Genomic DNA, 144,179 nt, shown 5'->3' with positions numbered 1-144,179 from the left:
ATCATCGGGACTCCATGTCTCTCTATCTCTTGACTCTGCTTTCCTGCTTTCTCATTTTTTGCATTAGTTTCAGGCTTTCTATGGTAGCAAGATAGCTATTTTAACCACCTTCTCTAGGTTTAAACCCTTCTAGGTCCAATCTAGCCTAAAAAAGGCACTCTTTTACCAATAGTGCTTGCACGAATCCCAAGAGTCACTTTGAGTGGAACAACTTGGGTGAATATTCCTGAAACAACCCCTATGAAGTCAGGAGGACAGAATTATTGGGATAACTTACCTCTAAATCAATCACTGTGGCTTGGGGAATTCTGTGCTCTGACTGGCTGGGTTTGGGTCACATGCCCTCCCTCTACCTCTAAGAGTTGTAGAGAGGTGGTTCTCCTAAAGAAATCTGAGCTACTACTGCCGGGAGAAAGGGGATGTCTGTCGGGAGGGAAATCAGCAAGTGAGCATTATACGCACTATGTCATCTGTACGACAGTTAAAAAAAAAATTACCCCCCCCACCCCCTATAATTTTCAGGACCAAATCCCAACTCTTTGATCTGGTCCTCATTCACTTTGCTGACCTCATCTTCCTCCCCATCTTCAGTAAGTCCTTCCCTCTTGGCCAGGTTCACTTCCTCAGAAGTCGAGAGAGGTGACTTGAAGCCAAATGAAGACATGTCAAAGTAAGGTTAGGAATACTGGTTTTTTTTTTTAAAATAAAAACGTTTTGGGGCTTCCCTGGTGGCCCAGTGGTTGAGAGTCTGCCTGCCGATGCGGGGGACACGGGTTCGAGCCCTGGTCTGGGAGGATCCCACATGCCATGGAGCAACTAGGCCCGTGAGCCACAGCTACTGAGCCTGCGCGTCTGGAGCCTGTGTTCTGCAACAAGAGAGGCTGCGACAGTGAGAGGCCTGCACAGTGCGATGAAGAGTGGCCCTGCTTGCCACAACTAGAGAAAGCCCTCGCACAGAAACGAAGCCCCAACACAGCAAAAATAAATATAAAATAAATAAATTTATTTTAAAAAAAACAAAAAACGTTTTGGTTAACACTTTCAACACATGCGTGAGAAGTTCAATGGGGATATACTCTCATTAGAAGATTTAGGATCAGAGGCCTGAAGCTGGGGCCCTCTGTGATGGTGACGCCAAGGTGAATAGGCTTCCAACTACACTCTCAGCCTCTGAATTGCCTTCCTCAGCTCTCCACAGCTTAAGAGGTCCTCAGCAGCCTCACCAAACAGCTATTGTACCTGAAAAGCATGTGATTTTCCAAATGCTGTTTCCTAGGCTGAAATGCCTTTCCCCTGCCCCTTTCTTTTGTCTGTTAATTCATGCCCTTTAAATTTCAGCAACTGATCCTTTAAAAGACCACACCTGCATCCCATAGTCCAAGGGCCCTTAATCTTTTAATGCCTTGGACCCCACTGAAAAAAAAGAGTTAGTGATCTAGTGATCTATATGCTTCTTATTAATGTATTAGATGACAAGATCCAGCAGCGAGTCTAATAACTACCATTGTTTTGATGTCGTGATGCAAATAAGTGTTATTTCAAAGTTTCTGCCACAAATGAAATATGATATGAGAATATTTGGGATTATAATTCATTGTAAAGTCACAGGTACCACTCATGCCACTGTGTTGCCTACACTCCTAATAGAAGGGCCTTCTTCATTTCAGTTAGAGGTTGGTGAAAATTAAGATAAAAATTTTTTCTTGTCCAAGTTCAGGGAGCCCCTAAGTTCAGTCTACAGACTGCAAGTTAATAACTCTGCCCTAGTCTGATTTAGATGGCCCTGACCTAAGATCTGGAAGCATTTTGTCTATGTCTCTGTATCATGTATCTTGTCTCTATATCTTCTGCTCTCAAAGCTGGACCGAGACATACAGGCATCCTCAAGCAGCCCATAACCTGCCCTCCCAACATCTACTTATAGAAGGGGTGGGGGTGATGGGGGAAGATGGAAAGGAGGTTGGACCTCTGCTGGCAGCCCTCAGCCTCATCTCCTGGTGCCAGCCCAAACTGGCATACTTCACCCAATAAAATCCATGCCCTTCTTAGAGAGCAAATCTAGTGCTTCTAAATTGCTGTTTGCTGAGCTTGACCCTTGGTGGTCTAGTACTGGAAGAAGCGCCAGAAGCCTCTTTCTAAAGAGACAGTTTCTACACTTTCCTGGTATATTCATAAAATCTTCCCTAAGGAGCCCAATGCCCACCTTTCCTCCCTGATTAGGGGTGTGGATGGGGAAGGGCGGCGGTTAATAAGATGCTCAAGCCAGTCAGATTTTTCTTTATTTTCTTTGTTACAAATGTTTTACCACCTAGAGCAAGTGTTTAGCTGGGTCTCTCTCTTAATGTGGAGGAATGGTAATCACCGACTAGTTGACTGTAAGTTACCTGAGGACGGGACCCAGGGCTCTGTGTCCCAGTTTCTAGTATACATTAGACATTCAATATTTTGGGAAGAAAAACTTCTATAAAAAAAAGCAATGGTTAATAAAGTTTAAGATGTCAAGAATGGGAACCTAAAATACCTGATCCCTGCTCAGTCCTCAGGCTTTCCTTCAAACATTTTTATTCATGAAACCAGTCTTTCTCCTTTATTGGACTTCCTTGCTCTCCCACCCTATATCATGTCCTAATTAAGCGGTTTTGCTTTATAACCTGGCACCAGGAAATGACATGAACCACAGACCTCCCAAATGAACCCCTGCTCGCTATACTTTTTGGGTGAAAGGACAACAGACTCTACGGAGAGGCAGAGAATACATTCATTTAACAATTGAAGAGAGAAGAGAATACAGGTTTTCATATATTTTCTTTCTTACCACCAAAAGGTTAAAAAATAAAAATAAAAGGGCTGTGAAGCTTGTGCACGTTCTTGTCACTGGGCCCTTTTGCTCAGGCTCTGAGGGCCTCCAGCCCAGTTCTATAACCATTTGGATCAGATTTAATTTGGTGACTCTTTTGATGTGCCACTTGTGTTCTAGGCAATCTATTGGTTTCTTCCTGGAGCCACCTGGCTCACCAGGTGACGTAGCTTTAGTTATAGACTTTGGTTTATGGAGGTTTTGGGAGTCACAGATAGACCAGACTAGCAGGTAGACCAGAAGTCCTAGCAGGTGGTTGGTTTGTTCCTCAAGATATTAAAAAATTTGGGAATAAGAGGCCTATTTTTAAAAGACAGGATATTTTACATTAAAACGTCTGAATTTCCTGCTTCTTCTGGAAAATTGGAAGGTCTGGCAATGCTGGGTTCACTGTCTCACATTCCAATACCTGGCTGGTGTTGAGTAGTAGCTGCTGCCACCGCTGCCCACGGTAACCCTCTGCCTTCTATGTTTAAAACCCTTCAGGCTTCCCAGTGCTTTCAGGTTCCAGACCAACAGTCTTTCCAGGGCCCACAAGGCCTGAATAGCCTGATTCTTGTCTACCTGCCTGTCCTCATCTTGTGCCAGGAATAATAACAGGACACATACATATAGGGCTAAACGTATGCCAGGCTCTGACTATCCTCAAGACAGCCCCGGGAGGGAGGTACTTTTACTGTCCTCACGTTACAGGTGAGGAAAGTGAGGCACAGAGAAGTCAAGTAACTTGTCAATAACACACAGCTAAGACGAATCAGAGCTGGGATTCAAGCCAGCCAGCCAGCCCCTTGGAGTCTCCACTCCTAAGCACTCCAGCCCCTCTCTCTGCATTCCAGTCACATAGCTCCCTCCTATCACAGGCTTGTCCCATGGGTGTTGTTACCCTGCCTACCATGCTTTCCTGCCCTTCCCCAGCTCTCTGGAGTTTTCCTCATCCTTCAGTCTCAACTCAAACGCCACTTCCTGAGGGAAGCCTCTAGGTGTCTGAACCCCCAGAACTCATAGTTTTGGTTCCTTTCCTCTTGAGAAGTGCTCTCCGATAGAAGCTTCTATCATGATGGAAATGCTCTCGATCTGTGATGAGCCGTAAGGTAGCCACTGGCCCCATGGGCTGGTGTGACTGAAGAACCGAATTATTCATGTTGCTTACTTTTAATTAATTCGAAGTTGAATCAAAATAGTCACTGGTGGCAAGTGGCTACCGTCTTGGATGGCACAGCTCTGGATTGTTCACCTCATGCAGGAATTACACTCTCTCACCCCTGCTGGTTTGATCTGCGTGTCTCGATCCCAGACCATAAGCTCCATGAGGGTAGACATGACTTCCTTTGCTTCCCACTGTATCCCTGACCCTATAGTCAGTGCCTGGCCCATCCCAGATAATGCCTGAATGGACAAACTTTACAGTTCTCTTCTTTCCACCAGAGAAGAATGTGCTAAAGAAGGGCAGTCTGAAACCCCCAGGCAGAGGGTGACTTTGCAACAGTGTGGACGCTGGGGGCAAAGCTGCATTTGAACCCAGCCTCCAAATATAAGCTCTGTGAAAACGGGAATTTTCCATTAGGAAAATGGAGATGGTAATAATTGCTATCTCCGAGGACTGTGAGGCATGCTTGAATAGCTGCTGATGATAATAGGTAAGATTTCTTGGGAGTTTATTGCCATGCCTTCTAAGAGTTTTCTACGTATCATTTTACTTGGTCCTTTCAGTGAGCTGAGGCACGGAGGGGCCAGGTGACATGGGGATGGGGGCGGGGGGGATGGCACGGTGGTGCAGCCTTGTTTGAGCTCACCTGTTCCCCTCCCCAGCACGCCCTCTTAATCATCAGGTAAAAAGCCCCAGCTCTTGGTGAAAATCCTAGTGTTTACCCGTTGTCCACCTCCCCACCCCCATCCTCGTGCCCTCCTCCCCTCCCCCACCCCCCACCAGCTTCTCCCTGGTCCAGCTGCAGCAGTGCAGCCCCCCTGGTGGTGTGAACCCCTTCTGGGGGCAGCTCTGGGGTCCAGGTGGCTGAGCCCAGCAGAGCAGGAGGGCTCCTCCCTCACAATGGCCCCAGAGGCCCTGGGGCTGGGGACAGGCAGGGTGCCAGCTGTTAGTGAATGGACTGGCGCCCCGGCCAATCTCTCTGCTGCCCCTGCTGCTGCCCCCGACCTTGAGTGGCTCTACTGGCCGCTGTGAGCCTTGTCCAGCTGTGAGAGGTCAGCCCCTCTATCCTCGAGCAGGGTGGTTTCCATTTAGGCTTGTTGGAGACTCCTTTCTGAGGGATTCAGACTGGGAGGCTGAGAAGGGGGTGGGAGATGGAGTTGGAGGGAGTGGGGAAGAGGCAGGAGAGAAGGGGAGGAGGGAATGAGCTTTGTGGGTGAGAGGTCAGCTCTGTCCAGAAACCAGGGCATTTTGGGATTTGTAACCTCTTGGGCAGCACTTTGCAACAAGGCTAGTGGTGATAATAATGACACTAACACTTATCAAGCACTTGAAACCCTTCACAACAGTTGTTCTCTGATTTAATCTCATTTGACAGATGAGAGAACTGAGGAACAGAGAGGTTAAGTAACTTGCTCAAGGTCACACAGTAGGTGATAGACCCAGGATTCCAACCCAAGTAATTGGACTTCAGAACCTAAGTCTTTATGAAATAATAAACCCAGATTACCTCACGTGCATGTTGGGAGACCCAAAGATTAGCTATCACGTATACCCTGTTCATTGTATAGCTGGAACCTCAGAAATCTAGAGAGGTGGAATCTTGAGGATTGCCTCAAGGTCATACATGTGACTGGAGATGGAGCTGTGTAGGAAGTAGTCCTTAACTTCTACTTCAGTCACATGTTAAAAAAAGATCAGGACTCGGGGGCTTCCCTGGTGGCGCAGTGGTTGGGAGCCCGCCTGCCGATGCAGGGGACATGGGTTCGTGCCCCGGTCCGGGAAGGTCCCACATGCCACGGAGCGGCTGGGCCCGTGAGCCATGGCCGCTGAACCTGCTTGTCCGGAGCCTGTGCTCCGCAACAGGAGAGGCCACAACAGTGAGAGGCCCGCGTACTGCAAAAAAAAAAAAAAAAGAAATATTACCTGACAAAAGTTTCTGTGGCCAAATAAGTTAGAAAATTCAAGGGATGCCGATTTCTTTCTACAGAACTTCTCAATGCCTTTAGTTGAGTTCTTCTTCAACTCCATCTCTAGGCCTATTTCTTAGGATTCCCAATTCTGATTTTTTAAAAAGGAACATGACTTTCCTATTTATTTTTTGATAACTGCTTACCCTTTGGGTCCTCTAAGTCTTAGAGTGCCTGGAATCTCTTGTGGTACTCTGAACGTTAACGAGTAAGGTATCCTGAGCTAAAGGGATGATTATATGTGTGTCACGCCAGGTGTCATGGGGGACAAAACCAGCATTTACGGAGTGAGGGCTTACTATGTGCTGGTTAATTTACACACATAATCTTACTTATTTCTCACAAAAGTCATGTGCCATTTTAGTAACCCCATTTTATAGACTGGGAAACTGAGACTCAGAAGGCTCAAATATTCAAGGCAACCTGTATAGTTTATGGCTCTGCTGGGCTTAAAATCTAACTTCAGGCTGACTCCAGAGTCCGCATGCTTGGAGGGGTGGTATGAGCGCGGACTTTAGGGACGTCAGAAAATGAAAAGTAATGAAATAGAGAAATGAGAAGCTTCTTGGGCAATGAAGTGTAAATAGAGGAGCCCTAGGGGGAAAAGTGAGTTAGCTGGGCCACATGCTTTTCTCTGGCTAAGTGCTGGGGCTGGGGAGATAATTGAATAAATAAAGAGCTGGGTCAAGTTTCCTAAAGGTTGACAAGCCAATAAAATGACAGTCTTCATCCAGTTTAAGGGATGGAAAATGGGGCATAATTGAAAGAAATTGGCTATTTCTGCCTCCTTTGGCTAAGTGCTGGGCCTTACATGTGTTCAGTTTGGATCGACTGTGATTTTCCTGCCCTGTTCTAGTCTTTTTTTCTTTTTTCTCTTTAATTTCTGAAAAATGATCTTGCAGCCAGTTTCTGAGAGATGATGTTTTCATTTTACATGGGGTTGCTTTAATAACTTAATATTACTTATTGTCATTTGCAATAATCCCTTGAATATTGGAAATAAAATCTTTAGGGGACAAACTTGCCTCCTTTCTCTTTTGGGACTAATAATTGTTCTTAGAAGAATGAAATGGAGCTCGGGAGAATGAAGCCTAGAGAGGAAAAATGGAAAGTGAGCTAGAAGCCAAAGAATTTGGGGTCCAGTTCTAGCAGAGATAAGTCAGAGTTAGGACTAGAGGCACCACTTAGATGTGTGCCCCTAAGAAAGTCCTTTCACTTCTCTGGGTGTCCATTTCCTCATTTGTCAAAGAGAGGGTTGAGGGGGGCTTCCCTGGTGGCGCAGTGGTTGAGAGTCCGCCTGCCGAGGCAGGGGACACGGGTTCGTGCCCCGGTCTGGGAAGATCCCACATGCCACGGAGCGGCTGGACCTGTGAGCCATGGCTGCTGAGCCTGTGCGTCCGGAGCCTGTGCTCTGCAACGGGAGAGGCCACAACAGTGAGAGGCCCGTGCACCACCACAGAAAAAAAAAAAAAAAAAAAAAAAATGGAGAGGGTTGAACCAGGTCATTTCTTGGATGCCTTCCAACTCTAATATTCCATAACTACGAACTTATTGTATATGCATGGGATAAATAAATACATGGTACAAACTCAGGACTGCTGGTGAGATCAGTCTTGGGGTGCTGGGTCTGGGGGGCGTATTGGGAGTGGCGGTCTGTGGGAAGACAAGGTCTCCTTCATGATAACAACCTCAGAGCATTAGAGGTGCTCCCCCAACTCTGGATGCTATGCCATATCTTGCAAAGACCAGGTGGCATAGTGGTTACAAGGTGTGAATCTCAGCCTGGCCATTTTGCTAGCTGGGTGACTTGGCCCAATGACGTCACCATACTTTGAAAGAGTATCCCAGCGTTTGTGATATACAGATCAGCCTGGAAATCACTGGTGCCACTCAACTCTTTAGTGTTTTTCACCTCTAAAATGGTTTCCAGTCAGTTATTTTCTAAACCTGTGAAACTGAAATAATAAAACTTATAGACCATAGACTCATAGTGAGGGTTAAGTGAGATCATGTGACTAGTGTCCTGCACACAGTAAATGCTTAATAAGATAGCAATAGCTCAAGGTAGGTGCCCAATTAATGCCTGTCTACTTACTGTGTGTGTATTAGTGCAGCTGCCTGCTCCAGTTTAACCCCAGGCCCTTTCTCTACCACGCCCTCCCCCCCAAATACCCTTGTCCCTCGATGCTGTCCCTGTTGTCCACTCTGCTTTCTCCTTTGAGCCTTTATTCCAGAGCAGCTGCCTCTTCCTGGGCACCTGCCTGTTGGCCTGGCCGTTTGGCAGGGCCAGTTTTCCCCACATGCTCTGGTTCTAGGTCCTCATTGTCTGAGACTAGAATTCTGAAAGTCAGGTTTTCTTTTAAATAAAACAAAGTGTTTCCTCTTTATTATGAGAGCAATTAAGCTTTTAACTGATCATCTGGAAAATGGGAGAAGAAGAAAAACTTAAATCTTCATCAGTCTAAAACTGACAGCCAAATGTAGTGACTGTAATATCATATTTTCTCACATTCTTTTTGTCTACATGAAATGTGTTTGAACATATTTGGGACATAACATAATTGAACATAATATAGTATATATAATTGTGTGCCCTTATTTTTCCTATAACATTATAATAAGCATTTAAGCTATTATCACAAACTCTTCTTAAGTGCACTTAGTAAAGGGCATCTAATACTCCATCAAGAGTGGTGGCCCATCGTTTCTTTAACTATTTTCTTTTTGTTCATTTAGGAGATGTTTGTTGAGGGCTTACTCTGGGTCAGGCACTTTGTGAACAATTAGACATTTAGGTTGTGTTCATTTTTCTAGTAGTGTACATAGTCCTGGCATGAACAATGTTCTACATAATAAATTCTTTTTCAAGTTTGAGATGATCTTCTTAGGCTAGGTTTCTAGAAGTTGGGGGCAGTTGGCTGTAGTTAGTGGAAAAAATCATAGGTCTCTGAGTCAGACAACTGGAGCAGTATCCCAGCTCCATCTTTCATTAGCTGGATGACTCTGGACAAGTACATTCCCGCTCAGAGCTTTGGCTTCTCGTCTCTACAATACGGGTTAGAACGCATAACCTATCCTTATTGTAACGATTCAGAGGTAAGTGCTGAAATAACGCCTGGTATGTAGGTAGTATTGAATGACAGTCACCACGACAAAATATATCGTGTTATTGAGTTTGAGGGTACGAACATTTGGGACATTCTATAGGCTTTATAGGTCAAGGCATCTCTTATTTACTCTTCCCAGTTGTCATCTCATTTCAGCTAACTCTGGGCCTGGGAAGATCTTACCTAGGCCCCTCTCTCTCTTCGTGTACCTAGGAACACCTCTCTGTGAGCCCATAGGGAAGGAAGTGGGCTTTGAGATCTAACCTACACAGAACCAAATTCTCTGCCCCCCAACCTGTCTCCCCAGCTGGCCTCCCTTGGTGCCAATATCTTCACCATGACAGGGACTTCTCTGGCCCAGAGGCAAGAGCTCTGGCCTTACCACAAGAGGGTGCAGTCTGCAATCTGTCTCTGCCCTGGAAGGTCCCAGGAAGGAGCCTCTCTGAATCCAGCCTCCTCTAGCCTGCAGGAGCCAATGCTCCCTTCCTTCCCTCCAAAGTTGAGAGAAACCAAAGGGGTGTGCGTAGCCCCCACTGGCCTGTATCCTGTCAGTTGAGTCTGACGAGGTTTGGCTGCAGAATCCCTTCACCTGCTCAGGCACCCAGCCTTCCACTCAGGTCCAGCTGACTTTCACTCTGTAGAACTCTTCCCCAGTATTGCCACATCTTCTGATTTTTAAAATATAAGCTCAAACATCTGGATTTAAAAACACAAAATAATCTTCCAAGTTCGAAATGTTAGCAAACCCTTATTTTTCCTTCAAGACCCTTTCCAGCTCTCATCTCTTCTGGGAGTCGCCCCTTGTCCTCCAGTCTCCTCTGTGCCACCCACGCCCTCTGCTTCTCTCCACTATCCTCATATCTCATCACCTTGTGTAACCTCTCGTGGGATGCTTCCCCGTCCATCTCTCACATTTGACCCTGAGTTATTGAGGGTGACCACCTGGTCTGACTCATTCACTTTCCCTGGGCCCAGCACAGGGCCACGTACAGAGTGATACTAAATAGACTTCTAGAATGAATCGATGAGTCGGCGACTCATGAAGAGCTGAAGCAAGCAGGTGTTATCTTATGATGCAGAACTTGCAAACCCAAGGACCAGAAACAGCAACAAAAATCCTTGAAGCTGGCTGCACTTAAGACAACAGGCACCTGGCTGTTTGTAGCGCGAACCATTTGCCTTCTGCCCTGTTACGTGGGTTAAGCACACTGCCCCACGAAACACACCAGGGGCCGCTATTCTGCTATCCTGGCACATCCCTATGTGGCGATGGATTATACATTATGGTCTGTAAACCAGGTGCAAAGCTGAGAAAAAGAAACAGGATACAAACGACATAAGTTACTAGAGTAGCCAGGATACTGGTGAAGTTCTTGCCGTTAAAAATGTATTGTGGGGACTTCCCTCGTGGTGCAGTGGTTAAGAATCCACCTGCCAATGCAGGGGACATGGGGGGTCGATCCCTGGTCCGGGAGGATCCCACATGCCGTGGAGCAACTAAGCCCGTGCACCACAACTACTGAGCCTGCGCTCTAGAACCCGTGAGCCACAACTACTGAGCCCACGCACTACAACTACTGAAGCCCGCATGCCTAGAGCCCATGCTCTGCAACAAGAGAAGCCACTGCAATGAGAAGCCTGCGCACCGCAACAGAGAGTAGACCCTGCTCGCTGCAACTAGAGGAAGCCCGTGCACAGCAACGAAGACACAACACAGCCAAAAATAAATAAATAAATAAATTTAAAAAATCAATTATGGTTATAATGAAAAATTTGTTTAGTTGGAAAGAATTTTGGTAGTGAAACATGCAGAAAGGTACAAAGAATATTACAACAAACATTCATGTAGCTGCTACTTTGAACTGCTGTTGACATTTTATCTTTTTTCCCTCAAATCTTTTTATATGAATGAAATTTTAAAATTACAGATACAGTGAAAATTCTCTTCTGCCTTCTTTCTCGGTCTACCTCCTCTACCTCTTTCTTCTCCCCTCCTTACCCTCCTCACACACCACAGGCACCGATATCCCTCGTTTGGTGGGTCTCCTTTCCACCTTTGTTACATTTGGCAATGTAGTTTAGAATAATAAATAAAAATGAGAGAACAAAATTTTTTTTTTTTTTTTTTTGCGGTACGCGGGCCTCTGACGCGCAGGCTCAGCGGCCATGGCTCACGGGCCCAGCCGCCCCGCGGCATGTGGGATCTTTCCGGACCGGGGCACGAACCTGTATTCCCTGCATCGGCAGGCGGACTCTCAACCACTGCGCCACCAGGGAAGCCTGAGAACAAAATCCTTTTGCCTTTCTCTATCCAATCCCTATTCTTTTAGATACCAGGATGAGAGGCTTAAAACTCTCAGTTTTGGGGACTAGAATATTCTAGTAGACATCACTAGGAAGAGCGTGGTTCTTAGACCTAGGAGATGCTGTATAGGCAGTGTGGTATGTTCAATGGGATTAAATGTGTCCAGTGCAACTAGAGAAATGACGGATATTCAAAGTTTACAACATGGTGGGTACTTTATTATTATTATTATTTTTTGTCTGCACCATGCAGCATGCAGGATCTTAGTTCCCCGACCAGGGATCGAACCCGTGCCCCTGCAGTGGAAGTGCGGAGTCCTAACCACAAAACCCCAGGTAAGTCCCTGGTGGGTACTTTAAATATGTAATCTTATTCGATCTTTCCAGAAACCTGTGAGGAAAGTATTTCATCCTCATTTTACAGAGGAAGCCGAGGCTCAAGGATGTGACGAGATAGCCCAGGCAACTCCACTAACAGTCATAGCTGGATTTGAACCCAGGTCTGTCTGACTTTAATGCTCCTGTAGATGACAGCTGAGTGACACAGGCTGCGAAAGGATTCAGGCCTACAGGCCAAGGTTTTTGTTCTTGTTAAATAGAACTTCCACTTGGTTCTCTGTTTTCTTTCACTCACTCAGAATTTTTCTGAAAATTTCTCTCCTTAGGGCAACATTTTCCATCACAGAAGGTGATTTGTTTTGGAAATATTTGAGTAAAAACAGCTCTGTATTTCTTGCTTTCCAGAGAATGGAAAAACACATGCTATTCAGTTGTGTTTTTAATAGCTACTTTGAGAAACAACACGCAGACATTCACATAAATTACTTCTTCTTTGTTAATCACCCCAAATGCCATCCACAATGTTTCCAATGAACAGCTGGGAATGTGAGTTAAGAAATTGAGTGATTTCTTAACATATTTACTTTCCTTATGAAATCTGTATCCTTTGCCTTAGAAAGATAAATGTGTTTGAGATTTCTCAACTTGGAGTTATTTAACATTTTCCAAGGACCAGCAGACTTCCAGGTGATTTTGAGGGGCATTCAAGTAGACATGGGATCTTCAACTTACAAATCTCATAAGACAGGCAGAGATATAGAAAAATATATGAACGAATGAATGGCTAGTATTTTGCAGTTAAAAAAGCGTTCGCATACAGTATTTCATCCATAATCCTGGAGGGTAGGGGAGCAGACTGTTATTCCCATTTTACAGAAGAGGCAGGTGGGATGCTCAGAGGTTGAGTAGCTGGATTAGGTAACGTGACTGGGGAGGGGCAGAGTTACCCCTTCACCCAAGGTCTCCTGAGTCCTGGAGCCATGCTCATTCCCCAGGGAGACAGAGTGATGCGGTTGGAGTCTTGACTCTATGCTTACCAGACAATGTGCTCCAAACTTCACGTCTTCAACTGTAGAAGGAAGAACTAGGATGCCTATAACCAGAGGGATGGGAGAAGAGTCAGTGAGCTAAGGAGAGACTTGAAAGAAGATGTCTTAGATCAGGCTCACCAAGTAGTCTAAGCAAAAGGGGGGTCAGTAGGAGCATCCTGGGGTGTCTCATGAAAACCAAGTATGAGCTCTCTTTCTTTTTCTCTCCTCCTTTGTTGCTTTTCTTCAATCCCCAACCCCTCCCACTCCAATGGCTTCTCATCTCTGCTTTTCACTCTGCCAGTCTCTTTTCTTCTTCCTTTCCTCCCTTAGGCTTTCTTGGTTTCTCTGGACACGGGACATGCAGTAGCTACCTCAGCTCTTACCTGTCCTCTCTGTTCAAACACCAACAGAGAAGAACCAGAATTTCTGAGTGTCACAAATTTTAAACAGACAAAATCTAATTGGCTTAGCTGAGGTCAGGGTTCCTGGAGAGGAGCCATGGGGCCATGGGGCCATGGGTCAAGTGGTCAACAAGCATTTAATAATCCCTTAAGTACAGGCAGTGTGCTTACTGCCATGACCCGATCAGATTTTTAAAACCATTGTTAATCGAGTGTTTCTGGAAGTCAGGGATTGTGCCTCGCACCAATTTCATTTCATTGTCACAGCAGCCCTTTGAGGGAGACATTATTACCCCCATTTTTTTTAACATATGAGGAAATTGAGGCTCAGAGAGATGGAACCATTTTCCTAAGACACATAGGTAATAAGAGCCAGAGGTGAGATTTGAACTCAGGTCTATCTGACTCCAGAGTAGGCAAGTGTAACCACCAGGAAGTATTGCATGTAAGATATTTATTGCTTCTCTGAATGTAAGGAACGACTGAAGGAATGAGTGACTCAATCACCATTCTTTGAAAGATGTACTGGAACAGGGGAAGGTCATGTGTGCTTCCCAAGCTTTTGTGGAGGCTCGTATGCTCTGATTCACACAGGGTCATTCTTAGGTCCCAGTTTAAAGTATTTTTTGAGCCTGTCATGGTACTTCATCTGCTGGCTCTCCAACCTTCTCCTCCTTCAATCCCATCCCCAACTCATGTAACAACCAGACCCCCGAAGGCACCCTGCCCTCCATCCTGCACTAAAGTTCCAACTTGCATCTTTTGCTCCTCAATACAAAATAATTGACAATATAGGACTTACTAAACAGAACTAAGCCTTTCTCAGACACTTGTATGATGGGAAGTCTTGGAGGTTTATGTGAGACATCTGTTTCATGACCACAGGGCAATCTAAATAGGCCTGGATGTTCATGGTTTCAGCCGCTGAACCATCCCCAGACCCCTTTATGGAACTTTGCTTGGGGCAGTAGAGGCAACCTGGTTTAAGCGGTAATAAAACCCTGGAGAAAACTCTTGTCTTAGTAGCTGATCAGAGAAGAATTCCTTTTGGGGAAAGGACCTATATATTTGTGAAAACTGATGAAACTACTTGGTGGGAGACCCCTTGAAGTTCATACCAAGAGTATTAGGAACTCACCAAATTCAAGGGTGGCTCTCTTTTCCAGGCTGTGCCCAACATTTTGATCTTTTAAAATAAGTAACAAAGAAGAAGCTTCTGGACACTGGAAGATGTGACAACCACTCAAAGACTGTTCTCCTGCCCGTCAGTATCAACTTGACCAACATTTGGCTATTACCATGCCACTTCAGTCTTCACCTTGGGACGCGTGTTCCTTTGTGACCTGTCTGAAGAGATGTCCCAGTCTGGGTAGCGGCATATCCAGAGTTTTTTCCACAGTGGATAGATATCTGCTTCAAAGGGGGAGATGATATTTTTATAAAGTCTCCTGGGGAAAATACTATTGGAGGGATGATATCAGATAATAACTCCCAAACCTCAATTGAGGTAGCATTAATGGTTCCCTCTTAGCTTTTTTTTTTTTTTTTTTTTTGCGGTACGCGGGCTTCTCACTGCTGTGGCCTCTCCCGTTGCGGAGCACAGGCTCCAGACGTGCAGGTCCAGCAGCCATGGCTCACAGGCCCAGCCGCTCCACGGCATGTGGGATCTTCCTGGACCGGGGCACGAACCCGTGTCCCCTGCATCAGCAGGCGGCCTCTCAACCACTGTGCCCCCAGGGAAGCCCCCTCTTAGCTTTTTAAATTGAACATTAAACAAAAAGAATGGCCCAATGATTGAATGACTATTACTTGTAGGTGTGTTCCAAGTACTATATTTGGAAATATAGTAAATATATATATTTACTATATATATTTTTCTGAGAAACATGCACACAGATCTTAGTGTGACTCACTGGAAGCAAAGGGAACTAGTTAAATAAATTTTCATTCCCCCCACCCAAAAAAAATAGAAGGGAAAAAAATCTTAAAATGTATGTTGAGTTTGAAGAGGTTCGGTCAGGAAATTAAAAAAACATGCTGGGTATTTCTAATACAGGGAATTTAATACAGGGTATTGTTATAAAGATCTTGAAAGGGCTAGAAAAACAGAAATAAGAAGGAGATGGGAGGGAGAACAAAACGGAAGACACCTGGGCACCCAGAGTTGCTGGTGTCTTTGGCAGGAAGCACTGCCTCCCTGGGGAGCTTGTTGCAGTGAGATCTAAGTCAGTTAAAGTGGTATCTCCTTGGGGGCTGGGACTGCTGAAAAAGAGCTGCTTCTGCCAGAGTGGTTGGAGTCCAGACTTACCTAACTGCTGCAGCAGTTCTACCTGTCAGGGTGCCAGAGCAGGAAGCTTCTCACCAGTGCAATACCTGTCTCTTGGCAAGGTGCTCTAAGTGAAGTGTTGGTTTTTATGTCTGGCTCCCCTAAGCTCACTTGAGCTCCTTGAAGGGATTGACTTCACTTTATTTGTGGTCTCATTCTTTTTAGTAATTGAGTTTTTACCTGGGCACACGGCTGCCCAGAGTAAAGACTTCACTTCCCAGCATTCCTTGCAGCAAATATGGCCATGTGATCAAGTTATGACCAATGGGCTATGACTGGAAGTGAGGGAGGAGGTCTGCCTGCCTTCCCCTCCCTCTTTCTCCTTTCCACTGGCCAGAATGCAGACACGGTGGTAAACCATTTTGGACCATGTAGATGAAGGCAACATCTCTGTATTAGTTTTCTGGAGCTGCTGTAACAAAGTACCCCAAACTTAGTGGCTTAAGAAACAGAAATGTATTGTCTTGCCTTTCTGGAGGCTAGAAGTCCAAAATCAAGGTGTCAGCAGAGTTAGTTTCTCCTGAGTGGTGTGAGAGAGGCTCTATTTCATGTCTCTAGACTGGCTTCTGATGGTTTGCTGGCAATCTTTGGCATTCCTTGTCTTGGAGAAGCGTCACCCCAATCTTTGCCTTTGTGGCTATCTCCCTGTGTGCATTTCTCTGTCCAAATTTCCCCTTTTTATAAGGACACCAGTCGTATTGGATTAGGGGCCCACCCTACTCTGGGATAAGCTCATCTAAACTTAACAAATTACATCTGCGATGACCCTATTTTTCCAAATAAAGTCACATTCTGAGGTGACTGGGGGTGAGGACTTCCATGTATAAATTTTGGAGGGGACGCAATTCAGCCCATAACCACCTCACAGTGGATGCTGTGCTGTGATTACCTTTTTGGACCGAAGGATTTATACCCACAGCTGCCAGCCCCCACCCACCGACGCCGCTTTCAGCCCTTGCTGAGACATGCCCTCAGCTGAAGAGAGTCTTCTGCTCCAAGGTCACATACCTTCCCTGGGGGAAGACAGTAACCAATGACCAGTCTCTGTGTGTATGTATAAAGGCCCAGCCCCATTACCTCAACTTGGACAACCCTGAAAAGCCATTGCAGCTACAGGGCACCCCAAAGGGGTGGCTGAGGCCTTGGTCGTGACTGTTTCACAGCCCCACTCCTCCCTCTGCTCAATCCAGCCTGTAGCCTTTTCCACAGGTGTTCATCCTGCAGGTTAACTTCCATTTCTGAGTCTGTTTCCTGAGGAGTTCAAAGGGCAACACACCCTAAAGAACCCAAAGCAGAGAAGAATCCTGTGTCCCTGGCCCCCGGGGGCAGCCCTATCGACCTCTACTGTTTACTGTGATATGAGAAAGAAAGACACTCTGCTCCTCCATTTAATCCTGAGCTATCTGCAGCCTCTCTCACTGCGACAGAACCTGTGTCCCAAGAACTTGTTGAGGTGCAGGGGGTGGTACGCACTGAGCAGGTGATTGTGCTTAGTGAGCTCTGATGATCTCTCCAGCCTGGAATTTCCAGGATCCCCAGATTCTGTGAACACTGCAGAGCGGGCAGTGGTCCACGAATCTGTGCATCGCACGGGAAATTAAAAAATGCTTGTTTTGGAGGTTGCATCCAAGACCTCTAGCGTCTTTGCGGTGGGGCTCAGATGGTTGTGATGTTGCCAGCTGGGCAGCCATCAGAAGATGACATTTGGGGTGCACTGGTGTGGGGAAACTCATTGAGTTTTGCTTAGGGGACTTCTTCCAGCTCTGAGTGTCTCTCTTCCCAGCTCTGTTATTTTGTCGGGCTTCAATTTCTCCGTCTCTAGCACAGGACTGAGTTATTTGCAAGTCTCTTGCTCTGCCTGCTTCAGAAAGTTGCATGAGGCCAAATTGAGCCCAGATGAAGGGCTTTGAAAGGTCAGTAGTGCTGTCCAAATACACAAGGTGAGATGATCATGATTGGTATTGACATTAAAAGGCTGTTTTTGGTCACAGGTTGTGCAAACCAATGCTTGACAGATGGTGTTCCGCTAATGCTCCCAGGAGCCTTGTTACTGGGGGATTTTCCACTGAATGCAGTTTTCTTTCAAAAGTTTTGTTTTGAAACCAGAGAGCCAGTGAGGAGCGTTGGTTAATCCTGGATGTGGGCTGAGCAACTCAAGCTGAGCATGGGGCAGGCCCTTTAGCTAGGCCTGGACCTTTGCGTGACCTGGGAAGAGAAGCTCTTTCAGTCCCTAGGACAGCTGGCTGCAGTTGACCCAATGTGAGCTGCAGGCTTATTGCAGTTTCCAGAAGTCTCTGGGCTGAGGTGAGCCAAACTCTCTGCCTTTGTCTTTTTTTTTTTTTTTAATTGAGGTCTAGTTGATTTACAATATCGTGTTAGTTTCAGGTGTACAGTGCAGTGATCCAGTTATATATATATTCTTTTTTTCAGATTCTTTTCCCTTATAGATTATTACAAAATATTGAGTATAGTTCCCTGTGCTATACAGTAGGTCCTTGTTGGTTATCTATTTTATATATAGTAGTGTGTATATGTTAATCCCAATCTCCTGTTTTATCCCTCCCCCCAACCCCCTCTCTGCCTTCGTCTTTTTTTTTTTAAATTATTTTTATTTATTTGTTTTTGGCTGCATTGGGAAGCTGTGTGGGGGCTTTCTCTAGTTGCGGCGAGTGGGGGCTACTCTTCATTGTGGTGCGCGGGCTTCTCACTGCGGTGGCTTCTCTTGTTGTGGAGCATGGGCTCTAGGTGCACAGGCTTCAGTAGCTGCAGCCCGTGGGCTCAGTAGTTGCGGCTTGTGGGCCCTAGAGTGCAGGGTCAGTAGTTGTGGTGCATGTGGGATCTTCCCGGACCAAGGCTTGAACCCATGTCCCCTGCATTGGCAGGCAGATTCTTAACCACTGCGCCACCAGGGAAGTCCCTCTGCTTTCATTTTGATATGCATTCTTTTGGGCAGGGGTATGTGAGGGACAGGGGGACTGGGAGGGGGAGGGAGGGAAAGGAGAGGGAGATCATAGCACACTGGAGCTGGAGGAGACCTTAGAGCCATCTAATCCACTCTCTTCCTATTGCCCGTCATGACACAAGGCTCAGAGAGGTTTATCTTGCCTAATAACATCACACAGCAAATTAGGAGACAGCTGGGTGCAGAACACAGGATTTTAAACTTCTAGGCCTGGGGCTGTTCGCCACCCACAGAAACTGTTGACTGCAGCTTCCTGGAAGGTTCTGCAGAGCTGGGGAGTTGGGTGGAGTGCAGACTCATTTGCTTGGACGCAATTTCCCATCTCAATAGCTGGTTCCTACCTCTGGTGTTGCTAGATCCTTGTTAGATTAGCTTCTCAGAAGCAGCCATGGGCAGTGACCTGGCCGGCCCTGGTTGACCCTGCTTTGAAATGCAGTAGAAAGTTGATTATGGTCTGGTGCAAGGGCACTGTGACACCTTCTGCTTCTCAACAGACTGCCCCAACCACTGCCTGGAAGTGCTCCATTGAAAGGCCCTCTTTGGAGCTGCCTTTCTAAGATTCCTCTATTTAAAATGTAAATACCCCGGGAGGCAACACTTTTCCATCTGACCTGCTATTGTTGTCAGGGAGTGTCTCTGATCTCAGAGCTGGTCCCAAGAGAGAATTGAACTGGGTGCAGTGAGGGGGATGGTAGGGTGACAGGGAGAATATGGAAGTGAGGACTGAGGCGTGGGAAACTCCTTTTTCTCGCTGCACAACTCTGGTGAGGGCTGGTGGGCTTTTGGGCCCAGTCCCTGCCTGGGTGAGGGCCATTTGCCCTTCTTGCCCAGTGACCTTGACCTGACTCCCCAGTTCTGAGGACTGCCTGGGAAGCCCGGGCTATCCTCAGAATTGGGCCCACCTTTGACTCCTCTCACAGGTGGGGAGCAGGGGATTTCAGGGTGGGCTCCACAGCTGAGCACAGGGGCTACAGGGGTACAAGGGCCCAGGAAGAGGGCTAGCAGACACTTCTGGCCACTTTGGGGGGCAAGGAAGGGCTCATAATGGCCTTTCCTCTGCTCAAGGCCTCAAGGTACCCTTGGTGGGGAAGCAGGGGTGGGCTTAGATCTCCATCATGGCCATGGGAAGTCTTGAAGAGGGGTCTTTGCAAAGGCAGGGAAGGTCCCTCTCTTCCTAGTGTTATTTCAGGGGAAACCAGAAGAAGCCCTGACCCCTAAATATATCCACACCCTGCCCCCCACACCATTGGCTCTGCCTTCTCACCAATGGATCAGCATTTCTTTGAAAAAAGAAAGAACATTAAAAAAAAATTTGTCATGAATATCGTAGAAAATCTAGAAATGCATAAAGGAAAAACAAAAACAATCATCTATAGTCCTATTGCCCATAGACAAGCACCGTGGACATTTTGGCTTGTGTCCTCCCAGTATTTGGGCTGTGAGTGTGTGTGTGTGTGTGTGTGTGTGTTTGTGTGTGTGCATCTGTAAATATATGTGTATGCATGGGTGTATATGTATACATGCGTGTGCGTGTATTCAAACGTGTGTGTACATATGTATCTATGTGTGTATGCATATACATGTGGTTGTGTGCATGTGTATATATGTGTATGTGTGCGCGTGTGTGTAGGGTCCACCAAAAATAGCCCTCTTCCCCATCTGATGTCTGAACTCCTTGGGAGAGTCTGAAGAGCTGGGACGGAAAGTCTATGAAGAGAAGAGAAGGGAGAATTACAGAGGTGTGGGCAGAGTTAAGGAACAGATACTCAGTGGTGTGGCGCTCTAAGGCTAGCAATAGCTGGAAGGACTTACCTCCCCTACGGATGCCAGGAAGGCAGAGGGATTCCATTTAGAGGAGCTGTAGCCATGAAGGGGGTTATAGGGCAGGATCCCTGACCACAGAAGGATGCAGAAGTTGCTAGCAGTAGGGCACTTGTCATCCTCCGACCCTTGCTGGTGCCTCCAATGGCTTCACCCAACTGAAAGCCAGAACTCAAGGGGAGTCAGCCTCCCTGGGTCAGAGAAAGAACAGAATGGATAGGGGTTGAGTGGGCGGTGCAAACAACAGGCAAAAGAAACTTCCTCCCCCGTGGGGGAGTGAATGAGGAGCTGGCGAGGGGCTGACTTTGATGGTGGATCTACTTCACAGCTAAGTAAAAGTCAGGAATGGGGGGAAAAGTCCTTCTTCCTCCCCTTCCCCTCCCCCACCTGTCTGTCTGTCTATCTCTCTCTCTCTGTTTACCTATCTAACTATTGTGTCTATCTGTCTCTAAATTCTTCTAGGAGAAAGTTGTAGGTGGTATGACGTAGCAGCTAAGTTCAGGCTCTGAAACCAGACCACTTGGGTTGGAGTGCTGGCTGGACCACTTGAGAGCAGTGGGGGAAAAGAAAGCAGTGGGAGTTTGAGCTGCTTATCTCACTGCTCTGAGGCTCACTTTCTGCATCTCTCAATGGGACCAGTGGGAGGATGAGATGCGTGAATACATGTAAAATGTTTAGAACAGTGCCTGGAATATAGTAGGTGTCAGTTAGTTTGTAGCTATGCCAACAGCCCATTGTATTAAGTTGTATTAAGACCTGGTGAATAGTTGGGTAAGCTTCCTCATGCAAAGAAAGAAAAGAGCCAGTCACCAGGTCATGGGAATGGGGGCGGGGCTGGGGTTGGCTTGCCCTGTCTCCAGTGTCTCACCCCACGTTAGATTCAGATTTCCCAGTCAGGGCCTCTAGAGGGTCTTTCTGGGCACTTCTATTCTAGTTCAAGCCTTTGAAAATGAAAATCCTCTGGGGGTAGGAGCTATTCTCACCGAGGTGCTAAGAGTTTCTCTGCAAAAGGCAGGAAGGAGCACGTGAGACGCCAAGACCAGCTCTTCTGGACCAGGGTGCACTGAGTCCCTGTCCCCTGACCCCACCTGGCTGCCTTTCCACGGGGCTCCCCTGCCTGACATGAATTGAGGCTCAGTGGTCTCAGCCAGGCCCCCCTCAAGGCCCTCTCTGCCCTTCTTAGGTAGCATGTCATGAAAGGAGCCTCAGTTTCCTCACCTGTAAAATGGGAACAATAACCCATTTGCTTGTAGTGAGGTTAAATGCAATACAGTAATGCATCTGTGGAGCTTGTTGAGTGCCTGGCACAAAACACAAAGGCAGCATATGGTCATGTAAAAGAAAACCAAAGGACCTGAATAGACATCTCTCCAAAGAAGACATACGGATGAGCAATCAGCACACGAGAAGATGCTCAGCATCATTATCATTAGGAGAATGCAAATTAAAACCACAATGAGAAATCACCTCGCACCCATTAGGGTGGCTATTATTATTATCATCACTATATTTTTTGTGTGTGGCCGCACCGCGTTTCTTGCGGGATCCTAGTTCCCCGACCAGGGATGGAACCCGTGCCCCCTGGAGTGGAAGCGTAGTGTCCTCACCACTGGACTGCCAGGGAATTCCCTAGGATGACTATTATTTTAAAAAATGATAACTGTTGATAAAGATGTGGGGAAAATAGAGACTTGTGCCCTGAGAGTAGGAATGTGAAATGGTGCAGCCACTGTGGAAAACAACATGGTGGTCCCTCAAAAAATTAAATGTAGAATTACCGTTTGATCCAGAAATTCCATTTCTTTTTTTTTTTTTTTAATTTATTTTTGGCTGCATTGGGTCTTCGTTGCTGTGCACGGGCTTTCTCTAGTTGCGGTGAGTGGGGGCTAGAGCGGAGGCTACTCTTCGTTGCGCTGCGCGGGCTTCTCATTGCGGTGCCTTCTCTTGTTGTGGAGCATGGGCTTTAGGGGCACAGGCTTCAGTCGTTGTGGCTCGCGGGCTCAGTACTTGTGGCACGTGGGCTCAGTAGTTGTGGCTCGTGGGCTCTAGAGCGCAGGCTCAGTAATTGTGGCACACAGGCTTAGTTGCTCTGCAGCATGTGGGATCTTCCCGGACCAGGGCTCAAACTCGTGTCCCCTGCATTGGCAAGTGGATTCTTAACCACTGCACCACCAGGGAAGCCCAGCAATTCCATTTCTGGGTACACATCCAAAAGAAATGAAAGCAGGATCACGAAGAAGTATTTGTACACTCATGCTCATAGTAACATTATTCAAAGTAGCCAAAATGTGGAAGCAACAAAGTGTCCATTGATGAATGAAGGGATAAACAAAATGTGGTATAGACATAAGATGGAACATTGTTCAGCCTCAAAAAGAGAATGAAATTCTGACAAAAGCTATAATACAGGTGAACCTTGAAGACATTATGCTAAGTGAAATGAGCCAGTCACAAAAGGACAAATATTGTTTGATTCCACTTTTACCAGAAGCCTAGAGTAGTCAAAATCACAAACAAAATGTCGAATGGTGGTGGCTGGGGGGAGGGTGGAAGGGGAGTTAGTGTTTCATGGGTACAGAGTTTCAGTTTGGGAAGATGAAAAAATTCTGGAGATGGATGGCTGAATGATGGTTGCACAACAGTGTGAATGTACTTAATGCCGCTGAACTGTGCACTTAGAAATGATTAAAATGGTAAATGTCATGCTACGCATATTTTGCCACAAAAAAGTAAGCAAACCAAACCAAACCAAGGAAGTTACAATAACAACCTTATTGTTAACAACAATTACTGTTATCTTTCTGAAAGTGGATCTTGTTTCTTAACACTCTTGTCTTTCCCAGCCCAGGGCAGTTCCAGGCTCTAATGAAAAAAACCATTGGTAGTTGTAAGATCATCTCCTCCTCTTGGTCTTCCTTCTCCATTTCCTTCTTCTTCTGGAGGACAGGTCCTGGGTCTTTTCCCCATTTATTTCCAGAGCCTAGCACATTGCCTGCTTACTAGAATTTTTTTTTCAATGAAAAAATGACAAAGCCTATTCCTAGGAAAAGATTTGTCTCTGTTCTCTCACTTATACTCCTAGAAATGCATCTTGAGGCTACTGATGTGGGTTATACAAAGGCAGCAGAGCAATGAAGAAGCTGATAAAAAAGACAGCTCCTCTCTTTCAGAGGGATCAGAGCTATCTCAGTTTATTGAGATAGAACCTGATAGGTGAAAATCGAAAGCTTTGAGGCAGAAGAGCCAAGACTTGGTGAGAGAACAGCAAGGTTTCATCCCTTTACAGAAATGCTGAGTCCTTAATCACTAACCAGAAAAACAGGGAAGTGTCCTCTCCAAGATTCGAGTCACTTCCAAAGAGACCGGCTTCATTCCCTCAGGAATAAGAGGCTTTCCTGGCACTTTGTTTTATTCGTTGAACATTCCTTTGAAATGTTCTAATTTTGGGGTACACAATAGTCATTTCTTGGTAGAGCAAGATTTATCTCAGGGTTTGAGAGCTAGTAGGTTAAAACCCTTGGAGACTGGAATGAAAGTCCTGTTTGCCTGTCTGGCTTATTTTCACAGAGCCTTTGGAACCATTGTGGTCCTTTCTCATCTTGTAGACCATGTGACTCATCTTTGGAGTGAGAGGAAAAAAGGAAGAGGCAGAACTGGGGGTCTTTGACCTAACTGACAAGGGCAGCAGATGGGCTGTTTATTGCCTCACTTTGTCCTTAAGAGGGTCTGTGTGTGGTTACTGCAAATTTCACTACTCTTCTGTGCACACCACGGTTGCCAATTGTATTAGTTAGCTTTTGCTGTGTGACAAATGACTCTAAAACTTAGTGGTTTAAAACAATAGCCATTTATTCAGCTCATGAGACTGGGTGTGACTGGCTGTTTCTCTTATCTGGGCCAGGGATGACTTACAGCTGTTGGGTTCATGCATCTGTGGTCAGCTGTGAGATGACTTGGGGGCTGGCTGGCCTAGGGTGGCCACAGCTGGGCTGGCTCATCTCTGCTCCATGTGGCCTCCCATCCTCCAACAGGCTTGCTCCTGTGGCAATTGTCCAAGGCCGAGAGAGAGAGATAATAGAAATGGACAGGGTCCCTTGAGGTCCAGGCTTGGAATTGGCTGGACGTCACTTCCACTGCATTTTATTGGTCAGAGTGAATAACAAAGCCAGCCCAGATCTGAGGAGTGGGGAAATTGATTCAAGGAGGGGAATGATAGCAGGCCGTTTTTTGTAAACAATCTATCATTCTAACTTTACAAGTCTGCTATCATCTGGGACATCAGGTGAATGGGAGAAATAATGAAATAGCACAGTGCTTGCCATTTGTCATGCTCAGGAAATACTGAATAAATAAATAAAAACATTTTGGGCTTCCCTGGTAGTACAGTGGTTGAGAGTCCACCTGCCGATGCAGGGGACACAGGTTCGTGCCCCGGTCTGGGAAGATCCCACATGCCGCGGAGTGGCTGGGCCCGTGGGCCATGGCCGCTGAGCCTGCGCATCTGGAGCCTGTGCTCTGCAATGGGAGAGGCCACAACAGTGAGAGGCCCATGTACCGCAAAAAAAAAAAAAAAAAAAAAAAAAAATCTTATTAGGCAGAGAAGATGAAAGTAAGAATAAGATGCAGTCCTTGCCCTCAAGCATCTCAGAGCCAAGAGGGAAGACAGATGCATAAACAGATGACTCTGATACAGCGTGGTCAATGTGGCCTTAGCAGTTTGGATGGAGTATTGCAGACACCGATAAGACACAGGTCCCCCTCACCCAGCCTGGGAGCGGGGTGTGGGGAAGCCAGAGGCAGTGACGTAGAGTGGTTAAGAGTATAGTTTCCAGCCATCTTGCCCAAGTTGAAATCCAGTTCTGATGCTGGATGTGACCTTGGGCAAGTCCCTTGACCTCTCTATACCTCAGTTTCCTCATCTTTAACATGCAGATGTTAAAAGCAGTGCTTACTTCATGGTGTTTGCATGAGTTTTAAATGAACGAATATTTGAAAAGCACTTATAACAGTGACTAGCCTATAATAAGCATTGTGTGTTAGCTATTATTATTATCAATTATTTTTAATAATTAGTAGGTGTTAGCCAGATGGGGGCTTGCGAGAGGTCAGAGCATTCTAGATGTTGGGGGTTTGGTGAGACCCTACTGCATTCTCCTCCCTTTTAGTTGTGAACCGACTGAGAAATGAACACAGGAATCAGGTGGAGGTGAGAGGATCAGTGTTGTAACTGCTAAAGGTGGACTAGAGATCTCAGCTTGGCTTTGAGGATGACGTGGTTTTCCTGCTCCTTCCTATAAAGCTGGCATATATTTAGGGTTCAACAGGTTATTATTTATGATTCCACCTTGATGTTAACTACTGGATTTCTTGGGCTATAACTGAATTTTGAATCTACTGGAAATAAAAATTCTGAGAACCTTTCTTGCTTGCCCCCCTACCCCCCTTTTGTCTTTCCCTGCCTCCCTCCACGGAACCTGAATATGCCTGGCATTTTCTTTCCCAGCCTGCTTTGCAGCTAAATGTAACTATATGACAAAGTTCTGGTCGAGGGGGTGGGCTGGGAAGTATTTGCATCTCTCACAAAAGGAGAGACAGACATATGAAGGGGCTCACACCACCCCAACGCTTCTTACTTTGAAAGCCATAGTATGAGAATGTGATGTCTGGAACTATGGCAGCCATCTGTGACCATGAGGTAATAACCCAAGGAAATTTAAAAAAAAAAAAACAACCAATAAACTAAGAATGGAAGAGAAGAAGAATTGAAAGAGCCTGTGTCCTTGATGTCTTTGTTGAACTGCTGAGCCAGCTCTGGAACAATGTACCTCCAGTCTTCTTGTCATGCAAGATAATAACATGTCTTCATTGTTTGTCACTTTTACTTCATTGTTTTGTTCCTTGTTGTTAAAAGCATTCTTATATAAATCCTCTCATTACAGGAGGACGGTGCATTTTCACTAAGGCTGTTCAAAACAATGTGCCACATACTAAAAGGTTCTTCCCAAAAAAGGTCCAGCAAGTGTACTCCGCCTTTATGGTGACTGCTCTGAAATGGACACCATTCATTTCGGATTTATGTGTTTTAATGAATTAAAAAAAAATCAGTCTCATTTCTTTATAGTTACACACTTGGGCTTTAGCTCAGCTTATTTCAATATTTACTTAGCACCAATTGTTTCAAACATAGTAATAGCACTAGTGACACACAGTGAAAAAGAGACCCAGACCCTGCCCAGTCCAGGGGGGGAGGATAAACAGATAAACAGATAGTTTCCAAAAATGGACATTTCAATGATGATATGGAAGTACAAAGGAGGGGAAACAGCCACATGGTTGGGGGAGATGATGGGGATAGCAAATCAAACCAGGAAAGAGAATATTTATTGAACACCTACTATGGGGTGTACAGAGTGTATGAATGTGTGGCTTTTATCTTGAAGTCCTGGTTCTGGAATCCAGATCATCTCATGAGAACTGCCTTTCTGCCTCATCTTTTCAACATCAGCAGATTAAGGTAGATTAATTTATACCTCCATAAATGACAGAGAGATGGGTGGGGGAAGCACCGCCAGCATGGACACTAATCAACATACCTAGGATCAACATATGAGGGTTTGCTTATTTGCATAGAGCCAATCAGAGCAAAAGTGTGAGCAGCAGCACTCCAGTGAAACCAATCACAGAAAAGGAGCCCGGGAACCATGAGCTTTCAAAGCTGGACGGCATTTGTTGACACGATGGGGGCTGTGTGGTGCCCCTCTGCATGCCCCTTCCCCACTGCCCTAAGGAACCCTTGGGAGACTTTCGTCAGAGCCTCTGAATCATGCTCTCATGAGAACTCTTGTACTGGATCCAACCCACACTGATGGCTGAGACAATTGCTGAGGTGAGAGGGAGAACGTCCATTCTTACAGGTGACTGATTCCTACAGGTACCTTACTGGACATTAAGGCACCGATAAGGCCTTTTATCCCAAAGGAATATATGTGTTTGCATTAAGGTGAAGGTTTAGTCCAGACAGTTTAGATAATTTTATATTGCAAGATCTTTCAATGTTAAGTAATCTTGTGTGTGTGTGTGGGTGTAATCTGAAAGGCGTCCTCTGATGGGTTTCTACTTACAGAGCCAGTGCAATGAACAAAGCCCAGCTCACTGTAGCCTTAAACCCCTGTAGCTCTGACCAGGTGCTTGTAAACAGGGACTATGCCAGATACTTCTAAAGTAATGAGGATGGAGCTTGTGGGGTCCACTGTCCCTGCAACTCGGTTGTTTATAGGTTTCACTCAAGAGGCCAGAGCCATAATCAAGGTTGGACTTTACAAATCCAGGAAAACATCCTTAGAGGACAAGATCACCCCTGGCCAACATTGCCATATGGGACTTATTTGCAAAAGGGAAGTTCTCCTTCACCTGCACTGACACTTCTTGAGCTCATCTGGCTATGCTTGAAATTCTGTAATTAGAGTTTCATCCCTTTGGCTGAAGTCAACCAGGCAATCTGTGCCTTGTTAAGTACATTGCCTGGAGAGTGAACCATTACATTTACTAGTCACAAAAGTGATGTTCTCATATTCCTTCCTCTCACTGGATGCCCTGAGCAGCCCAGTAAGATAAGTTTGATGATTATACCTGTTTAATTGATGAGGAAACAGAAGCCAAAATCTAAACCCTTGGCTTGAATTCCACATTTCTATGGATGACGTGGGCTCTCGGGTCTCACATTGCTCCCGTAAAACTTGGACACAATAATGCAATAACACAACTCTCCTGGACGTCATCAGGAGGACCAAATGAAGCGTGCTGCTCTTTCGTTTGTTAGTTCCTTCATTCACATTTAGCAGGTGGGTCCTCATAGTTCTGATCTGAGGGGCAGAGGGCTACCAAGATGCATGAGGAGAAATTGCTGTCCCAACAGTAAAAAGTAACAATATCTCCCTTTAATTGAGCCCTTATTATGTGCCAGATGCAAGGCACACTTCAATATAATCCTCCCCAAATTATTTGTTAGGTATTGTTCCCATTTTGTAGATGCAGAAACTGAGGCCCAGAGAAATTAAGCAATTTGCCCAAGGACACACAGCTAGCAATGGAGGGAGCTGGGTTTTGACTCAGATCCAGAACTTTCATTCTCCATGTACGTGGCCTCTCCTACGTTGGACTTCCCCTGCTCTCTATTCCCTTCGACATTGGCTGCGCTTGTTTTAGGTAGATGCAGCTGGCTGCTGTGGCGCCACACAGTCAAATGGAGCTCTGACCAGCAGGTAGACCCAGGACCCAAGCAATTTGGTGAGAGCTGCTGGGACATTTTAGGTACTGGGGGCCGAGACTCTCTGGATAATCACTGCATCTTTCTGTGGGTGGGTGTGATGAAGCCGGCTGCTCCCCAGCTCCTGCTTCACAGGATACCCTTTCCTCTCTTCATGAACTTCCTGGGGGGCTACCCATGGTCCACTCTTTGTCAGTGTGGGGATCCAGTCCCTCCAGCCAGAGGCCACTCATCACCCGCCACGTCTGATAGGAGTGGCTGGCCCTGCCGCTGAAGAGAAAGCCCGCTGGTAACGGGAGAAGGCCAGGGGTGAGAAGCAGAGTGAGGGTCTGGAAGGGGACTGACTGCTGGGTGAAAATACTCCAAGGATGCATTAACTTCCCTAAATGCCCTTCCAGCATAACGAAGGTGTGGAGAAGCCAGTCAGCTGCTCTTTTCAGAGAACGTCAAGGGGGCTGTTCTTTTTTTTAAAAAATAAATTTATTTATTTTATTTATTTATTTTTGGCTGTGTCGGGTCTTCGTTGCCGCACGCGGGCTTTCTCTAGTTGCGGCGAGCGGGGGCTACTCTTCGTTGTGGTGCGCGGGCTTCTCATTGCGGTGGCTTCTCTTGTTGCGGAGCATGGGCTCTAGGCGCGCGGGCTTCAGTAGTTGTGGCAGGCAGGCTCAATAGTTGTGGCGCACGGGCTTAGTTGCTCCGTGGTGTGTGGGATCTTCCCGGACCAGAGATCAAACCTCTGTCCCCTGTATCGGCAGGGGGATTCTTAACCACTGAGCTACCAGGGAAGTTCGGAGGTGGCTGTTCTTTTTGAAAGAGCGGGAAGCCAAGCTGAAGCCAGGGAGGGGTTCTTTGTCCTGCCCTTTTTTTCTGGCTCACTGTATTCTAATCTGGAGGCTGAAAGCTCCGTGCATTCCATTTCCTTATAAAAAGGACATCGAGACCCTGCAACGAACTATGTAGAAAGTATTTCACAAGTGACTTTCACAAACATGCCCCCCACGTTTGTTTTTCATTTTGACAATGTCCCTACGATGGAGTATTGTTGCCTCCCATTTTACAGGTCACACAGTTAGTGGCAGACCTGGTCCTTTGACTCCATCTTCTATTCTCTTTCCATCACATCACTTCTCCCTGAGTTCTTCAAGTTCTTTGAGTCTGTCCTAGGAGCTGGTCAATTTTTCTGCCTGGTAGTATATATTTTAGGCTTTGATGATCATATGGCCTCTGTTGAAACTACTCAATTCCACTCTTATAGCTCAAAAGCAGCCATAGACATACATAAATAAATGGGCATGGCTGTGTTCCAAGAAATCTTTATTTATGGCATTGAAATCTGAATTTCATATAATTTGCAGATATCATAAAGCACTGTTCTTATTTTATTTTTCCAACCACTTAATAATGTGAAAATCAGCCTTAGGTTGTATAAGACAAAAAAGGTGGTGCAGGTCCCTGCTCTATCTTTATTCATAAAACTGGGGAGCACACATGCCTCTCTCTTAGGCTTGTATGGATTAAATGAGATCATACAGGGGGTGCGCTTTGCACAGGGGACATCATCGCTCTTATAACCCACCTGTAAGAGTGGGCTTCCACTCTTCCAGGGCTTCCCTGGGCTTCCACTCTTCCAGGGCTTCCCTGGGCTTCCATTTCCCCATCTATAAAGAGGGAAGTGTTGGCCACTTGCAGCCCTAGTAGTCTGTGAATTTCTGCCAAATTGCTTCTTAATTTTTAAAAAATTTTTGGCCGCACTGCACAGCATACGGGATCTTAGTTCCCCCACCAGGGATCGAACCTGCATCCTCTGCAGTGGAAGCGCTGAGTCCTAACCATTGAACCACAAGGGAAGTCCCTCAAATTGCTTCTTGATAAAGAGCTTTGACTGCCTGCCTTCTCCTGTTCCTGAGGACATCCATGCCTCCTGGATCGCCCCTGAATTTCTCCACTCCACTTCCATTTTTGCCAAGGTTTTTTTTTTTTTTTCCCTCTGTCCTGGTCATTAGGTATTTTGTATCTTGGCTTGCCCTGAAGTGAACTAGAGTTCTTCTGCCTGTTTCATAGAGATTTTCGTGGGCAGAGGCTCAGCCACTTGGTGGTGCTGTGGGAAAATGTTTCTTCTCATAAAGCCACCTGGAATTTCTCCCAGAGAACTTCAGGTTTCAAGGGAGGAACACAAGAAATGGTACTTCTGGGGAAAAAAGAGTGTGGTTCACACCTGGGCATGAGTTTTCTGCCTTGGTCCACATCCTGTTAATTTGGGCAGTCAGGGCTCTGAGTTCTGAGGTTTCAGGAATCCCTAGTGGGGTGCTTGCATTGGAGGGGCTATGGGAAGACAGATCTGGGGAGACTCCCAATTCATCCGAATTCCTGGCTGTTTCCCAGATGTCCCCTCTTCTGTCTTGTTGGGGGAGGGAGTCAGTCTCTCTCCTCTCCAAACAAAACACGCAGTTCTCTTTGGAGCCACTCAAATGGCCTTTATCTTTCAGTGAGCTGACTTTTTGTGGTTTTTATAGAACTGCTGTTTGCGAGATGTGATGTTGCTTGGATACTAGCTGTGGTGGAGCCAAAATACCTGAGTTTGAGTCCTGGCTCCCCATTTGTGAGCTGCGAGAACTTAGATAGGTACTCAATCTCTCAGCACATCAAGTGTATGTGGGGAAAGTAAAAATCTCTAATCCCAAGTAAAATATCATTATGAGAATGAAAAGAAGCCAGTTGTGTGAAGGCATTTTGTAAACTGTCAAGCAAGATACTGATGGGAGGTCTTAGAAACTTCCCGAGAGCAGAGGACTCCATTGATTACTCTTGATCCCCAGTCCTGGCACAAGGAGTGCATCTTACAGATGCTCAAGGAACATTTGCTGCATGAATAAATGAAACCGGTGGATGCAGAGAGCATGAAGGGAAGGGGAGACTGGAAATGTGCCTGTTACATTAAGGGTTTCAAAGGATGAGGCTGCAGAAGGAGCTGGAACAGCAGACCCTTGAGAGGAATTTGGGGCACCTGCCTCATCTGCTGGGAAGGCAGCTAACGCATCCCTCACCAGCTGGCTGCCTGGGCAGCCTGGCTCCGGTTGGACCCAGTTGTCAGGCCCCGGGCTGTCTAAGGCCTGGGGAACTGCTCTAGAGCAGGTGGACCAAAGAACTTCTGCCATCACAGGCAGGCCGGTGACATGCCTGGAATGCCCTCCCTATCGAGCCTGCTTTTAGAGCTTAAGTCCCTGGTGACAGTAAACATAATGGACGTAGGGCCTGACACTGAGCTGCCCTGGGTCTTGGCAGGGCAGAGCTGAAGGACCCATATCCCAGGCTAGAAATACAAACAAAAACAGGACAGGTAAATATAGGCAATTATGTAGGGTATCTAGAGCCCAGGACTATTTTTCCCTGACCTAACTTTTTTTGTTGGTTTGTTTGGGACAGAATTACTTGGGAAACTGTAATTGCTTTACATGGTTGTTATAGCTGCTAGAATAAATTTAATAATATTATTAATTAAACCATAAGATAGCAGCTCCCAGTTTGTCAGTGCTTACCACATGCCTATGTAGGTATTATACTTGAACACTTCATAGGCAGCATCTTATTTAGTCATATAAGGTAAGCATGAACCCCGCAGGATCACATCGCACAACTCTAAAAGGTAAGTATTACTATAATACCCATTTTACAGACGAGGGAACTGAGGTTTAATCTTTAATTACTTACCGGGGTCATGGAGCTAGCAGATGAAAGAGCTGGAACTCAAATTATTCATCCATCCATTCATTCATTCCACAAATAATTATTGAGCACCTATTATATACTAGGTACTGGGGATTCATGAGCAAGTAATATAGATAAAAATCTCTGCTTTGTCCAGACAGACACAACAAATAAGTAGATTGTATAATGTTATACACTGGTCAATGCAATGGCGAAGAATAAAGGGGGTAAGGAGCACCAGTGGTGGGGTGAGGGAGAAGAGGGTGGGCTGCGATTTTAAACAGGATGATCAGGAAAGACCCCCCTGGCAAGGTTACATCTGAGCAACAGTAGAAGGTGCTGCTGGGTTGCTGAGTTGTGTGGAAGTGAGTCAGAGAGTATAACTTTAATGCCTTTGAACTTTGCCCCATGGGGCAAATTGAAAAATTGGAGTCCAAGGAAGACTTCTACGGATTTACCTTTCTCTTAAGTTCATTCTTTCTTTCTGGGGGTATGCCTTTCCAGAGTAAGAAATAAGGTAAACTAGGGAGGAAGTAAAGGTAGTCAAATTCATCCATCCATCCATCCATCCGATGTTTATATGGTACACATTATCAGGCAGATCTATACTTCTATTAGAACGAAGAATAAGATCGAGCTCTGTACCGCTGGATACAATGGCTATTAGCCACATGTCGCTATTGAGTGCTTGAAATACGGCTGTGTGACTGGGGAACTAAAATTTTAATTTCATGCAATTAACTAAAATTCAAATTATAAAACCTTGGAGTAGTGGAAAATATTTTTCTGTTAAATACAACTTTATTTTTTTGCTAGGGTTACATTTCAGTTTAACCATTGCAAACTTAGCTCTGAATTAATATTTACTGTAGGTGTAAATTATGCAAAAGAAGAATGTAAAATATCTCATCAATAAGTTTTTATATTGAATACATGTTGACTGCATATTGAAATAATATTTTGAACGTACTAGGTTAAATAAAATATATGATTAAAATTAATTTCTCTTGTTTTTCTTTTTAACTCATTTTTAATGTGGCTGCTAGAAAAGTTTAAATGCTATACATGGCTCACATTATATTTCTGTTGGACGGTGCTGTTCTAGACCTGACTACCCTGGAGCTCTCAGGCGACTGGGCAGAGCTGGGCCCATCATCGAATAACTGTACTACCATGAGGCAAGCGCTGTAAGAGACTCAGGAACTGAGTGTTCTGGAGCGAGAGCCTTCAGTTCTGATTAGCACAGGATCGGAGGCAGAGTGATATCTTAAGCTAGGTGTCCGAGGTGAGTAGGAGTTTGTCATCTGGAGGACAGGAAGGGGGGTGTCCCAGGCATCGGGTGCAGCAGGTATAAAGGTGGAGAGAAGTACCCCAGAGACAATGCGCGCTTGGTGGAAGGAGGTGGTGTGGATCTGAATCAGGAGAGGGTCGTTACGGTCAGACCTTGCAGGGAAAGAGAAGCCGGCATTGCTGAGGCAGAGAAAGACACATGGCTGGTCCCCCGCGTGCCAGCCACTATGCCAGATGCTATCTCCTGTATTAGCCTATATTAGCTCATTCGTTGACTCCACACAAACTTGTTGAGTACCTACTATGTGCTAGTCATTGTTCTAGATGCTGAATATACAGAGGGAACAAGACAAAGTCTCTGCTTTCAGAGACATGAAGGTCATAATATACAGGACAAGGAGGAAGGAGAAGAAACCAAGGTCAGAGAGGTCGAGTGCCTTGGGCAAAGTCACACAGCTGGTGATAGGTAGGACCAGGGTTCTGATCTGGGTCTTTCTGATGCTAATGCTGACGCTCTCATTACCCTGTCAAGCTGGCCTGTATGTTAGGCCAAGGAATTTGGACTTTGCCCTGAAGGCCACAGGAGATCAGTAGAAGAGGTAGATACAGGGTCAGATTGACGTTTGTTTTAGGAACGTCATATGGTGACCAGGTGGGGGAAGGATGGCAGAAAGGAGACTGCCTAAAGAGCTATAGTCCTTGCTTTGTAGTTCTCGTGGGTGCCTCTCCTTAGCCCCTGTCAGAGTCACCTCCCCTGTGCCTCTCCAAATCACTTCCCTCCCTCCTCAAGCCTATTTTCAGTACAGTGGTTGCAGGGAGACTTTTCAAACCCAAATCTGATTATGTCACTGCTCTCATCAGATTGGTCAATGGCTTCCTGCCTGAATAAAATAAAAGAATAAAAGCCAAAGTCCTCCCACTACTCCACAAAGCCCTAGAGGATTGGGTCCTCTGTTAACTCTCGGGACTCCTATTCCACTCTACTCGCAGTGACCCGCCGCACTGTCCCATCAACAGGCCAAGGATATTCCTGCCTCAAGGCACTTACTAGACCCTATAGCTGGGAGGGTCTTCCCCCTGATATGCATATCGTTCCCCAGAGACCTAGATGGTATATTCTCACTCTTCCTTGGAGCCTCTGCTCAAATGTCCCCTTATCAGAAAGCCTTTTCCTTACTGCCCTCATCATTCTCTACCTCCTTACCTTGCTTTATTCTTCTTGCTAGCCCTTACCGTCACCGGACTCGTGATACATTTATTCGTCTATCTATAAAGCAAACGAAGGCAGGGGCTTCGTTTTTGTTCACTTCTGTATCCCGAGTACCTAGAATCACGGTGAGCCCATGGTAAGCACTTAGCTCACGTGACTGAGTGCACTGGCCCATGCAGGGAGCGAAACGTAGAGAATTCTTTGTATCTCCCCAACCTGCCCCGAACGCCCCATGTAACCTCAAGGAAACCCAAAGGCTCTTCCACTGCAGCCAGTTAGAGTTCTTCCCACATGACCCCAGTGCATCCCTGCATGTGACACGTGTACTCTCTTGACTTTCTGGCAGCCACTGTTTCCAGGGTGGTACGGTATTGTTTGCTCCTGCTGGAGTCCTGCCAGCGTTTTCCCTGTTGATGGGGAATTTATCACATTTCAGTTTCTTTTCTCGATAACAGAACCTTCCAACGAATCCCCGCTGTTGTATTCCCACAGGAAGCCGGTATCTTATTTTTCAGTATAAAGTTTAGGACAGAGAAAACAAAGCAAATGGAGCTGCTGCCAATCGTCCACTTGCCCCATTCTCTTCACACGTGCATGAAGAAGGGAGGAAAAGAAGGAATGTGCCGGGAATGTAAAACTGAAATCTCCAAAAGGGATCGCAAATTGTCAGCCCCAAGGGGCATCTCGCCTGATGACAGGATTCCACAGAGAGGCGAAGGTACCTGCCCAAAGTACCACCTCTGGGTACAGTAGGGGCCAGGAGCGCTGTCACTTGTCCCGTTGGTTGTCCCCACACTCCGGTGGATACCCAAAGTGATGCTTTTCCCAACAGGACCCTTTTGTCCCCTCAGTCACCAAAGAGATGAGGAGAATGGAAAGTAGGATCTCAGTCTGGGTTATTTCAGTTGAATCCTTGTAATATCAATGGATTTTATTGAAAATTCTGTTTCCTGGTGTCATCTGTCAGCCCCCCTGAAAAGGTCTTCCCTTGTATCCTTTTATACACATAATGTAATACCAGTGGGAAAATGGCAAAAAATAATAACAGTCAACATTTATTGGACGCTATCTCGTGTCATCTTGTGTTGTTCTTAGTGCCTTTTTTTTTTTGCATTAACTCAATCAATCCTCAACAGAAACCCTTTGGGCTAGGTATTATTAGTGTCCCATTTTAAAGATGGGGAAACTGAGAAACAAAGAAGTTGCCCAAGATCACACAGTTTGAAAGTGGTAGAGCCAGGATTTGAACTCAGCTGGTTCTGATTCTGGAGCCTACGCTCTTAACCACCGTTTTTACTGTTTCTCTAGCCACTTAGCTTAGAGAGAAACACAGCTTCTGTTTCGATTTTTGAGGAAATTTTAGTTTTTATTTTAAGTATATATTCCACATTCAAATAGCCTGGGCTCTCCCAAGAAGTTTGGTGGCTGGAGGTCAGTTGAATGTTGTAAATTGTGTTTATTACCCACAGACTAGAAACTTCAGGAAGATGAGACTAGGCCTGTCTCGTTACAGTGCATTCTCAGCCCCAGATGCCTGGTATGTAGTGAGAAAAAAAGAAATATTGTTGAATGACTAAATTTGTTTCTTACTGGTTTTATGACTATTGAATACTACTCTTGTTTGATCACAGATACTTGTAACCTGGGAAAAATTAAAGGAAAAACTCCTGCTCCAAATAATAAGCTTTCTCCTTAAATAAGCAAGTGGACAGAGAACATAAAAGTGGCATTTTGGGTTCCAGCTATTCAGAGGTTGTTACAATCTCCCATTTTGCTTTTTATATGTAAATACAGACAGTATAAGCTCTATGTATTAGTTAGGGTAGTACTAGCTGCTGTAACAAAGAAACCCTTTAATTTCAGGGGCTTAACACAATAGAAGTTTACTTCTCACTCATGCACCAGTCTAATATCCTGGTCAGAGGGTGACTTTATTTTTCAAGGTGATGCAGGGACACAGGCTTCTTTTATTTGCTGACTCCATCATCTTCTGGGGCCTTGGAGTCCTCTGCTTCCAGCTAGGCAAAGTGGGGAAGGTATACCCATTTTTCAACACCCTGGTCTAGAAGTAATGCATATCACTTTTGCTTACATCTCACTAGAGATAACCAGTCATATGGCCACAGTGGGATGCAAAGGAGGCTGGGAAATATACCCCCAGTGGAGCAGCTGTGGAGGAAGCATGAATATTTGGCGGGCATCTAGAAATCCGCCACTGTGAAGAATAAGCGTCTGCCTGGGTTGCTTTTTATTGTAGGTTGTCTACGAGACAACATAAGTTAGAAATGTCACAACCTTAGGTAACGTTCCAAAGCCTCATCTAGAAAAATGGAAGACTCGTGTCAACCAAAGCATCTGCATTCATTGACATGAGCTGGGATGTCAGGCAGCTTGGAACGGGGGTCAGAGCAAAGCCTGATCACAGGTAACTTAACCTCTTTGAGACTCAGTGTTAACAGCCAAGTGGGGGATCATAACAGCCAAGTGGGGATCATAACACCCATCTTGCGGTTTTATGATGATTAGAGGTAATACATATAAAGGTCGTGGCAGACAGTAGATAAACCGTAACTGGTATTACTATGTTTTCTGAACAAAGATTTCTCAAGAGAGCAAACACTCTTTCTTTTAAATTGCTTTGAAAATAGAAAGTGTAGTAAAGAACAAGTAGGGAGCCTTATGTAAATATAAGTTGTAGGACAGTGTGGATGTCATGCTTCCAACTGCTGATGTAACAACATTTGTCCCATATCCAGAATGAAGCCAGAAATCAGAGTCTAATCAGGCAGTATGATCAACCTGCTTGTAACTGCATGAATTCTAGTAGGAGCCCTAAGAAGACGAAAAATAAGTATAATATTAATAGCCATGACTTATTGAGTGTATACATTATGTCTCTTAATCCTCACACCAACCCCCTGGGACATACTGTTACCCCTGCCAATACCTCCTATGTTACTACCATTGACATTTTGCAGATGAGAGAACCGAGGGGCAGAGGAGGAAAAGAATTGTCCAAGATGCTCAGTTATGCGTGGTGGAACAGGGATTTGAACCCAGGCAGTCTGACTCCAGAACTCAAGTTCTTAACCAAGGAGCCTGGGATCTTGTTGGAGGAAATGCTTTATCTATGTGAAAACACTTGAGCACAATGCATGAGAACATTGTGCTGAAGTGTGGTTCAAATTATAAATGCTATAGGAATTCAGTCTGGAGAGGAACTCTCTGTGCTTGGGCATGACTGTGTGCCAGGCATTGTACTGTTTCCATCCTTCCCATTTAAGGAGAGGTAGCACAGCATATGTGGAAGAACAACATACACTTCGGAACTGGACAGGTAGTGTTTAAATCCCGGCACTGCTATTTACAGCCTGTGTAATCCCAGGCAAATTACTTAACCTTTCTGATATGGTTTCCTCAACCAAAAACAGGGTTTCCTGTCATAAAACAGGTTCCGTACATGGTAGGTGTTATTCATGCAACAAATACTGATTAAGTCCCAGGCACTTGGGAGCATCTCTATCAGCCAGAATAAGCAACGTTACGCTGCTATAATAAATAACCCCTATATCTCCCTGGTTTAACATGTGTTTAATATTTGCTCACACTACTTTTCCAATGCAGGTTAACTGGGACAGCTCTGCCATCTCTACAGAGGCCCAGGCTGGATGACGGAGGCTCTATCTCTGTACTTCATGGTTGTCACGATAAGATTGCCAAGACTGAACTTGCAGGATTGTCCAGACATGGGCATTTGCCCATTGATCCTTAAAAGCTTCGCACATCACTGCTCTCATTCCATTGGCCCATGCAAGTCATACGGCCAAATCTAATTTCAAGAGGATGGGGTAGTAGATTCTTACCATGTCCCTGGGAAGGGAAAGACCCAGAAAATATTTGGTTAACCGTTTTAATTACCGCTACAGACAAGATCTGTTTATCTGTAAAACAGACCCACTAATCTATACTTTAAGAAGAAGAAACTGAAGCTCTGAGAGGTTGAGTCATTTGACCAAGGTCACACAGCCTATCCACTGGGAAGCCAGGCTCAATCTGCATGTTACTCACTCTGACTTTTTAATCTACATACACAACATCTACAGACTTTGTATAAAAGCAGAATAGTTGCAGGATGGGGGCAGAGAGGCCCTGCAAGCGTGGAGGACAGAATAGGAATTGAATAAACATGGCCTTTGTGTTTGTATTAAGCGATAACCAGTGTGCTCCTGGGGAAGGCAAGAAGGGACAGCGGGGTTTATGTCAAGCATCAGTAGAAGAGAAGTTTGGACAGAGAAGAATACCAAGCACAGGAGTGTGGCACAGAGAGGATATGATGACTGCAGTGTTATAGGCCATGACTCTGGCAGCAGGGAGGGGGTTTGCGGGGAAGACATGCTGTTGCTGGAGTCCTCGGTAAGGTGATAAGGGACAGACAGGAGTGAAGACAGCAGGAATGCAGAAGGGATGAACCTGAGAGCTGCAGAGAAAGGGCGAGCCCAGCTCACTGGTGAAAAAGTAAGAACCACCAAGCCATCTGCAGAACGCACCAGACATCCTTCATACCTCACTCTTCCCATCCTAGTCTGGTATACTGAACCATTTATAAAAAAAATTCCTAAGGCTTCTTTTCCCTTTGCCTTCTTTATTTTTCATTGCTCCTTCTTAGAAGAACGGGGCAGCCTGGCTGCAGACGTAGGCCCTTCCTGCCTGACCCTCGCTTGGGGGGGCGGGGGTAGAGTGCCTGGTACCATGTCCAGGATCTGGCCATTTCAGTTAAAGGAAAACTCTAACGGCCCAAGGGGCCGAGAGGCCTGCAAGTCACCTCTGGCTTCAGCAGGCCCCAACCCTGCTCCATTCGAGGCCCCTGGTTTGCCCACCTCCAAAGGCAGCCTTGGCGGGCAGGGTGGGCACCCAGCTCTCCTCCTCTGTCAGCCGTCGCCCTGCTCTCTCTAGATGGTGTCGGAGGTCGGCAGTGCGGCGGCGGGCCCCAGATTCAGCCTCCTAGCCTCCCTCCCTCCCCGACTCCGCCTTTCTTCGGGGAGGGCGCGGCGCCGGGCTCAGCGCGCCCCTCTTGGGGTTTTCGGGGGCGCGCAGCTGCCCGGGGCGAGCAGCCCTTCCGCTGCCGCGGCGGGGGTCTGCGAGGCGGGGGTGCCAGCCCCGGTGGGGCGGAGGGGGTGCGCACCGCGGCTGGGCCGGGGTGGCCGTGACTCACCGCCTGTAACCCAACACCCGCGCTGCTCCCCTCCCCCAGCCTCTCCCCAGTCTCCGGCCTGGCGGCCGCGGCGACACCCAAAAGAAAATGAAGGGGCGCCCGAGCCCGCGGCGCCCCCGGCCGGATCGCGAGAGGGTCCCGGCGGCCCTCGGCTCCGAGCGCTCTCGCCTGCCCGGCCCCGGGGCTCGGCGAGCCGCCGCCGCCGCCGCCGCCAGGGCGCGAGCAGGAAGGGAGGCCGAGCGGCCGGAGCAGGAGTCGGAGGAGGCTGTGGCGGTGGCGGCGGCGGCGGCGGAGGGCCCGCGGTAGTTGCGGCGGGCGAGCCCGGGGAGGGGTCGCCCGGGCTGGGAATCCCCTGTCTCCGTCCCGGCCGAGCGAGGACAAAGCACGCCGGCCGCCGCCGCCGCCGCGGCCTAGGCGGCGCGGCACAAAGGGCGAGTCGCGACACGCACCCGTCCCCCTCCCAGCTCGGGGTGGCCCCGGGTCCCGGGAGGTGGGGGAAGCCCCGGCCGCCCCTCCCCTCGCCCCTCGCCCCCTCCCCCGGGGCCGGCCCGCGCTCGCCGCCTCCGCCCCCGCCCCGTCTGCGCGTCCTCCCGGGGAGGGGTCCGGGGGCGCGGCGCCCCACATAACACTCCCCCTCCTGCGCTCGGAGCCACCCCTCTCCCCTCCCTCCTGCGAACACCACCGCCTCCCCCGCCACCGCCGCCACCTCGCCCGACGCGCCGCAGCTCGCCGCGGCTGGTGGGCGGTGCGCGGATCGTGCGCGCCGGGGGCGCCAGATGTGCGGTCCCCGCCGCCGCCAGTGACCCAGCCGCAGCCCGGGCGGGAGCCGGCCGCCTACCCAATGCTGCGGGGGCAACCTTGAGCGCGCCCAGGTTTCCCTCGGCGGGGACCCAGACACCGCGAGCGCCGTGCCCTGTCCTGCCCTCTCCGGCCCGGCTCGCCCCGCGTTCGGACATGGAGGGGGCCGCTGCGCCCGCGGCCGGAGACTGCCCGGACTTGGGGCCGGGGGCTCCGGGCTCTCCCCCGGAGGCGGGGGCGGGGGCGACAGTAGCCCCCGCGGCGGCGGCCCCGGAGCCCAGGAAGCCGCACGGGGTGAAGCGGCATCACCACAAGCACAACTTGAAACACCGCTACGAGCTGCAGGAGACTCTGGGCAAAGGCACCTACGGCAAAGTCAAGAGGGCCACCGAGAGGTTTTCGGGCCGAGTGGTGAGTTGGGGGGAAACCCGGGGGGCTCAGGCTAGACGCGGCTGGGGACCCAGCGCGCGCGCGGCGGGGTCTGGGGCGCAGAGGAGGGTCTCTTGTCCGAGAGGGGGCTTCCCGGGAACCCCCAGACAGATTCCTCACTCTCCCCCCAGCTCCCCGTGGCTCAGGCGTGTCTTTCTCCCGAAACACTTGTTACATCCTGTCTGCGCATATTTTGGGGGTTTTGATCCCATCAGCAAAGTAGTGTTTATGATTTGCAAACACTTTGCAACGTCGGGACCGTTGGGGTCTCCCTCGCGGGCACGCATTCATTCCCTGGAATGCCTTATTGCTTTAACTCCAGACAGAACCACAAACTCAGCTCGGAGCTGGTCCCCCAAGCCCCATGTCCTGTAGATGAATGAGACCCCCCTCCCCTGCATCCTCCCACTCCCCGTTACCGCGATGCTGCTGTCATTGCAAGGGAGGACACACTCCTGCCTGTTTTTAAGAGAGAAGGTTAGGGGACAAAAGTAAAGGCTGCTGCATGCCTGAGGGTTGTGACAGTTTGTTGCTGGCTTCTGGGAGGACTGAAATGCCTAGGGCATGGACAGCCACACGGACGTTGAGTTGCAGACTCAATGGCATTTCAGGCCCTGGCTGCAGGGCTACTACATTGCTTAAGGGGTCTGCCCCAGCCACCCCCACTCTTTGTGACAGCTGAAACCCTGCCAGGGTCCCAAGACCATTTACACAGCCCCAAGTAGCGCCTCGAGTGCCTTGGGGTCTCTGCATTGTCCCAACCTCGGTGTGTTGTCATTTTCCTTTCTGCAGAACGGGCCCTTGAAATCCACACTGCTTGTGGCTGGAGGTTTGGGTTCAAAGTGACTGACTGTTGCAGAAAGATTTTGTGTGGTGTGTGGCAGGAAATTAACATGGTTCTTTGATTTGCAGCATATCAGATGGATTTTAATCGATTTGGGGCCAAAGTCAGGAACTAATTATGGCACTCCTTGTGTACACTTTTGGGGGCTGTTTCAGGTCCCAGGTTGATTATAAACTTAACAAATGACCATAGGGAAAAAGCAAAATGGACTGTTGGATGAAGTGGTAGGTTCATGTCAGTATTTTTCTTTTGCATCTTTGCAGGGACAGTTCTGTGGACAAAATGGGGCATCAGTCAGAAAGTTCAGCCCCCCAATTCTCAAATATTTGGTTACCTGGGTAACTCCCTCATTCTAGGCTTCACTCTTTGGGTTGATACGGCTTTATCCTATAGCCTAAAAAAAGTCTATTATAGGTTAATTGGAAATTTGAGAGATTGTACCTTGTATTTTTAAGCTGTCGCCTATCAACAAATTCCATAGCAAGCAAGTCATTGAGAGGGCAGGTGCCATTTTTGTAGGTTGGAAAATTTCCAGAGGAGATGGTTGTAAAGATGACCTTTGAGGAGCACACTTGCAGGTCCGTGGAAGAGGAGGCTGAGAAACGTGCACTTCATTCATGCTTTTCGTCTGAGGTGATATTCCCCAGGCTGGATGTTGAATAAGCAAAAACTAAGCCTAGCTCCTTGCTCATGTTGTCTTAATAGCTGTTGAAGAATCGCGCTGGGAAGTTGGAAAGCGGAGTAATGAAAACCAGACGCAGTTGGAGCTGCAGGTTGAGGATGTGAGCTTGTGAGGGGTTGAGTGGTAAGGGTGTGTCTGGGATTTGTGAGGGGACACAGATACCAGAAGCCTGGGGAGCTGCCACTAACTGCAAGAGTGAAAGCTTGTCTTATGGCAGACATCTTTCCGAGCTTCACTGGGGCCTCAGGTATTTGTCTTGCTGTCTGATCCACGGACTAGGGTAGAGTGAAAGGGATTGCATCAGTAGACGGGAGCCTGCCTTTCTCTTTTGGTGGGTGTCTTTCCCTTTATTTGCAGAAACTCTGAGCATTCCGTCGGGATTTAGCCGAGTTGCCACTAGGGGGCGCCCTGAGAACGGAAGAGGCTCATTTCACAGCCGCAAGATTTGAGTCCTGCTCTGGTATTGTCCAGTCCTAGTTCAGTTTCCCATTGTGCTATTCATTTCAGCTCCACCTCATGTTTTACTCAAAAATTATGCAAAGATTTTGACTCTGGTAGCATATCCACATCCAGAAACTGGCAATCCCCAGACTGCTTTCTACTTGATAGATAAACTTAGGATGTTAGCAAAATCATCTGGTGAAAACCCTGCATTAAGCAGATGGGAAAACCGAGGTTGGGTGAAGGGAAGCCTTCCTTGGCCTCAAGTCCTTCCCCTGCTGAGCACGCTGCTCACAGATGGTGTCAGAACTTAAGTGAGAAACAAGAATTGTCAGGTGGAAAATTCCCTGTGCCTGACTGGACAGAAAATAAAACAAACATCAAAAAAATTGGTCAGCAAGTTGTTCTTGCCTGTACAGTGCTTGGTGACTCAGAAGCTGTCAAGAGCAGCAAGGAATTTTCATCTGAAGTGTGAACTTGGAGTTTTCTTCTGGTTCTGAGGATGCACTAAACATCCGCAATTCGCTTTTGGGGTGCAGTTTAGGAGAATTCAGAGCACGCTGTCTCAATTCTACCTTTTAGGTCTTTGGGTAGAATTGTGAAGTGATGTTTTATTTTCGTTTGTCCCCACGCCCTTCAGAGCACTTTCCGAGAGGAGCTGTGACTTTCAGCTCCTTTGCCAATGCGAGTGGCGGAAATCGGGTGCTGGGTGTCAGGCTCCATGAGATGCTGTGAAATCAGCCCCCCTGAGACAGAGAAGTGTTTAAGAATGTTGTGGCTTTTCATTGCACGTCTGCAAGGGCCTTCTGAATCAAGCAAAATACCACGCAGCATCAGCGCTCCGTGAAAGGCAGTTCCGTAGAGAGTTGCAGAGTCTGGAACTTGGAGTTGTCTAGTCCAGCCCTCTGCGTGGTCCAGGCATCTTCCCCTCTTCATCCCAAATGTAGTCTTGCTGCTGCTTCCTGAGCATGTCCACGAGAAAGGACTCAAAGTGGCTTCTTCCAGAGATTAACAAGCCCCACAAAGGAGGCACTCCTGCAGAAGGGCTAAGGGTCTTGGCTTACGTTCAAGTCCTGACTGATCCCTGACTAGCCTTGTGACTTTGGGCAAGCTATGTAACTTTCAGAAACCTCCACTTCCTCATCTGTGAAATGGGCTAATATAGTACCAACTTCATGGACTAGTTGTGAGAATTGAATAAAATAACCTATAGAAAACCTCAAAAAGGGAAATTAGCAAATTTACTTTCCTCTTTTGAAAGATGTTTTTTCTCATATCGCTTGGACTTTCATTTAGATTTTAAGACCATCAGAGAGGCATGATGCATTGGACAGTTAACTCACTCAGAGAGAAGAAGGAGAAATCATCAACTTTTCAGGTTAATTAGGGAAGTGCACCCATAGGAAGCCACGACAGTCAGCCAGATTCTGATAGGATCTGAACACATTTCTAAGGCCTTGAATTTGGGCTTTGTTTATTGCACAACTTTTGTTTTGATACAGTTTCAGGCAGGGCTGTGTAGTGAGCCCCAATGTTATAACATGGCATTTTCTTTGAGCCAAACTCCCTGGACCCTCAGGCTGCACAGAGCATTGCCAAAAAATTCAAGGGCAAAAACAAACAACGTTTTGGGGAGAGGTGTTATGCGATCACCTCACCGTCAAGGGCTAAGTTCAACTGTCCCTCTGCACCAGGTTAGCTCCTGTGAGCAGTACGTGACGTGGTGTGAGCAGGAAGCAGGTCTCCGGGAGGGGTCTGGCATGGGAGTAGCAGGGCTGGCGGGCAAATCGTGCCCCCAGTTTGCCATGGTGCGTGGGTGATGGGGCATCCTTGCCCAGCAAAGGGACTGATTTGACTAAAAACGGGTGTTTTAAGCACTGGCCCAAAGTTATTGATAGCCTGGTGCTGGAAAATTGCAGATCGGGGTTGCAAATTAGTAAGCTGGCCTGCGCATGGCTGTCATACGCATGGTGGCTGAGGTGCCCTGTCGCAGCTAAGGCCCAAACCCAGTTTCAGGGGGGAAGGGACTTCGGCAGACACGTGGTCCAAACTTCTCATCCTTGAGGCGGGAAAAATAAGGTACAGAATTGTTAAGTGACTTTTCGGAGGTTGCACAGCTGGTGAGTGACTGGGCTGGGTCTAAGAAACCTGATTCTTAGTTTGGTATTTTTCCATCACTCATTTAATAAATCTTTACTGGAGCAAGACACGAGCCTCACTCTTAAAGAGCTTATAATCTAGTAGCAAAGATGAAATGTACTTACAACTATTGAACTAATTCTGCTCAGTTCAACAAAGATTTATTACCATCTGCCATATGCTTCTCACCATGTTAAATTCTGGGACATACACATGGATAAGACCCGAGGAACTTACAGTCTGGTGGAAGAGACAGAGTGAGCAGTTGCTAGGCCATGGGTACCTCTTCTATACAGGAATTGATTACTTCTGAAGATTTTCAAGTGGGAATGTAGCTCATCGAAGATCAGTTCATCAAACTGAGTTCCGTGCTAGACAGGAACACCCCCTCCTGTATTGCTGCTGCTGCCGCTGTTATTACTACCAGCGGATACTTTTGAGAGTTTGTGGTGTGTCACGCTGTGCTAAGTGCTTTACGGACATTTTCTGATCGTCACCACGATCCTAAGAGGTGCGCACTCTTGTTAGACCCATTTAACCAGTGGGGAAAACAGTGCTTGGGGAGGTTAAGTAACTTGCCCAGGATCAAATAGCTAGGCAGTGTCAGACAGGTTTATCTATGTTGAGACCCATTGCTGCTGGTGAAATGGAAAACCTTCTTTTTGCTGCACAGCAGGTGACCTCTGGATTTGGGTGCGGTGTTTCACTCATGTGCCGGAAGATTAGCCGTGGGGAGGTTCTTCTCCTGGGGGCGTTTCTTGTTATTCAGGAAGGGTATAGAGAGAGGGCGTACTGTAGGGTTAAGGAGGGCAGGGGCTGTTGAAGATGACCCTTGATTTGGGTTTCCGAAGACTGAAATATGGAAGCTTTCGGGCAGAGGGCAGATTCCAGGGTGAGCAGGCCAGATCTCTTGGAATGCAGGGTATATGCTGGGACATAGTGGGAGGCAAGGTTGGTGATATGGGATGGGGGGAATAATAATACCATTTAATAATAATAATGATAATAATAGCGGCTAATTCTTCTTGAGTGCTTCTAATGTGCCAGGTCCATTTAACTAATTTAATTCTCGTGATAATCCTGCAATCGTTTCATTTCCCAGATGAAGAGACGGAGGGGTTTGCTAGTTGCCAGGGTCACACGCAGCAGCAGAGCCAGGGTCTGGACCCAGGCAGCGTGAATGCAGAGACCTTGGCCAGCTCCCTTCCTCTAGGTGGGCTGAGCTGGGCGCTGATCGCAGCGGGGGCTCCGAGCCCGTGGGTCTGGTGTGCCGGCTTGGAGCAGGGAGCCAGCCTGGAGGTTTTCGCAGGAGTTGAGCTGTGAGAAGATAAGGCTCAGCACGGTGCTGGGGGAGAGAGACCTCTGCTTGTTGGGCCACGGGTCTGTTTTAATGAAGCAGGTCAGAGAGCTCTCCTCCTGGGCACACACTTTGTTCTCTGCGCCTTCAGCAGCCTCAGGTTCTGGAATCCCTAGGGGGCCTCTGGCGGTCAGCTGGTTCACTTCCCGGCCTGCAGACAGAAATGCACCCACCCCACTCCAGGACGTCTGATCTCACTTCCTCCTGGGAAGCCGCAGGAGATAAGGATTGAGTTGAGGTGTCTTGGCTGCTGGGAAGCCCCTTCTAACCGTCTTGGACCTACTGTCTGTGCCTAGCAGTGTGCCAGGCACATAGTAGGTCCCGCGCAAAGGCTTGTAGGATGGCACAGAAGGGAATACAGTGAGTACAGTGAGCGAGGGACTGTTATAGGAGGTGTGGAGGCTGGAGGTCACCACCCCTGACCTCAAAGAGCTTTCCGATTTGTGGGCAAGGAAAGACAATGGCTGGAAATGAATGGCGGGTTACGTAGCATAGTCTGCAAAGCCAGGCAGACCCTTCCCTGCACGAATTCTCTTTCTGTTACATTTGCTCATGAGCTTGTTAGGGGGGAGAGAGCCTTCCTGGCTGTGGCTTCCTGTCCTCAGTGGCTCTGGAGTCAGACAGCCTAAGTCTCATTTGTCTTTCCCACATGAAAGTCCTGGAGCATCTGTAAGTTATGATTTGTGAAGTATCTGCTTTAAAGCAGAATGCATTTATCATTCCGCTGGCCCAGACGCCACTGTACAGCGCAGGAATGAGAAGATCCCAGGCCCCGGCACAGGAGGGGCTGGGCCAGATGACCCACCGTGAGTGGAGTCTGGCTGTATTGATAAAATTCTCTGGAAATGGTCCAGAAGCAGCCAGATGTTGACTTCACAGCGAGGCTCTCTGGTAAGCTGTTAACTGCATGTTAAACCGGGACTGGGCTGAAGATTCCCCATGATGAACACACATCCTCCGCTGGGGGTGGTACCCCTCTTCCTTTCAATCTGGCAGTAAACGGGGTGTATTTCACGAGGGCTTCCTAAAGTGCCCAGGACAGTGGGAAGTTTCAGAGCAGAACATGACCTGCCATCGAGGTCCCGAGAACTTAGTTGGGGCGTGTCATGAGCGCATCTGGAAGAGTCTGAGAATGAGGCAAGGGAGTATATAAATGAGGAGAAAGAAATCACGGCTGCACAATCAGGCAGACTTGGGTTCCTTTGCCTCCCTGCGGCTCGGCGGCTGGAGGATCCTGGGCAAGCCGCACGTTTCCTCGGAGCTTTTGTTTTCTCATCTTGAAAATGCGGCGACCAATATCCGACCAAGTGCGATCGCCACGAGAAGTAGGATTTGGAAGCTTGCAACGCAGATCCTGTTCATAGTATCTTGAAAACCAGAGCTGGTATTACTACTGTGTTGAGAAGTACTAGCATCGAGCACCTGGTGGCCTTCTTATACCAGGTCGTGGCTGTCCCTGCTTTAAACCCTCCCATGGGTTGCTGAGGACTTAAACTCTGAATCTGCCACACCCTTCAGGTCCTGACCGGCTGTCCAAACTCTCACTCCCTTGTCCTCCTGTCTCGGCCCTGTGTCGGTTTCCTTCAGAGCTTGTGGGTTTGATGCTTTGTCTGTATACAGCTTCCCCTTCCTCCCCCATTAGAAGGGAAGCAGGGTCACTGTCTGACCACGGCATCCTGGCCTGTAGCCGGGTGCCAGGCATACAGTAGGTGTTCAGTAAGAATGAATGAATGGATGAATGAATGCACGAATGAATAGCTGCATCGAGAGTGCACCAGCAGTCCTGAGAAGGTGGGGAAGGGCCCTTGGGTGACCCTGCTCTGGGTCACCCCTCTCCTTACCACCAGGTGGACCGCGGTGGAGGGCCCACGCGGCCAGGTGTGTCTCCATTGCGGCTCTGAACGGCTGGAGGGAGAAGGAGGGAAGCCGGTTCCCACCCTCGGCGGCGGCTCCCCGTGGTTCTTCGGAGCTCTGTGGCCTCCTTGGGTCACTCCCACACTTCCGGGAGTCGCCCGCCCCCCATCTGAGAATCCCCGGTGATCAGCTCTGCAGAGCAGGCAAGCTGGAGACACGAAATGCATTTGCAAGATTTTCAAAACATTTTCTCCCTGGGCTGTAAATCAAGTACTTAAGGAATTGTAAACCGGCTGGAGTGCGGAGTTTAATGTATGTCTGGAAAAAACACCATCGTGATTTGCCTTTTAAACTCGAGAAAAGAATGCCACTTCGCTTACTTTCATTAGAGGTATTGAGAGGCAGCTGGATATTTCCAGTGGGAGGGTGCTAAGAGGCTGCTGTGGTAGGTTCCCTCCTTCCCTGGAAGGGGAGGGGAAGGGCGGTGTCCAGATGGCTCAGGGCGCAACTTGCAACTCTGTGGCCAAAGGGAGTTTAAAAAAAGGGAGCTGCTGTGTTGTCAGTGTTTCCTTAAGTCCCCAATTCCCTCTCGCTGGTGTCATGCTCCTTGTAGCTCACGTGGCTCGAAAGCCACACAAGCAGCTGATGGGTGCAGGTTGGAAGGAATCCTTGCTGGCTGTTGTCATTTCATTGTGAGTTGGGCTCAGCTCATGTATGATTCACCCCAGCTGCCAATGACACTCACAGGAAGGTGGAAGGGAAGTGGACGATCCAATCCAGGAATCCAAAGGGAGTGTGGGCTGGTTCTGAGCGCCTGGGTTTGAGACCCTGCTCCAACCTCCTGTGTAAATTTGAGATGGTCAGCTTGACTCGGTTTCTTCATCTGTGAAATGGGAGTGGTTGTGAGGATAAATGAGTTGTACGTCAAGTTCTTAGAAAAGTGTGTGGCCCACAGAGAATGTTATCCTTGGAAGGAGCCCTCTTGGGAAAGGCAGGATGGGGTCTCAGCTGTCTTTGTACCTTGGGCAGCCTGGACACAGGGCATCACAGAGTAGGTACCCAGGTGTTGAAGCCCCTTTCTTCACCTGTAAATCTAGGGGCCAAGACAAAATGCTCTCCAAGGTCCCTGCCAGCGCATAGGAAGAGAATCCTGGGATTCGCTGAATGCAACTGGTGAAATGTAGACTTCATTTCCTACTGCCTGGTTTTTGGCAGGAGGTTCTTGCTGCGGGAAGGGGAAGTATCTTCAGCTCCCAAAACCTTTTTCAGATTGTTAGGTGCAGGCTTTGTCAAGTGTAAGGAGAGTCCGCATTCCCATTCAGCTCAAGGCAGACATTGCTTTTTAAGCATGTCTGTGAAGTGAGTTCTGGCCTAGGCTCTGTGTGAGTTAGACCGTTCTCATTTTCAAAGAACCTCATCAGTTTTCTCATCTATGAAGTGGGATGATAATAGAACCTGCCTCCTGGGTTGTCAGGGACAGTGCCGAGAACTGTGCCTGACATGTAGCCAGTTCTCGATAAAAATTAGCCGTTATCATTCGGGATGCAGAGGAAGGCAAACTCATATCCTGCTGGGCTGCTCGGAGGGATCTTCACTCGTTCCTTAGCTACTTCGCGTTTAGGGGACTTTGCTTTTGGTCCCAGTGAGGTTGGAGGCCTGTGGCTGCCTCTGCTCTCCATTGTGCATGTGGGTCTCCCAGTGCTTTTAGCATCGACGGGGTGTGTGTGGGGGGGCGTTCAGCATCCAGGGAGCTCCTTCTACCTGGGGACAGGTGGGTGGAGGCAAGACTCCAGGCAGGAGGAGAAGACTAAGGAGGGGCCCTCTCCCCAGTGGAAGGCATGTTTTTGGCATCCTCACTTAAAAGGGAGAATTGACCGGTATGTTTACTAGTCTTTCATCCTTAAAGATGAAATCACTCTATCAAGCTCACCTCTGTGGAGCGCTTTATTCACCAGGCCTTGGGGTGAGTGTGTTGCCTGCATCGTCTCACTGAATTCCCGGTCGTTCTTGGACACCCCCCGTCCCAGTGAGAGAGATGCTCTCACAACCCCTGTTTTACTGCAGAGGGAACTGAGGCCCAGGGACACACTATTTGTGACCGGGGGATGATGGCAGGAATGAAATTCACATCTGTCTGAGCTCTCGGCTACGACCCTAGACGGCTTCCAAGGAGGAGTAGAAATAGCTGTCATTTTTCCTTCTGCCTCTCCCAGGTTGCACGTTTAAACACATTTATTCAAATATTTGCTGAGCTCCACCGCTGTGCCAGGCCCTGTGTGGGCACCAGGGAGGTGGTGGGGTGGGGCTGGGCAATGGCAACAGGGAACAGCCTCTGCCCCAAAGGAGCTCAGCCACCTCTTGGTTCTAGAACGTGCAGCTGCCCCTTGTCATTTCTAGATCCCCAGCCTTTGTGGTCAACGCTTACCCCTCCTTGCTGGTCCATTTAAGGACACCGATTCCCTATTGTATTTCTTTTGTGTGTGCTTTAGTCTCTTAGAATTTCATCCTTTTACATCAAGTACATTCATTATGCAGCCATGATTTTCTCAGTATCAGTTAGAAGAGAAGACAGCAAACTTTGAGAAGCTCTCAGTGGTCCTTGATGTAACGCTACTACCTTGTCTAGCTCTCGGTAGATTAGAAAATGAATTATTTCTCCAACTAGCAGAAGCCGTGGGAGGGAAGAGGCTGTTACTCGGGTGGATCTGGTGAGCTCAGAGCCCAGCACGTGAATGTATTTGGGTGGAAAGGCAGGGCAGTGATGCACCTGCTCCAGGGAGAACCCCGCTTTGCATCTTCCTTGTGGTTAATTGATAATCTGTTTCCCAGGCAGAATCAAATGGAATGCTCGGGGAAGGAACCGGTGTGTGAGTGGGTGTGCAGGCAGCTCGTGGCAGAAATCCTGGAGAGGGGAGGAATGAAGTGGAAATCTCCACTGAGTCGTATCCACCTTCTTGAATGTGTAGGAAGGTCCAGAGCGGAAGGAGGATCCTTTCCCTAACGGTTGTAATAGCAGGAAACATTTACTGAGTGGCGCGTGTGAGCCAGGCACCGTTCTAACTACTTTACGTGCTACCTCTCCTTTGAGCCTGTATTATTAGTACATTCATTTTGCAGACCAGGAAGGAGAGGCTTAGAGAGGTCACAAGACTTGCCCAAAGTCACAGAGCTGGGACCTAGGGCTGGGCTGTCTGACTTCAGGGTCAAGGTTGTAATCGTTGGGCTCCGTGGCCTCTCATGGGCGCAGATCCTTGGAGGCTTGTGCAGCTTCCTGCTTTGGTCCTTCACCCGCACGCTGTGGGGTGGACTCCCACTGAACCCAGACTTACTGCTCAGAGAAGTTGTGTCCAGGCTTGTGAAAATAGCAGCTGGAGGACCTTGGTTCCATGAAGCCAGTTATTCCGTGTCTTACTCAGTTATGTCCTCCCTGTGCCTGGTTCTGTGCCTGGTGCACAAGAAGAAGGCACCTCGTGTTTGTGGAATGGCTGTGGAGTGTTAGGAGTCTGGGGATGTTGTCAGGAGGCTTGGGGGCCAGTCCCACCATTGCCACAACTTGAGCTGTGTGACCTGGGGCGAATTACGCCTCTTCTGTGGCTTCAGCTAATTCCTCTGTGAGATGAGAGTTCTGGGACTGATTTGGAGCTTACTTTCCAGCCCCATCCAGTTTCTGCATTTGGTGAGTCTTCAGGTCTTGTCTCCAAATTGCAAGTGGCAGTCACCAACTCCTCCCTTGTTTGTCCTCCTTCCCTGGAAGGGATTTTCACCAGTTTTGTTTACTGGTGTTATCTCAAGTGCCTAGCATGGTGCCTGGCAAATCAGTATTGGTGACGTGCCTGCACGCATGCCTGAATGAATGATGGCCGTCTCTCTCTTGCTGATGAGATCTCAGCATAGAAAAGATTCTGGGGCTAAAGCCTAAGAAGAAAATTAAGGAGCAGATGTACCATTTTCCAAGAAAAACACCATCTTTATAAAGGCAAGGTGCAGCCGAGCTGGGGAAAGTTTATTATCTCTGCTGGCCGAGGGATTAGGGAGTCAGCAGGATTCCTCGATTTTTCATCATCTGGTGATACTTTTTGCAAACCACAGAGAAAACAAAACAAAAACAAAAACTCTCCCATTCCTTCCCCCTGCCGCCCCAGCGCCTCCTTTAACTTCAAGCTGAAAAAGCACTTGCTGCTTGAAACAGCTCACGAAGGAAAAAATTATAACAAATATTTTGCATTTCTCTGGTGGCGGCACAGTCTGAATTCCTTTCAGCCCCACAATGAGTTCTAATTTTATGAAATGTTTGGATTAGCCACCAATTTTCCGGTGGAATTTAGGAGGCTTGTATCCGTACTTATGCTTGAAGCGAAGAAATCTCGTAAAATCCATGCAGGGCCCAGTGGGACGTTGTAGCCAAGGACAAAATGACCATCAGCGGAATGACGGGGAAGAGAGAGATCTCTCTGGCAGCTGTGGGCAGGCTTTGTGGATGGTGGTGTGTTCTTGAACCACAGTCTCTGGGGCTTGGCCGGGCTGCATACCACTTCCAACTGATCACGGCCTATAAAAATTCCAGCCCAAGTACAATGCCTTGTACCTCACCTTGTTCTTTCAATCCTGAGAGCCAGAGAACGTTAGGTCATCTGGTAATTGGATGAGAGGCATTTGATAACACATGGTGCTTCTGCCCGCCTCCCTCACCCTCATAGCACTGAGTGCTTTGTGTTATAATTTCCAGTCTACTAATCTCTTTCCGCCCCTAGACCTGTGCTGTCTCATGTGGACACACGTGCCTATTAAAGTTAACATTAATTACAGTGAAATAAAATTGAAAACTTAAACTCCTTGGGCATACTAGCCACACGTTAAGTGCTGGATAACCCTATGGGGCTGGTGGCAACCATCCGACAATGCAGGAAAGATCATTTCCATTATCATAGAAAGTTCTAAAGGGTGGCGCTGTTCTAGAGGCCGAGTTTAATGACAGAGAGACATGCTCCACCCGTTTCCTTGCTTTATTAGCTCCATTCACAGCACTTGTCACCATTTTAATTATCTCTAAACAACCTCATTCATCATCTTCTCTGCATCTCCAGTGCCTAGAACAGTGCCTGGTATATAGTAAGCACGGTGGTCTAAGCACGTTGGATCACTGACCTAATTCATCCTCATGGTAACCCTGAGAGATGCACAGCATTATCATCCCCATTTTACAGCGGATAAACTGAGGCACAGAAAATGAAGTCACTGGCCCACATCTGCACTACTTGAAGGGGAATGCCAGCGTGGAAGTGCTGCGGGGCTGCTGCTCTGTCACTAGACCTTGAGCTGCTGACCCCCAAATGCCGAATGTGCCTTTATATCCTTTTCTGCCAGTTGCTCAGAATCAGAGTCAGGTATATTTAGGAAATGCCTTTTGAGGGGATTAACATGTGTGGGCCTTAGGAGCTCTGTTGATCTGCAAATGCCCATCCCTGGCCTCAAAGAGCATAATTAATTCAGACATTCCCTTGGGCCTACTATACCTCACCCCTGTGCTGCTAGGTGTACGAGGCTCGCAGCTAACAGGAGAGACAGAGGCAGAGGCAGGGACTTCCCGAGAAAGTGTCACACCCAGGTTAGGTCTTCCTCTCGCCAGGAAAAGCAAAGCAAATCTTACAAGCTAGGTGTTCCCTCATTTTGCTTCTTGTGACTCTCCATTCTTTGCATAGTTTTGCTGTTGAATAATATGGCTACTTCACCAGTAGGGGTTCTGAGTGCGTGTATTTTGTATGTGTGATGGGGGGCATCCAACATAAGGAAAGATGTGCCTCCCTCCCGTCCTTTTTTTTCCCACCTAGCAAGGCAGGAAGCCCCTTAGAGTTGGGAGATGCCCAGAACTCCTGACCCACTTGGGAGAACCTTGAAAGAAGGGGAGCGAAGGGAGAGGAGAGAACATTTGTAGAATAATCACCCTCCCTGAGGCCGTTGACGTGCATCATCTTATTTCACAGCAGCTCTGTCACGAAGGGACCGTTATTCCCACTTTGCAGTTAAAAAAGTTGATGCTCAGGAAGGGTAACTGATTTGCTCAAGTAAGCAAGGTAGCGCCAGAGTTAAAAACTCAGGTCTGTCTGACCCCTCTGTGGGCTCTTCCAGCTACACCGCTTGTTCTCAGTCCCGGCGGAGCATTAGAATCACCTATAGGGACCTTTTAGCAGCTCTCTGTGGGTGGGGCCCGGGCATCACCATCTTTAAACAGACGCCTAGGTGCACGGCTGGAGCTGAGACCATGGTGGAGCAGGGTGATGACGGAGGCCCAAGGGTCTGCACTCCTGAAGGTGTCCCATCCATGCCTGGTCCACCTGGGACCTTGCCCACAGCAAGGTGAGGCCCCTCCCCTATGTGGCTCCCAGTGTGCTTCTGCCACTGAGGGCTGGTGTGTCCAGAGCCATCCCACTGGACCTGAGCCGCGGACCTTTTGCTCTGTTGCATCAGACGCTGCTTGTAAATCAGCAGCTGGCTTGTTTTCTTGTTAGGCTCCAGTTGTGGTGACTTTTGTGTGTCTATTTATTTCAGGGAAATAATTCCGTCCTGCAAAATCGATTACCTGGGGGTTACAGAAGTACATTTGGAAGGACTTCTTTTACTGGGGTGACCCGAAATGTCCTCTTTCAAAAGAGGCTACAGCTGTTCCTCTTCTCCCAAGCCCTGTCTCACTTTGCCCTCTGACACCATCCTCTCAACCTCGTATTTTGAAGGTCTCCCTGCAGGGTTCTTACACACATTTCTGCGTGTGGCCTATTTGTTAATAATAATAATTTTAAAAGGGGCTTTGCAGGATGTACTGTATGTTGGACAGTATTGGGCATTTTTTGTATGTTGTCTCATTGCATTTTGCCTTTTCTTGGCAGTGATGAAACTGGGGATCTTGATCCTCAAATGGAGGAAGTTACAATTATATCATGATTTGCTGGCGTTTTGGGAGGATGAGGTGCTCCATGGACTATAGAAGCTGCCGTATTGGGGCAGTTGGCTTGGCTGGGATGGTGGTGGGGAGTTGGCTAGTAAAACAGAAGAGGGTGGAAGAAGCAGAGAGCAGCCCAGCGGCCCCTAGGGTTCAACGTGACATGAGCCCAGTCAAGAAAGTGGAGAATTCTTGTTAATCTGATGCATTGGTTAAGTGGAAATACTGAAAGGTTATAATAGAGAGCTCTAAATATAGTTTTCCAGGTAATTGAAGCTCATTTATTTACAAGCCAATCTTTTAAAAAATTGTAGCCATTTCTTATGGAAATCTTTCTCAGTTGGATGCACACTTCCTTGCTTTCTTAAAACAAAGTACCTTGCAGGTAGTTAAACCTTTTCTCGAAGTCTTTTGGGGAACTTCTGAATGGTTCTCAGTACTGTATTTTGGAGTTCTCATGTCTACTATTTATAGTTTGTCTATCTGCTCCTTCATCAGCTTCCATGCCTTTTTGTGACCCTTTTTTAAATGATAACATTTTTCTTTTCCCTCTAGCAAAAATAATGCATGCTCAATACTGAAAACTCACAAGACACAGAAAAGTTAAAGACGAAAGGTAAAAGCCAGTCGTCCTGTCTTGATTCCACCAGGGAGGCTGTCTCTAGTGGCTTTCTAGTTCCATATTTCCACTTCTCTACAGCTTTCCCATGACAAGCTTGTTAGAATTGTGTCAGCAGGAAAACATTGGGTGACCATCTTCAGGGGCTCAGTGGATGGATTCTGTGCCATTTCTTGGGGTGGCTTTTCTAAGAGTTCGTTTCCTTTCTCATACAGTCTTCAGAGCTGAATGGGCCCTGACAATGAACCTAATGAGATTCTGTTTTCTCTTGTAAAAGAATGAGCCATTCTGGGGAGAGTTGGCCTGGCCAGGCTCACTCAGTTAGTATGAGCTGAGCTGAGTCTCTTGATTCAAGGTCCAGTACATTTCCCATTTTGCCACGTCTTACCTGTGTTCCGGAGGGACAAGTGACTTTGGAATAAAGGAGCTATTGCTATATTTGGAAAACTAAAACCAAGAGAAAACCTACCTTCACCTCAATCATCTAGGTTGCTCAAGTGACAGATTTTTTTAACTTCTTTTCTGAGGGAGTAAGAAACAGAATGTGGCCTCCTCCTTAGCATGCCAGCCAGACCCACTGCCCTTTTGAACATCAGTCTTAGATTAGTACCGAGATGGACTCAGAAACACACTTGAAAGCAACTTGCATTATTATCCGTACATAGCTTACATTTTATGACCTGCTTAAAGATGCAGGGAGCATAAATCTTGGGGAGGACCATCTTATTTACTTGTTCTTCTTTTCTGCAGATGGGATGCTTGCATCAGAGCCTGGCTGGCTTCAGATGTCTGCTCCAGGATATTTTAGCTGAACTGTATGAGTCCATTAAACAAATGTAAGAGTTTTTGGGAAAGGAGGGCTGTGTCTCAAACCAAATGTTTTACATGGAGAACATCTGGGGAATATTGGTATTTGTGTGTACAGTACATCAGAAAGCAGCTTGGCGGGGTTCAGCTGGGATGTTTCTGGCCTGCGGTTGCTGGATTTGACAGTTGTATTGTAAGGGAATGGTTCTTATGAAGTGTTGCCATAAAGGCAGGGCTTGGTCCAGGAAGGGGTGTCCTCGTTTAGCCGTGCACTCAAATTGCTCTGATTAGCTCCCCAGCCAGATCGCCCACGACACTTGAACAGTCTGATATCTGAGCTCGTTCTCCCCAGGGTTTAAACAATGGAGAAAAGAAGCGTCACAGTGCCAGGACTTGGGGTGTTTCTCCTTCACCCCGTGGTTGCATGGATTTCACGACACTTGGAAACAGGTGTGGCCCAGTGGAAGTAGTATTGGCCACAGAATCCAAGTACCTGGGTTGGAACTTGGGGTGTTGCCTTTATGACCTGTGGGGACTCAGAGAGTTCCTTTCTGCAGGATCAGTTTCTTTCTCCTGCAAAATAAGTAATTTGTATCATGGGTGGTAGGGAGAGTAAAATAAAGTGAGATGGCACTGTATCCATGGGGGGGGGGTCATTCAAACACCTTGGTATTGCATACACGGGTTTGCGATCTCACCCGCAAGTATAGAGTCAACGTGGACCAGAGTGGAATTGGGAATCTGACATCAGCAACTTGTAGATTTTGGCCCAGGTTGGTGGTAGTGGGTGGATGAGTGAACATTCTTTTTTTTTTTTTTTTTTTTGCGGTACGCGGGCCTCTCACTGTTGTGGCCTCTCCCGCTGCGGAGCACAGGCTCCGGACGCGCAGGCTCAGCAGCCATGGCTCACGGGCCCAGCCGCTCCGCGGCATGTGGGATCTTCCCGGACCGGGGCACGAACCCGTGTCCCCTGCATCGGCAGGCGGACTCTCAACCACTGCGCCACCAGGGAAGCCCTGGGTGAACATTCTTATAAAAATTATGACTGATGGGATTCAGCATGTTTAATTCAGTTCAACTCAACACGTGTTTATTGAATGTCTGTTATGGGACCGGACTCTCCCCTAGTTGCTGGGGACGCAGGGGTGAATGAGGGTTCCTATCCTGCCGTCTCTGCTTCCTATTCCTGGTATTGACCGTGAATGACTCTCCCTCTTGTTATATTATGTGTTGACTGTGATTTAGGTAGTACAGACAATGACTGGCATATTAGTCTGCTTGGGCTGCTGTAACAATACCATGGCCTACGTGGCTTAAATGACAGAAATTAATTTTCTTACAGTTCTGGAGGCTGGAAGTCAAAGATCAAGGTGCCGGCAGGGTTGGTTTCTGGTGAGACCTCTCTTCCTGGCTTGCAAATGGCTGCCTTCTCCCTGTGGCCTCACATGGCTTTTCCTCAGTGAGCACGTGCTCCTGGGGTCTCTTCCTCTCCCTCCGAGGACTTCAGTTTTGTTAGATCAGGACCCCACCCTTATGACCTCATTCAACCTTAGTCACCTCCTTAAAGGCCCTGCCTCCAAATAGTCACATTGGGGGTTAGGGCTTCAACATTTGAATTTGCTGGGGGGAGGGGAAGACAATTCAGTTTATAACAACTGGTAATATTTTATAGGGTAGAATATTATTTGGCAGGGAATATCGTTGGACTTTCTGCACCTTTCTTGCAAGATTGGTCAAAACAACCTGACTGAACCCCCAGTCAGCCAGAAAAAAAGGCCAAATTCCACAGTAATTTACTATGTCTTTATCAGGGTGAGAGAGGAAATTTTTGTAAGAATTAATCTGGATGGGTCCTGAAGACGGTATTTCAACTAGTACCAGTCAAGTGAAGTAGTCAGAGGCCCATCTTATGGAGGGGATGATGGAGTGTAAGGCACATGACATGAGTGAGCAAAGAGGACAGGGGAGATTCTCTCCTGGCTCTTGTCAGGGATGGGAAAATTCATACTCTGGGCAAAGTGAGACTCAATTCTCCTCTTAGGAGCATGAGGGAGACTTGGGGGTGGAAATGGGAGAATGAGGCCTGGAAGGACTTCTACATCAGTTTCTGCCTGTGATCTCACAAAAGAACACTTTGCTGGGAAGGGTCTCAGAGTCCTAGGAAGAGCATCTCCTTGGCCAAACTGTAGGTCATGTGTCTCCCCATTGGCATGGGGAGGGTGCAGTATCTTGACTGTCAGTCTCTTTAACAGTGGGGTAGGGGTGGGCCCCAGTGCAATGTCAGGGTGCTCCTACTAGTAGAAGGATGAATGGGTGCAGGGCAGGGAGAGCCTGTCCATTGCCCTCTCCATGGGATTGTAAGCAACTTGAGGGGTCGGTCCATGATCTGCAGGACCTTGATCGGTACCTTATCTAGAGCAGATTTCCCAGGATTGCTTGCTGGAGAATTGACTCACTGTTGCATCATTTTAGGGATGTGCTTCCCAGACCCTCTGGTCTGATTCTGCCTTTTGTTCAGCTGTGTTGCCTGGCCCTGCAGAGAGCAGCAAGAAACACCAGTGGATGTGCTTTTGAAGATGGGACTGATTTGAATAAGAAAAGACTTAGGATGGGGACAAGGCGGTGCGGTGTGGCTTGGGTGGCGCCTGCATCTCCGGAGACTCCGATTCAGCCTTCTTTACAGACACCCACTAAACGCCAGGCGCTGTGCTACGTGCTTTGTCAGTGTTGCTACCGAGCTTCAGAGTGTGGTCTTTGGGTTTCGGGAGACCCGGCTCTCCTGTTCATTAGTTGTGTGCCCTAGGGCAAGTTACTTCACCTTCCTCAGACTCAGTTTAAATTCACTGAGAAAGCAGAAATACTCTTTTAGTAAGAATTTCATGAATGAGCTGTTGAGAGGTTTAACAGGATGGTGCCCAGTGCCTGGCACACAGTAAGGGCTTGATAACTGGGAATTAGCATGATTACCACTAGCTATTGTTGTGAATTCTCTCCCAGCCTTTCTGGAGTGGGCACTATTATTGCTCCATTTTAAAGATGAGCAAGTTGAGGCTCAATGATTTTGGGACAAGCAGGGATTCAACACTTGAGAGTTTAGCCAGGTCAAAGAAGACTCAGTGGCAGGGGCCTGGGGGCTGGGTTGGGTGGAATCAGATGCCCTATTACTGTTGTATGGTTTCATAAAGGTCCATCTTTATACTTGGGGACCATGTCAGCCACAGCTCTTTGGCGTATACAGAACACCAGTTACCTGCCAGGCAGTGGAGATGTTGCAATGAATAAAACAGAAACGGTCTCTGTGTGAATGAAGCCTGTAAGTAATGGTGAGCAAGGTTAGGAAAGGGGACCTATATGTGCGTTTCGGGGGCTTATTGCAGGGGGTGGGTGCAGAGGAGGGGGTCAGCTGGAGAAGTTAGTTGCAGACAGTAGGGTGTGGGGGGATCCGGGCAGAGGAAATGACAAGCATAAATGTCCAGGGGCATGGACACACCCAGGCTGCTCCTTAAGTCCCTGTAATGACCACAGACCCCTGCCCCAACCGCCCTGAGGGTAGGCACTGAGTGATGGGTGTGGGTGAGGCCCATGGAGGCAACCGGCCTGATGGGGTGGCAGGAAATTTCCACCTGGGACTGAGCATGCGCCTTGGGGGTTGGGCTGGCAGAGCTGGGTGGGGGCTGTGCCTTTGTAGCTGGAGGTGCTTCTGTGACAACATCCCTGGTAGCAGGTTGGCCGGGCGGTAATTAGCGGGCTGACAAGCATCCAAATGGATTGTGCCGGGAGGGGGGGGTGGGGTGGGGGGGTGGGGGGGTGGGGAGAGGAGGGTGGGGGGGAGTGGAGGGCGATGGGGGGTTCCAGCGGGGGGAGAAGCGGCTGTGGAGCTTGGATAATGGACACTGAGAGCTGAGAGCTTCCCCTGGAAGGAAAAGAAGCTGCTGCTTGTGAGGAGATGATGAATGAGGCCTCTGGGGGTGGGGGCGGGGACAGACTGCAGCCCGGGCTCTTATTCCTTCCCTGTCTGATCCGTCTTTTTTTTTTTTTTTTAACATCTTTATTAGAGTATAATTGCTTTACAATGGTGTGTTAGTTTCTGCTTTATAACAAAGTGAATCAGTTATACATATACATACGTCCCCATATCTCTTCCCTCTCTGATCCGTCTTTGCGCTCTAATTGCTATATGCCCGTTTTTCACCTAAGAGAGATTCTGTCAGTATAAAAATAACCTCTGAGGACTCTTCTCTTTCACTTATCTTTAAAATCACCCATGGTTAAAATATAAAATTTAAAGCCCTGCCCTTTAATTTGTGTGTGTGTGTTACATGTATCCTACCATCTTAAGAAATTAAAAAACTTTTTTTTTTTCTTTGTTCTGCTTACCTGGATCAGCTAAACTCAGTTGGCTAATTTCCTTTCCCTTTGGAAAACTAATGTTTCTTCGGTCTTTTGTGTCCCTTTTTCATTGGTTCCCAAGGTCAGTGATTCAGTGGCTGCCTGAAGTTAATATTTAAAAGCAATGTTTTCAGTGAATTAAGAAATAATGGGAGAAGAACCGCCCAGGTATGCCTACTCACGTGTGATATCAAATCAGGCTTCAGATATTGGAACAAGGATCGGACTGAATTGGACTGAAAAGTGTCCCCAGCAGGTCTGTGTGAGGACAGCCCCCTGGCGTCAGATGGAAATGAAATCACGCATCGTGCTGTGAAACGGGTCCTAAAGTGCCAACACGCTTAGGAGTGGCTGTCACCTCCGCCCCACGCCCCCATCTCAGTTTATTAATAATGCAGCAGTTCTGGGGACTTCGCTGTGCTGGGGCCTGCCTCACATGTAAATGTGAATTTAAACCCTTTTTTTTGGGGTGGCAGTTTCAGTCCTGCTGCCAGCTGTGGTTTGGAATTTGGTTAGGAATCCCCACCCAGGGTATGATGTATCCAGGAGTGGAGTGGGAATCAGGACGCTTGTTGCCGTTCCAGTACTGCCGTTAGCTTCGTGAACTTGGGCCTGTACTTTAATCTCCCTGGGACTCGGTTTCCTCATCCGTAAAACGAGGGGGCTGGCATAGAACATTCTGGGGCCCTTGTAGCTCTAACATCTGCCAGTGATAATGTTGCTGGTTATGCCTTCTCGCCCTTCATCATATACACAATCTGATACGATCCCCACAGCAACCTCGTGGGGTCAGTGCTCTTGTCACCTTATTTGCAGATGAGGAAACTGAGGCTGTGACATGTTTGTCAGAGTACCTCCCTGTGCAGGGGGCACCTGGGCCAAGTCCCTGTGACTGATGACAGGGCCAAGGGGCTGAGGCTGGCTTTCTTAGCAGTTCTGGCTGGGGCTCTGCTGGGCTTGGAGCTTGATAAATCAAAGTTGCACAATCCTGAGCTTATTCAAGCTGTGGTATAAACAGTGTCAGACTGATCAGATGCTACTACTTGAGGCTGTCCAACTTAGAAGTAACCTCAGCCCTCTGATCTGGTCTGTCCTCCCCCCAGAGCTATTGAAACCTGGAAGAAGAGTCATTGAGCTTTAGATTTCTGAGTTGGTGTTGCGTTTGGCTTTCAGGAATGCGAGAGTCCAAAAATAACCCCCTGCTTGGCCACTCGAGTCCCAGCTGAACAAGCCTCGCGTTTTCAGTATTTTTGTGATGCTGGTGTTGCCTGTGTAGCATCTCTTGTGCTACTGGAGACCATTTCCTGCAGGGGGCCTTGGGATGGTTTCTTAAGAGATTTCCAGCGGATCCCCGTAAGAGGGGGCTTCTCACAGCCCCGGCTAGACCCTCTCTCACAGAGCAGGCAGGATGGGGGGCTCCAGAGCTCACCTCCTCTCTCCTCCTCTGGACACATTCACTTTGACCAGGCGTGGGAGCTCCAGGTGGCCTGCAGAGCATGAAGTAACCCATGAGCAGCCAGCTTCCGTGGGCTCCGGGCATCCACAGGCCTGCCTCAGGCTAGGATGAGCCAGATGTCCTCTGGGAACAAACCTTCCCTTTCCCAGGGGCAAATTAATACAGGTCACTGAGTCCCTTCAAGGAAGTAGCTTGTTTTAAATTCCCCTCTTTCTAGATGGGCAGTTCATGAATTTTCCTTAATCATCGAGCATTTAATATGACTGCATAGTATTTAAGTTACAGAAGGAGTGCCATCCCGGCCACATTGACTGTGGTTTAAGGTCAAACTAAAGAGTGCCGCAGAATCACCGGGGAAGCTTGTAAAAAGTGCCCATCCCAGCTTGTCCTCATCCTCGAATTCAATAGGTCTGGGCTGGGCCCTGGAATCTGCATTATGGCAGTCAGCATCCCCCTTTCCTCCCCAGACGGAGGATCTGACGCAGGTGGTACACCAGCCAGCCTTTGGCCAAGTGCTGTCTCCTGGAATCTAACTGCGTGCTCGGGGTGGGCTTGTCGCATGCTCTATCATTGCTGCTGGCGCTAACTTTCCATCGGTGCCTGCCCGGTCAGCCCTGGCCACTGTCTCCTGTTTACAAACCTCAGCGCCATACAGGGAGTGTAAATCTGCCTGCAGTTTCTTAGTCATTAATTCCACTTCCCTTGTGGCATCGACACATGCAATAATGACATTCTTCACTCAGCCGTTGAAGGGGGCAGGTCCAGAACAAGGGATGACTATCTGTAGATAGAAACATCCCAGGCCCTTCTGAGGACCTCCGAAGTGGGCCCTGGCCCTGTCAAATAAAAATCTGCTTTGCTGTTTCAATTCTGGAGATAGAACACATTTTTCATGGCAGGAGAAAAAAAAAATCAGGGTCATCTAAGGAAACACCATCTCTTATGGGGAGTTTTGGGAAATCGAGGATTGAGAGCTGATTTACACAGGATTATATGTTCAGAACCTCTTAGAAGGTTAAAAGGCTGGTGGTGGCGAATGGTAGGATAATGTTCTTTGAAGAAAAAGGTCTTTCTTCTATATGCTGTGCTCCCTGGCGTCAGGACGCCTCTCCTCAGAGCCTGCTGATACAACTCTTGGCTTCCAACCTGCTTCTGTCTGAAGAAACATCCACGCATTGACATGAATCAACAGGCCAGAGGGGAAGAGGCCCACGGTGGAGCTGCCTTGGGTTCCCATGGGGCTGGTTGCATCACGGCAACTTGCTAGAGTGTTGTCCTGAGTTGGCCAGACTCCTCACAAAGAGCTGGGGGGCATTTAATTAATCAGGGGCCTTGGCTGCAAGGTGGCCTCCTGGCTGGTGTCACCGTGGTGATGGCCGGGCACAGCCTTTCTAAGTGAAAGGCATTTGGTGATCCTGGGGAGCTTTGGACCCGTGGGGCCCACGCGGAGCTGTGCCTTTGCCTTGAACTCTGACCATCAACCAGGCCAGAGCAGGAACGCCCTACGCTGGCCTCCAACTTGACTTGGCTAACCATTCATTCCCACTGCAGATGGCCTCTGGGCCTCTTGGTAAGAAAAGGTCCCCTGAGCTGCCTCTGACTCAGTGCCTTGCAGCTCCCGTGGAGCCGTGGAACGTGGCCGGGTGTGAGATCACACCTGTGAATGGCAGGGAAGCTGCCAGCTCCTGTTGCCGGGATTAGATCTCAAACTTGTTCTCACTAAGTGATGCTAATGCCGTGTTTTATGGCCCTGTTTCTTCCCTGCTGCTCAGTCCCCGACTCCTGACCTCCCAGGACCTCACATGGGACCCTGTAAAAAACTTCATCTGCTTGGAGGGGGCCCATCACACTGGACTTTGGGGACTGTTTGGGATCCTTTGAGAGGTTCTATCACCTGCCATGTTTGCTGTCCATCCCGACTTTATCCACAGCCTCGAGAATCAGCAGCCTCTGGGCCCAGCCTGCCTGGTTCAAGTCCTCGCTCCATCTCTTCCAGGCAGTGTGGCTTTGGGCAGTGTTTATCTCCTCGGTGCCTAGGTGCCCCTGTACGATGGGGTTGTAGTTAGGACTAAATGAGATAAAGTCCACTGGCACATGGTTAACACATACTAGATATTAGTTACTGTTATTATTAAGAATATTGCCATTGCTTTAAAAGTGTTGATCTGTTAGGCCAAAGACAAAGCACTAAGATCTTGCTACTCAAAGTGTGGTCCCTGGGCTGACAGCACTGGTGCATCACCTGGGAGTTTGCTAGAACTCCAGAATCCCAGGCCCCACCTTAGACCTGTGGATTCAGAATCTTCATTTTGACCAGATGTCCAGGACCCCTTTGAGAGGCACTGTTCTGGAACAGCCTCTCTTTAGGCTGACAGATGTCAATCAATGAGCATCATGGGAGGTGGCTGTGGAGGGAAGAGGGTAGTGATTCTTTTGGTTGGAGCCTCAAATACAATACACACAGTCTGCCTGGAATTTTCTCCACTCCCCAAAGCAGCCCGGGAAGATGGCTGGCTGCCCTGCTCTGTGTAGGCATGCAGGCTGGATATTAAATTTAACCTGTTCTTGCCTCAGTACAAATGTGGGGAAGGGGAGGATGTGTGTGGGAGGAATGGGGAGGGGAGAGGCCCATGTGATGATGTGCTGTGGGCTTGTCACCCCTTTAAATGTGGCCCAAGACCCTGTATCACCGTGTCGTTCTGACAGGCCTCATTATAGTCACTGCCATTCAGTGAACACCTGGGGGCCAGGCACTGTACTTACTTCTCCTCCTTACAACAGCCCCAAGAGTTAGGACTTGCTGACCCCATTTTACAGATGAGGAAACTGAGACCTGTGAGGTTCAGTTTTGCCTGAGGTCATCCAGCCAGCAAAAGCCTGAGCTTTCATCATACTGCTCTGGTCCCCGTAGCCCTGCCTAGATCCCCGAGCTCTTAACATTCACAATGGCCACTGTGGAAAAGGAAGCCCAGCAGGCTGCAGAGCAGGTAGTTTTGGGTGATTATTCAAAAAAGGAAAAACAACCACTGCAGAAGAGAAGGCTGTTATATTTAGCAAGGGATCAGCATTGGCTGGGCTTTTTGCCTCTTAAACAGTCAGGCACCGCAGGGCGGAATTTGCAGGTCCACAGCCATAAGGTTTAATCATTGAACGATAGGGTGGCCTCATTTATAAGGCACACGGTGATGTCTAGACTTGGGAACACTTAGGAAAGGGGCTGGGCTGTGCGTTGGGCTTAAACACCTGAGTTCCCAGCTTCAGTCATTTTGAAGGCAGAGTGAAATCTCTCCAGCGCCTGCAGGAACCAACTGGACTTTTTTTTGGAGGGTGTATGATTTCAGACATTTGGTAACCTCTTCCTGCTGGGCCCTTTCCTTACCTCTGTCTTTCTTTGTAGATGTGGGTGAGGATTGAGGAAAACTGGGGAGGAGGTTTGCTCCATAATATCGGGCATCTCTGTGTATCTCTTTGGTAGCCTTTGGCCACTATTGGAAGGAGAAAGGGGAAGTGGTCCTGAGGTTGCTTTTCGGGTTCCAGTTGTTCGTCCTCCTGTCTGGTCTCAGACTCAGGAGCCACGGATGCTCATGTGGGCTCAGCTGTTCTGAGCTTCCAGACATTTCTGATGAGGGTACAATTTAAAGAACCAGGAGAGAGATTCTCCTGCCCTTTTTGCACTTTGGGAACAAATGTGGTCTCCATTCCCTAGACCTTCACTTGCTGCCCCACGAGGAAGCAGGAGGAATTTATGGGGTATTGTCTCTGGGTTAAATGTGGCTGACATTTACTAAGCCCTTATCCTGGGCCAGGCATGTTCTAAGCCATTTAATCCTCATAGGGCCCTGTGAGGCAGGTCCTGTATTTTCCTGCTTGACAGATGAGGAAACTGGAGCACAGAGAGGTTTTGCAACCTGCTCAAGGTCACACAGCTGGTGAGTGGTTTTAGCCAGGATTCAAGGCCATGTCCTTAACCATCATGCTGCCTCACCGTGTGCTGGCTCAGTTTATCCTTCAACTTCACAAAGGAGGCACTGCATTACGTTACAGAAGCTGCATTTTTAGATCTCATTCTCCTTTTTAAACAACTCTTCAAAAATGTGACAACCATTTTTAGCTATCTAGCTCCTATGGAAACATCCTGGGAGCTGGATTTGGCCTCAGGCTGAATGTGCATCAAACAAAGAAGCAGGATAATTTCAGATGGTGTGGGAAAGGTGTAGGGAGAGTATAAGGCCAGGAGTGTCCTTATCAGGTAGAGGGGTGAGGGAAGGCCTCCCTGAGGGACCACGGAGCTGAAGCTCCGCGGTGTGTAAAGCACTTATCACAGTGTCTGTACCATATATTAAGTGCATCGTGAATGCCGCTATTATTTCTATCCTTATTGCTTTCGTGGTTGGCCATTCATTGGATCTATGACCTTGGGTGAGTCATCTCCCGCTCTTGGGAGTTGAACTGAATGTCTCCCCTCTGGCCTTGACAGTTCTCAGTGATTTCTAGCATTTGTCTCCCACCACGCCTTTGAAATAGGGGGCAGAATGAGCCCTCTTTTACAATTTCAATAGAAGATTCATTGTCGGAAGAGGGAAGCTTTTGTGGAGGGACAACCACCATGGCTATTAACATTTATGGAGCCCTTTTAGTTTCCTCAGTGCCAAGCGGGGTGTGATTAGAATGTGGGCACTTTCCTCTTCACACTGGGCTGGAAACATCCCTCTGGCAAAGACACCGTGGGACCGTTGGCCTCTCGCTCCATGGTTGGGGGGATTGACAAGTCCACTTATTTTCTCAACCCCCGGAATGTCACTACCCTCCCCTGACCTTGGATGGTGAAAGAATTTATTTCTATTGTCATTTGACAATAGGGCCTCCCCAAGGCCAAGTTCAGCCTGCTGTATAATCAAAGGGGTAGTTTCACCACTCGGCCCATCTTTAGTTCCTGGAGGAATGTAGGAGTTGGTCCAAGAGCCACCCACATCCTCCACGGCCTGAGTGTGTTCACTGTCGGCTTCCTCCAGAGCGAGCTCCCAGGATCGCAGGCCCTGCTCAGATAAATCAAAGCCTTCAAGTCATGTCTTTACATTTGACGTAAGCAAAGGCAGGCATTTCTTGCTGCATCCTGAATGGGGCTGTCGTGAGGGCCTGGGGGAGCAGGGGGGCCTGGCACCCTGGTGAAAGGGGGCCTTGAAGCTGGAAGCTCATTCATCTCTGTGCAGCCTCCTTGTCTCCCCAGACGCGTGGTCCATCCACACTCTAGGGAGGGTGCTACCTGCCCCTGGGTTTACAGCAGGGCGTCCTGTGTTTCCTGTTTGCTTTCCCCATTCCTCAATTGCCCACGTTAAGTAGGATGCCAAAGAAATCCTAAGTCACCTTCTTGACGTGCCTGTCTTGGTGGTGCTGTTTGACTGGAGTGGTCCCTCCATTTTTGCTCCAGTTCTACTGTCACTTCCCTGGTCTGGCCTCTCATCCACCTAATAACATCAACCCCTGCCCCCCTGCCCTTCTTCCCTCCTTCCCCCTTCCCTCTCTATGTACCTGCCTCCCTGCCCACACTCAGTGTTTTCTCAGGCCTGCCACGCGCCAGGCATGGTTTTAAGCGCTGGAGAGAAAGCAGTGAACAAGATCCCCACCAGTGTAGGGTCAGGTAATGACACCACTACTGATTTAATGACAGCTGGGGAAAGGTCTGCAAAGGAGAAATCCGGGGACCTGCTGGTTGATTTAACCAGCAAAGAGCAAAATCAAGAATAATAAGAGCTTCCTAAGTCTTGTGGCGTCACAGATGGACTGGTTGTATTTTAGAGACATTTCCGTGTATAGCGCTGCATGGGGATCTGGTGCCCAGTCGGAAACCGCAGATGATCACAGGTGTGAGTGCATTCCTGCTGCAGCCGCCCATGCTTGACCCTGTGATAGGCGAGGTGTGGCCCTGGGCTGCTGCTAACAAGGACTCTTTCCTCCAGAGCCTTTGCAATCCGAGGGGTGGTTTTACTTCCTTTCATCCAGGAGAGGTTGCTAAGGTGAGGGTCGAGGTCACAAGAGGACCAGTTTGGAGGGAACTAAGCAGGCTTTCAGAGCTGGCAGCAAATCGATTGGCAGGTTTCCTTGTTACCCATGGCTAACCCCCTCCGCCAAAGTAGTTTTGCCCCCCTGAGAGCCAAGGCGGATTAGATTACCAACCAACTTGTTTGTGAGCAGAGATGAATTCATTGGCAAACATATTTCTTCCTTATTAGATTCCCATTGTCCTTTAATGTCTTTTTATTTATGTGTTTCTTTTGAGTAATTGCTCTGCGCCTTGGCCCTGGCAACTCTCTGCAGTTTGGATTTGCAGACAACATTGGCACGGAGCTTTTGGAATCAACTGGGGCTGGGCAGGGAGTCTAGCTTAGCTTCCTTGGTTTTACTCTGACTTTTCTCAAGCAGGGCCTTTTGGTCGTATCACTTGCTGTCAAAGGTGCCTTAGTGAGAGGAAGGATGTAGGAAGGATTTGGCTTCTGAGCAATTGCATCAGCATAGCATAAGCCGGAGTCTTAAAACCCAAGGTTTGAGCAGAACTGGCCTTGAGACAGGCCACGCAGTAAAGCCTTTTCTATCCATCACTGCGGCAGCTGCATGGTGGGGCTGAGTGATGCTAATTTCACCTCTCCATGTTTAGTCATCGACACCCTGTAACCAAGCTCTCCTTTTTTCTTTTTTCAAAGGATCAGGATTCCTAGAGTAAATGAATCTGGCCACGTGAAGCAGCCCTCTGCTTTGTGGAAAAAAAAACAAAAAAGCCACCATCCCAAACCCAGGCTGTTAAAACCTGATGTTTTCTGTTGTCTGGAGAAGGGTGTTTTTGCTATAAATGAAAGATGTGACGGGGGTATTTCGAAGCTTTGTTTTGGTTATTGTCGGTTCTGCCAACAAGTAACATCTGTATTTATTTTCCAAACTCTCCCAATGGCTGATTTGCATCTGTTTAGTTCTCTGAGTAACATTTCATTTCCTGACTTTATAGGTTGCTATAAAATCCATTCGTAAGGACAAAATTAAGGATGAACAAGACATGGTTCACATCAGACGAGAGATTGAGATCATGTCATCCCTCAACCATCCTCATATCATCAGTATTTATGAAGGTCAGTGATTTTTTTTTCACCCCCGTATCAGTTACCATTTCTCATACCATGGGGCCTGCCAAGATTTTTAGGTAATTGCCCTTCTGGGCAGGAGCCAAGTATTTTTTCCTCATGATGCAAAAATAGCTGGGTGTTATCTCTTATTTGGTTACCTTGAGTGCAACCAGACACATGTAGCACAGCGCACTTTGGTGATAAAGTAGCTGTGGCTGGTGCCTCCTTCTGTCTTCCCCATTTCTTGGTGGTTGCTAAGCAACCCACCTTATTGAAAACCACTATGTGAGACAGCCGTGGTTTCTGGAAAATGGCAGTTTTCTGGGTGGCCAAGTAACGGTGGATCTATTGTAAATGTCATTCCCCAAAGCTGATGCTTCAGGGGTGGTGTCATGAGTTATTCAAAGTTAGCCTTTCTGAGTTAGGAATTAACTTCCAGCAGGTCCAAGAAATGCCAAGAAAGAAGAGGGATCTGTTGGTGTGACAGATACTTTGCAGATGCAGTTCGAGTTGTTGGTGTTTATAGAAGGACAGGGAGGGGAAGAGCTTATAAAGGTGCTCATTCTTCAACTCTTTAGTTCCTCATGGGAAGAAATGGAGAGTATAAACTTCCCAGTCTGTCATTTAAAAAAAATATCCTTTAAAAAATTACACAAGCAACATGTGTTTATGGCAGAAATGATTGAAATACAACTGTTAAAATTTTTAAAATAATTTCTGCTCTCTCATTTTGATGAATGGCTCTTTATACATATTTATATTTTTAGTCTACTTTTCTATATCTGTAATGTGGTTTTTATCCAGAGTTAGATCATACTGTTTATACTGGGTTTTAGCTTGATTTTTTTTTTCATTTTTTATATCATGCATCTCTTCCTATATCAATAAATATTCCACTATAAGGACATTTTAAAAGGCTTTATAGTGTTCCATTTATGGACATACCATAATTTATTGGATCTATTTTCTTTTGTCAAATATATAAATTGTTTTAAATTTCTGGTTATTATAAACAGGGCTTTAAAGACTCTCCTTGTACATCATGTTTACATTCATTTCTGATTATTTTCTTATGAAAAATCCCTAGTCTTGGATTTACTGAGTCTAAACATTTCTGTAGAATATTTTTTAATATATGGTTGAGTCAGAAAAATAAACCTATTTTTAATTTCTGGTCTGTTCATCATAACTTATACAGTAAGGGCTAAGAGGAAACCAGACGGTGACCCTGAAGTTTTTCTGATATTTCAGTTTTCCTTCTTCTAGTTCCCTGCTGGGTTTTGCTATGCTTTTTTCCCCCTGCTATTTCTATTTTTGCTCCTCATGTAGAAGTAAATGCTGGAGCACAGGCTCCGGACGCGCAGGCTCAGCGGCCATGGCTCACGGGCCCAGCCGCTCCGCGGCATGTGGGATCTTCCTGGACTGGGGCACGAACCCGTGTCCCCTGCATCGGCAGGCGGACTCCCAACCACTGCGCCACCAGGGAAGCCCGCTGGTAATATCTTTTATCTTGATTTTTCTAAAGCTCATTTTTGGGACCCTTGGAGATAGGATTTTTAAGGGGGAAATCTGCATTTATTCAGTCACTTATTCATTCCACAAACATCTCTTGCAGTGGGTCTCAAACTGCAGTCCCTGGACCAGAAGCATCAGCATAAATTGGGATTGTTAGAAATGCAGAGTCCCAGGCCCTGCCCAGGACCTGCCGTAGACATGGAAACAATATATTCTGGGACCAAGGAGGCCCAAGCTTAGAAGTTTTCATGGAAATATATGGCATCCAAGCTGGGCCTTGAAGGAGGTTTTTGGAGGAAGAATTGACAAAAGTAGAATTCCAGGCTGATAAAACAAATCTGAATATGCCTGGTAATTGAGGGGAATTTCCAGAAGTGAGAAGTGAGTTGAGATACAAAATGCAGGATGAGAGTGAATTTTATTAAATGTGGAGTGTTTTTGCTCTTTGTGTTGCCATGGAAACCTGAAGGCCATCATGCATAGTGTGGACCAGTGTGGGTCACATGCTCTGTGTGCAGTTCTGTGAGATTTCTTAGCCTAGAGCTGGAGGCTTCTTTACCAGGAAGCAGAGTTTTAATCCAGCATGAAGTTTCCAGTTCTTTATTTGGGAGACGGGTCTGTGGTCACAGAAGTCTGGCATCAAGAAGCCTACTTCTTTACTAGCATCATGCCCTCCTTGACGTTGGGAATCCTTCAGGCTGAATGGGGAACAGGAGTCTGTCCCCCTTCCAAGGGAAGGCCAGAGATGAACCTCAATGGAAGAAGATCCTATTATCAAGGTCAAGGCCTTAGCCCAGCCCCTGCTGGAGGCTTCAAGAAGAGAAGCCCTTGCTCGTAACTTTAAAGATGGGTATCAGCATGAATTAAAGTTCTTTGGGTGACTAGAAATAACTTTCACCAAGGCCTCAGGTGAGAGCTTGGGCTTCAATTCATAAAACCCTTAGAACTGGCTTTAGGGAGTCAGGGAAGAGCTTGAGTTCTCACACCAGACTTGAGACTTTGAGCAGGATGGTGGGCCTTTCAGTGCCTCAATGACTGCACCTATATTGGGATAACAATTCTACCCCCTCCTAGGGTTTGTCAGTAGGATTAAATGAGATGATACATATACTGGTAAGCTCAAAAAGGTCATTGTTATGAAGACCCCATAATCATCCTAAGTAGTTCTTAATCTGGGGTCCATTGACAGGATATTTCATGAGTGAGCTACAGGGGGTCTGTAAATCCTCTGAAATTAAGTATGTAACTATGTTGTCTAAGCCACTGGCTACAGATGGATATTAAAATTAATTGAAATAAAAATTCAGTTCCTCAGACACTTTAGCCACATTTCAAGTGGCTCAACGGCCACATTTGGCTAGTGGCTGCCATATTGGACAGCATCGTAGTTGTGGAAACTGAGGCTCTGGAAGGTTCATGACTCGCTGGGTGTGTTTGTTTGCTAGGGCTGCTACCACAGACTGGGTGGCTTAAACAATAGAAATTTATTTTTTCTTGGATTTGGAGGCTTGAAAGTCCAAGACTAAGGTGTCAGTAGAGTTGGTTTCTTCTAAGGCCTCTCTCCTTGGCTTGTAGACTGCCATTTTCTCCCTGCGTCTTCACATCTGTATGTGTCTGTGTCTAAATTTTTCCTTCTTAGAAGGACACTAATCATTTTGGCTTAGGGCCCACCTAATGACCTCATTTTAACTTGATTACTTCTTTAAAGACTATCTCCAAATAGGATTGCATTCTGAGGAACTAGGTGTTAGGACTTCAACATAGGGTTTTTTGTTTGTTTGTTTTTTGTTTTGCAGTGGGGCTGGGAATATTCAGCTTATAATACTGGGTATGCTGCCTAGTTGGTGGCCCTGGCACACAGGTCTTCTTACCCCACTTGTTTTTTTCCCTCTGCCAGGCCTCAGCCCTGTATTTCTGACCTTGTGTCTTGTTTTGCTGTCTCTGCAGCCCACCACTGTGCCCCAGGCCTCCCCCTCAGCCTGGCCTTTTCCCTCCTTTTCAACCCTGGGGTGTGGCAGGGGCAGTGCAGAGGTAGCAATGGTGGTGGGAACTGAGTCTGTGAGTTAATACCCTGGTCCCTCTGTAGCTCACAAAGTGAAACCTTCTCCCTGGAAGCTGATTGGTCGTTTGATGGGCCAGTCAGGAGCCTTAGCTGAGTTCAGACATGTGTTAATTTTCTGAGTGAAAAATCAGTGCCCAGGCATCTAATTGGCTGTTTGGACATTAGCTAAGTGAACTTTACAATTTCTTCTTCAACAAGGACCTTTGTGATTTAAAACAGACACACACACACACACACACACACACACACACACACACACATCCTAGCAAAAGCAGCAGTAGCAATAACAATAATAGCAGCAACATGACAAAGCAATGATGCGCCTAACCCTGTACGTTTAGGACCTTTGGGGTTTCATGTGGGGGAATGCACCATTTTGGACTGTACAATCAGGTGATATTGTAATAACTAGTTCCAGAGGAATAATTCATTCATTAAAAAAACTAAGTGCCTACTACGTGCCAGGCCCTGTTCTAGGTACTAGGAATGCAAAGGTGAACAAGGCAGGCTCTGGGCTGTGGAGCTGAAATTTAGTGAATAGACAGGCGAACAGATAAGTGACTTTTGAGCTGAGACCTGAATGGAATGAGGAGTGAGCCCTTCGAAGACCTGGGCATTCCAGGCAGAGGGAACAGTATGTGCAGATGCTCAGAGGAGGGAAGCAGCTTGTGTTGTGAGAAGTGACAGAGGGCCTCTGAGACTGAGGGACTGAATAGGGTGGCAGGAGAGAGGAAATTGGAGAGGGCCATATTTTGACCACATTGGCTAAAGGAAAGAGTATGGATTTTTTACACCAGGAGTAGGGGGATGCCACTGGTTTTGAGGAAGGAAGTAACATTTTAAAATTAACACTTGAAAGTAATACTAATAATAGCTTGGAGTTATTGAGTGTTTACCCTGTGCTAGGATATGTGTATGTATGATCTCATTTAATCCTTATATCCATGAAAGATGAATTGTTAAGATCCCTATTTTATGGTAAGGAAAATTCAGCTTGTTGGCTAAGTGCATTTTCCAAGGTTATACCAACTACTAGTAACTGGTGGATCTGAGAGTTGAACTTAGCGACACTCTGAAGCTTGTGCTGCTGATACTAACCAGGTATTTGGTGGTCTGCCGCGACCCCTAATTGGGGGCAAGCCTTGTCCTAAACCCTGTGATACAGATAATTCCTGGCCTTCATAGAGGTTACTGTCTTAAATATGTGAGAGCATTAAATCCCAGCTTGGTGGGTATTTTAGAGAATATTTCTGCATACATGTTAGGAAGAAGCTTGGGTCCCCCGTCCAGTAAATTCATAGGTCAAGTGTTTCCTCAGCTGCAGTTCATGGAAATGTAAGTTATTTGTATATTATTCACAGTACCTGCAGGCTCATAAAACCTGCAGCTTCACTGAATCAGTGCTGCTGTTCACCAGATCTCAAAAATAATTCCTCTTAAATGTTTCTTTCCCAAACCAGATCCTGGGGTTACTCTCCTATTGACACGTAGGTGAAGGTGATTGACCCTCAAATTTGTCAACTCTGTGTAAACACACAAAGCATAACTGGCTTCTAATGCTAAGTAAATAAAAGAGGATAGACATACACCTTCTAGCGTGTGATGCTATAAGGGTAACCTAATCGAGAGAGAAAAGGAAGAAAGAAATCTCTGGCACCATCTTGGGATGGACCCCTGTTTTCAGTCAAAGGAATTCCATTCTCTCAGCAGGGAGGTAATTGACAATAAGGAAAGAACAGCTGAAAAGGAAGGGCCCCGGAGCTTTCAACTTGGTTTGCCTAGGATGGAAGAGATAAAAACGTTTTTTTGCCTGGGGTTCTGATTTCAGGACCCAAGTTCAAACATCAAAGGCACATTGTCTCACCCCCATTTCCCCTTTGGAAGCCCAGGAGACTCAGTCTGCAAAACCACGACCCAGCATCTTGCTGCCCAACGCTTCAGGGAAACAGCACAGTCCAGCATGTAAAAGCGAAAAGGTGGGGAGTGGGGAGATTGGACCGGTGCCTTCACTTTTATGCTCTTGTGTTTTTTTTGTTCCTGGAAATCTCTTTTCTTGGCCCTGCAAGATTACATCTTCTCTCTCGGCCCTTTTTTACATTGTGATATGCCAGACTGGCCAGCCTTTTCATCACATCCCCTGTCTTAGGTAAGGGTGAGCCTGGCTTTCTGGGACAAAGTAGGATGGCTATTTGGCGTTTGTCAGCTGTGATCTCTTGCCTTTGGGAGAGTCTCTCAAACTTCAGAAACACAGTAGCAAGCAAATGTGTTTCTTTTAATAATCATGTGAGTTTCATGCCCTGGCTCCATGAGCCTTAAACCTGCTGTCCATGAGAAGATGTAAAAGAGTCCATATTCTACTAAATTCTCCGAACTCCTACTGTGGAGACGTTTTGGATGAATTTACTATCAGTTAAAAGCTCCTCCCAGCTTCTTAGAAGTATACATTACGATATGCTTTTTTAAGCTACCTGTGCCTTATGAGATTCCGATAGATCTTTCTGGAAGGGGATCTAGTTCTTGTCTCTTGGTGAAAATCACTGCTTTAAAAATCCAGGCTCTGATGACGGGCATTCCTGCCTTGCAACTTGTGGCCAGAGGCAATGAGACTGGTGCAAGTTGTTTCCACAGAACTCAGCAGAGGTCCTGGAGTGAGAAACTTTTGCTGCCCCTGGAAGAGAACCCCTTGAAGATGGCAGGATCCCGATAAACTGCCGAATAATACACTTGAGCACGATTCTCAGAGGGTGACCCAGGGCCAGAAGCATCAGCATCTCCTGGGCCCCCATCCCAGACCCACTGAATCAGAAACCCTGCAAGTGGACCTGACGTTCTGTGTGATAACCAGCCCTCCAGGTGACTCTGATGCACTCAAGTTTGAGAAGCACCATATTAGAAAAACCCCTGCTCAGCAGGTTAGAAACTAAAGCAGGGCGTCATTGCGAGCATCAGTGATTTGGAAATTCCTACAATGGAAGCAGTTAACATTTTTCTTCTCTGGCTCAATCCAGAGTTTTCAGGCAGCAAGCAAATCCTGATTTAGGCTCTTTTGAAGCCAAGGGACAGCTGATTTGATCTAACAAGGTCTGTGGGTCACTAATACTACCCCGTGTTCTTATTCATTTGCTTACTTAATCATTCATTCATTCATTTTACAAAGGTGTATTGAGCACCTATATTCCAGGTACTGGTCTAGCAGGGTGAATATGTAGGCATTGTCCAAATGGGCTTAGATTTGAATTAATCAATTGCTTTGCCAATTGCTACTGTGTGACCTTGGGGTAGTGACTTACCCCCTCTGAGGCTTGGTTCCCTTAGCTATAAAATGGGGTCAATAGCTAGCTACTTTATAGATAAGATTGTGAGGATTAAGATAATGAATAAAATGGCTAAGCTTGGTCCCAGATACACGCTCAATAAACCATACTGATCATTCTTGATGTGACGTGAGTTAGAGATCTGAGAGGTCCTTTCTGGCTGGAATAGAAACTTCTATTGGGAGGTGGTAGCAGAGAAGGTCGAGGCCAGATTGTCCATTTCAGTGATTCTGAACTCTGGATGCACATTAGAACCTCATGGGGCATTTGCAAGAAGAAATGCTGATGCCTGGGCCTCACCCCTAGGGATTTCAATTTAATTGGCCAGTCTGAGAAAGATGGGCTTGATCCTCCAACCAGGAGGAAGTGAGCCCTGCTCTAGAAACTTGTCTTGGTCCGATCATTTGTCATCAGTGGATTCCAGAGCAGAACATGTGTCTGGCAGCTGTCACCAGTGAGCCGTGGGCAATACCTTTGGGCTTGGGTTTCCTTCCTCAGCCATTTGGTTGCTGCCCTCATCAGGGACTCAGAGCCCCATGAAACAGTTTGTTGAACTTGGCAAAGTGGTGTATTATGCTTGTGTTTACTCTTCTGAACCCATGGCGAATTGCTGAGCATTTTAACACACTCCCTCTGCTGTCAGATTCACAAGTTCCACATGAAGTCTCTTCAGACTGCATCCAAATGAAGGACCCACCCGTTAATCACACAGCTCCAGAGAGTTTTCTTCACTTATAATCAGACAAACAAGCTCTTGGGCTGTGAATCTGTCCAGTCACGTTTCTAATGAGTTTCCTATGAAGTTAGCTATTTGACCTTCAAGTGTATTATTTTCATTGTTTTCATTTGATTACACCCAAGTCATTTTTCTAGAGGCTGGAGATTAGAAATAAAACAACCCAACACGAATGCTACTCCCTGGCTGTCCTGCCTCGCCCTCTTGGGTTTCCTGGAATTCAATATTTTCTAGTGCCTCAAATAACACCACTAGTACTTGAAGCTGATTTTTAAAGAAAAAAAAAAAAAAAGGAACTGTATTGCCATGTAACTTAGGGTCTTTTGAAATGAACTGGGATGGCTCTGTGAATTTGCCGAGGATGCAAATTAGGAAGGCTCATGGAGTGTAGAAGGGGGGGTCTCTACAGTGACCATACCCTACAGAGGAGATTTGGATATTGAAAGGGGGATTGGACTAGATGCACTATAACTTCTAACTTGCAGAGTTTGAGGGTTTTTTGATTTGGGAATTTGTGCTCTGCCCCCTCCAGTGACTTCTGACAGTGGGTTCATCTGGTAGGTACGGCTCCAAGATTGACATCTGTGCTTTGGAACACCACTGGGGACTGAAGAATGGACCGCAGTTAAGAGAACCAGGCTTGCGGAGTCCTTTGATGTCTTTGTGTTAGTTCACTCTTTCCTCTGTTCTCCTACCCCTCTCCCATCCCTCAAGGGCACAAATGCAATCGCAAGTGTGGATTCTGCCAATGCAGATCCATAATAATCCTGGATTTGAGCCAGGCATGTCTTTGTTTGTTCTTCTTTCTTAAACTAAGATTTGCTGCCTAATAATAACAGCTGACACTTACATGTCTGCTTACTGCTGCGTGCTGGGGTAATCCTCACAATGGGGATAGAAGCTTCATTTTAACAGATGAAGAAACTGAGGCAACAGAAAGGTTAAGTAACTTGCCAGGGTCACTCAGATGGGTAAATGGCAGGACCCGGATTTGCACCCAGGTAGCCTGGCTTCGGGAGTCAAGCTCTTAAGCTCTGCACTCTGTTGCCCGACGAAGCAGACTAGAATTTAGGGTTGACAAGATGGTCCTGAGCCATACCTCAGGGTCAGGCAGTGGCTAGAGCCAGAGGTGTGATGCCCACAAGTTTGTCTTTTCCACCCTAAGTGATAAGGGTGGGGTGAAACCATATAACAGAGCCACCTGTGGGGATTTTCAGGAGCGGGAGACTAAGGCTGTTTTCACAGAGGGTGGGATTTCTGTCCCTTCACTGTGCAAATTGGGGGAGCATGCTTTTTTCCAGAAGTTCACTGTGGAGGAGGGTGGAGTCCAATGGTTGGTCCTACATGGCGCCCTGATTCCTTCTCCCACACAGCCCCTCTGTCCTGGTCATGTCCCCTGCCCTCCTAGGGTTTGCTATTGGTCTCCCCAGATAGCACTAATAAATGGTACTTGGCCAGCCTTTTTCATCTGCTCTTCCTCGGGCAGCTTATACACTTTCTTTCATTTCGTCTGCCTTCTGTGGAGTCCACTGCTGGCAATGGGTGGCCTTCTTGACTCTGGTTCTCCCTGGGCATACCAACCGACATCCAGAAAGAGTTTTGGTTTAAGAAAAGACAATGAGTGAACTAAAGAGTCTTTCATTGTCCAAACCAGGAAACACATTGAGTCAACTCTGACCAACTCACTGATGATGGGAGAGCTGCCAGTCTAGGTTAATTTTCTCACTCTCACTGCCCTGGGCTTTCAGACTTAAGGGATTAGAGGACCATTTTATGAAGGTCAAAGCCCATGAGGTGTCTGAAGTTTAGTTCTGGGGAGGGAACTCTTAAAGTATGAATCTTGTATTGACTAAATGACCCAATTAGGCTGCAGACAGTTCTTGCCAAGGAAAGATCACTCCATTTCTGAAATGAAAAAGAAAATGACTTTCTGGGAGGATCCTCCTGAACTTTAATAAAAGAGCACCCTGAGGAGTGGAACGGTGCTTCTATCTGAGGGCTTAGGAAAGTAATAAAAATGCTGCTAATGTGAGGAGGCCCTGCCATGGAGCGAATGGCAGCACCCTGGAAGTGATTTAGGAGATGGAGTCGATGGAAGGCAAAGGCATGAAGAGAATTCAGACTGGTCCATCCTAGGCTCTTGGCCTTTCACTTAAAACCAACGGACGAGTCTTCCTCTCTTGAGGTTCCATGTTAAGCAGAAAGAGAGCCTCCATTTTTTATAACCTGCTTCTCATGGAACGTCCTGTTAATTGATTCTCACCCTCTCCCTCCCCAAGCCCATTTTCTTCCTACATGGCCTCGTATTTGGCTCTAAATGACCAGTGGATGGTTGAAATCTCAAGATCTCCTCACTCATCGGCGTCTCTCCCAGGCCAGGCCACTGTTTTTATCGTATGCATTTTCTCAAGTTATACAAGTTGTGTTATTAACCCCAAGGGAGGGAATGGTTAGGAGTTGGGTAATTAGCGTGGTTGTGAAAGCCAGACAATCAGAAGGCAGAACTGGACTGTCAAACTGAACATCTGACGAAATTCAGAATTAATTGGGAGAAGTAGCTGTTACTATATAGCAGCCAATTCCCACTCTCCCTTGAAATGGAAAATAAACAGAAAACAAGAAGAATAATTCAAGTGGGTATCTGGGAAGAAGGCCCTTCTGCGGAACAGTAGAAGCAAAAGGAGAGGGTCTGGGTATTTTAGGATACGCCGAGACAGTGGTAAAACCAACTTGTGCAAACAGAGCCCAAGGTGTTTTTGATGGTTCAGTTCCATGCCTGTTTTCTCTAGGAATCTCCTCAGGCCCACTCAGGCTGCCCCACCCATCGTTCTCGCTGCTCATCTGGGGACTTAAAGTCTATATCCCACAGGTTAGCATTTGATTTATTTTATAAGTACTAGTTTTATACAACTAGATAGCAACTCCTTGAGAACAAAGACCGTCTTATGCTACGTTTGTATCTCCTTTAACACATAGCAAAATGTTCAGGTAAATGCTTCCGATAGGCTGATAAACAAGCATCGTCAGAAAAGGGAGTGATGTTGGTTCTCCTTAATGAAGGAGAATCTTTACTGAGTATTAGGCAAGGAGAGTAAACCTATGCTGGAGGAAAGTGGTGGGGAGTCATGGCGAGAATATAAGCTTTCAAGTCAGCCACATTTGGGGTCAGATCCTTACTGGTTGTCTGCCCAACAGACATGCATACAGAGGAGCATCAAAAGACACACACAAGAATGTCCGTAGCAGCATGATTCGTAGTGACCCCCACCTGGGAACAACCCAAATGCCTCTCACCAGTAGGATGGATAAGTTAGCATGACACACAAATTGGAGTACTCTACAGCAACGAGGATGGGCGATCTCTGACTACATGGAATGGCATGGATTATTCTTACAAATATAATATTGAACGAATGAAGCCAAAGAATATACTGTATGCTGCATGATTCCATTTTTAGAAAACTCAAAGTCCAAAACGCATCTATGATATTGGCTTATATACATATCCTTGGGGAGATGGTTAGTGACCGAAGAGGACGTGCGGGGGGGGCACTGGCCACATTGTTTCTAGATCTGAGCGCTGGTCCTCTATTCAGGAAGTAGGGGTGATATTAATGTCTCATAGGATCGTTAGTGTTGGATGTGACAATCCGTGGCATGCAGTAGTTGCTCAGTAAGTGTTAACTACGGTGATTATGAATCAGCCTTCTAGGAGAGGAGAGATCACGGACTGGGGAGGCTGTTGGGATGATGTGAGCCCTGCACTCTTTCATGGGTCCAGGATCCTGGCTGCTACCCTGTCCCTTGTTCCATATGTTTATTGTTCTTGGCGATGTTTGGTTGCGTGTCTGTCACGCTCCTTGTGGGCCTTCGAGGCCTCTGTGTTTCATTCATAGTCTGTTGCTTCTTTCTCTTGTCTTAGTCCCTGGCACCTGTCCCCTCTGGGGGTCCCGCTTACGGCGCTCCTGTTCCCCCCTTCACTCATGTTGCTCCTTCTGCCGGGCTGACCTTTCCTCCCCTTCTTACCCTGGTAAAGATTTCTTCCAGTATCCCCAGCGCCATGCACGTCATGGGTGCTTTGTAAAGTTTTTGTGGCTCTTCTAGAAACCTGGGTCTGCACCACATGGACCTGGCCCCTGCGCTGCGGGCTGACTCAAGTTGAGCTCAGTTTCTATTCAGGGGTTTAATTTTCCTGGTAGGCTTGGCATGTCAAGGGCCATAGTTTTCCCTACCATTCTGGAGCCACCGGGCTTCTGGGTAGAACTGTCTGGCCAAGAGACACAGGCTTTCATTTTTCAGAAAGGAAACCCTTCCCAACTGGTGGAAAATAAGCTTTTGCTTAGTGACTAATAACAAAAACACAGACAAGATTTCTGGGCTTATAAATAACCAGTTGTAAAAGTACCCAAGGGAAGCAGCCCTTTTTGCCAGAAGAATGGCTGTGAGTGTTCCTGTCACCTGGCGGATAGGGACCTCACCGCGGGCAAGGAGTCGTGGGCCAGGGGTGCGGAAGCCGGTCATTCTTCAGGACGAATTCCCAAGGCCTTGCTGTTATCCATGATAAATCCCGGGCTATTCTGGAAAAATAATAGCTGATCTCTAAGGTTCTTCCTGCTCGAAAATCCTGTGATTCTGCGGAGCCACAGTGTGTTTTAAAGAGTGATGCCGGCCGGGAGAGGAAAGTCATAGGGTTTTGTTTGCCAGAGCTGCCTAAGAGGCAGATGAAGTAATTATGAGAATAGCTCCCATTGACTGAGCAGTGGCCAGGGCACCGTGCTCAGGGTGCTAGGCCCATGAGCTCACTGAATCCCCCATTACCGTGTGAGGAAGTTGTTAGCCTCATTTGACTGATGAAGAGACTGAGGTTCAGAGTGGTTGATGTATATGGATAGCAGTATAGGGGCTAAGAGGGTGGAGTGTGCCATCAGACCGTGGGCCCAGGCCTCGAGCTTGCTTTGTGACCATGGCAGTTATTAACCTTGCTGTACCCGGGCTTTCTCATCTGTAGAACAGAGATACTCATAGGACCAAAGCCATATGAAATAATGCATGCAAAATGCCATGGGTACAGTGCCTGCACATAGTAGGCCTTCAGGAAATGCTGCTGTTATTAGGAAGGGCTCAGGAAGCTTCATGTATAATACCACATAGCCTCCTGGATGAATCACTGATGCCACAAGTCTAGAAATGTTGTTTGCATTTAGCTAATCTAGGGCTGCAACCAGGGCCTTGACCCTGACTCCAGCTGCTTCCTGCTGGAGGACTGGGGGGTGGGATCTCAGAGCCAGGCCTGGCCCCGTGGACAGTTCTCTCGCCCGGCTGCCCACCAGCCCTACCAGCAACAGTGAGGCTATCGCCTCGTTCATCCATTGTTTCCCAAACTGGCTCCCAGTTAGTTCAGTAGGAGTACTGCAGTGGCCAAATCGCCCTGCAAAACTCAAGAGTTAAAGAAACTAGGTTCTCCAAGGGGTGATCAAGTATTAGCATTTTCCAAACATTTTACCTATGTTTTACCATGGAACCCTTCTTTTCCTCCAGAATGTCTTGTGGGACTAGTGTTCCATGAAACATGCATTGGGAACTGTTCCCCAGCACCCCCTCCAAATGCAGTCAGCAAAGAGGCAAGAGTGAACAGAGGGAAGATCATTCAGAAGGGGGTGGCCGGGGACTTGAGACAGGTGGACAGGATCAGGCTCTATTTTAGAGGTAGGACCAGAAGGAGTTACTGATGGAGGCTGTTTAGTAAAACATTGGACATATTGAACTGTGTCGAACTGAATTGTGTTTATATCTCCTTGATACCAAGTTAGCCGGTTGGAAAGGGATACATCTGGTCACTGAAACAGTCCTTTGGTCTGCCTGCAGCCGGTGACCCACACCTTCTGAGGGTCACTGAAGGGGCCAGTGGCTTTGACCTCCTTCAAGGATGCATCAGACTCTTGGGGGCGTGAGGCTCCGTGTTTATTTCCCTGTCGAAGTACTTTCCCTCTTCCTCCTCCGCCCTGACCCCACTGGTTTTTAAAATTAGAAAACCCACTGCCCTCTCCAGGACCTGTCACTCTTATCATTTTTAGAGGCTGAGCCATGCATCTTGAGGCAGCTTTTCCAGTTTCCAAAGTTTATTGTTAATGAAAAGCGCACAACAGGCTGAAATTCCTGGCAAGAGCCAAAGCTGCAGGGCACACCGAGGCCAGCAGATGCGGGAGCAGCCAATTTTGTTTTTGTTTTCTTTGCGGTACGCGGGCCTCTCACTGTCGTGGCCTCTCCCGTTGCGGAGCACAGGCTCCGGACGCGCAGGCTCAGTGGCCATGGCTCACGGGCCTTGCCACTCCGCGGCATGTGGGATCTTCCCGGACCAGGGCACGAACCCGTGTCCCCTGCATCGGCAGGCGGACTCTCAACCACTGCGCCACCAGGGAAGCCCCCGCATCGTTTTATTAGAGAGGTTTGGCTTGACTTGAAGGAGCCAAAAAGGAACTGGAGGAGCCTGAGCTTCTAGCAGCCAGTGACAAGGTATGGGAGGACAGGGGACCCAGGCTGAGAGCACGTTCCAGTTCATCGAGTGTGTCTGGCTCAGTGCTAGGCCCTGGGGTCCCATAGTAGTGATACCAACAATAATAACTAACATTATTGCGTGTATGCCATAAGTACAAGCCTCGTTGTAAGCATTTCACATACCTGATATCAATAAACCCTCCCAACAATTCTAGGAAGTACTTACTGATCTTATTCACATTTTACCATTGACTAAAGTGCGAGGCACAGAGAGGGTACGCGATTCCCCCAGAGTCACACAGCAAGTAAGAGGGAGGTCTAGGAATCTACTTAGGAGTGTCTGATTCCAAAACTACAGTTTTTACCTCTCCAAGTCCAGGCTCACAGTCCCGGCAGAGGAAATAAATATGTAAATCAGCAAATATATCCACACAGTTCGAAAGTGCTGTGTTGCAAGTATCCATTATGAGAAGTAGAAGGGAGGCAACATGGGCATCAGATTTGAGTTCATCCTTGACTGATGAGTTGGAGTGTCCCTGGCAGGTAAGACAGGTGGGAGTAAAGGCAGAGGGCAGAGCATGGAGGTGGGAAACAGCAGTGTGTTTGTGTGTGATTGGGAGAAACGGTGAACAGTCTGGCATCAGTGGGCATAGGGGGCCTGACAGGCAGTGGAAGAAGCCGACGAGATGGAGGGAGGTAGGCAGGGGTCCTTCAGGGAAGGAGGGTCTTGGGTACCCTACCAACGTTTTTATACCACATCCCTTGGAAGGATGGATTTCAACACAATTACTATTTTGTCTTTGCTCAAAGGATGTCTTATGGTAAAGCCCCAGCTATAAAGCAGATAGCAGTGGAGTGGCTTTGGCTGGGGTGGAGCTGAGGACCTAGAGCCTGTCCTTCATGATCTCCCCTGACCTACCCCCATGAGCATCTGCCTGGAACTCCTAGGACTCAGTCAAGCAGAGTTTGAGCATTACTGCTAGAGAATATCAGGTTTGGGGAGAGAGAAGCATTTAGTGCCATGTAGTTATTTAGTAGAATGGTCCAGAATGCATTTGTGAGGTTTTGAATTCCCTCATTGAATAAATATGAATTGAGCCTCTTTGCCAAAAGGCATTGAGTGCTGGGGATACGTCAGTGAATGAAATAAACCAACCCTCATTTAGATGCTAGTGAGGTAGACAGAATAAATGCACAGACTAGATATGTAACAGGGCTAAAAGGGGTCCGTAGGACATGTAGGACCTGGTGGCCACACTTGGAACTTCGGGTTTTATTTTGAGTGAAATGGAAAGTCTGGAAGGTTTTGAGCAAAGAGACGACAAGTTTCGCCACCCGTTTTGGGGTCTGGGTAGCTGGGCCATATCAAATGGTTAATAAATGGTAGTCGTGTTTGTTGTTCCCCATCTACAGGGAGGCAGTTCTGGTGGGAGGCTCTTGTGGGAAATGAACCTGGTAAAGGGAGTAGTGGGGTCCTCAGAAGAGAGAGGCACATTCCCCGTGATATTACAGACGCAAGTCCAGTAACAGCAGCGATGGTGTCATTGCCCACCTGGCTGGGAAACTTGCCCATCTCCTCGTGACGCTGTGGACTGATTTGTTTGTCCAGCGACATCTCTGTTGTCCCCTCTCGCACAGTCTGTAGTTATTAGCGAGCTTGTCAGTTAAACAGGGTGTTTGTGTATCGCCGTTCCTCCCGCAGTGTTCGAGAACAAAGATAAGATTGTGATCATCATGGAGTACGCCAGCAAAGGGGAGCTGTATGACTACATCAGCGAGCGGCGGCGCCTTAGCGAGAGGGAGACCAGACACTTCTTCCGGCAGATCGTCTCCGCCGTGCACCATTGTCACAAGGTACGGCCGGCCCTACCACAGCTTTGCTCACAGATGGTTTTCATGGCGTCACGTGATTCTGTTCATATTATGAAGGTGACATCTGTTCATAGTAGTATGTATGGAGAATTCATAAACCAGAAAGAAGAAAATCACCGTCACCCAGAATCCAGGGATAACCCACTATTGACATTTTTGTTTGTTGTTTTCCAATCTTATTCCCCCTGCTCCTCACATCTATTTTTCATTCAAATTTTAAATTTTGAATCATTTTTGATTTACAGCAGAGTTTCCGAGATAGTACAGAGAGTTCCCATGCACCTCTCACTCAGTTTACCCTAATGCTAACATCTTACAGGACTGTAGGACACTTGCTAAAATGGAGACACCCACATTCATTTATTGCTATTAACAAAACTCCAGATTTTACTCGGATTTCGCCAGTTTTACACCAGTGACCTTTCTCCCTTCCAGGATGCAATCCATATGCAATCAATGTGGTACACATTGCATGTAGTTTTACATTTCTGTCTTGCTTTTTCACTTAGGATTTTAATCTAAACATTTTCCTATGTTACTGAAAAGTCTCTGGAATGATTGTGATTGTTGGACACTTAGGCTGGTTCTAATTTCTGGTTATTAGAAATAGCGATTGACGTCTTTATACATTAACCTTTTTTCTCTCATTTGAATAATTTACATAAGAGAAATTCCAGAAGTGCAATTAGCGGGCCACAGGTTCCGAACCTTTCTATGCCCTGGTTTCTTTTCCTTGCGTAGGTTATATCCACAGAGGTTACATACACACATGTACAATTTTATTGCAACACAACTAATGGGATGTGCTCTTAATCCAGCCAGTTTAGCTAGCCTTGGTCTCTGGAGAAGGGAATGAAGTACACAGATAGTTCCAAGCCATACTTCAACAAATTATTATTTATCATTTTAGTCCTGATTTCCATCCCATTCATACTTTGCACACCTGGAACAGTCCTTCACTTTGAGGACAGTAGTGACTTGAATCCAACATGCCATCCAAAATAGAGTCAGCTTCTTCATTTGAATGCTTGCAGCACGGGGCCTTCTGGTTTGTCAAATACGCTGGTTAACTGAGAACGACTCTGGAATGATCATCTTCTAATTACTTACAATCTAAAACCCTTAACCCATGTGGACATTATTTAACTTCTCTCTGCTGACTCGAAAGGCACTGATGATTCAGATCGCACAGCGTTTTGTGTTTTATCATCAGGCGTCATCATAAAGCACCACAGATCCTGTCTTCATTATTTGAAGGGTGTGAAACTTGGCTTTGGTATGAATGGGGCTTTAGTGTGCTCATTCCATCTTATGAAAACTGGGAATGCAACAGTGTAAACCAAACTACTCCCAATATTTAAAATTAAACAAAATCAGCTACCTTGCATTCCGTTATCTTTCCTCCAGGAGCCCTGGTTTGTGCATTTCTGAATCCCTGAAGGTTTGGGTTAGAAAGAGTGGTAGAAATATATGTTTTCACCTCTCCAGTCTCAGTGTCTTTAGAGATACTAGGAACTGTCAAATAGAAAGGAAAATAAGCAATAAAGTACTAGCTGTGAACATGCAGATTCTGAACTAAAGAAATCCTGAATGAAAGACAAAGAATTCCTAGCCAGTTGGTTTTCTTGAAAGGGCAGCTTCACTTGCCAAGGTCCTTTATGCTGAATGATGTTAAAAACGTCCTCCCAGCCCCAATAGCTGGTTCTTTCAGTGCCTCTTCCCCTGCTCACCCATCCCCTTAAAAGATCACTGGGTTTTGAAAAGAATTGAGCAGGACAGTTGTTACTGCTGTATAGACCAGCAGCCTGGTGGTTAAGGACTTCTTTTCACCATTCAGCTGTCTGGCTGCCTGCTTGTCACCGGGCTCCTCTGCCAGCTTTGTCAGCATTTGCTTGCATGGAAAGGTCCCACCGTATGGCGGCAGCTTGCTTTGGTCTCAGTGGCCTCTCCCACCTTCACCGTTCACTCCACACTGAGTCTTGCCCAGCAGAGAGGAACCTTGCCTCCAGCTGCTTAGGAAATAACCCTTGGGAATGCTTCTATTATCCTCAGGACAGATCTGCATGGTTTCCTGGGTCAGAACAGATTGAGCCAGGCACTGGGGAGACAGGTAGACAGACAAGACAAGCAAGGTCTGTGAGCCCCACATTCCGAGTCCCCAGCAGAGAAATCTGCTGCTTCCCTGGGAATCGCATCACAGACAGACAATGTTTGCCACTGCCTGGGACTATACGGCTTTCACACAGTGGAATTACATTCCGACAAAGAATCCCCCCCGCTGTTTTACAGACTCTGGGGGAGAATGGATTCCTGTCATTTTTCCCTTAACCACACAGCAAGTGACTAATGCTCTCCTGTCGCTGGTGCTGTGCTGGTCGCTGGCAGGGAGCTTCATGACAGTGAGAGAGGCCCTGAAGGATGGGGGTGAAGACCACCGGCGCTGACGCATTTCTTTAATCTGTCAAAGATTTCCCTTTGCTCACTCTCCTCCTTCCTCCCCCTCTCCCACTTTCTCTCTCATCCCAACTGCTCCCATTCAATTCCCTGCCTGTCTTCTCATTTCAGAATGGTGTGGTCCACCGGGACTTGAAGCTGGAAAATATACTGCTCGATGACAACTGTAATATTAAGGTAAAGCTCTTGCCTCATTGATTGATATGCCAGACCTGGGGATTACAGCTGGTTGAAGGCTTACACTCTGCTCCAAGCTGCAGCCTACGAATAAGGCGGCCACTTCCTTCCCGGCAGGCGGGTGGGGAGAATCACTGTGTTTGAGCCCTCAGTTCAGTTCCAGTGGTTGAATTCACTCAACAAGCATTTATCGATCTCCAGCTACATGCCAGACATTGTCCTAAAAGTTGACTAGAATACAGTCCCTGTCCTCGGGAAGCTCATAGTCTGTAATTAGCACCATCAAAATACTTAACAACAATAACCTAGTGCCTTTGTGTTTCATAGCATCTTTGCCCGATATCACTTAAATTCAATCTTCACAGCAATCATGAGATAGATACTGTTATTTACATCATTTCACAGATAGGGAAACTGAGGCACAGAGACGTTAAGTAACTTTCCTGAGATAACACAGTGGTAGGTAGTGGAGTTGGGGTTTGAGCCCCTGTCTCTCTGACCCACTGAGCCCAAGTTTGAACCATCCTGCTGGAATTTGCCCGCAGGCCCGCAATTTATTATCTGTCCCTGCCACTTCTCTGTCACTTCCAACCCCTGTCTCCTCACCCGCTCCCCGCCAGCTGTGGAACTGGGAAGCCGACTGAAATGGTGGCGGTGGTGGCTTTTGGGAAAGAACATGCCAGCAAGTGATGGGGTTGACTCTCACGGGGAGTATTAATGCGGGCTGCTGACGGAGCTAGAGAAAGCTCTCCTGGCCGACAGGGTTCAAGAGCCCCCTGCAGAGCACTCCGAATGGCCTTTTGATCATGGCTGCAAAGTAAGCAAATACGATTTCAAAATAAACTGGAGCTTGCCGCATGGGTTTCATTATGAAATGGCCTTAGTACTCCCAGCACCAGGGGTCCCTCTCATTGGCCGCCGGTGACGTTAGTGCCTCATCCCTGGTCCCTGGACCAAGCATGGGAGTGACCTTGCATCATCCCCTTTTTTTGTTGTTGTTGCTTTCCGTTGAGGGAGTGCATCACAGGGAGGCTGTTTCCTCGCTGGGACGGTTGGAGTTGCTTTGGTGTTTGCATTCTGGTTGCAGATCACGGTGGCAACCATTAGTCACCATCGTCCTTTGAGAGGCCCCTGGAAGCCACATCCGGGTGACCTCTTGTTTTTTTGTGAGAGGTTGACCGTGATCACATATTTCTCCGTAGCCCACAGAATAAGGAGGAAACAGTTGGTCCAATTAGTCTTTCTAGGAACAGGAAGTGAAATCTCAGGGTCTCTCCGTTTCTGGCAAAGTGGTTGGATTATTCCAGAAGGAGCAGTGGCTGCAGAGTTAGAAAATTCCATCCTGTGTGGTTTACTAGCTGTTTGACATCGGGAGAGCCACTTAAAACCCTGTTTCCTCAGCCATAAAATGGGGAGAGGGTAATGCCCACAGGCTTGTTTTGAGGACCGAACAAGATGCTCTGCCTCTGGCTTCGTCTAAGCACAGTGCAGTGAGTCAAGGTTAAGAGCGGTGGCTTTGGAGTTGCGTGGCCTGGGTTTGCAGTGCAACCCTGCCCCTTACGAACGGCAGTGTTTTAGATTAATTATTCACATATCTAAGCCTCAGTTTCCACATCTGTCTAGTAAGGATGCCAGCCCTGGACAGTCAGTGACAAACGTGAGGATTTTAGACAATATGTGGTCAAAGCACTTAGCACTCACCTATTAGTATCCAAGGCCCCAGCTGACAAGGCTGGCCATTGGGGAGGGCGTTGAACAGGAAGTGAGCTCTCTGAAGGTGCTGGGGTGCGGTGGTCAGGCCACGGCTGGAGAATTGGGTTCTGGTCTGAGGGGCACGTTCTAAGGGTTTGTGTCATCCACCCTGGTAACTTTCTCTGCAGAGTCTTCCTGCCACCTGCCCCTGAGCTCTCAAGACGAAATGTGGTCTTTACAAGGCCTGGAATGTGAGCCTGTCACTTGGGGATCGGGTTCTGTGGTACAGCTTGACCTCATGGTCCCATGATGTAGTCCCAGAAGTGATAAGGCACATAGCTTCCTACGGAGTCATAGAATTCCCCGATGGAAGAGAAGAATGGTCACCATTCTGAAAGCAATTGTGCGGGGAACAATGGGCAGGAGCCTGGGAGAACGGCTCATTTGCATAAAGCAAAAGGGCAATGATGGGGGCCTCCCAGCTCCCAGGACCAAGTCCTTCATCCCAGGGTCCCTAACCATTAGGTAGGGAAATAACAGATACATAGAACATTATAAAAAGTAAGGTTTGGGTCCTTTTTCCTTAGGATTCTGAATCCTTAAGAATGTCTACTCCTGGCGTTTACCAAGGTAAACACACACACACACACACACACACACACACACACACACACACGAACCTCCCCTTTCTCTGACGCTCTTCCTTCCTTCTGCTTGTTCAAGGAATCCTACGAGGATCTGAGAATCCTAGAGCTTGAAAGAACCTTGAGGGTCATTTTCCAACCCCTTGTTTTAATGATTATGGCCCAGAAAGCCTAAGTGATATGCCTGCCCAAGGTCGTACACAATGAATCAGTATGTCATTGTGTCTTTGTTTCCTTGGAATGCGGCACAATGCTTGTCACATGCCGTAAGTCGGTACTCTAAGCTATTCGATTCTGGAGTGAAGGGGTGACAGCCAGGATTAGAACTCACATGTTTGACTTCCAGGCAGATTCTCTTTATATCGTCTTACACCCACTTCCAAGGTTTTTGAAAATGTGTTTCAGCTGCTGTTGATCTGTCTTCCGGCTGCATATGCTCAACTCTTCCTGACTCAGCATTTTGCTGGAAACATATTTAGAAAGGGCACTCGTAGCAAAGGCAGGCAGACACATGGCCACAAGCTGGCCTCCATGCTCAAGAGAGTCCATGTCATCAGTGTCTGCACCGGGGGACCACTGACCCTGAAGGCCTGTTACCAACCAGCAGAGTATGAGCAGTGAGGTGCTTCTCAAAATGTGGGTCCATGTTGCGTATCTCGAGGGTGGAGGGCTTTTGCCCAGAAGACCTATAAAAATGCTACTGGTCGAAACTTGTCGCTGCAGTTTTGGTGTGAGCCATGGCTCTTGTTCCTCTCCCCTTCCCTGCCTGATGTTGATTTGCAAAGAGCGCATCTGGCACTGGGAATTATTTTTCTGGCCACTGCGCGAGGGTGTGGCTTCTAAAAATATTCACACAGTCGGTCGGCAGAAAGAATGAGAGCAATGTGCTTCTTTGGGTTGCATTCCGTACTTTGCGGAGAAGCATGTCTACTAAAATAGACACCCAGCACAGCATTAATTTGCAATTAATAAAAATGGGCCAGATTCACATCCCACTCTCTGGGAGAATGGAATGCTGACAATTCCCATAGACAGCTCCTGTAAAAGTGCCTGACAATGAGAAGAGGGCCAGGCACCAGGGTCAGCAGACCTCCACAAAGAGGGCTGGGAATTTGGTGAGCTCCCAGGGCTCAGAGTAGAGGGACACAGGGGAGATGGCCCGTTGCCCCTGATGACAATGGAAATGCCTGCTGCTGTGGATAAGAAGAGCAGCTTTGAATGGCCAGGGCTAAGTCAAGATGGAAACCCCGAGGCTTAACAAGACCGAGAAGGGCAGCTCAGGGTACGGGCCTCTGGGCTTTGATTATATGAATGTGAGGATGCTGCAGTCATGCATTAATGAATCCATTCATCTGTTTGTTCATTTGTCCACTTACGTGTACGTGCGTGTATACATACATGTCCACGAATGCCTGCATTCACTCTTCCATTCCTGCACTTATCCATTCAGCAAATTGAATACCTCCCGTGAGCACTATTTATTTGACCACAAATATTTACCAAGTTCCTACGGTGTACCTGGCATGGTGCTGGATGCTGGGAATTTAATAGTGAACCAGATGGCCAGGTCCTTGTCTTCTTGGAGCTCAGAATCTAGCTGTTGTTAAACCAGCAGTAATAATGAGCCGTGAGAAGGATACAGAGGTGAATGAGGAGGGTAAGGTACCTGTCCTAATGGACTTAGAATTCCAGCTGGGGACACAAGCAATAAACAAATACGTAGTGTAATTCTCTGGAGGTGATGAAAATCCATGCGGGATGAGTATGGGGAATGACAGGTGTTATTTGAGCTATAGGGGGCGGGGGGTGGGGGGTAGTCAGAGAAGCTCCCTTGCCTAGGACACAACTCCTCAAATCCACTAGACTTTTTGGCCTTTGCACACACAGTTGCCTCTGCCTGGAATGCTCTTCCTACTGCTCTTTTCCTACCCCTCCTTAGAGTTTCGGCTTGAAGGCCTCTTCTTCCAGGAAGCCTTCCCTGATCCTCATCTCTTAGGCCCAGGTGACTCTGCTGTGTGCCTCATAGTCCCTTTGTAATCTGTCGTGGAAGTGCTGAGGAGGAAGTGGTGGGTCTGAACTATGGGCAGATCAGAAAGCTTTTGCCGAGGCAGTGGCAATTGAACTGGGTTTTGAAGGATGGCTAGGAGTTTGATAGAAAGGGATGTGATGATGGGCTTCCAAGGGGAAGGAGCAGCAAGCACAGGAGCAGGGCAGGGCATGGAGGCTAGACAAGGAAAGTAACCTTTTTGGAGCCCCTGCTAGAAGCCAGAACCCTGTGGCAGACCTTCCACACGCCTTATTTCATTTGGTTCTCAGAATGTCTCCACTGGGGTGGGTCTGATTACCCCCATTTTACAGATGAGGAAGCTCCTGCAGCTAATAAGCAATGGGGTTGGCTTACAAACCTAAGGTTATTTGACTCCAAAGACCGGGCACCTGATAAACTCTCTACTACACCCACCCAGATTTGCCCTAAATCCAACAGAGCATCCTCACACTCACAAGGGGTGGCCACTTTTTTCATCCTTGCTTCAGCTGGCCTTACCTTGTATATAGGCAGCCTGCAGACAGCTGTCCCTGGGGGAGACTCTCCAAGTGCTGATGGTGGCCATGGCCAGGTTGCCTGAGTCACTGTGGCCAGAGTAGCCATGCGGGGCTGCCAGGGTCGAATGAGCTGGGTGGTTGTGTGTTCGCGTCCCCTGAGAGGCTGCTTCTTGGAGGTACCTCAGTGAAGAGCTTCCCCAGATGGCTTGGGATCCGTTATTTCCCATCTCTCTCGAGAGGAGGTGTAACCTTAGATCTGACGATACAAGCTGACCCCACTCACTTTTGCTCACCATTTCACTCCGTACCTTTACTTCCTGATGACCTGAGTGAGGCTGTCACGGGAAAGCCGCAGCAATGAACTCCAGGGCCCGACAGAGCTATGGAGTGTGTCTTTCTGGAGAGTGACACAGAAAGCCCGTCTCCTCCTCAGCCACCCGAGAACAATAAATCCCCTTTATGCAGCCAGTGCAGCTCTTCACCCACACCTCAGGCCAGCCGCTTTCCTGCCCTGGGCCTCAGCTTCCTCATCTGCAAAATGGAGATCACAGCGGAACCCTGCTCATTGGGTTGGTGTGAGGTTTTAATATACGTAGTGCTCACAGAACAATGACTGGCACGTAGCAATGCTGCTGTTATTATTATTATCTCATTTAATCTGATTTTGCTTTTCACAACACCGTGTGGTCGAGGCTATTGCAATTCCCTTTTCCAACAAAGGAAACTGAGACTCAGGTGAAAGTAGTGATCGCTTAACATTGACCGAAGGCCTACCCTGTGTAAGGCGTGGGTTAAGGCACGTTCCATCTATCAATTCATTTGATTTCGTATCTGCCCTGTGAGGTAGGTTACATTATAATCCTCACCCCCCGCCCCCATTTTACAGTTGAAGGAACACAGGTTCAGAGTGACTGACATGCAGCAGATCCCCTGGGGACCGTGTGACAATGCAGATGATGACTCAGTAGGTCTGGGGTGGGGCTCCCAGCTGGTGCTGACGTTGCTGGTCCAGCTGGTAGAAGGCGAGGCCAGGATCTGAACTCACACCCAGCCTCCCTTACTTCTCCTGTCGTACGGTGCAGCCTCTCATGCTGGACGTGCTTATTTCGGAAATGAATGATAGTCATTTCTCTTGGGTCCTCGGTGGGCATCGGCTCTGAGCAAACAATTGTCAAGTAGACCAAACCACCATCATTATCCTAACGGCTGTAGTTCATAGAGTCAGCCAGTACCAGGACTCTTCCAGGGGCTTTACGTGCATGTCTTCAATCCGCAGAACAGCTTTAGAGGTGGGTTCTATTATTATTCCCATTTTGCCCACGAGGAAATTGGTGGCAGTTCCCACCCATGATCTAGCAGTGCCAAGTCCAGGGTTAGCCCCAGGTGCTTCTGGCTCCACAACCTCTGATCTGTGCAGTGTGCTTCCTGTCAGACACTGCAAATGACCGTCAGACCGTTGCTTTTATTATCATCCACATCAGCATCCTGTCCCAGTGGTTAGTCATCAGCAAGCTGGGTGAGCTCGCAGGGATTATTCACAGTGATCCGAGGTTAACCCCCTTTTAAAAAAATGGTGGTAAAATATATGTAACGTAAAGCTTACCATTTTTAGGTTTTCGGTCCAGTGGCATTAAGTACGTTCACATTGTTGTGCAACCATCACCACCATGAATCTGCAGAACTTTTGCATCTTCCCAACCAGACACTCTGTGCCCATTCACCACTAACTCCCCGTTCCCCCCTCCCCCAGCCCCTGGCAACCGCCCTTCTACCTTCTGTCTTGATGAACTTGACTCCACTAAGTACCTCACATGAATGGAATTCTCTACTATTTATCGGTTTGTGTCTGGTTTGTTTCACTTAGCATAATGTCTTCAAAGTTCATCCATGTTGTAGTGAGGTTAATTCTTTTGAAATGTGAATAATCACTTCCCACTTTATATAACTCTGATTTTCATCCAGCAGGGCACACCTGTAGAAAGGTTTGAAAACAACAAAAACTCTAGAAATTAAGGACATGAGTGTTGATATCCTCTTCAGAGTCCAGGCTGAACTGAATAGCCCAGTGTGAGGACAGAGGGTGGTTCTGAACGGGGCAGGGCAACAGCCCATCACCAGCAAAGTGGTTACCTTTCTCCAAAGGTTACCAGTGTGTCGGCAAAATACAACTTTGAAAGCAAAGCTGGATGCCTCGTTGGTGGAGTCACCCTCGATACACAACTGATGTTCTGTTACAGAGAATCGTACAGAACCCAGTGTTCACGTAGCTGTTCTGTCTGTGACCTTCAGCGGAGCTTCTTAAGTCCTGTAACCTTCAGTTGCTTCACTTACAGAGCGAGGGGCAGGATTAGTTCACCGCTTACGACTCTTCCAGGTTGGAACCATTTCTGGGATTCCTTTTTGTTTTATTATGTTTAAAATCATTATTTCCCAAATTTCCCAAATGTCTTTTCTTTTGTTCTCTTCATGGATTTTGCCTTTTCCTAGTATCTTCTGTGCTATTTCACTTTAATACTTTTATTTAGTGCAATTCACTTAAGAAATCATGTGTATTTGAAAAAGAAACCTTACATAATTACCTCCAATGGAAAACCAGTATTGTTTTGAGTATCATGAAGCTAATAAAGCTACCCAGGTGGATTTAAAGGTGGGACATGTATTTGAGCTCCAACTTTGTAAAATGCTTAAAATAGTAATTGGCACATACTTTACATCATTTAATTTTCACTGTGACACCGTGGGGCTGGATACTATTCCTACCTCCATTTTACAGATGGGAAATTGAGGCTTTGAGAAGTTTTATATGGTGGCCATTTCCCGTCTTATAGTTGATATAAGCTCCATACGGCGTGGAATCTTAGAGCTGCAGCCCAAGTTTAAGTGGCTCAAGGATGGAGAACTGTGTGTGTGTGTGTGTGTGTGTGTGTGTGTGTGTGTGTGTGTGTGTGTGTGTGTGTTGACTAATATTTCTTTTCCACTGAAGTGCCAAGAACAGGGACTAATCTGGATTTCTATTAATCTTATGTCAGCAACAATGACAGTTTAACTGGGAGAGGCTGATAAACATTAGTCTGTGAGGATGGGAGTGGGCCGTAACATAAACACACTTCTCAGAAGGGCTACAAAGAAAGCAGGGATGCCCAGACTCAAGCACTCCTGGTGTGTGTGTGGGGTTTTGCACGTGGTGGTGGCGGGTGCCTCTCACGTGTGTGTGTGTGTGCGCCTGTGTTCGGAAGCTCATGCAGTGCCCCAGATGCCGCCGACGTTCACAGTGCTGTGTCCTGCCTTAGCCGACTTCTCGGGATGTTCCAGGGCTGCAGCTGGTCCCTTCCTGTCCTGATTGACAGGGCACACTTCATAAAGCTTGCAACCAACTTCCTGCAAGCCAGTCAGTGTCCTTGATAAGAAAGTGGAATTCAGGGCAATTAAGTGCAAGCTGAGCTCCGAGACTGCGTTTTCTGAGGGCGGTTGTGCGCCAGCTGCTTTCAGTGCCATTCCGTTCATTCAGGGGTGACTTTTACAAAGTAGCCTTCTTCTGGGCGCTGCCTTCAAAACAGAGCCTCAGCTGGGCTGTGTGTGAATCACTCATCCTATTTATAAGCTTCAAGTGGAAATCAGTTTGGGGAAGGGCAGAAGTCCGCAGAGGCTCAGCGTGGATGGCTGGCTTAGACTGGGTGAGATTTGCAGATTACCCAGGGGCAGCGCTGGGCAGTGGTTTGAACCTTTAGAGACACTCGGTTTACATTGTTGCTTGCTAGGTAGCTCTCCTGAGACGAATAACCTAATTTTCCTAAACCTCAGTTTTCTCATCTGTTAAGTGGGTCTTTAAAAAATTATGATAGAATATCCATAACATAAAATTTACCATTTTAACCACTTTTAAATGTACCATGTCAGTGGCATGAAATACATTCACATGGTTGTGTAAATGGGATTTTAGATAGGATTAGAGAGTGTAAGGTGCTTAGAACCATGCCTGATAATTGGAGGTTGTTCTGTAAGTGGTAACTAAGTTTACTATTATTATTTTGTATTATCTACTAATTGTCTTGTGCTTTTCAAAATATAATGCCTATTCTGGTGACAGGTGTTTCTTGGGTGAGGGCAGGTGCTAAGCAGTGGATGTTACAGAGATGAGGGGCAGATGTGGAACCTGCCACCTGCCTCGGGGGACTCAGCCTAGTAGGCAAGGTGAATTTATATACATATAATATATATATTTGTATATACATATGTACATACATATGTAAGTACATATGTAATATATATTATATGAATGTATGTGATATATGTGATGATATGTACATGTATAATATATACATTATACATATATGATAATACATATATGCATGTAACATATATACATTATATGTATATATGAAGAGGTGCACACACACACAGAAGAGCGCTGCCATAAAGGATAGTAAAACACTTCAAGAAGCCAAAGGAGAAGAGAGTGATTCCAAGGCGTGTGCGATACAAGAGAAGCAAGGTTAGGGAAAACATTTGCCTGGAACTTGTAGACAAAGTTTCAAGGCACTTTTTCGTTCACCTTGATTAATTCTTTTTTTTTTTTTAATCATTCTCACAATAATCCTGTGATCCAGAAGAGGATAGGGATCATGGGTTTCCATTTTCTGGTGGTAAACAGAGGCTCAGAGTAGCTAAGGGACCTGCTCCATGTCACACAGATGGCTAGTGGCAGAGTTTGGGCTGCAGTGTGATGACTCAGAACCCGGTGCTGTGGGTCCATTTCATCTAGGGTCCCAAGGTGGGCAGAATACAGTTCTGATTGGTGCATAGGTCTATAAAAGGTGGTGATGTCCAGTGCACAGGTAGGTACGTACACCACTGTGGAGGAAGGCAGTGAGACTTTAGGTAGGCCACAGACGGACGGATCTCAGATTAATAGTTACACACTGTAGTATTCATCAGAAACATCGAGCATGTGATTCTGTGGGTATTTCTCAGGACAAGTCTACACTGACGTGAAAATAGAGTCCTTGCAAGGAGTGATTTTAAGTAACAGAGCATGCAGTGGGTGCCAGGGACTGCAGTCGGGAATCACTGGCCCAGTTATGCCAACTGATCCTTTCATGAAAGCTCAGGGCTGCAGAGAAAAGGGTGACCCAGCTGCTTGTAAATTTTGGAAATTAATCCTTTGTCAGTTGCTTCATTTGCAAATATTTTTTCCCATTCTGAGGGTTGTCTTTTGGTCTTGTTTATGGTTTCCTTTGCTGTGCAAAAGCTATGGAGAACAGTATGGAGGTTCCTTAAAAAACTACAAATAGAACTACCATATGACCCAGCAATCCCACTACTGGGCATATACCCAGAGAAAACCATAATTCAAAAAGAGTCATGTACCAAAATGTTCATTGCAGCTCTATTTACAATAGCCCGGAGATGGAAACAACCTAAGTGCCCATCATCGGATGAATGGATAAAGAAGATGTGGCACATATATACAATGGAATATTACTCAGCCATAAAAAGAGACTAAATTGAGCTATTTGTAATGAGGTGGATAGACCTAGAGTCTGTCATACAGAGCGAAGTAAGTCAGAAAGAGAAAGACAAATACCGTATGCTAACACATATATATGGAATTTAAGAAAAAAAAAATGTCATGAAGAACCTAGGGGTAAGACAGGAATAAAGACACAGACCTACTAGAGAACGGACTTGAGGATATGGGGAGGGGGAAGGGTGAGCTGTGACAAAGCGAGAGAGAGGCATGGACATATATACACTACCAAACGTAAAATAGATAGCTAGTGGGAAGCAGCCGCATAGCACAGGGAGATCAGCTCGGTGCTTTGTGACCGCCTGGAGGGGTGGGATAGGGAGGGTGGGAGGGAGGGAGACGCAAGAGGGAGGGGATATGGGAACATATGTATATGACTCACTTTGTTATAAAGCAGAAACTAACACACCATTGTAAAGCAGTTATACCCCAATAAAGATGTTTATAAAAAATAATAAAGTAAAAAAAAAAGAAAAGGGTGACCCAGCTGGCAGAGCCACGCAGGGGCGCCTCAGCTGCTTTGGTCCGTGTGGTGTGAGCTGAGCCGATGCAGACGCTGACTGTAACGCTAACAGGCTCCCTGGGTCTTGCTCCTCTTTGTAGATTGCCGACTTTGGGCTTTCCAACCTGTACCAGAAGGACAAGTTCTTGCAAACGTTCTGTGGGAGCCCACTCTATGCCTCTCCCGAAATTGTCAACGGGAGGCCTTACCGAGGGCCAGAGGTGAGCAGCTTGTCTGGTGTGTACGGTGGGGGGCTGGAGAGGAGAAAAGAACTGAACCTAGGAATACTTAAAAAAACCAAACAAACATAAAAGCAAGCAAACAAAAAACCGTTTCCTTATATGATTATAAAAGCCATAATATACACACCTGGGAGAAAAATCCAGAACAGCCTAAAAGAGAAAATAAAGTTGCCTGCAATCTCCCCACAAGAGATAACCACGTAATATTTATGTGACTTCTTCTTAGGCTTTTTTTTCCAGTGTAGATCTTGTATTTCAAACAATTGAGGTCACTATTATAGGTGTACATCTCTCCTTTTGTTACTAACTTAAAATTGTGACTTTTCTGAATTTGTTATTACTGAAAACATGGTTTTTAACGATGACATGATGTTTTATTGTATGAATATACTGTAATTTATTTAATCACTTCCCTAGTGTTAGACAGATTGTTTTCAGTTGTTCCCTATTGTAATAAGCAAAACAGAAAGCAAACAGCCTCACTCTGCAGCGAACCTTTTTGCGTGTATCTTTGACAGCATGTATTTCTGATCAAGGAAATACATTTTAATTGCATCTTCTGATTCATGAGAAATACATTTTCTCTGTGTGCCTAAAGCTTTCAGGGCCACTGTAAGACACAGGTATGTGAAAATATCGTTTTGAAAATGGGTGAGTTGTGACTGATTATTCATTTTTAAAGAGATAGTTCTATTTATAGAGAGATTCATCCACTCAGGATACTTTAAGTAGCAGCCATTCAGTGGGTTGAAATGTTTCCTTCCAAGTATTTATCTGTTTGAGAGTGTTTGGGGCAGGGCTAGAGGGTAAAGAGATGGATGCCAAGAGCCTCCATCACTTGCAGTAAGGAGAAAGTCTTTCCAAAACAAGAATGTAAGGGAGGAGCCTAAGGTCCAATTTACAACATTGCAGAAACCTGACACTGTAAATTTATCACAGATAATGAATGCTGCTTTGATCCTCGATGATCCGTTTCTGAGGTTACAAGCTGGCAGCCTGTGATCTGGCCAGCAAGAGTGCTTTATTTGGCCATCTTTCTAAAAAAAAATTGAACATTTAATAAATGGGAGATTTCACATAAAAGTCTGTTTTCTGACTTCTCTTGAAAAAACAAAGGATCTAGCAGTGCTGGGCCTATATTACTATGTGACAGCAACTAGCCAGAGGAGGCTGCCTGTGTAAGATGGGTGAATGCCCTCTACAGTTTGTCTTCAAAGCAACACTCCACGTGGTACCCCACCGTCTCTCTTTCTTTGTTCATGTTTGTTGTCTGCCTGGCTCTTGTAAGCACTTGAGTTTGCAACCCCTGATCCATTTGAAGAAGGTGCAGGATTCCTGGGTTAGGAGTCAAGAACCCCATGTTCCAGTCTTACCTCCATCACTGGGATGGGGAGGGGCCTCTGGAGAAACCATTTAACTTCCTTGGGCCTCAGTATTCTCATCTGCCAAATAGGGCTGAAAATAATCCGGGGCCCTACCTGTTTCACAAAATTATAGTGAGGATCAAAGAATATCGTCTATTCAAGAAAGTTCTTCCATGGGTTGGAACCGTTGGTCTCAGTTTGCAACGAAAAAGTCAGGCTCTGAAACAGGCCCCAGGTGCACTGCGTATCAGGTGTCAGGCTGTGGTGGGAACCTGTCTGCCAGGTGCTAAATTCCATTCCTGGGGTCATTGAGGGTGGCTGCTCATGGTCTGTGATGCTAATGGTTTGGAAGGGAATCTGCTTCCCAGCTCCTATATGTCTTGTCTCTCTGCTCCAGGTGGACAGCTGGGCCCTGGGCGTGTTGCTTTACACTCTCGTGTATGGAACAATGCCCTTCGATGGTTTCGATCACAAAAACCTCATTCGGCAGATCAGCAGCGGAGAGTACCGGGAGCCCACGCAGCCCTCAGGTGTGTGCCCACGGAGGGTCGGCCGCTAAGCCGGGCGAGGCCAGCTCACGCTTTCTGCTTTTGTGTCCATGTCTGTAAGAAGACTCCCGCTTTTCCTCTTTCTTCCCCCCAGATCTTTGGCTTCCGGCAGAGCTGGCTTATTAGGCCACTTTCCCCAAACCTTCCCGCTGTGATATTTCCAGAACAGTTGTTCTACTCTGCTGGCTAGGAGTCCTGTTTGCTTGCTGTGTGAACTTGGGCAAGGCCCTTACCCTGTTTAGGTTCTGTTTCTCCACTGTAAATCCACATTTTGGAAAAGGTATTACGTGAAGTCCCTTCCAGTCCACGTAGACATGAGACCCCCTCAGTAGACCCTAAGGGTGGCAGCTGCTCTTCTGCACACCTTGCCCTGGCCGGGGGGTGTGGCACATGGGTGCTGTTTCATGACCTGTTGCCACAGAACAAGTCTATCCCATCCCGCTCCCACACCCAAACAAACTCAGCAGTTTAACCAACATCTATTAGCCGTTATCTCTTGATTCCCTGGATTGGTTAGAGCTTTTCTGGCCTGCCTTAGGTTTCTCCTACAGTTGCAATCAGATGGTAGCTGGAGTTGGGGCCGATTGTGGGGACACGTCGGGGCCCCTCTGTGTGGGCTCTCTCCCCATGAGCTGCCTCCCCAGGCCTCTCTCTCTAGGAAGGAGCGTGGACTTCTTACATAGCAGCTCAGGGCTCGAAGATGGAGGAAGGAGCAGCTGCCAGGCCTTCTTAACGTCTGCTTGGAAGCCAGATGATGTCACTTCTGCCACGTTCTATTGGTCAAAGCGACCAAGGCCATAAGCTCCATCTCCTGATGGGAGAGCATTGTTTGAGTGCAGAAGGGGTGTGTACAGGTGGCCATATTTGGAATGTGGTTAACAGACACTTCGTATATTGCAGTCCGCGCATCCCACATGTGTATACACACACACACGGTTGATTCTCATTATTTGCCGCAGTTGTGTCCTATAACATTGCTATGAACGCTGAGTTTGTGAATACTGAAGCGCTACTCATAGGGAAATACAGGGCTCGACTCCTGGGAGCCTCTGGTCACAACGTTTTTGTCAACTGATCAATCCATATCCTTGTTTTATGTATATTTCTGTTTAAAGACGCCTCATTTAAAATATATTGTTGATTTATGAACATCGGACTTACGGCCAACAGCACTTTAACTCATGCCTGAATGAGGCTTATCTGGCTCGTATGTTTTCTCCGTAAGGTACATCACTGCCTTCTTGGCCTTAGAATCCCCAGATAGCACTTCAGCACCACGCTTGGGGGCCATTTTAAACAGTGAAATCACCAATAAAAAGTGCAAATATGTGAAAAGCATGAACTAAACGGACTGTGAAAAGGACACTTGCTTACGGCATGAGAGCAGAAACAAGAAGGCAGTGCCTTGTCACCTGGTTCTGCTTCAGCTGGGAACACACATGCGCATTGTGTGGGGGGGTGATTCACATTTTTTGCCAGTTTGTGGAAAGCACCTTGAGTATTGATTTGGGGGTTCCAAATACATTTTAATGAGTAGGCGAATTTACAAATACAGAATCTGTGAATAATGAGCACTGAGTATTTCATATGTATAAACAGGTATAGATATGCAGATATCTATATCTGTACATTTTTTCAATAAGCTAACCCGAGTATTTTTGTTTGTTTGTTTTTAGAAAATTCAGGGTGAAATCTATGGCAGCCTTTTTGCCTGACCAGCTAACTTGTGTCAACACAGTTTCTGGTACACTACAGGGGTTCAGAAAATATTTATTGACTGAATGAATGAACATCCTGTTACTTTTCAGGGCTGCAGCTCACCCCTGGCTCCATTGCCAGGTCCCGGCCAGCTACTCATTAGCTACATAAGTAGCTGAGGGGAGGTGGCGCCTTCCCAGGATATAATTCAACCCCCATTTGGGGAGCACGGTTTGATCTTAAAAGGCGATTTATAAGCTGTGAGAGTCTGTTGGTTCCTGTGGCCTCCTCAACATCCCTTTGGGGCTTTCCCCTAATTCTTTGGCAGCAGAAATTGACAAATGGAGTTTTTCAGACAGGCCGCAAAGGGATAGCAGATAGAGATCAGCTCCCTGATCTGACAGCTTGGTAGGCTATGGCTTATGTCAGAGAGGGACAGGAGGTGAGCACTTGGGTGTGGGATTCAGAGCCCGGCCAAGGCCCGGGTCAGGCCAGCCTTGGGGACGGCCCCCTCTCAAGGCCCAGGCGTGCCAGGTGTGAACACCTCTCCATCCTTCTCTGTCTCTCCCTCTCTGATAAGAAGCCTTTTCCTTGCCGTCTCAGCCCTAAATTTCCTTTTTGTGCTGACACATTTTCCTGGTGACCTGAGCGCTGTGTGTTTATATAAACCTAACTTTGGAGGACTAAAAGCCATGGTAATCTATACCTGTTTTCCCATTTAGTAAAATGATATCCACCAAAGGAATGGTGGGGCCCTGCTTGGGGTCAGGTCTGGATTCTTTCCTGGTTACCTGGCCTTCCCCATTTTATACAGATCTGAGTTGATGGAAAGTCAGCAGTCTGACGTTCCGTCAGTAGCGTGGAGAAACATGCCGGGCTCTGATAGCCCACTGGCCTGTGGCTCTGAGCCCTGATGACGCTTTCTGATGGACAGTCTGGAAGGCTACGGCTTCCTGCTCCATAGCGTGGCTGCACCAGGGCTCCATTTGGACTTTTCCTCAAATGAGTGTGTCTCCTTTGCGCCCCCGGAGCGTCCGCTTTGGAAAGCCCCAAACTCCCATAAAATGTATCGTTCCTTCTGCTTCTTGTCCCACAGATGCCCGAGGCCTCATTCGGTGGATGTTGATGGTGAACCCCGACCGCCGGGCCACCATCGAGGACATTGCCAACCACTGGTGGGTGAACTGGGGCTACAAGAGCAGCGTCTGCGACTGCGATGCCCTTCACAGCGCCGAGTCCCCACTCTTGGCCCGCATTATCGACTGGCACCACCGTTCCACGGGGCTACAGGCTGAGGCTGAAGCCAAAATTAAGGGCTTGGCCAAACCCGGGGCCCCCGAGGTCATGCTGGAGCGGCAGCGGTCGCTGAAGAAGTCCAAGAAGGAGAACGACTTTGCTCAGTCTGGCCAGGACTCGGTGCCTGAGAGCCCATCCAAGGTGAGCTCCAAGCGGCCCAAAGGGATCCTGAAGAAGCGGAGCAACAGCGAGCATCGCTCTCACAGCACCGGCTTCATCGAAGGCGTCGTCAGCCCTGCCTTACCCCCCGCTTTCAAGCTGGAGCAGGACTTGTGCCGGACTGCCGTGCCCCTGCCAAGCGCCCCCGAGGCGGAGGTGCCCGCTAAACTCAGCCCCAAACAGTCGGCCACGATGCCCAAGAAAGGCATCTTGAAAAAGACCCAGCAGAGAGAATCGGGTTACTACTCGTCCCCGGAACGCAGCGAGTCTTCGGAGCTGCTGGACGGTAACGACGGGCTGGGTGGCGGCATCCCCTCCCCGAGCCCCCCGGATCCGGCCAGGGTGACGTCCCACAGCCTCTCCTGCCACAGGAAGGGCATCTTGAAACACAGCAGCAAGTACTCAGAGGGCACCATGGACCCGGCCCTGGCCAGCCCCGAAATGCCCACACTGGAATCCTTGCTGGAGCCCGGCATTCCTGCCGAGGGCCTCTCCCGGAGCTACAGCCGGCCTTCCAGCGTCATCAGCGACGACAGCGTCCTGTCCAGCGACTCCTTCGACTTGCTCGACTTGCAGGAGAATCGCCCTGCCCGCCAGCGCATCCGCAGCTGCGTCTCTGCCGAAAACTTCCTCCAGATCCAGGACTTTGAGGGGCTCCAGAACCGGCCCCGGCCCCAGTACCTGAAGCGGTACCGGAACCGGCTGGGAGACAGTAGCTTCTCCCTCCTCACGGACATGGACGATGTGACTCAGGTCTACAAGAAAGCGCTGGAGATCTGTAACAAACTCAACTAGCTCCCCAGGGTGCAGGGGTGGGTCGGGGTGGGTACAAGGGAGGAGTGGGAGTGGTGACTGGGCTATGGACAGAGCTGGTTACCTCTTTGCTGGCCATGACAACAGACTGAAAAAGGATCGGTGCTGTCTTGCTTTGGCCAAATTTGCAGCCTTGAGCCAGTGCGTATGAGGGAGAAGTGGGCTCTTGGCCAGTCCTGCCAACTGCCAGTCAGAAGTGGGATCCTCATTGGCATTTGCTTTACGGCACCTCCTAGAGTCCAGGGGAGGTGGTGTTGGCCAGCACTTAGGGGGTGGGGAGGGAGCATATGGGAGAGGAAACGTTTCCCTAGAAGTCATCCACGTGCTTCTGGAGGAGGGCAAGACAGCCTGGGGCCATCTGCTCTGAGTGAACTCAGAGCTGGCTCCTTCTCTCCTGGCGTTAGCAGGCTTGGTCTGCCTGCAGGGGGTGGGCATGTAGATTTCATCTGAGCTTGAATCGGTAATGGATGGATAGGGGCTGCTGGGTGTGCTGGTTTGAGTAGCCCAGACAGTGGGAAGGAGTGCTGTGATTGAATAGTAATGGCTGCCATGGGGATGGGAAGGGGTGCAGTAGCACTCTTGCCGTGTAGTTGCCATCCTTGACCTGGCTAAGCCCTGGGAGTGCTAGTGTAGATCCCGTGGGATCTATGTTATCTCTTTCATGCCACTGGTGTGGCATTTGTTAATTTGCTACTCTGCCTTGAATGGAAGACAGGGCCTTGGTCAGAGAGAGAGTGCTCTGAACACTGCTAAGGACTTAGGGCCAGCCCATGGTGAGTTTTTGGCTTTCTGTTGTCTGCCTCTTCTTTCCTGGTGTCTTCCTGGCTCTTCAGCACAACCTCCAAGGGTAGACAGGGAAAAAGAGGTGGTGTCAGAGGTCAAAACTATGGTGTATAACAGAGCTTGGAACCCTCTGTGATCTTTTGCAGATGAGTGGAAGTTGATCCACACCAGCAAGGGGACAACTTTTCCATTTCTTTAACATCTCAATATTAACTGGAATGCTGCCTTGTGGGTTCTGACCTGTGTGAATGTTTTGAATTGGATGTGATATCGTCCATAGTCCCCAAAGGAGTAACTCGCTCAACCATTAACCTTGTTTACTCGTAGCAGACGGTTTCCCCATCCACTAAGTGTAGAATCCTCAGAGGTAGGCGAGTTTCCTTCTAGGGAGTTAGTGTGTAGGTGGGGTATTTGGATGAGGAAAGGTAAGTCAGGCAGAAGGTGTTTCCCCGTACGAATCTAGGTATTCTGTGTCCTACCTGCCTAGAACTCCTAGGCTTTAGGGGGAGCGTTCCAGCCACTCAGATGAATAAGGTGCTTCAAGAGCAGAGTGGGTTGGGAGGAAGCAGAGCGGAGAGGGAACACTTCCCTGGAAGTCCTCCAGATGGTTCTGGAGGAGGCAGAAAAGAGGTGTGACAGGACTCTTAGCTTGAAAAGTAACATAGCTAACATAGTGTAACTTCTAGACACCCGGATGACAGGTGATCAGATGTCACGCCCACAGTGGGGCATCTTCAGATACCGAGTTTGGAATTAATGGTCTTATTTGGGAGTTTGGGACAACTTCAGGTTCTACTGGCCCCAGCTAACTGAAACTTTTGTTTCAGGATGGCTGACTTCTGAAAGCCAGCTAGACATTTAAGGAGAACTAGTCTTGGGGGTATTTGGGGGAAAACCAACAGATAATAGTTCATGGGGAGAAGAGAAGGCATTCACCTTCAGGTACTAAGAACATTGATTAGAATGAAACTGCCCTTTTCCCTAAGGAGATGGCTCCATTTCTCCCCTTGTCACCAGCTCTGGGGCTTTGGCTTGTGCGTCCCTTCGGGTTGAGCTGAGTAGTGTAATATGGGAAGCTTTCCGGTTTCCCTTCATTCAATTCCACCTCCTTCCTGAACTCCAAGATAGGTTCAAAGGGAAAAAAATTCTGTAGCTAGCAAACTGTGTATGGGGCGTGTGGGTGCGCAGAGGGCATTCTGCAATCTCTAAAGCTCCCTCCTTGTCTCATTTTACGCAACCTTTTCTGGACAGCCTGCACTGCCACACTGCTGGTCCCTCATGCATGGCAGCCAGCCTGGTTGGTAGCTGTCAGTATGACTTAGGTATAACACCTACCTACTGGTTGGTGTATTTTCCTCTTGCCCAAGTGATTGTGTCTGTTTGGTATTTTCCATCCTTACAATCTTCAAGTAAAAATGACACTATTAAGGAACGTCATTCTACCCCCACCCCCAAAACACATGTATGTTCTCTTTTGTCAGTAGAACCAGACAGTGGATTGTGGTAAAGACCAGTCCTCCACTCAGAGGAAGAGACCCTGAGTTTAATCCTGGTGTGCTGGTGGCCTTAGGCACCTGCAGTACTTCCGGGGCTGAGTTTTCCCTTCAGTGAGGGCTGGAGAGGTAGATTAGCTGGTCTCTCAGGCCTTGCCTAGTTCTGACATTCTGCTAACATCCTCTGATTCTGGACGTGATGCTGACTCTGTCCTTTTAAGGAAAAACTTGGAATAGAGGGACAGGCCCTCAAAGCAGCTCCCTTGCTTCCTGATTAAGTCCTATCATCCCTTCCAGCCAATCCCAGCCAAGGAAATTATGCTTGATTCATTTCCATGGAATTACAAGTGAGAGACACTTTGATGACCTGGGGGACCAAGCAGGAGATTCAAGGTCAGCTCTCCTGGTCCTTTCCTTGCCTCTGTGGGCCTTTCAGTGTCTTAGTTTACACATCTGCCAAAGGAGTAGACTTATACTTCTTGTTACAGGTAAATTTCAAGGCATGATCAGTTTTCAGGAAGTGCTTCAAGACCCCAGGCAAAATGAAAATGCCAAGTACTCTCTGAATTTCCATCCCTGTTATAAGGTGCTGCTTCTGCAGATGACAAGGTGCATCTTTCAGGGTGAGACTCTGGTGAGTGTTGGCCACGCCTGCTGTCTTGAGTACAAATGTGAATGACTGACTGACTGCTTATTGCCAAACTGGAAATGTTCTGTAGGGATTTACTGGCATGGTATCATTCCTAGAAGAAAAAAAAAAAAGAGAGAGAGAAACTTGACTGCACATTTTTTTTAATCCGTGTTGTGACTTTTATTTAATTTCTATTTTTTTTTGGTAATAAAAAGTTGACTTTTTTATTTGAATTTGTCTTTTTTTATTTATTGGTCTGAAAGGCATTTCAAAGGTATTATAATAATATATTGGTGTAATTTAAACGGTGCAACATGCTTTATGTCTCCAGTCAAAATTGGTTTTCATTCATTTGATTGGTTTGAGCCCAGGACAGCCTACAGGGGAAAAAAAAAAAGCTGGATAACCACCCAAAGTGTTTGTATTTTCATTGGAAACTGATTTGTTTTTTGTTTTTGTTTCTGTTTTTATTTTTAAATTAAATAAATTGCCATGAACTGAACTGAACTGGGACGTTGCTTCTTTATTTGGTTGTTTTTCTCTTAGTTAAGAGAATGACAGAATGGGTATAAGTAACAGAAACCCACCTGTTAGCTTAAGCACAAAGGGGGAATTTCTTCGAAGTTCCCAGAAGAGGAAATGTAGCTGGCCCTGCAGTTGCAACCAGAAACTGGAAAAGTAGGACCCAGTCCCTCTTTTCTGCTCCTCCTTGCATGCCGGTTTCATTCTTCTCCTTCTGTAGCCTCACTTTCTCCTCCCTGGTTTTATGACCCACCTTGGCTTACCCCATAGCTTCCAAATTTACATGTTCTCAGTTCTGGTTTCCAAAAAGTTGACCCTTTTCCCACAGTCTGGACTAGAGATGGCATCAAAGGCTAACCCTTAGCCACACTTGCTCCCCACATGGCAGTTTCCTCTGCCTGCCCCCTGCCTCGGCCTCCCTCTATCCCAAGGGCAGACAAAGCGATCATATGGTTGCTCTGAGTCCAAATCATGGGGCCGTATTTCCTAATGGGGAAGGCCACTGCTCTGCCTATAATAAAATGCCGTCCTTAGTCCCATTTGCCATTGTTTTTTGTGCTAACAGACCCTCAGGAAGCTCTTGGAAAGAGGGATGAATAACAGGGTAAGATTGAGGAGTTCCTGGATCCCCGTCGTGATATCAAATGACATCCAATCCTACCCCTAGTCTCTAATATTAGAGAGTCATGCTGTGCACTGAATATCAGTGTTAGGGGTCCAAGCAAGAGAAGTCTGACTTTCCAACGAAAGTGCAACTTTCCAGTTTGGACATGATGATTGCTACTGAGTCAAATTTCTTCACCTCTTTGGGCCTCAGTTTTCTCATCTGACTCGTGGGTATATTAATTGCTACCTTTGCCACACTCTAACAGGGCTTTGAAGAAGGAAGGAGAGAATTTCTGTGAAGTTAGCCTGAGAGTAAAACTCATTATGAATGGGAAACTGTAGTCCTTTCTTTACAGGGCAGTATTCACTGACTTTTAAAACAGGACGTTTGAGACAATCTGCCTGGTCTGGAGACTCTTAATTCTTGCTTTGGTCTCTACTGCTGTTAGCAAATGGGCCTGTCAGTCGTGCAGGGTAAGAGACTAAGGGGAAGTTCACCTATAAGTGAACCCCTTTGGCTAAATGCTGGAGAGGGTGTGGAGAAAAGGGAACCCTAGTACACTGTTGGTGGGAATGTAAATTGGTACAGCCACTATGGAGAACAGTATGGAGGTTCCTTAAAAAATTAAAAATAGAGATACCATATGATCTAGCAATCTCACTTCTGGGCATATATCTGGAAAAGGTGAAAACTCTAATTTGAAAAGATACATGCACCCCAATGTTCATAGCAACACTATTTACAATAGCCAAGACATGGAAGCAACCTAAGTGTCCATCAACAGATGAATGGATAAAGAAGATGTGACATATGTGTGTGTGTATATATATATATATATATATATATATATACACACACACACACACACAATGGAATACTACTCAGCCATAAAAAGAATGAAATATTGCCATTTACAGCAACATGGATGGACCTAGAGATGATCATATTGAGTGAAGTAACTCAGAGAAATATTACATGGTATCACTTTATGTGGAATCTAAAAAAATAATACAAACAGAAACAGACTCACAGACAGAAAACAGACTTACGGCTCCCAGAGGGGAAAAGAGAGGGAGGGAGGGATAAATTAGGAGTATGGGATTAATAATACAAACTACTATACATAAAGTACATAAACAAAGGATTTACTGTATAGCACAGGGAACTATGTTCAATATCTTATAATAACCTAGAATGGAAAAGAATCTGGAAAAATAAACTGAATCACTTTGCTGTATACCTGACACACAATACTGTTAATCAACTATACGTCAACAAAAAAGTAAATAAGTAAAAAAATAAAAGTGAACCCCTTTAGAAAGGCAAAATTTGGCAGTCAGATAGGAGGAATAGCATATGCCTGTTCTCGAGGCTGGACCAAATGTGACATGTAAGGGGTAGAGAGGAAATAGGGGTGGCTGGATTGGCACAGCTGACATGTTGTCAACTGATAGGTCAGTGAGGTTAATGGGAAGTGGTCACTTTGAGGAAAATCAAGAGAATTAATATTTATTGAGCTTCTACATGGTGCTCACTTCATCCTGTTCAGTGGCAAGTGGTAGAAACCCAACTTAGACCATGTTAAGTAATAAGACGAATTTACTGCTTCTTGCAACTGAGAGGTCCAAGATGTATGTCTCAGGCACAGCTGGATCCAGGAGTTCAAGTGATGCCCTTGGCCTATTTTTCACTCACTGTCGCTGGATGTGGGCTTCATTCTTAGGCAGGCTCTCTCTGCATGGCAGCAAGAGATCTCCCGGTAGTAACAGGGTTATGAGGTCTTCTTACTGTGTGATCCTAGAGTCAGAGAGAGATTCTTCCTATCCTAGCATTTATGTGCCAAGAAAGGACTGTGATTGGCTTTTTTTGGGTCATTTGTCTCCCTCTGGCCCAGTCACAGAGTCCAGGTGGAGAGATGCTCCAATTGGCTAGCCTCGATCCTGTGCCTACCCTTGTGGTATACTTGAATGACAACTCCCTCAGAATCACAGAGTTGGGGAGGGCACCTGTCCCAAAAGAAGGGATGCAAGCTTGACAAAAAGTAACCCACGTTAGTTACAACTTTTGGACATTAATTTCCTCACCTATAAAGTAGCATTAAATGATTCCTAACTTTCAGAGTTATTGTGAAGATTAAGTAAATCACTTAATACAGGACTTGACACATACAAGATTTTTAATTTATATACAAAAGATCAGGAAAGACAATAATATACTATAGAAAGGAGAGATATTTGTTAGGAAGATTTTTAGCTGTAAAAATCAGGTGTAACATCAGCAAATTCAGCTGAAACTGGTTTAAACACTACAGGGGCTTTATTAGCTCATATATTTGGAATTTTAGAGATAATGGTGGATTTCATGGTTACGTAGGTCTAGGGGGAGAAATGGATAATAAACGAGTAAACAAAATCCCTGAAAATTACAGATTGTGTAAGTGCTATAAAGGAAATGGATAGGGTGCAGAGTCAAGAATTAAGGGAGGGGATACCTCTTGTATAAAGGGTAGTCAGGGAAGGCAAACCTGAAGAGGGACCCTTGGGGAGAGGTCTGAAGGTGAAGAATTAGCTATATGAAGAGTGAGCGTTCCAGGCAGAGGGAACAGTACATGCAAAGGCCTTGATGTCTTCAAAACAGAGCTTTACAGGGTTAATATCTGGTCCATTTGTATATGACAACCATGGTCCAGGAAGCCTGGTGTTTTGCTAAACATCTGTGGCCACATTCTAACATGAACTGGCTGTGATCATTTATGATTTTGTGTATCCTTAATTACAAGTGGCTGCTTCCTTTGACAGGTGGTCCCCAGATGAGACACATGCAATTTTAAAAGGAGGATATGTTTTCACTGCAGAAATTCACTGCTAATTTACTGAAATTTATGGAGAGGATGTTTTTAATCCTCAGAATCCTGTGAAGTTTGGGGTATGGAAATGGAGCAGCAGTGATGCTCTGTAAAGACCAGAAAGTGGGGTCTAAGGTTTTCATGTCATAAAACCTGCCCCATGCTATTACAACTTTCTGGTTCCAGTAGGGAATTGTATAGAAAATTAGCAATCAATTTTGTTTGAAAATTATGACAATTATTTTCTTATTGATGAAAATTTACACTGCCCATCTCTACCTGACTGGGAATATCCACTGCATCTTCACCAGTAGTTTCCTCCATCCACTCCCTGAGCTAGTTTTCATTTCTGAATTAGTCTGGATGGGCTATGTTATGTGAAAGTAACAAACCCTGAAATGTCAGGGGCACAATATGGTAAACGACTATTTCTTACTCTCACCCAGTGCAGTACAGCTTGGGCAGCTCTTCCTGTCATGCTGTCTCCATGCAGGCACTTTCGTCCTGCGGTTCTTTCATCCTGTGGTCCTGCCTTCTTGAGGTCCTTCATTTCCAGCTGTGCCAATGGGGGTGAGAGAAAGCACAAGTCAGGGCCTTTTAAGGAGCAGGGCTGTACTTGGCATCCATCATTTATGCTCAAATCCCACTGGCCAGAACTCAGTCACCTGACCCCAACCTAACTTCCTGCATAGTCTTCAAGTCTATAGTACTTAGAAAGTGGAAAGTAAAATGGAATCGGACACATAACAATGCCTGTCACAGCTTCTGTCAGTTTACCGTGGGTTGGCGGGTGGTGGTCCCAGCATAAACAGAAAGCATTATTGTTAATAGTTACCAAGTGCTGACTGAGCTGCAGGTGGTGTGCCTACCCTTTAATACATCGCCTCTTTTAATGTTCCTCGTGTTCCCTTATCTCCAAGATGGGGAAACAGTGTTGGAAACATGCAGTAACTCGCGCAGGTCATCCAACGGTTAAATGTGGAGCTGGATTCAAATACAGGGTGGGCTGACCGGATTCTGAGCCCAGGATTTTAATTGCTCTGTTGTGCGCCCGGGATGATCTTTCTTCAAGTCAGGCTCCTTGATCATATGCCCCATCCTGTCACCATCCCTGTTCATGGAAGTGGCATTTTCCTGCACGAGCTAAGCAGATAACATGAGGAATGAAGACACTGGCCCAAGTCTGTGCATTCTCCAAACAAACATGGACAGGAGAGCAACCGTCCCCCCTGCACCCCATTGGTATCAGCTTCTAGAAGACCCAATCTCAGCAGATGGAGTTAACAGAGTTGATTCAGATTTCTGAATTACTCTAGAGTGAAATGGGTTGGAAGAGTGAGTCTTTCCCCATCCTGAGAACCTGCTGTGTCTTAGAACTCAGTAGATGGGACAGTAGGTCTTCAGTGGCTGGGTCCCTTCTGTCCAAAACTGTGTATTCACATGTACCCCCCAAGAGAGCTCTACAATTCTTTCCTGTGCTGGTGTGCCTCAGGGGACCCTGCTTCTAGAGAGCTGAGAGCACAAAGCAACTTCTTGGAGCTACATGAAAACACAGGATGTCAGGCTTGGCTGCATGGACCTGCCTGGGGTCAGGCACTGCAACAGCAACTTTTATCACACTAAACACAGAGCATCGCCATGTCTTCAAGGCCTAGAGCAGGGCCATTATACAGGCATGGCCCCAGATTGGGCTTCCAGAGGAACACCTTGTTGTTAGGTGAAACTGAGTGTGGGGAACAGTTCATTTCAGAGGTAGCTGGAGAAAAAGAGCTCCCCAAAATAGCTATCTTGAGAAAGTTCTGCAAATTGGAACTTGTGAATCACTGAAGCTGAAAAACATCTGATTCAGCAGTGCCTAGGATCTTGCAGAAGCTTCAGCCATCAGACTTTGGAGTCTACACAAAAGGATGTGTGCAAAGCAGAAAGCCCGATACAGACCTCTGAACCAGGCCTGCTGGTTAGCTCCAAAGAAGACATGGTTGTGGGTTTAACCCCTGTGAAGTACAGATGGTCCGTGGTAGTGGGTGCTGCCTAGGCTGACTCCTCATAAACACCATTTTGGGCATAATGATGATGAACTAAGAGGCACGGAAAAATGCCTCCCCTTTGAGAGAAACAACTCATAATCACATGGTAAGGTCTTTCGGGGATCCAGAATAGTGGTGGGTGGGAGGAGGCAGGCAATTAACATTCAAATAAATAATATGACAGATGATGATAAGTCAATGGAAGAAATAAAGCAGGACAAGGAAATGGGGGTGGGATGAGGGGCAGTAGTTTTGGTAGAGTGGTCAACAGGGAAAACTTTATTGACTAGGTGACACTTACGCAGTAAGCCCTACAGCTCCGTATTGAAAAAGTCTTCAGCCAGAGGAAAGCAGCAAGTGCAAAGGCCTCGGGTAAGGAGTACACTTGAGGGGCTCAAGAAACAACAAAGGCCCGGGTGTCTGGAGCAGAGGAAGCAGTAGGAAGAATGGCTAGAGATGATGTAAAGAGGTAGCTGGGGCATCTTAAGCCACAGAACCCCACTATGGAACATATGGAGAGATTTTTTTTCTTGCAGTTTGCAAGGTATGGTCCGAGGACTGCTAGAAATCCCCCAGACCTTCTGCAACTACATAGCTGCGTGAAGACAGATCTTCTTATTTTTGTAAATTGATGGCTCTAGGGTTTACTGCATCCATCTTTAATCACAGTCTACCTTCCAATATTATGCCACTTGATGTGTAACATTAAAACTTTCATTTCCCCCATTGTTCTCTATGCTACTGTTTTCACATGTTTTACTTTTACGTGTTTTAAACCCCACAATACATTATTACTGTTTTTGTTTTTAATTATCTTAAAAATTAAAAATCAGGCCATATCTTTTATGTTTACCATAATTTCATGTTTGCTGTGTTTTCACTCCTCTGCGTTCCAAGTTTCTCTCTGTTATCATTTTCCTTCTTTATGAAAAACTTTCATTAACATTTCTTCTAGTGACGATTAGCTGGTGACAACCTCTCTCAGCTTTTGTTTGTCTGAAAAAAAATCTTATTTCAACTTCAGTTTGGAAAGATATTCTCTGGTTATAACATTTTAGGTGACAGTTTTTAGCTTTTGTTCTTTAATCATTCCACTGTCTTCTGGTTTTCATAGTTTCTGATGAGAAGTCTGTGAAATTTTTCCTCTTTGTTCTCCATATATGGTATGTCTTTTTTTCTGTGCAACATTTCATGTTTTCTAGTTATTACTTTTTATTTAGCGAATTGATTGTGATTTCTCTTCGTACGGTTTTCTTTGTGTTTATCCTTCTTTGGGTTCATTGACCTACTTACATCTATACGTTCATTGTTTTTGTCAAATTTTGGATTTTAAAATTGCCATTATGTATTCAAATACTCTTCGTATTTATTCTTCTCTTTCTGGAACTCTAGTTACATAGGTTATACTGCTTGATATTGTTCACATTTTCTTTTTTTTGACAATGAGGCTCTGTTGGCATTTTTTCTAGTCTTTTTTTCTTTCTCTGCTTTGTTTTGGATTTGTTTGGAGGGGGTATGTCTTCAAGTTCAACTGATGTTTTCTTTAGTAGCATTTAATCTGCTTTTAATTCCATCCAGTGAAATTTTCATCTCTAAAGGTTCTCTTGGGTCCATATATGAATTCAGCAATATCTCTGTATTCTGGCTGGTGGGAGTTTGAATATTTCCAGCCCTGGGTGATCTCAGAAGTCCTTTGGCCTGCTGCTCCTCGGCAAGTTCTTTATTATGTTATTTTTCTTTGCCCAGCCTCATAGACTTTCTCCCTACACATTAGCAGATTAGTATTTAAAAACTCAAGGTATCCCTCTGCAGATTTCTGGAGCTCTTTCTTTGCATAGAGCCCTCCTCTCCAGTACTCTGTGCCCCAAATCTAGCTGACTTGGTCTCCCTGATAGCTGTCACTTTCTCTCTTTGGGTTCCCCCTCCTTGTGATTCTCACCAGAAACTGCCTCCAGGTTAAATTGTTACCTCATTTTTTCCTTTCCTTTGGAGATCATAGTCCTATGTTGCTTGTTGTCTAATGTCTGAAAACAACTGTTTAATATTTTTGTTCTGTCTTGCAGGGTTTTTTTAAAAAAAAACAGTGGGGCAAAGGAGTATCCCACAGGAGTTTCTCCTTCATGGATAGAAGTAAAAGTTGAAGTTTAGTCATTTGCCCAATCACAGAAATAATTCATGGCTGAACTGGGTCTTAGCCTCGGATATGACAGACTTCAAAGCCTGTGCCATTCACTGTTATGAAAATCGTGTTCTTCCTCACCACCCCCATCCTCTTTTTAAAAACACATTCCAGAAAGAAGGCAGGTAAAAATCCAATCAGTGAAAGGCAAGTCAGTTATTCTGCTTACTGGTAATTCCAGTAAAAAGGATTAGTCAGGGAGTTTGCCATTGTAGTTGGCTACTGCTCAGAGGTGCCCTGCCAAAGTGAGCTTGCACTGAGTTTTTCCTTGTGAGTGAAGAATCTATTGGGGCAGCTCTTCACTTATCTGTTCATTCGTTCATTCATTCTATCATTTATTCATCCATTCAAGATTATGGAACAGCTATCACGTTCCAGGCACCAGGCTCTTCTTCACGTTGGGGAGCAAGAAGTCACTCCCAAGGGGTTCTCTTTTGCTTTCTTCTTCCTCTCCTTGTTCGCTCTCCCAAACCTTTAACATGATCATGTGGGAAAGGCCCAGATGATGACATTTTCAGGATGTCTCCCAGGACCCTGGTGAAGCTTCTAGGGGTTAGGAGAGAAGTTAGGGTCTCCTTCCCTATTAAACGTCAATACCCCTGGGAGGAATCACACGTCAAGCCACTAAGCCTGAGCCAGCCATGAATGTTTTAGGAGAAACGTATTAAGTGCTGAGAATAAGAATGAAGAACAGCATAGGCCTCTTGGGAAACGGGACAGGATGAGAAAGCAAGGGAATTCTCACAGGAAACGTGGCAAGGATACACTCTGAAATGTTACCTTAAGCAGAGCCACTTAAGTATGTGTCTCCTGCCTTCCTCGGTCTGGGTGTCATAATAATAACAAAGTGAGTAATGTTTTGTAGGTTATAGTTTCCCCCTATACACAGTTTTTCCTTGAGGCTGCCTCTCAATAGTCCCTGGAGGTAAACATTAATACTGCTGAGGAAATGGAAGCTAGGGAAGGGCAGTCATGGGCTCAAAAGTCATCCAGCTGGTAAGTGCATGGCCTGAATCTGAGCTCAGGTCATCTAACTCCAGGGCCTCTGATCCTAAAATCTGCTCTGTCATCTAAGCATGCAAAGTTGCTTGCTATGGCCGAATGATCTGTCTTCGTTACTCGTGCGATCCGTTGAACATTTTGTCTGTGCAGCCCCTCCACGGAGCACCAAGTTCTGTGCCGAAGGTCATCTGGGCGCTTGCATGCCATCCAGATGTTTGTTGCCAATCTTGGGAATAATTTCTTCCCCTTTGTGACTGGTTGATTGGAATGGAAGTGAGAAGCAAGTCTGGCCAACGACTGCCCGGGAGACCAAGAAATGACAAACAAAACCATACAAAGATGTTCCCATCTTAAAGCTCTGCACTCCATTTGGGCAACTATATTGGAAAGAGAGGACTTTTGAGGAAAGGCAGGAATTAAAGGATAGTCTATCACCAGGTTTGCTGCTGCTGGAAAACAAAATGCAATGTATTGGGTTGGCCAAAAAGTCCGTTTGGGTTTTTCTGTAACATCTTACAGAAAAACCCAAACGGACTTTTTGGCCAACCCAATATTTGCAGGGTGAGGTTGCAGAGCTGTTTCTAAGAGAGGCTTAAGCAGGCCTTAAATGAAGGTCTAGATGGGTTAATGAAATAAACGTATTTCCTGCTTCTCCATGATTTATATTTCTAAGGCTGCACCACACAGTAATTCAATGAGGCTGAAATGGCAAGAATGTCTGGCAGATATTTTGGGAATATGATACTTGGCTCATTGCGGTGGTTCAATTTCAGTATCTGGATATGAGTGAGATACAAAGGGACATCAGAAACAAGGATTTTTTCTTTTCTCTTTCAGCCTCTACTGCCTCAAACATAGCCCACGCCTTCTCAACTTTATTCCTGTCAATATAATAGGATATTTACTGAAGGCTTCCTGAAGCTTACGGTCTATTTGAGAATGATGAGGTATTCACTGCCTGCCAGACATGGTCCTGACAGTTAGGAAGTTTATGCTTCAGTTCGTGGTTTTTCCTTTCCCTCCTGGTGTAACAAGAGACGTTAGCTTTGTCCCCTAAGTAATACTGGGATTGCTCCTCTGCCATTTTCCAGGGCCCGCAGAACTGTTTGAATCCTCTTCCTTCTGTGTGTGTATGTGGGCCAGTGAGGCACGAGAGATAGCGAACTGTATTAATCTTAGGAGAAGATGTTTCCTTTCCATTCTAGTAGCTTTTTTAGACTACAAACTCTGTGCTACTTATGGTTCCGAGGTGGAAATCTGCCCTTTTTGTCACTTCTGCATCACTCTGGGGAACAGTCCCGCCCAAAGCAACGCGACTCCAGTGGGGCGTCACCCAGCTGTCATTGCCTTCTATACTGCAGGGGTAAGCTTCTTACCCTTACCTAGTTGGAATTCCTGTTCTCCTGAGCCCAGTGAGTGGTCCTGGATTTACTCCAAAACACAAACAAGGCCAATCAGTGCCATTTGGGTGATCAGGTGTGAATGTTGGGTGAGAGAGGTTTGTGTTCTTTTTCTTTTCTTTCTGGAATTATCATGAGAATGATGTAAACCTAGAGGTACTAATGGTGGCAGTTTTATAACCAAGTGATAAGAAAGATGGCCTGAGAATGAAGCCAAGTGAGAAAAAAGAAAAAGAACTAAGAAAGTACATGAAATATGCACTGTAGCATCGTTTGCGCTGCTGGGTTCAGCTGTTCCTAAAACAAACACTAACCCAAGGCTACAGTTATGAGAGTTAGTCCCTTTTTAGGGGGGTTCTTAATTAGTTTGCTTTGGATTGCTGTCGCTTGCAACCAAAGAATTCCTGACTGATAGAGTCTCTGAGCATAACCTGGGAGATAAAGCCAAAGGGAACTCTTCGTGGTACAATGGTGATCAAGGCAAACTTGGCCTCTGCCCTCATGTTGTTCACGGTCCAAGGGGCTGTCATTTCAATGGCTATATCAGTCAGAGTTCTTAGCTTCAAACATTAGAAACAAGTTCTGGTTCTTTTATGGAGAAATGGAAATTGTTAAAGACTATTTAGTAAACACAGAACCTTCAAGAGGGTCAGACATTGAGACTGCAAGTGCAGAAACAGTTCTGTTGTAGACTTCGTTAGGTGGAGACACCCCCGCCAGCCCCAGTGGTCACAGACATTGTCCCTTGCCCTGCCAACGTCTGACAGGGTGATGCTGGGGGCAGACCATTAATGATACAATATTTGTCACAGATGCCACTGAAAATTGGAGGTACCTGCCACTGCCCTTCCTAGAATAGACTACACGTGGGGCCTGCCTGTGGGTCAAAGCTGGGCATGGGTTTGTCTAATTGGTGGGGATTGGGTCACATGCCTGTGCCCTAGGGGCAAGGGAAGTGACTCTCTGGTTTCTACGGTAACCTCTACTTTGCACTAAGCCTCATAAGATGGGGACTTCTTTGGACAAAGCAAGAGTGTTCAGAGACGTTCGGCAGCCAGGATAACAAATATCACAGTGTTGACCATATTAAGGAAGGTTAAGTGTGAACACACAGCGTCTTCAGCCACAGCTACAAGAACTGTGGTGTATGCTGTGTGGGAAGACCCGGGTTGGACAGACTTTGCAAAACAGGCTCATACGGCATATTTCCTCAAAAAGCCAAGCAATGAATGCTGCTTCTCTTTTGTTTGCAAGTTATCTTTTGGTAGAATAATAATAATAATAACAGTGATGATGATGATGATACCAAATCAACTCTAGTTTAGGATAGGATAACAATTTTCACTTTTTCTGCGCCAGGTTCTAACACCATTGAGAAACTGACCCAGGTGTTAGCTTTATTGATGATCAGGCAAAATTAGAGACTACAGCTTGGCCCTTAGGCCATAGGCGGCCTTTTTTGTTCCTTACCTTCAGGTGAACTTGTCTAGCTGTCAGAGGCAGAGACGCCTCCTCCACGTAGGGTACCTCACCTGGGACCAAGGGAAGAAGCTGGGACTCCTGTGGATGGGTGTTGAGCAAGAGAGTGACCCCAAAAGGCCTTGGGTGACCTTGCCCTGTGCCCCTTTTCTGGTCTCACCAGCTAGACAATCAATCACTCTGTGCCGCAGGAGAGAGTGGGAAGAGAAGGATGAGATGTGCCCCTCTAACATTCCCTCTGCTAAGTAGAAAAGGAGCTCCTCTCCCTTTGTCAACACAAAAGGAATAAACACTCTCCTAGTACTGCCGTTAATTGGGGTCTTCCTCTGTGTCAGACACGCTACCGAGCATTTTACAAAAATTATCTCATTCAATTTTCATGAAAACCCTATGAAATAACATAAGAGCTGCCATTTAGTGTTTATGCCAGAAAATTTTCTAAGCCCTTGGCATCTATCAATTCATTCCTCATCAGCTTTAGGCAGGGGCCTGGTATGAACCAGGACACCTGGAGATTTTAATAAAAGGACAATTTCCGAAGTAGCGAGCGATAGTGAGGATGATGTGAGGAAGGGGGCAGGTCCTTGTCTCTGGAAGGATAGGAGCTGTCATCGAGGGAAGCAGCAGCCTGAGGGGACTGTTGGGAAAGTTAGTCTCTGGCCGGCAGTCTTTCAGCCTCCTCTCAGCTGCCTAAGGACCGCTTCCTTACAGAGAGACAGGGCCCACCCCACCTGCGCTGGGCCTACCACTTTGGGTGGGATCAGCTTTCCCTGCTTCAGGCACAATGAGTGTTCTTTTGTCTAACAGCATGTGTGTCACATGGCACCCAGCCAGCCCCACTATCGTAGCTGTCCTTCCTTCCACGGTGGCACAGAGGAGTGCACGTAGGCCAACTGCCCTGCATCAGCCACTGGGAGAGACCTGCCAGCCAGGAGGGACCCACACCCACTGTTGGAAGCTGATCTTGTCCTGTCTCTTTTCTGTGTCAGTAAAGCTTTGCTCCAACCAGTACTTGACTGCGTCGTGTCCTTCTTGGTGACTCTGGCACCAAGATGCAGTGGGCAGAAGTGTTTAGAACCCTTCCCTGGGACTGGCAACCTCGGCACCATACTCTGCTCTACACTGATCCTGCAGGGAGGAAACTTGGAAATGGCCACGTCACTCTTCTCCCTTCCTCTCATCTGCCAGCTCGCCCCCTCAGCTGAGCTTCAACTGGAGCCAGCGGGCAGGGATGTCTGCTGATGTAATTGTCACCTTCCAAGGGCTCAGAGCAGATGGCAAAAGGTGGAGAGTACATCTGGACGGGTGCAGGGCAGATCCTCAGCAGAGGCACATGCTACTACTGCCTCTATTTCCTAGACCAGGAAACCAAAGCTCAGAGAGGTTAGATAATGAGTCTAAGGTTATATTAGTAAGAAGTGGCAAAGACAGGTGGCAATTCAGTCCCTCTCACTGTAAAGCTTGTGCTCACCACGGTCCTTCTGGCGCTGGGGCCTTTGGCTGTACCTTACTGCCTCTGAAAAGAGATCCACAGGCTTGTGTGCTAGGCTGGAGGATGGGGATTGACATCGATTGGATTTCTACTTTGCACTGTAATAGGCAATTTACTTGCAACAGGCCTATTGAGACAGGTATTACTGATTTCATTCTATGTGTGAAGAATCTGAGCCTCAGAGAGGTTAAGTAACTTGCTTGAGCCCACACAGCTGGTTAAGGTACTAACCTAAGTCTGTTGGATTCTTGAGCCCACGATCTTTCCACTGTTTCATGGGGCAGGAAGGCAACGTGCATGATTCCGCAGCAGATGGAGACTTCAAAATCACAGGTCGGACTGGGCACAGCCAGCAGGTTCTGACTCCTTAGCAGCGCTGTCAGTATGTTTGAGACTCTTCTTATCCTCCCTCCCGTGATTGCACTTTCCACCCGTGACTGCACTTTCCACTCCCTCTGAGTTCCTCCGCCTTCCCTTGTCTTTGTGTTCACTGTTTTTGGCTTTAACTTTTGTTTTCTCAAGGTCCCCCTGCTTCCTCCCGGGACCTGGGGATGCATGTTCACTGTGATATTCTTTTTTTTTTTTTTTTTTTTTGCGGTACGCGGGCCTCTCACTGTTGTGGCCTCTCCCGTTGCGGAGCACAGGCTCCAGACGCGCAGGCTCAGCAGCCATGGCGCACGGGCCCAGCCGCTCCGCGGCATGTGGGATCTTCCCGGACCGGGGCACGAACCCGCGTCCCCTGCATCGGCAGGCGGACTCTCAACCACTGCGCCACCAGGGAAGCCCCACTGTGATATTCTTTAGGCCTTTCCGATGCAATGCGTTCAAATTAAAACCATTTTTTCCCACCCATCAAACTCGCTTTTCTTCCTCCCTCGTTTCCCATTTTGCTTAATGGCACCAGATAAGAAGGATGGAAACTGGGAAGAACCAGCCTTCTTTCGGCCTGGCTTCTCCTCCCCACCCGCCTCCCGACCTCCGTCTACCAGGTGGTTTCTCCATCACTCTCCATGCCATCTGCTTCCACTGCCAGGCCCCCGGTTTTCACCCTCATTCTCTCCCACACCAGTTGATTTCCCCGACTGCTTTCTTCCTTCCCCACTCCCTCGTACACACTGCCACCGAGTCGTCTTTCTAAAATGCAGATCAGACCTCGCTTGAAAACATTTTCTAGGAGAGATCAACAGTCTTAGTGTTACTGAGGAGGGGCTCGCTGCCTGATGCGCAAAGAAGCCAATATCATGGCGCTGGCTTTTGAGAAAAGAAAGAGCTGTATTGCAAGGTCCACTGGTAAGGAGACAGAAGGCAAAGCTCGCAAACCTATCTCCCCGATCCAGCGTCCAGGGCGAAATTTAAACGGTCAGGGGAATTTCAAACTTGGAGGCTGATTGGCTAGTCTCCAAACTTGGAGGCTGATTGGCTAGTCTCCAATCCGTCCGTATTAGCTATTCGGGCTGCTGGAGGCCAGAATTTCCTTATTGAAGCACTTCTCGCTTCGTGAAGGGCTCTGGTGGCAGCATTTCTATTCTTTGAGCTCTGTAGACTGAAGATTCCCGGGTCATCCTGGAGACCCGGCCTCCCGTCTTGTACATGTGCAGTGCTGTCTCTGCAAAATAACTCGAGGTTTGACTAATCAATCAACCCATTTAAGGATGCAAACCCCGTTTAACCTGGTCAATGTTTTACTGCTGTTTCATTAGCAAGGGGAGAAATTTGAGGCATGGCAGAGTGGGTTGGGGGACGAGGGGGTGATGGGCAGAATTACAGCCCCTGTAAGATTCCAGCCCTAATGGCAGAGGGACTTCATAGATGTGATTTTGGTTAGAATCGGTTGACATTAAGGTAGGAAGATGGGCCCAGGTGGGCCCAAAATAGTCACACGAACCCTTCACCGCAGGAGAAAGCAGAAGGGAAAGTCAAAGAGATCGGGAGTATGAAAAGAATTCAATACCCGTTGCTGGCTTGTAGATAGAGGAGACCACAGGTCAGGGAAACCCGTACCTCAGTCCTACAGAAGCAAGGAATTGAACTGTCAACCTCTCAATGAGCTTGCAAGTGGGTTCTTCCCCAGAGCTTCCAGAAAGGAATGCAGCTCCGTCAACACCTTGACTGCAGTCTCCTGAGCCCCTGAGGGAACAACTGGGTGTTGCTTTAAGCTCCTAAATTTGGTGTACTTTGTTCTGGCAGCCCTGGCAAACTAACAGGACCGGAAGACTAATCCCGAGGGAGATGTGCATGTGCTGAATGCCTGCTGCTGACCAGGCACTGTGGCAAGTCCTTCCCACTGCTGTGCCGGGGACAGGGCTCTGAGTTGCAAGCAACGGAAAGAAACTCCAGCTGATCTGAGCAGAAAAGGAATTTATGAAAGAATATGGGGCAGCTCCCAGAATCTCCAGGAAGTCTGGGAAACAAGTCTTGGAAAACGGAAAGCTTGGGGATATAAAGGAAGCAAGGTGGCCAGAATTCAGCCAAAATTGGGCCACAGAGCCTGTTTGCTGAGAAGACTGTAGCGGCCACGGCTGGACACTGCCCTCATACTGGCTTTGCCACCACAGCCAGGTCTGACCTCCGGCCACTGGGCACTGCTGCCCTAGAAAAGGCAATGGCCCTGGTCAGAGCTGCTAAAATGAATTCTCCCTCTTCCCTGCTTCCGAGGATCCTTATTTTGAGTTTTGAGATCCTGGGCAGGTGTGTCTGATTGTTCTGGCCTGGGTCATAGGCCTAGAAGTTTCCGATGCTGGGAAGCCACAAAATGACTCACAATTAATGACAAATTATCCTACATCGACTCATTTCATCCACATGACAACCCAGCAGGGGGTTACTATGATCCCTATTTAATAGGTGAGGGAACTGAGGCCCTGGGGAGGTGAACCTGCTTTCTTGAGTCCTGAGCTTGCACTGGGCAGAGCTAAAACTTGAAGCCAGGCCACCAAAGTCTTGAGCCCATCACTTGGGTTCTCCCTGTTGTGACTTCAGCTGGGTGAAAGTCAAGGTTCTGATCCCTTCCGAGGAAAGATGAGGCAGGTACGTACCATTTGGTCCTTGGTCCGGAGAACTCTGGGTAGATAGATTGAATGTGGGCAGAAATGTATCTGGCCAGATACAGTTCTGACCCATTGGCTTGTGAGGCCTGGGTGTGGCAGAACTTTATTTTCCCTATTTGGTGAAATATGCCTTCTAACATCTGTTCTGAGTCAGTCCTCTTTGGTTGTCGTTGATTGTGTGACATGGCCTGCCCTCTCTCAACCTCAAATATAGACAAGGGATGTCTGAGGCCCTTCTGGTGAGAACCCCATGGGGAAGCCTCAGACTTCTGTCTGTCTTGCCCACCCACACCGGATACCAGCTCTCCGGTCCCCTTCGCTGTCTTTCTCCACCTGGCATTGCCAGGAAATGGGACGGAGTCCTGAGAATCCCACTCACCCAGGAATAGCCAGCAGTCACAGCATTCCGTGGGTCACGGGACCCACCTGGTGCACTCAGCACCCCAGGCACCACCTAGCATCCTTACCATATCCTCTTTTCTCCTGCCCCACATGCTCTTAGCTCTGAGCCAGGCCAACACCAGAAAGAACAGCAACAAAAACCTCCTCTCATTTGGAGCCTGTTTTCTGACTCGGGGTTTTGGGAGCACGACCAGGCGCAGGACAGTGATTAAAAAAAGGTCTGAGTTACTGTACTGGCGTGAGGGCCAGGCTAAATGGAAACAGCTAAGCTCAGACCCCCGAGAGAGGGAACCCCAATTCAAAGGTGCCTCGGGTGATTCCCCCTGTAAAAGTTATCTTTGAGGATGACTAGTGGCACTGACAAGGATTGGTTCATTTAGACCTTTATTTATGATAAATATTCAATATAAACCTATATATTCAATACAGATATTAATATACATTCAATATCCAAATATATATGAAATAAAGATTCAATATATAAACACGATATTTGGTGCACACCTAGGGCTACGCATTAGAGCACGGTAACAAAGCACAAGGACTGTTGAATACCTACCATGTGCCAAGCACTCAACACACGTGATCTCAGTTTCTAGTTACATCAGCTGCTAGTTTACAGATGAGAAAATGGAGGCTGAGCGCACAAGCTAATATGAGGGAGATTGTTTTCATACCTTGTAAAGCACAGTGGGTGCATGATTAAAATTACTGCTGTTATGATTAATCATTATAATTCGCAATAGTAATGACTGTGAAATATAGAGGGTCAATGGTAACAGAGGCTCCCTGGACCATAGCCTGTTGGGGTGACAGCCAGGAGGGACAAGATAATGGACCGGGTTCTTTATCCAAAACCCACTTCCCATATCTATTTAGACACACCCTGTCCCAGGTACTTTGTTCACATAGCTCATCCAATCCTAACAACTATACCCTAAGAGAGCCTATGATTATCCTCATTTTACAATCAAAGAACCTGAAGCGTAGGAAGAGACTAGAAACACTAAGAAATTATTCAAGGTCTCATCACCCGTGGGGATTGAACCCTCGTACTCAGACACTGGAGTCGGCTTGCTTTGCTGCTAAACCATATAGTCTCCCAGCTAATTGCTAGCCTTTACCACCTGAGGGGGTAGGATTCCCAGATTTCACTAACAAAAATATAGCATGCACAATTAAATTTGAATTTCAGATACACCAGAAATAAACTTTTAATATGAGCATATCTCATGCGCTATGGCCATGTAATAGACATGCAAAGTCTGTTAAAATACCTAGCAGGTAGTTTGTGCTCAAAAACCCTATTTTCCTTCTCCTATGGCAGACACTGCTAGCTGCCTAGCCAAACTCCTGTTAACTTTCTCTCCTCAGTAACAAACAGTAATTTCCAGCTGGGCACACCATCTAGAATAAAAGATGACGTTTCCTGGCTTCCCTTACTGAGCCCTTGTATCTAGGTGTGACCAAGTGACTAAGTTATATCAAATGAAATGTAATCACAAGCGTTGTTTGGTGCTTCTGGAAAGTTTCCTTAAAAGGGAGGGGACGAACTGTTTTCCCTTCCCTTTGATCTTTCACATTTCCCCCTTCATTTGGCCTGTCATGCAGATGAAATGACAGGCACTGTGGCATTCGTATTGGACCATGATGTGACCTTGAGGCCTAAGCCATAGAGTGAGGTCAGTGGAGCAGAAAGACAGATGCCCGTGTACCCAGTGACTATGGGTTCACCATATTTGCCCTCGACTGTTTACCTCGAGACAACTTTTAGGTATGAGGGAAGTAAACTTCTTTCTTATGAAGTTCCGTCTGTGTTAGTAACAGTCAAATGCAATTCATAACTGATATGCATCTATTCAGTAAACATTTAATGAGCATCTATTACAAGCTAGACGTTGTTCTGGCTTCTGGAAATAAAAGGATGGCAACATGTAGCTCATGGTCTTGTCAATTTCTCTTTGTTTGAAATTTAGATCAGAGCTAGGAGAAACCTCAGCAACTACTAAAGTCAACCCATTCGCTTTATTTAGGTAGTATCTGTACTACATCTCCCCTCGTGGTCCGAGAATTTTGGAAGTCACACCTCTCAGCTCATAGCACATTATCATAATTAGTCCCGGCAAAACCTCTCTTTTGTTTTATTTTTTCCTTCCTTTGTCCTAACACCCATGTCCATTCTCTCTCCCTTCAATAGGTACTCATTCTAATGTGATATATCCTTACCTATGGGTGTGTCCTTGAGAGATACTGCTGGTGTATGTGTTTTTAATTTTCACAAATAGTATTATGCTATAAATCTTATTCTTTCCTTATTTTCTCACACAATACATGTTTTTTTAAAAAAACCCACACAAATATTGTTATTAATAATAAAGCTACTGAGTGAAGTTTAAGATTTCTCTGCAAAATTTTTTTATTGTGTTGGTTCTTAGAATAGATCCCACTAAGGATGAATAGTTAGGATATTGTGCTCAAAAGTTTGTTTTCAATTTTGGAGTATGTCTTTTTTCCCCCTCTTTTCGGTTCAGTTTATTTTTTGAATATGTAAGACACATAGTTCAAAAGATAAAACCAAATTAAAAGTTGAACTCAGAGATGTCTCCTTTCCATCTGTACCCTTCCATCCTATTTCTGGTCCTCATACTTGTAAGAGTAACTTTATTACTGGTTTCTGGTTTATGTTTCTGGCAAATTTTTTTTTTTGGCAAAAGCAAACACATATACATGTACATGTATATATATTCTTATTTCTCTTCCTCATTTCGTGAAATATAGTACATGTATAAACATGTTCTATACAAGGTGTTCTATACCTTGTTTTTTTCACTTAATAATATACCCTGGAGTTACTCCAAATCAGTATAGAGAGCTCTTCTTTTTTTTTGGCTGCACCTCATGACCCTCCCCCCGCCCCCCCCCCCCACCTCCCCTGGCAGTGGAAGCACAGAGTCTTAACCACTGGACAGCCGGGGAAGTCTCAATTCTTTGTTCTTTTTAGAGTTGCATAGAAACCCATTGTGACCATGTACAATAGTTCTTCAACCAGTTTTCTATTGGAAATTTAGGTTGCTTCCATTTTTTATTGTTACAGACAATGCCACAATGAATAACCCTGGGTATATATTGTATTTAGGGAGGTGCGTTTCCAGTGTAGATTCTTAGCAATGGACTTATTTGTCAAAGGACAAATGCTCTATCCCTTTATGAGATATTTTCAAATCCCCTCCATAGCGATTGCATCCTTTACATGATGAAATGCATGGGATGCCAGTTAATCCACAGTACTGCCAATAGAGTGAAATCTTACCTGTATGTTTGTAGCAATCTAATAGGTGAGAAATGGTATCTTACTATAGATTTAATTGGCTTTTTTTTTTCTTGTTATGAGCGAGGGTGTAGGTGTTTTCTGTGTTTCTGGCTGCTTGCTTATTTTTCATGTTAATACTGCCCCTTTGAAGTCTATCCACGCTGCTCTAGGGATGTATACTTTGTCGATTCTCTTTGTAGCATTGTGTTCCATAGACCACATTCATTATGTTTAACTTGTAATTTCCCCTGGCGCCAACCATTACCATAAAGCATTACTGTGAACCAGAATTTCTCTGGGATATACATACCCAGGAGGACTTGGACACATTTAATTTCACTCAGGGCTGACAGATTGCTTTTGGAAATGTTTCTGAAATGTTTACCTTTCCACCAACATGGCATAGAGTTTTTACTTTTTTAATTTACTCATTTTACAGATAAGGCAATGAGACCTAGATCAGGGATGGGAGGGTCACAGAGTTTGCCAGTAAGAGCCAGGATTTGAGACCTGGTCTTTTAAGTCCATATTAATCATTGTTTGCTAATGCCTTATTCTATAAAAAAAATGAATTAATTCAACAAACATTTTTGGAGTGCTTACTACATGCAAGAAAGATGATGGGCACTAGAGATACAAAGAGGAGGTTATAGTCTTGGGAGGGGAGATCAGTAAATAAGCAAATGGCCACAGTCAGGATTTCTGTTTCCATCTGCAAATGAGCACGTGTCACATGGATCATCTGTGTGAACTGGCCAAGCCAGCCTTTCTTCCTACTCTTGCCCAAGTCGGAGCAGGATGAAGGAGACTGGTGGTTTTGTTCTTTTGTCTTCTCTGGATTCCCCTGCTGGTCACATGAACATTTAATGAGGTTCTCTGGGAATGTTTCCATATCTAGAAATGTTGGCCAACTCACCGGCCATAGTAAGAAGCTCTTTGGAAAGTTCAATCCACTTATAGTTAGAAAAAAGAAATACATTTGTACCGGCACATCTTCCTCTGGCAATGTCCTTAGGACTGTAAATTTAGAAAAATTGAGTTTTTCTTTGACAGTTTTGTCCAACTTGGCTCCCATAATTTCCCACCTTCATTAGAAGCAACAAGATGGGCTGGAGTAGGGTCTCACACTTGTCAATGCCTGGGGACTTTTTTCCAATTCCTTTTCTCTCTGTGTTTTAAAAGATATTGTCTTCTGAACAGACTGTTTGTTAAATAATAACCAATTTTCTTTTTCTGCTATTTATGATTCAGATGTATAAATATTTCTAACTATAATATAATAAAATCACATTTTAGGAATTCTTTTGATAGCCCTGATAGTCAATCAGGGCTTCTAATCGGTATCTAGTAAGTAGTGCTGGTATACTTGGTCTCCAGGACGGGACTGACAGACCTCAATAATACCTAAGAACTTTTCTGGTTCCATATTTCTGATTTTATCTTTCTGTCATCTATCATCTATCCATCTATCTATCTATCTATCTATCTCTATCTATCTACCTATCTATCTATCTATCTATCTATCTATCTATCTATATTGGTCTATCTATCTATCATCTATCTATCTATCATCTATCTATCTATCTACCTATCTATCTTTCTATTTATCTATCTATCTAGGCTTACATCTCAGGAATTCCTTTGATGCACCTAGGATTATTATTAGATAAATTCAGCAGATTCAGTTGACAGGATCTCAGCCAAAATCCAAGTATAGTATCTTGGTTAAAACTTCGCTCTGTGAAGTCAGACTCTCTGTGTTTGAATCCCAGACCTGCCATTTGCTCCTTGATGGCTGTATGACCTTGAGTATACAAGGTCATATGTATCTCTAAACCTCTGTTTACTCTTCTGTGATTTACCTCTAATAGTCATTCCTCTTATGAATATGATGGGGCTATTATGTGGATTTAAAGAGATAAGAAGTGAAAGGTGCCTGGTAGCACATAATACATGCCAACTTGCTAAGATGGTGATGAAGGAGATGATGGTGATGATGACGATGATGAAGAAGAAGACGATGCCTTTAGAAGCTTTGTTTTAATTTTTACCTATGTTGCTGCCCTCACCACTATCATGTAAGTTGCATTTCCAAGCTGCCTATTAAATTCTCCAAACCTCACACTGCTTGTGCCCTTGAAAATATTGGGGTCTCTGGGCTGTACATTTCACCACCGAGTTTACTTGATGGATTTAACATTCGTGGCTTTGGTCTAGATCAGTGATTTTCAACTGGGATGACTTTTTTTCTCCTCCAGGGGATATTTGTCAATGTCTGGAGACATTTTTGGTTGTCACAATGGAGGCCAGGGATGTTCTTACATGTCTACAATGCACAGAAATGCCTCTACAATAAAGAATCATCTGGTCTTCTGCCCATTTTTGGATTGGGTTGTTTGTTATTGAGCTGCATTGGATGAATGGATAAAGAAGATGTGGCACATATACACAATGGAATATTACTCAGCCATAAAAAGAAATGAAATTGAGCTATTTGTAATGAGGTGGATAGACCTAGAGTCTGTCATACACAGTGAAGTAAGTCAGAAAGAGAAAGACAAATACCGTATGCTAACCCATATATATGGAATTTAAGAAAAAAAATGTCATGAAGAACCTAGGGGTAAGACAGGAATAAAGACACAGACCTACTAGAGAATGGACTTGAGGATATGGGGAGGGGGAAGGGTAAGCTGTGACAAAGCAAGAGAGAGGCATGGACATATATACACTACCAAACGTAAGGTACCAAACGTAAGGTAGATAGCTAGTGGGAAGCAGCCGCATAGCACAGGGAGATCAGCTCGGTGCTTTGTGACTGCCTGGAGGGGTGGGATAGGGAGGATGGGAGGGAGGGAGATGCAAGAGGGAAGAGATATGGGAACATATGTATATGTATAACTGATTCACTTTGTAATGAAGCAGAAACTAACACACCATTGTAAAGCAATTATACTCCAATAAAGATGTAAAAAAAAAAAAAAAAAGAATCATCTGGTCCAAAATGTCACTTGTGCCAAGGTTAAGAAACCCTGGCTTAGATATAATGGGGGAGGCAGTCACTGCATCTGTTTTGTGGCGGGACAAGGGGTGAGACTTTTCCTTCAGTGTCCTGGGGATGATGTGAACTTTAGTGTGGCAGACAGGCAGGCAGCCAGAGGCTCCTATCAGAGATACTTCACAGGCTCCTGGAGGGAGGCAGGGAGCCAGAGGAGGCTAGTGTCTCCTTTGCTTCCCCAAACACAGGCCTCCCTAAGACCTTCAGTTCAGACCTCATCACCAAGGTGGAGTCATGTAAGCTTGAGAATAACGGTCTTCAGATATTGAGTAGCTACTGTGTGCCAGGCATGGCTTTAAGCCCTTGGAATATATGTATTATTCAATTTAATGCTCTATTAGTTGGGACTTTTGGCAACAGGTGACATCTTACACTGGTTTCATCAAAATAAAGATAATTTATTTATTGGCATTGGAAAAGTCTTGGCTTCATGCATGGCTAGATCCGGGGATTCAGAAAATGTCATCGAGTCCTGCTCTTATTTTCTGCATCTCTTGGATCTGCTTCTCAACCAGGCTGCCTACTGTGACAACACGTCTTCTAGAAGTTCCAGTTTTATTATAATCTACCCACTTCACAATCTGAAGAGATTCTCTCTTCCTGATAAAGTTCTCAGAATGAGAATAGGTTCACATGTTGGTTTCTGAACAACTCGCTGTGGCTATGGGAATTTCATGCTCAAATCATTCAGATCTCTGTCAAATGCCAAACTTGGACCTGAGGGTGAGGTCAGCTTCACAGCATGGGCTGAGACTGGAGGCAGGTGGTCTTGCAATGAAACTCAGGAGCCTATATCCAGAAGGGGCCATGGAGGCTGAGCCTGCAGAAGAAGAGATGATGCATCCATTTCACAGATGAGGAAACTGAGGCTAACTTAGACCAAGAGGTTAAATCCCTTGCCCAAGTCACAGCCAGTAAATAGGGCCACCGAGCTTCTTACTCAGGTGCCCCTAACTCCAAAGCCCCCGCCCTGCCTGCTACTTGCTTCTGAAGGCGTGCTGCACCGCATGCTTCTTGCCCTCTCCGGCTACTCCTGGTTCTGAGATCCTGCTTTTACTCTCAGGAGGTCTGTACATATGTATTAATCATGCTCTCCTCCCTCCACCCTTATTAATAGGGCTTTGTGGTTTTAGGGACCACCTTGCCTTCACTATCTTGTTTCAGCTTGTCCTCGCAATAATGCAGGGAGGTAAGCAGAGCTCAGATTATTTTTGTTTGTTTGTTTTTGGCGGTACGCGGGCCTCTCACTGTTGTGGCCTCTCCCGTTGCGGAGCACAGGCTCCAGACGCGCAGGCTCAGCGGCCATGGCCCACGGGCCCAGCCGCCCCGCGGCATGTGGGATCTTCCCAGACCGGGGCACGAACCCGGGTCCCCTGCATCAGCAGGCAGACTCTCAACCACTGTGCCACCAGGGAAGCCCAGAGCTCAGATTATTAACTCAACTGTTACTGATGTGACAACCACAGCCCAGGGGACCTGAGCAGAGAGGCCCATTGATGATGGTGGTGTGCAGTGAGTGCCTAATAATGGCATCACAACCTTGAGCATTAATGGTCCCCCTACAAAGTGTTCCCCCCATTTGTCCCTCAAAAAGCAGCAGGAGATGAGTTAGCTCTGGATCAGATGGCAGACTCATGGGCGTCCTAATACTAACCCTGGAATAGACAGATTTCCACCAGATTACCCAGTGAGATCAGAGCTGCTGGGAGGTGGGAGAGCAGAATGAATGCTCCAAGTGGGCAACATGGTCCTGAGAAGAAGGGAAGAGAAAGGAGAAGTGAGAGGAGGGGAGGGGAGGGGAAAGGGCTTCCTTTCAACCTCACCTATCAGGTTAAGTGCCCCCTTCTTCCCTGGGGAGAGGTGGGAGAGGGGCTGGAGAAGCTGAGAGTGTTACTCCAGGGGAGGGAGAGGAAGTTTCCCCTTCAAGGGTCAGAATTGCTTGCTGATGCAGAGTCCTGGGCTCTGAGATTCATGGAAGGTTCTAGGGAAGCTGCCTTGCCCTAACCCTCAAATTGTTCACATACCACAGATGTTTGAGGGAAAGAGTTGGTGGGGGGATTGAGCAGGGAGGAGAGGGGAAAACACAGAGGCACTGTAACCACTAAAATCCTATCCTTCTACCCAGCGTGGTGCAGTGGTTAGCTGCACGGGCTTTGCAGTCCGACAAATGTGGATTTAAATCCCAGCTCTGCCCTTTACTGTGGGGTATAGAACACACCCTGTAACCTCTCTGCATTGTATCATCTTCATCTATAACATGGCGGTCATGACACGGACCTTGTGTGGTTACCCTGAGATTTAAAGAGAGAGTGTCTGTAAAATGCCTGGAACATAATAGGTGTTCAGTAAAACTATGAACAAAATCCAATCTCCTCGACATGGTCTGCAGGCCCCACGTGCTCTGGCCCCTCAGATCTCTCCCATCCCATCTCCTCTCCCCTCCCTGTGGCTTATTACACAGTGCGCAAACACCAGTCTTTCTCTGGCTCCTCCAACATGCCAAGCAAGTTCCAAGCCTTTTCATGTGCTGTTCCCTCTGCATGGAGAATTGTCCGCATGAATTTTCAGCCTTATGGCTCCTTCTTATCTCTAGGCTCTCACCTCCAAGGATGCTTCCTCTCATCTTCTTATCTAAGCTTTCTCCCCCTTGAGGACCCAAGCTTCTCTCTACCACGTGACCCTGTCTTATCTCTTTCATAACATTTATCATTATCTGACATTCTCTGGAATTGTTTTATTGTCGTTCTTCCATGAGGATGGAAACTCCATGAGGGCAGAAACCTCCTCTGTGTTGCTCATGCTGTAGCCTCACTCATGTTGGGCACGTAGTTGGTGCTCAGTAAAATCTCCTGGAGACGAGAATGATGATGGTCATGCTGGCAGTGACATTGGAGGTGATGAGGACTTGTTCATCTCCTCCTTCCCAGGCTTCAGAAATTTTTTTCTTTTCTGAACTTCCTCAGCTGCAGAGCCTCTCCCTGTGTCTTGCAGGCATCTTGAGGATAACAGGCAGTGCAGGTCAAAAAGAAAGCAATCCACGGGAAGAGCTTTCAGAAGGAGGCAGCTCGGCTTTTGGGAAACAATGACGTGAAGCAGCAGGTTTTTCTTGGCTTGAGGCCTGAGATTCTAGAGAGAGTTTATAGAAAGCTATCCCATTATTACCGCTTGCTATTGATCATCTATGTACCTCTCCACATTGGCCAGGCTCTTTTACAATGCCTTTTATCAAATTTGCAAAGAGCTTTATACATGTATTTTATTAGCTATTATTAACCTGGCAGGGGTGTACCTGTGTCAGACGGAATGCTTGCATTTTGTGGGACTGGAATGTTTTCTGTTTTCAGATGTCTGATTTCGTCTCCTCAGCTGAACAAAATGTCAAGAGCAACACGAGCTTTTTGAAGGCAGGGACGACATCTGAATCGTCGTTTTATCGTCAACACAAGACCTGGTGTGTAGTAGGTACTTAGTAAATGTTTCTTGAATTCGTAAATATAATGAACATAAGTTAGTAAGTCACTGAGACATCCCTAGTGTAGACACACATCATATATGGAGGGAACAATCATCAAAAGTCAGATCACCATCTGCAAGGGTTAGCTTCCCCTCTGTTCCTGCGCTGTGGTCTAGGGACCCTTCTTTTTTCCCTACGCCTCTCCTCCCCGTGCTAACCAGTCCAAGAACAGGAAGAAGTGTTCAACCCTGCCAAGAGCAAACTTGCAGTTCTCTCTCTCCCTGAAACCAACAATCCAAGCCCGGGTGGCAGAGATGAAAATGTTCTTTTGTTCACTGGCTGGTGATCAACTTGTATATATCACTGTGTTGCAATATAATTTTTGGAGTCTCAAAAGACATTTCTAAAATAATAAAAAAATCCCTAAAAATATGTTAGGTAAGTAACACATGCCTCGTGTAGAATAGTTAATAAATACAAGGAAAAAGAAGAAAACAGAAATCACCTGTAATCCTACCATCCAGACCTAATCACTGCTGTTTATCAAAGATTTAAAAATATTTATAGATAAATGAATAAATAAATACCTATACATATATATACACCTGTAAGTTTTACCTATACATATTACATATATATATGTAAGTGATTTTTACAAACATGAAATCAAATTGCGCTACTAATTGTAATAGCTAATATTTATAGAGGACCTCCTATGGGCAGGTTTTATTTTAATGTCTTTGTATGTTCTAGCTTACTGAATCCTCATAATAACACCATGAGGTAGGTATTAATATGATCATCCTCGACTTAGAGATGAGGAAACTGAGTCATAGAGAGGTTAAATAAGGTGGCACAGCAGCAAGTGATGGAGCCAGTATTTAAACCTTGGCAATTTGACTCCAAACTTCATTTGGCAATAGATGGGAATATCTTGCTATATTAATCATTTTTCTATAGCTATGGCTGTGAAGTTTTTATTGTACTACCCAAGATGGTAGACAGATTTCAAATCATGTGCCAAATTTAAAAAAATAAAGAAAAACTCATGATTAGTTTCAGTCCAAAATTTGAAAATGAACTAAGATATTCCCATCATAGCTTGCTAGGGCTGCCATAACAAGATACTATGGAGGCCATAATTTCAAAATCAAGGTGTCAGCAGGGTTGTTTCCTTCTGACGGCTGTTGGGGAAGGCTCTGTCCCAGGCCTCTCTCCTTGGCTTGTAGATGGCCAACATTTCCCTGTGTCTCTTCACGTCATCTTCCCTCTTACGGATCTGTCTTTGTGTCCAAATTTCCCCCTTCTTTAAGAATACCAGTCATATTGGATTAGGGTCCACCCTAATGGCCTCCTTTTAACTTGCTTACCTTGTAAAGACTCTGTCTCCAAATAACATCACCTTCTGAGGTCCTGGGAGTTAGGCCTTTGACGTAAGTTTTTGGGGAAGACACAATTCAATCCATACCATTTCCCAATCACCACCATAAGGACATTTGTCCATATAATTTCTTTTTATTTGTCTGGTTGGAAGTACTGATGTTTTGCAATTGTAGCCTGCTGTGCAAAAAAGTTATGAAATATGTTAAGGACTTAGGAAATTGGCTAATATATCAGAAAGTCGTATGCCATGGAATTTCTAGGGCAAAAGTGTCCTTTAAATAAAGATGAAACTGACGAGAAGAATTCAGCCAGTGAGGGATCAGGAGAAGATGAACAGCTTCTAGGCAGATGAACAACTTGTACAAAGGTTCCATAGCAAGAAAAACTTGGGGGATTTTGGTGTTGGTATTCAAGAAACAGAAAGGAGGCTGAGGCATATTGGGTGAGGGGATAATCTTGGCAGATAAGGTTGGAGACGTAGAGAAGGGCCAGATTGTGAGGGACATTGTAAGCATGGAGGGCAGGTCCATTAGATGTCCTCCTCACCCTCCTGGACACACAGCTAGACTACATTTCCCAGCTTTCCTTGCAGTTAGGTGTGGTCACGTGACTGAGTTTTAGCCAATGGCACCTCCATTTCCCCAGTGCTTGATGCTCTTTCTTCAACCACAATGTGGTTTAGTAACCACATGTTTAAGATGGTGGAATCATAAGATGGAAGGAGCCCGAATCCTGAATCATTACTTGGATGTCAGCTGCCCATTGACCAGGAACACCTGTTTGGACTTTAGACACTGTCTTAGCCTGGGCTGCCATAACAGATTGGCACACACTGGGTGGCTTTAACAACAGGCATTTATGTCTCACAGTTCTGCAGGCTGAGGAGTCCCAGATAGGGTGCCAGCTCTCTTGCAGATGGCTGCCTTCTTGCTGTATCCTCTAATGGCTGAGAAAGAGAGAGAGAGAGAGAAAGCTCTAGTCTCTTCCTCTTCTTAGCAGGACACTAATTCCATCATGGGGGCTGTACCCTCATTATCTCACCTAAAACTAATTACTCCCCAAAGGCCCCAGCTCCAAATACCATCACGCTGATGATTAGGGCTTCAACATATGAATTTGGGTGGGTCTGGGGTAGGTGGGACACAAGCATTCAGTCCATAGCACAAGTGTAAGAATTAAACTTCTGTTGGGTTTTGTCACTGAGGTGCTTGATACAGCTGCTAGAGCTGCCTTAACATCTGGATAAGTAGCATGAATTTTTTTTCTTGAGTGCACGGGAGACCATTAGAAGATTTTTAGCGGAAGCACAAGACCATACAACTTAAGTTGTGGCTGCTTTAAGATTTTGGATGTAGTTAGCTGACTGAGCGAGGGGCTAGTGCTAGTGAAGTGAGTGAACCTTTCAGTTATCCGTGCATCTGTGGGTTTCATTCTATTTTTGCAGCCAGAATGCTATCTGACCACTTCTAGAGGGACATCACGGCAGAGAGTGGGCGACCTTGCTCAAACCACCTTTCTCGCTGGGCAAATGATCCCAAGTGTCCAGTGTTCTGACGGTCAGTCCCTGCTGTCTCCATTGGACAGAACGTTTTTTGTTTGTTTGTTTTGCGGTGCGTGGGCCTCTCACTGTTGTGGCCTCTCCCGTTGCGGAGCACAGGCTCCGGACGCACAGGCTCAGCGGCCATGGCTCACGGGCCCAGCCACTCCGCAGCATGTGGGATCTTCCTGGACCGGGGCACGAACCCGCGTCCCCTGCATCGGCAGGCGGACTCTCAACCACTGCGCCACCAGGGAAGCCCTGGACAGAACTTTTGACTCCATCTCACAATCCTCCCAAGCCTACTCATTTCCCCTCCACTTCTCCACCTCAGTGAGTGGCACCCCATCTCTTCAGTTTCTAAGGTCCCCAAACCTAGGAATCATTCGAATGTCTTGCCATGGTTGACAAAGCCCTACATGGTCTGACCACTTTCTACTCTTCTGTTTTCCAACCTTGTCTCTGGCTGTCTTGTTCTCACTCAGCTCCAGACATACTGGTCTTCTTTCTGTTTCTCAGACAAAAGCCAGCCTGTCCCGGCCTCAGGGTCGTTGCACAACCTTTTCCTCTGCCTGGAGCACTCTTTCTCCAAGTCCTTTGCACGGCTGTTCTTCCCATCCTCAGGTCTTAGCTCAAATCTTGTTCCTCAGAGAAGACATTATGCCCACGCCCCTCAACCTGCCCTTCCCTTGCCCTCAAGTCACAGGTATATTATCTCCCTGTTTCATCATCTTCCTAACACTCATCACTGTCTAAGGCAGAGCCCCAGAAAGAGACCACGGTAACGAAGTAGGGGGAGATGTTAAGAGGACCATGTCGGTAGCTCTTGTCAGACCCCAGTGACTCAAGGCAACTCAGCACTGTAGCCTTTGAGAGAGGGGCTGGAACAAAGAGTGACTTGAGCTGTGAGCTGCCCCAGCCTATAATGCAGTCAGAGGAGAGAGAGGACGTGATCCCCCAGACACCAGGAGGGCCAGGAGATGCCATCGTGGGAGTAGGAGAAAGAGAGTGGCCGTTGCTACCTGGTGGCTGGGAGGCGACATTGGTGAGCACATCTGAGCCCTGCCGAGGGCTCCCACAACTCACTGGGGGGAATCTGGTAGTGGTTGGATCTCCCCTGACTGTGTGGGTCTGGAGCCAGAGAAATTCTGTTTGTTACCGGTACTGGGTAGAGGGGAAAACTGTGGCTAAAATGACAAATCCTCTTCTTTAAGTGAGGTGGGGTATGGTTAATTGGACTGAGGCCGAGAGAGTGTTAAGGAATGCTGATTCCACTCGGTCCTCCGCAGTGGGGAAAGGCCACTCCCACAGGACATTTTTGTGGGCCGGCTGTAAAGGGTGATTTTGGTCATGAGGGACTTTTGGGTTTATCCGTCTTCTGGCTGCATCAGTCCGAGGAGCGTTTGGGGTGGGAAGGTGGCAGGCGTGTGTTGTGATGTGGAGAGGAATCTTTGGCTAAGTAGAGTCTGGACGCTTTGAGCCAGGAAGCCCTTTAGGAGAAACATTTTCCTCTGCTCTCACATTTCCATGAGGAACTTTTGCCCCACTTTCCAGGAGGTGAAAGTATTTGGAAGTAATGCATTTCTTACCTTTGCTCACTGAATCTTCCCCCAAGGGATGAAGAGGATCTAATCTGACTGGCCAAACCAGGAGAAGGAAGTGAATATGCATGCTCACCTCTTCCCCTTTTTCTTCCTTCATGATGGTCTGTCTATAGAGCAAATTTTCTCCCAGGGTCCCCACATACAGCTGCTCTTGCTGTGCATTGCAAAACTCCACGTGGTCCTTTGCATAATGAGGGCAAATGGCACTCCCTAGAGTTGAGCAGGGTGCTAGCCCTGCATTCGCCTCCAGCTCCAGCCCCCAGTGGAGTAAACACCTCTGGATCAGGGCTCCGAGACAGTTTTTAGAGGCAGTTCTGGAAGTGCATCTCTTGCTGTCCCAGGATAGGGCTCTGTTAGTGGCCAGAATAATGGCTTCCTACTCCCAAAGATGTCCACATTCTAATCCCCAGAACCTTTGAATACATTACCTAACATGGTGAAAGGAGCTTTGCAGATGTGATTAAGTTAGGGATCCTGAGATGAGAAGCTTATCCTGGATTACCTGGGTGGGTCCAATATAATCACAGCATCCTTATAAGACAGAAGGTGATGTGATAAGGAAAGAGAGAGACTTGAAGATGCTATACTGGGGGCTTTGAAGATGGAAGAAGGGGCCGTGAGTCAAGGAATGCAGGAAAGATTCTCCCCTAGAGCCTCCAGAAAGGAGCACAGCCCTGTGACCACAGCGTTTTAACCCAGTGAAATTAATACATGTTGGGTTTCTGACATTCAGGACTATAAGATAAAAAATGTGTGTTGCTTTAAGCCACTAGGTTTTGGTAATTTGTTACAGCAGCAGTAGATACTAATACAGACTCAACTGGTATTAAACAGCAGCTCCCCTTCTTGCTGCCGTGGTGTCTGGCTCTTCTTCATGAGTTGCGCTCCAAGGTCTAGAGCTGTGTTGTTCACAGCAGTAGCCACTAGCCCCATGTAGCTATTAAAATGAAAATTAAACACAAATTTAAAATTCACTTGCTCCATTGTACTAGCCACACTTCAACTGCTCAAGAGCCACAGGTGGCTTGTGGCTACCTATTGGACCGTGCAGGTACAGGACATATTCCTCATCATAGAAAGTTTGATTGGATGGCACTGGGCTGGACACTGGGGGAAGTCATAGGAACCGCATCAGCCAGGGGGTATCAGCCGTGTTCTCCAGCCAGACAACACCAAGTTGGCAGTTTATCCTCCATTTGACTTCTGTGTTTATAGTTCTTGAGGTATTTTGCCCTGGGGGCAATGGGGCAGAGGTGAGATGGATCTCTTCAAATCCCAACACAATCAAGCAAGGACAAGGGTGTACTAGAACTGGGGACCGAAAGGGGAACTAGAAGGGAGGGGCCCAGCTGCCAAGGACCCAAGGACGCCAGGCCCAGCACACAGTAGGAATCCTTGACCCCCAAAGAGATCTGGGGGAGAGAAAATGGTCAAGTCCTTCAGAAACACAACTCAGACAACAGCGGGGTTTCTGGAACCCTTGAGATCCAGATAAGATTGGTTTGAAAACTCGTTCCATTCCCCGGGCAGTCCAGCACTCTCCTCCAGATTTCTGGATATTCTTGACATCCTCCAAGCCATTTTTGCCTTGAGACTAACCTCTCTGAACTACATTAACCCCGACCTGACTTCCAGCTCCTACTTTGATTTCAATGCAAAGCAATGCTCCCTACTCCACCCAACCCTGCCGCCCACCAAGTGTTTGAGAGACAGTGTGGCGTGGCAGTGAAGGGCATGGATCCTGAAGGCTGACTGCCCGGGCCTGTCACTTACAAGCTTTGGGACCTTGGACAACTTACCTAATTCCTCTGTGCCTCAGTTTCCTCATCTGGAAATTTGAGATAATAATTAACTTGTTGTGGGGATTAAATGAGTTAATTTGTGAAAATTCCTAGGACAGTTCCTGGCATGTAATACGTCCTTAAAAAGGGTAGGTTAATATTTGTAGGTATATTGAAAATTTCGGGTTCACAGAGGGAAATCTGTACCTTGCTGTAAACAATTCAAATAGCCAACTAGCCATTCCTGGCTAATTACATCTGTTCAGCTTCTGCCACTAAAGGTTCTAATTAGCCTGCCCCTTGTTTGTCTTATCTGTCTCCTGGTCTTCTTTCTCTCCTTTCTTTGGCAGGCGGTCCCCAGAGTGGGTGTCCCAACTGGCTGTAGCAGGGTAAGGGAGTTTAAAATGCAAGTCCCTGACTGCAATTTTACAAGGATTTTTTTTTCAGTCCAGATTTATTACTCTTTGTGTGTCTATGCCAGGGGCATTTCAGACTAAAATAGCCATTGTTATCTGTTTCAGAGGAAGTGGGAGATAGGCGCCTCCAGACACTGTCTGTGAGCAATCGGCTGCGGCTATGAGTCAGTAATTCCTGGTCCCCCTTCTGCAGGGTCTAGGCTGGGGGCTGTCCGGGAGCTAGTCTAAGATTTATTCTAGAGTGTTGCTTAAGCCCAGTGTAAGCACCACCCATCTGAGAGAGAAGACAAAGGACCTCTAGTGGCAAATATGGGAGGAATCAGCATTGATCTTAGCGTCCAAAAGATCTAGGTTTTCTCCCAGCTCTGCCTGCTCCTTACCAGCTCTGTGACCTTGGGCAAATGACTTCACCTCTCTGGGCCTCAGTTTCCTTACATGCAAAACACAGTAGCTACGAGGCTGCCACTATAGTTCAGCATGATAATGTATTTAAAAGGCAATAGTGCATTTAATGAGCCTGGCATGCAGTAGGTGCTCAATAAACAGTAGTTATAACTTATCTGGTGATCAGAACATTATTAGGAGGAAGGTGTTATTGCCCCATTTTGACTGAGCCAACTGCCAGAGCTCACAAAGCTGATAGACGTCGCAGCCAGGATGGCAGCCCGACTGATTCCACATGTTATGATTTTCTTTGTCTCTTACATAGTACATGAAATTCACGAATGCTTTCTTTTTGTAAAAACTCAATAACCAGAAGCTGAAGAGTGAAAAGTAAAATTTGTCCCTTATCTGTTGACCCTACTCTCCTCCTCAGAGATAACAACTGTTCATAATTCATTATGGATGAGTGTTGCCCATTTTCTATGAACTTCCCTAATAATTTTCACCATGCTCTTTATTTTTTTATTTTTATTACATCTTTATTGGAGTATAATTGCTTTACAATAGTGTGTTAGTTTCTGCTTTATAACAAAGTGAATCAGTTATACGTATACGTATGTTCCCATATCTCTTCCCTCTTGCATCTCCCTCCCTCCAACCCTCCCTATCCCACCCCTCCAGACCATGCTCTTTAAATGTGAGTGAGCGCGATCATCTGTTATCTATCCCTCTATCCAGTTCTGTGGCTCATTTTTGACACTTAGCTCTATGTCTTGGAAAATTTTCTACACCTGTATATATATATGTATATAACTTTGCATTAGTTTTGGTAACCACTATTAAGATTCCATCAAATGGCTGTAGGGTAAATTATGTAATCAAATTTACTAGTGATTACTCTATTGAGAACGTTTGGTTTGTTTTTAGTGCTTCACCTTTGAATTTCACTTGGTGTTAATGCAACAGGACTTTAAATTTTGATGCAGTTGTGTCTGTCAATCTTTCCTTTACAGCTTCTGAGTTTTGTGTCTTATTTACAAAGGCCTTCTCACCATCTCAAGGTTGTAAAATTATTCTTGCAAGTTCTCTTCTGGTATACTAAAACCCCATTATGTTCCTGGACGCGGGGCCCAAAACGTTGTCACTTAGGAGGTGGGGTTGGTGTTCCAGTGCTGAAGATGAGAATTAGTTGCCAATCACTGGTCGTGCTATATCTGAATTCATTTCTTATGGGGGATACTCTGTAGTTTTGGTTTTTATGTTGAAGTCTAAAGCATCTGGGATATATTATTTTGAATGGCATTGAGTAGGATCTAATTTTATTTTTTCCCTTGTAAATGAGAAATTGTGTCAATATCATGCATTGGATGGTCTTTTTCTTTCTTAAATTGTCACCTTTATCTAAAAAGTATGGTAAGTGTCTAGATATGGATCTGTCTCTGGAATCTCCTGTTCCAGTAATATATTTGTAGGCTTAATCATATTCATCCATCTATTTTGTTCTGTTGCTCTGTACTTGAGCCAGTACTACATTGGCAAAGAGTTAAATGTCCAAACAATACAATAAGTATTTTTGAGTGAGTTAACGTAATGAATTACAATGATACATGTCTCTCTTCACGATTCTTGTATTTCTTTTATTACAGTGCTAAATCTGATCTGTTAATATTTATTTGGAAGTTATCATCTGTTTTAGTGAATATGGAGTACGGTTTTTTATTTGCATTCTCTCCTTGTTTAGTTTTGGCACAAGTGCACAGTCACTGGTTTTGCCACTGGATCATACCTCCTCTCTGTTGCGTTTCCACATATGTTAGTGACACATTTTTTTCCAGCTGTCGTGACGGATCTATAGCCCTGGAGCATCAGTGAGAGGCTGTAAG

At 46.7% G+C, this 144,179-nt stretch overlaps 1 protein-coding gene across 1 annotated transcript; it reads left to right on the top strand.

Annotated features, from left to right (window-relative positions):
- Positions 1–40,750: 40,750 nt before the first annotated feature.
- Positions 40,751–105,442, top strand: NUAK1 (NUAK family kinase 1; the record flags this gene model as incomplete). The annotated part of the gene is made up of 7 exons (XM_082850198.1): positions 40,751–41,154; positions 69,692–69,812; positions 85,631–85,782; positions 88,366–88,431; positions 99,442–99,561; positions 101,344–101,476; positions 104,289–105,442. Exons 1-7 carry the CDS (start codon positions 40,900–40,902, stop codon positions 105,440–105,442), a joined length of 2,001 nt encoding a protein of 666 aa, XP_082706324.1. The 5' UTR covers positions 40,751–40,899.
- Between the last annotated feature and the right edge of the window lie 38,737 nt (positions 105,443–144,179).

The sequence above is a fragment of the Leucopleurus acutus genome, assembly GCF_964270905.1.
Source record: "Leucopleurus acutus genome assembly, chromosome: 11".
Classification (NCBI taxonomy): domain Eukaryota; kingdom Metazoa; phylum Chordata; class Mammalia; order Artiodactyla; family Delphinidae; genus Leucopleurus; species Leucopleurus acutus.
This window is presented reverse-complemented; position numbering and strand designations above follow the sequence as displayed.